The sequence below is a fragment of the Talpa occidentalis genome, unplaced genomic scaffold (assembly GCF_014898055.3).
Source record: "Talpa occidentalis isolate TD23 unplaced genomic scaffold, MPIMG_talOcc4v2.1 talOcc4.4, whole genome shotgun sequence".
In the NCBI taxonomy this organism is placed as follows: Eukaryota; Metazoa; Chordata; class Mammalia; order Eulipotyphla; family Talpidae; genus Talpa; species Talpa occidentalis.
The window spans coordinates 37050778-37194956 of NW_023604295.1; the positions used below are offsets into that span (position 1 = coordinate 37050778).

At 37.1% G+C, this 144179-nt stretch overlaps 1 protein-coding gene across 3 annotated transcripts; it reads left to right on the plus strand.

The window, feature by feature from the left end:
• Nucleotides 1-20004: 20004 nt before the first annotated feature.
• CCDC50 (coiled-coil domain containing 50) lies at nt 20005-79140 on the plus strand. 3 transcript variants are annotated; one of them, XM_037525286.2, is made up of 12 exons: nt 20037-20139; nt 45752-45814; nt 46802-46928; nt 51400-51490; nt 59240-59357; nt 64531-65058; nt 71040-71155; nt 71594-71638; nt 71748-71852; nt 72422-72501; nt 77124-77230; nt 78722-79140. In XM_037525286.2, exons 1-12 carry the CDS (start codon nt 20091-20093, stop codon nt 78739-78741), a joined length of 1449 nt encoding a protein of 482 aa, XP_037381183.1. In that variant the 5' UTR covers nt 20037-20090; the 3' UTR covers nt 78742-79140. The 3 variants fall into 3 exon arrangements, with proteins under 3 accessions (XP_037381181.1, XP_037381183.1, XP_037381182.1); XM_037525284.1 differs by lacking the exon at nt 64531-65058 and having other exon boundaries at nt 20005-20139; XM_037525285.2 differs by lacking the exons at nt 20037-20139; nt 64531-65058 and adding an exon at nt 20600-20707.
• The last annotated feature ends 65039 nt before the right edge of the window (nt 79141-144179 follow it).

Here is a 144179-nt window from a genome sequence, read left to right on the forward strand (position 1 = left end):
TTGGGCCTCCCCTGGTGGCACAGCGGTTGAGCGCTGGACTGCGAAGCTGCCTGTCAGCCTCTGCAGCGCCTGTTCAATCCCTGACTGCCGGCGAGGGTCCCACATGGCGTGCAGACCTCTCCTGCCGCACCTGCTGCATTTTGTCACTCTACCTGTTCTGTTCCCTGCTCTGGCTCTGGTGAATCCTCTCACCCTCCCGTGCTTCTGACTGTACCCAGTGCTTTATAAATAAATAAATAAATCTTTAAAAAAAATATTTGTGATGTAAAAAAAACCTACTTTATTTAAAAAAAATAAAAATAAAAATTTACATAAATTTTAGTTAAATCAGCAGGATAAATTGTCTCATTCTACCTGAAGATTTGAATGAAAATAAAGTAGTTCAAGCATCCTTGACTTTGTGAGATCCATTTTGCCCTGTCCTAGTTGAGTCACAATGCTAACTTCCCTTCCACAAATTTTCTTTCACTTCTCAGTACAATAGTTTCAACATTTCATTGTTATAAACCAGCTATGTTATCAGTTCATTAAATACTGGAAGTTAGCTATTGAACAATTCAGTTTCATTAATTAAAATCCTGGTGATATTAATACAGCTGTAGAACCTCAGTGCAAAAACCAATGCTTTAGGGAGAAGATATGATTATCATAATGAGTTTTCCTTCTCTGACAGAAACCATTAGGTGGAGTCAATATTTATGAAGCTTTTATCCTGACTTGTATAATTTGTAACTCCTGCTTGGCTATGCCTTTACAGCTTAGCTGTTCTTAAGTCCATTAACTACTGCAACAGAATCAACTCAGATTTATTACTACTATTGAGAGTTTTGCTAAGACATGTAGGTTGATAGGAAAAGAGTCCTTGGAAGGTGAAGGATGTAGATATAATTAATTCTGTTGGCGTCTGAAACTCAGCTCTCTAGATAGCATGCTGTAAGACATCTCCATCAGGCACCTTTTAAATCCCTTGAACAGATAATTCCCTTTGTGTTGAAAGAATTTCAGACAAGAATTTGGACAGTAGTATCTAGGAACACATTATCTTAAAAAAAAAAAAAGAAAGAAAGAAAGGCATAGTTAATTCACCAGTTTATTCCTGACCATGAGGCCATCACTGCGTTAAGGGATATAACTTGATTGATAATGTATTCTGTTGGCTTTCTTCCTATTTTCCCAGACTCTCTTCTCTTCCAGCAATGTCTTTGGATATTTCCTCTCAAATACTAAATACTTGTACTGAATTTGTAGTGAATCCTTGTTCTGAATCCTTGACTAAAGGTGTGCTTCTGCAGAATGTAAATTAAAACAACTCCAATACAATGAAAATATAATACATATATCGAAATTTTAACCTCAAAGCTCCATTGCACGAAACTCACCAAACACGACATATATTTATATTATTTATCTTTTCCCTCACACACTCTATAAGAAGCTGTGTTCCATAAAGGAAAGAACCCATCAAAGGGATTCAGGATGTCCTAAGTTTGGTCTGTGATGTATATCATGGCCTTTGGTGAGTCCTTTATTATTTATCTTCTTCCTCTTCCTACTGCGTTCTTACTATTTAGGCAGAAGGTACAATGAGCAGATGTCTACTGAGCACCATATACTTAATCTTACCCCACACCCACATCACTTGAGGTTATAGTTATCAAAGTGACCAGACATAGACTAAAGGGGAGCACACTTATTTAGGCCCAATTTGGTACTATATCCTTCACTGAGGAAGGATGTATTGCATAAAGACTTGACTGGTAGCTTAAAAAAGAAATCTGGCAGAGCTTTCTGTAACAGTTTTTATGGAATGACAGACTGGGAGTTGGAAAATAAAATATGCTCGCTTCTGTGACCTTGATTGGGATAACTCTGAAGCAGGTTTTTCTCTGTCCCTTTAGTTGCCTGGTGAATTATACTGCCATTGCCTATAGTAATAATTTGATTGATAACATACTCTATGGGCTCTAGGGCTTCTCTCTCCATCAATGTCTTCAGATATTTCCTCTCAAATAAACTACTTGTATTGAATCTTTGTCTGGGGTGTGCCTCTGCAGAATGTAAATTAAGTCACCTCTAATGCAATGGGTATATAATACACATATCACATTTTTAACAACAAAATTCCATTGTACAAAATTCACCAAACACAAGGTATGTTTATATTGTTTATCTTTTTGTCACATATTCTATAAGATTGGTTTAATACATAAAAAACACAAATTAACTTCAGAGATATATACATATTGCTCAGTGGTTTCACTTTACAATGTGCAAATAATTTATTTATCATAAGTTGTGTTGATTCATAACTATTCTTGTTTTACCCCCTGAAATTTTAAGTCAGAAATAAGCAATAGCTACCAGATTTCATGTTAGTTTCATAAATTGCCTAAAACACCATAGAGATATTAATGAACGTATGGAAGGTCTGCTTTTGGGTTCTTAAGCTACTTGAGCACTGAATAGTCTCTTTGGTAAGGAGGGGCAAATTTCATGCTTGAGGTTGCTGCAGATTTCTCATTAACTAATTCCCTAAAGAAGTCTAATTCACCTCTGGCAGACCTTTCCTCCCCAGCATATGAGAGATGGGGTACTGACAGGAACAAGAGTGCAACCCACATAATTAAATGAAAGAGAGATTCATAGGAATTACGTGAAGAGAAAGAATCAGCAAACTTTGCTCCCCAGTTTTAATTAGCTAATGAATGCCTCGACAGGCACTGACTCACTTTATTGATGTAGAGTGCTGTTCCTACCACTCTATGTGAATACAGAATCACACTGAGAGTTCTTTAAGTTCTCAATTTGACATTGAAGGTTCTCTGTGATCTAGCCTCAACCTACCTCTCAGTCTCCTTGCTGAATAGGTTTCCATAAGCTCTCCGTAGCCTAGTATACTGTGTTATAGCCTAGCATACTGTGTTTTAGCCTGAGTCCTTTAGAAAAGAAAACCTGAGGCAAAATCACCTATTAATATATATTTTGCAGAAAATGAACCTTAAAATATGCCACTTGTTAAATAACTCTTGTTTTTCTAATCACTGCTCTAACTAGTTAATTGCCCAAATATAAGTTTCTCTACCTAATCACATTTCCATAATTCATTACTCTTTGTCCCACTCCATATGTAAGAATCCAAATCTGACTGTTTATATCTTGATTTCCTTATGAGGGTACTCTGTCATGTAAAGCTTATAATAAATACATTTTTATGTCTTTATTAATCTGTCTGGAAATTTAATTCTCAGATACAACCCAAAATCCTAATGGTCTTTTAAAAATCACCCAGGACATTTTGTAAAATGTCTGCAAGTCCATATGGAGAAAGTGGGAGGAAATTTATTTTATACATATATTAAATATATATATATATATTATTATTTGCAGAGATCCAGACTCCTTTCAATCAATAGGTTCTAGCTCTGTGAATAGAATAGATTTAGATATGAAAATGGAAATTTGCCAATATGGTTTTAGATGTTCTCTTTCTCTTTCCCTCTGTCTCCAAAATTATATTTTTAACAACTTTCCATCATTGTTATGCCTAAGAAAACTGTGATTTCTTAGCCATCATCATAGTTTTCTGATGACCAAGCTCCCCTGATCGCCACTCGAGAATTTCTACACATCAATTTTGCAATTAATCTGTGACATTCCAGAATCTCATTTTCTTCATAACTGTGAGATAGACTGGTTTCAATGGGATCAGTGTCTCCCACTGATCAAGGCAGCTACCACTGAGCTCCTCAATGATGTAAATATCCTTCCTCATCTGTGCACTTAGATAGTATCCTTGGTGTAGGGTAAGTGAAAATTTTCAGAATATTCCATCTTCCCTCCATTAGCATTAATGATAGACCCCTACATGCTGTCCTACATGTGCACCTAATGGTAGACTCTTGGAGTAGGGTGGGGGCATGCATAGGTGGGCACACCTGGGCTGAGAGACTGGGTGTAGGGTAAGGTAAAATGTATCAGGCTTTTCTGCCCTCCCACCTTTAGGATAGATGACAGAACCCTGTGGTCCGGAATGCATGCCTGATGGCAGACACCTGGAATAGGGTGTGGGCATAGGTAGATGGGATTCACCTGGGCTAAGACTGGGTTTTTAAGGGCAGTGTCATGGGGACGCCAGCAAGGAGCAGAGAAGCCAAGAGAAGAGAAGCAGTAGAAGCTGAGAAGCAGAAAAGCAGAAAAGCAGAAGCAGAACCACAAGAAAGCAGAACAGCAGAGATCACCAGAAAGCCCAAAGTGAAGGCTTGCTGGGAGCTGGGAGGCCTGCCAGCCTCTCGGACCCCCAGCACCCCTGTCTGCAGTGTGCCTAGTGAACCCCAATAAAAGCCTGCAAAAGCCATGGAGGGTTCCAGGACTCCTCCTTTACCCGGTCTGCTGGATCAGAAAACTTGCACTGTGTCCTTCCTGCCCCTACACTGGGCTTATAAGGGCAGTGTCATGGGGACACCAGTAGCAGTAGAAGAAACAGCAACAGAACGAAAAGCAGCGGCAGCAGACTCGTGAGAGAACGTGAGAGAATGCTAGAGAGCCCAGAAAGAGTGAAGACTCGCCTGGGGTGCCCCCTAGCCCCTCTTCCCGCCGTGTACTTGGGTGTTGCACTACAAATGGTGTAAAAAGCTCAATAAAAGCCTGAAAATCCATCTAGGGCTCCAGGACTCTCCTTTATCTGTCTGCCAGGATCATTGAGATCCTGCACTGTGCCTTGCTGGCGCTACACTTGGGCTTTAAATAAGAATTTTTAAGTGTTGCATAATAGATCCATTCTAACATTTCCACTTCCCTGAGTCTTCTGACAAAGTCTTCAGTAACATAGCATGGATGTTATGGCATCTCCACTTCACTGACTGTAGAACATCACCATTGCCAGACTTCAGAAACCATACCAGCAAAGGCTTCAGCCTGTACTTCTCTGCACATCTGATCTTGGCATCAACCATGGAGGCAAGAAGGAATGGTAGCCTGACTTCTGAGGAAACCAAGGACATATTGCAAGTCATCTGCTCTGAGTGAGGTTATTACATGATCTTCAGATTAGGCTATTTCTGTCTAGCAAGTGGAAAGGACTTACTCTGCTGGCCAGAACTTCAGGGATACATTCCTTTTCTTTGTTTTGGGAGACTCATTAACTATGCAATTATCTTATTTTTTTCTTTTTTGCAGCTGTAGCAACTTTGTAATTATCAATGCTTCTACACTCTCAAGTGTAAGAGCCACTTGATCTCTTAATGCCCTTCCTCCCACCTACACTTCTTTCTACTTAATCAAAGGTGAAAGCTTTAATAAAAGATTCCATCACAGGCCAGGAATTTTGCCACTCCACTTTAATAGTAACTACGGAGTGAGTTTGCTTTGGCTTCAGAGCATGAATGCGCTAACCCCTAAATCTCATGCTAAGGAGTGTCTTTTGAGACCACTCTGTATCAATTATCTTTGCCTGGAGCATTGGAAAACAGAATTTGTGGCAAAACCTACTATAATGCTAACACTTCGTTGAGGTGTAAGGGCAGCAGGAGTTAATAGGAAAGGAAAATGAGGCAGATAGGAGAAAACAAAGACAAGATGCTGTTTCTCTGCAGGCTACATTTTTACAGGAAGCCAAGTGTCATAGGGTAACGATATCGGCAACATTCCTAATTGCCTCACAGCTTTCTAAAGATGATCGTGACCATTCACACTCACAGTTGTAATGTGTGGGTTCCTGTTTCTTTTTTGCTTGAAACTTTGACTATTCAGTCTCCATTTGGCATCTTTGTGGAAAATCAACTAATCTTTGTATTTAAGTTTCTTTCTGAATTCTCTATTCCACTGCATTATATCCTCTTGTCAATACTACAATACATTGTCTTAATTGCTATAGTTTTAAAGTAAGATTTAAAAACAGGTAATGTCAGTTCAACTACTTTGTTCTATTTCCAAATTGTTTTGACCTGATTCAAGTCATCTATATTTCTACACTACACATAGAATCAGTTTGTCAATTTCTACAAAAAAAAATTGTGGAAATTTTGGATGGAACTGAATTTAATCTGTAGATCTATTTTGAGAGAGCTGGACTCTCAAAAATATTATTTTTTCCAATCCATGAACTCAGAATAATTCTATATTTTAGATCATTTTCAATTTGTATGGACAATATTTTATAGAAGTTTTGCATATATTTATTAAACTTATACCAACAAATTTTATGTATTTTGATGCTATACTAAATGGAATTTTTATTTTTTTATTTTTATTTTTAAATGAAATTTTTAAATCTTTATTCTCTAATTCTTGCTGATATATAAAAATACAATTGATGTTTGGATATTGTAGGGTAAGGAAAAATGTCAGGCTTTTCTGCCCTCCTGCCATCAGGATAGATGATGGATCCTTGCGGTCCTGAATGCATGCCTGATGGCGGGCACCTGGAATAGGGTGTGGGCATAGGTAGATGGGATTCACCTGGGCTAAGACTGTACTTTTAAGGGCGGCGTCATTGGGACATCAGTAGAAGCCGAAAGAGAAGCCGAGAGAGAAGCAGAAGCAGAGATCACCGGAGAGCCCAGCTAGAGTGAGGATTTGCTGGGGACTGGGAGGGCTGCCAGCCTCCTGGCCCCCCAGCCCCTTGCCTGCTGTCTACTGGGTAAATCCCAATAAAAGATCTGCAAAAACCACTGAGGACTCTGACTCCTCCTCTACCCGGTCTGCTGGATCAGAAAACCTGCACCGTGTCCATTCCTGCCACTATAGATATTGACTGTGTATTATTTTCTTTGCTAAATATTTTATATCTTACATTTGTTTTTCAGATTTCCTAGGGTTTTCCATTTGGGCAATCATATACATAAATGAAGTTTCTTTTTCTGTCTTGAGTGCACTTTATTTTCCTTCCTTGTTATTGCATTGTGGAATGTTGCATAGTAAAATGTTGCATAAACATAGGGAGAATTCATAGCCTATCAGTGTTACCAATCTTGGGAGGAAACAGTACAATATTTCACCGAGCCGTTTTCCTAGATAATTTTTATGATATTGAAGATGCTTCCTTCTATTCTTAGTCTGCTGAAAATTGCCTTTATTAAAAAATTATAAGTGTGTTGCCCTTTGTCAAATTTGTTTTTATATTACTGTAAGGGCAGGAAAAGCACAGTGCAGGTTTTCTATAATCCAGCAGACTAGGTAAAGAAGGAGTCCTAGAGAGTCCTCAGTGGGTTTTGCAGGCTTTTTAGTGGGATTTACCAGGTACACAGCAGGCAGGGATGCTGGGGGGGCCAAGAGGCTGGCAGGCCTCCCAGCCCCCAGCAAGTCTTCACTCTATTTGGGCTCTCCGGCCTTCTCAGCTTCTCTCTTGGCTTCTGCTTTGCTTCTCTGTTTCTTTCTCAGCTTCTATTTCTGCCTTCTACTGGCGTCCCCGTGACACCGCCCTTAAAAAAAAAAAGCACAGTCTTAGCCCAGGTGAATCCCATCTACCTATGCCCACACCCTATTCCAGGTGCCCGCCATCAGACATGCATTCAGGACCGCAAGGATCCATCATCTATTCTGATGGCGGGAGGGCAGAAAAGCCTGACATTTTTCCTTACCCTACAATTACCTATTGAGATTATCAAAATGTTGAATTACAATGACTGATTCTTGAATGTTAAATCAATCTTGCATTTGTGAAAATAACTAATCTCAATTGGCATTCACAGGTTATTCCATTTGTATATTTCTTGATTTACTAATTTTTTTTTCTTTTTATTCATTTAAAGTTTTTTGATTCATGATTATATCTCTTTGGAAGTGATATTTTCTGTTTACCATTATAATATGTCTTCAGCACTATTTGGGGTGATTTTTGCCTAAGTAATATTTTTTTAATAATAGTAAAATTGTTGCAATAGTTTTCCTTTTCCTAATATTTTTCCTATATGTCTTTTTATCCCTTAATTTTCAACTCTTTTAAAACATTATTTACCTTAAAGTGAGTTTTTTATTCAACATTGTTTATTTAAGATGTTTGGAACACATTATACTTTATCAACCAAATAGAGAAAATGAAGTTTAATTTTCCAGTATTTTATTAAAAATTGATTATGTCACAAGATGTCTTTTTTTTGGTCCGTTAAAGAACCTTATTTTTTGACAATTCTTTTTTATATAAATAATACACATGTATACATTTTTAAGTAATATAAGTTTTAAATTAATTCAAAAATCTTCATATGTTCAAGTGTTAGTGTTCATGTACAAAATGCACATTGAGATTTTAAATTACTGTTTGAAACTGATTCTTTGAAGTTTCTGTGATATATATATATATATATATATATATATTATCATAAGCATTGATCTTCTTTTTCTTTCTTTTCTTTCACCCTCCAAGAAATCACCTGAGCCATTTGCCATTTACCAATATTGGGCTGAGGATTTTTGTGTTTATCTTCCTAGGGGACATTTGTCTATATTGTTGTTTTCATATAATATCTCTGCCACATTTTATACCTAGGGCTATGCTAGAACCATCCATTAATTGGGCCATGATTCCTGAATGGCCTAGGTGATTTTCCTTTGTAGTTCTCTTTCTTGGTTTCCGCAGCATCTTGGACCCATAGGTTGATGTTTTAAAATGAAATCTGAGGAGTTTCAGCCATCATTCTCACAAGTATTTTCTTCTGCTTCATTCTCTTTCCCCCTCTCTCTCCTCACCTGGGTCCTTATGTACATATATCTACTATGATATACTACAGATACAGTCTTTTTAAAGAAAAGTCTTTTAGATAAACACATGTAATTTGCAGCAACATGGATGGAGCTGGAAGGGATTGTGCTCAGTGAAAAAAGCCAGAAAGAAAAAGAAAAATACTGGATGGTCTCACTCATAACAGGAATCTAGAAAACCTAAATAAGGGACCAGGAAAAAGAATAAATATAAGAAAGAAAAAAATCAAAATCAACAAACAACTATGAACCAGAGACACACTTTGCGGGGCGGGGCGGGGCCCGGAAAGGAGGATTGAGTTCAAAATTAGGGGGTTGCAATTGTATGGGGAATATAAAAATAAAATTATAAATAAAACAAACCTAAAAAAAGTCTTTTATATTAATTTATAATTTATCTGTTCTCAAGTTCACTGAATCTTCATTTTACCATTTCCACTCTGTCAGTCTACCCAGTGACTTTTTTCACTTCAGATATTGTACTTTTTGTTTCTAGAATTTCATTTGTTTTAGCTTTTATTTGCTAAAATTATGTATCTGTTCTCTTATTTCATGTATAGTTTCCATTTCTCTACTGAGATTCTCCAGCTGTTCATGCCTTATATATTTTGCTTAAGTCCTTGAAAATATTTATGATAACTGATAGTAATAACCTCTGTAGATTTTTGTCTGATGATTTGAACAGCTGGGTAATTTCGGTGGCTATGAACACTAATTGCCTCTTGATTATTCATCACATCTTCCTATTCCTTTGTATGTCTAGTAATTTTCTGTGAACATATTTATTTCACACATTGTGAATGATAAATTTTGAGGAGTCTGGATTTGATTTAATTTTTTCTAGTGGTTGATGACTGCCTTGGAACACAATTTCTAGAAGTCATTTTCTAGAAGTTCTTCTTCTTTTATCATGACTTGGCTTTATGCTTTTTGAATAGCTATAATGTACCCTTGCAAGTTGGCTATCCAATACAATTTACAGTCCTTTCAGTATCCTATGTGATGCCAGATGTGTTAATGAGGTCTCTCCACTCTAAGTGATATTTATTTTTACATCATTTTTCATTTTTGTACAATGTATGCTTTCTCATCTTGGTTATAGTCCCCATGGTATGCCCACCATCAGTTCACCTGTGTATCATCACCGTAGTCCCTTGTGCTCTTCCCACCCCTGTTTTGATCATATTCCCTTCTCTCCCTCTGCAGAATGTCTCTGGTTTATAGTTGCCAGTTGATTTTGATTTTTATCCAGTGATTTTTTTCATCTAACATTCCCTAGCATTAAGTGACCTTTGAATCACTGTTCCTTTCGCTATTCTGGGGGTGCTGCTTTATGTAAAGCCTCATAGAGGCTTGCACATAAGGAGTATAAGGTTTGACTAATGATTTGGTAACTTCTGTGTGCAGCTCCCTCTTCTCCTGTTCCCTGCCCCACAAGTACCAATTATGCCAGTAGCCTTGGACTTTGTTCTGTGCTTCCCTAGAGAGACCCTTGTTGGACTCCACTCACCTTATGAAATTTGGGAAAGAGGCTGGGCTACAGAGTTGGTAAGAATATGGACAGGTCACTTCTTGTGCTTATCATCTCTTAGGGATTTTATTACCCATTGCCCTGTCTTAAAAATATTTGCCACATGTCTTTTCTCCAGATTTTAGTTGTTTATGGAGGCAAGACATAATTGGAACTGTTTATCTTAGCCAGAGATGCAAATTTAGATAAATTTTTGAATTATGAAATATCTAACATTTCCTATGTAAAGAAAAAAAATAGAAAATATAATAGTCACCAATGTACCACATCCAAAGTCAACATTTCCCTTTATTTGTCTCAAATATATGGCCTTTTCTCAAGGAATGGAAACTTTATAGATATAGTTGAAACATATTCTTTTGGTTATCTACACTCTACGGCTTATTAACTTCAAACAAAAAACATTCATTTATTTGTTAGTCTACAAATCGGGCAAGGTCAGTGTGAACAACTTATCTCCGCTGCACCTGGCTTCAGCTAGCATGATTCAACTGGGATTTAAAGATCCATTTTCAATGTGCTTGGCAATTGGCTTGGTGTGGCTGTCAGTTGGGAGCTCCATTGAAAATACTGGCTGGGAGGTCTTTGGTTTTTTCCACTTATACATGACTGGGTGAGCTTCTCACAGCATGGAGATGTTAGAAAATTCATTTGCTGCAGGTCAACAGAATTTATTTAGATCATGAAAATAGAAGTTGCCTATCTTTTTTTTTTAATAGTCTAATTTTTGTTTTTAAGATTTATTTATTTATTTATACAAGCACTGGGCACAGTCAGAAGCGCGGAAGGGCGAGAGAATTCACCAGAGCCAGAGCGGGGAGCAGAACAGGCAGAGTGACAAAGTACACTGCTGAGGGGAGCAGTGGGCAGCAGGAGAGGTCTGCGTGCCATGTGGGACCCTCACCCAGGGGCCGGGGACCGAACCGGCACTGCAGAGGCAGTGAGCAGCTTCGCAGCCCAGCTATCAACCCCTGCGCCACCAGGGGAGGCCCTGCCTATCTTTCTTAATTCTCGAGCTTGTAAGTCTTGAAACTTTACCTCTGCTGCATTTGATTGATCATTGCAGTTCCAGGTCCAGTTTGTATTTAATGGGGGACAAATTAGACTCCACATTTTGACAGAGGGCATGTTACAGGAAGGCCTGTGTGCTGGGAGCTAAGGTGGTCATTTTTGCAGATATCATCACAAAACTCACATTTTGCCACATCCCTTGATTCCTTCCCTACCTACTCAGAGGTAGGCTCTATAATTGATATGTAAACTCTTCATTCATATGGTTATACTTTTAGTACAGCTTTCCCTTACACTGAATATCTTTCATACTTCAATTATTTTCCACAGAGAACCAAGAAAAATATTTAGGAAATCTCACAAATTTGTTGTAGAACATGGTTCCCCTCGATGTATCTACCCAAAGTATCTGTGAAGGTGATCATTGCTGATTTCTTGAGCTGTACATATTCATTATCTCCATCTCCTAATTTCAATTTGTAGCTCTGTCCTTCTCATTATAGGTTGCACAAGGATAATAACATGGAGAAAGGACGTTCCTAAACTATGGCCTCCTGCGGAAGGGCTCTGTGGCTCATTCTCTAAGAATGGACTCCAATCTCTTCCAGGCTGAAGATCTCCTTTTAATTAAAACCTCCCTCCATGCATAATTGTTTTCATTTGTTTCATGGTAACCTTTGGTTAAAAAAAAAAATCACAAAAGTTACACTGATATTAGTAATGCTTGAAAATAAATTTGTATTATTAATTGTATTTGTGTTCATTTAAAAAGCAAAAATATGCTTTATGGGAGTTACCATTTTTGCAGCATGCAGATAATTCTTAATGTAATTTGAATTTGTGGGACATTTTTTAATAACTCTAGTATGTAAGATGCTTGTAGCTAAGAGATTCGGAGTCATTTACCATAACTTAGACACTGTTGAACCTTGCTCAAGCTCTGAGTTAGCTCAGGGGCATCCTTGCATTATGCTCCTGTACTCACCAGTACTAGATTCCCTTGCCCTCCTTCATACAGACTCACTTTCTTAATCATTGTCTCTTGCCTGCACTTGGGTTAAATCTCCCAAATGACAGTTGTGTCCACAGTCTATTTTTTTCTACTCCTTTTTTATACTAGAGATATATTTATGTATAATACACAAAGGGGCGCCTCCCTGGTGGTGCAGGGGTTAAAGTCTCAGCTGGATCAAGCTAGCCCCAGCCACTAAAGCATGAGTTTGATCCCCCACCAGGGAGGTGACCCACATGGCACAGCAGACCGCTCCTGCTCCTGCTCCAAGGGGACCGCTGCTCCCCTTGGCAGTGTATTTCAGTAGCTCTGCCTGATCTGCTCCCCATTCTGACTCTGGTGAATCCTCTCAAGCACCCCCACACCTCTGGCCTATACCCCAATTCTTATAAGCATGAGTAAATAAAATGAATCTTAAAATAACACACAAAGAGTTCTTAAAGAACTTAAATTTTCACTTAACAAACAAGATTCTTTTTTAGGCCCAATAGTTTGTCTAAATCTTTCTAATTGTATCTACTATTTATTAAGGTCTAGTTTCTTTATTTACAACTGTTTTCTGAAAAATATATTTTTCTTGAAAATTTACCTTGTAAACAATACTGTGGTATCAGTGTATTCATGCTTGCTTTAATAGTTGTTTGCAAATGCTTTACCCAAAAATTTATTCTATGAACTCAGGATATAGTAGCAATCCCCACAAAGTTCCGCTCCTCTTGGTTGATTGATAGGTATAAATAAATAAACTTTGAAACATTTTATAGATTCAGGGATCACAGACTTGGAGAGAAAAAGAGTAGACAGGATATGGAATGACAGATTATAATTCTATTTTAGATAGGGTCAGGGAAGCTCTCTGTCACAAAGTGGAAATTGATCATATATACAAATGGATTGGGAAGAATCTATCTTGCAGTTATTTGTCACAGGTAGAGCTGGTAATGAGGAAGCAGTAATCTAGGAAGCAGTCACAGCAAACTGAAAAGGCCTCGGGGCAAAAATATCCATGGTTTATTCTGGAACAGCAGACTTTAGTGTGAGAGAGGTCAGCAGTGAGTGAGGGACTGAGAGGAAAGACTGGATGTCAGAGTGGTGGGGGTGACTTTTGCAGATTATAGTAAACACTTTGGATTGTACTCTGAAGAAGAGATATCATGGAGATGTATGTACAAAGGATTGATGTGCTCTGGCATATTTTACAATAATTTACTCTGGTTGCTGTGTAGATAGTAAAATAGGTGTGGGGGGAAGGCAGAAACAAGAAACTTGGAAAGGAAACTATGAAAAAAATCAAGTGAGAGATAATGAGAGTTCAAAACAAGGAGGTAGCAGTCAGCTAATGAGATGTAGTAAAAATGTGCTTATATTTTGAGGTTTGATTTGACTGACTCTTCTAACGGACAAATGTGGGGGGTGAAAGGAGCTAATAGATCCTTCATATTTTAGATCAGACTGGAGAGACTCTGAGAGGTGTTGTTCTTTAAAGAGATGAGATACGTAGAGTAGGAGGCATTGAAGAAATGAAGAGATCAATTTTAGTCATTCATGCTTAATGGCTGATTAGTCTGCTTGGGCTGTTATAACAAATAACACGGATTGTGTGGCTTACCAACAGAGAGTGAATTTCACAGTCTGGAGATGGGAAAGTCCAAGATTAAGGTACCAGCAGATTAGTTTCCCTCATGGCTTCTATCCCTGTGTTCACGTTGGGGGGTATTGGGGGGGAGAGAGAGAGAGAGAGAGAGAGAGAGAGAAAGAGAGAGGGAGGTAGGGAGGGAGGGAGGAGGGAGGGAGCACTGGCATAAGCAAACTGAGAATCTGTTTGCACTTGGTAACATTGTTAATGTCAATGAAAATTGTTTCATTTTGTTTTTTTTTTTTTCCCTTGCGTGTGATAGAGCTAAAATGTATAATTTGAATGGGTTCAAGAAAGAATAGCATGGAGTTCATAGGAATAGAAACTTTCAAGGAGGCTTGCTATAATCAGGAACAGAAACATAATAAAAATGAAGGGGGGGGGGTTAGGCCAAAAGAAGTTTTGGTCATGGTGAAGAAATTATAGAATATCTGAATGTTGTAAGGTATTTAGCAGAGAGGGAAAAATTAACATACAATAGAGAAAAGATAATTTGAGGAGCAATAAAATTCTTGGAAAGTTAGAGGATAAAGTCTAAAGGGCAGATATTCAGCAGAGAGTCACACCAGCATCCACATGGTTGTTAAAATAATAATCCTTTCAGGCAGTTTATAAGTAATGTTGTCATCCTGAGTCCCCTCAGTGCCCCTACTTAAACCACACCTCCTTTTCCTTGGGGCCCTCTGGACCGCTACACCATCCAGAAATTAAAGGGTAACATCTGGAACAGGAGAAGCTCCACAACCTGCACTGATGCCATATTTGTGTCGTCACTCTGGTTATTAGATATTTTGAATGTCACCTGTGAATTTAGGGCACAAATGGAGGTATTGTCTAAGATTTGATAAATACACAAGTGGGTTTCAGATATTTGGAAAGGATGAGATGCAGAAGTCTTGTTTTCAATGCTTTTATGTTCTCAGTTATCTAGGAAACTAAAAGGACAAGGGATGCTTTTGTGGGTCTGAGAGAAGGTGTGTAGCTAGTATTTAATAGAATATCAAATAAATTGACTGGGGCAACAAGCAGAATTTACTGTAAATTAACCATGGTTGAGATAATGGCATGCCAGTGGGGAAAAAAAGGAATCTGTAGGTAAGGGAACTGGGGATTTCTAGTGGGGAATGATGATAAGAATGGGCCATGGACTAAACAAATTAAGAAAAAAGAGGAGGGCATTGGGCCAAATGAGAATCAGTGCCAAAGTGGTAGAGTAAGCAGCTTAAAGGTTTGGTGTGGTTGAAGAATTATTGGAGTTGGGGTATTAGCAAGAGCAAGTTGGAGTGATAGAAGTGGTAGGTGTTTGAGATTGATGAAGGATCCTAGTTTTTAGTTATGCCAATTCTGGTGAATGACCCTGGAGTGTTTGGATGGAGAAAAGCATAAAATCACTGGATGTAAGGAGTGAAGACCAGGTTATGAGACAATAAAATCACCAAGAGTTATGTGGCGATGGACAAGAAGAAAGGAACCATCATGTGGAAACTGCCCTAAGGAGAGGCAATGGGTGATAGTGTCAGAGCTTCAAAGAAGCTAAAAATAGTTAAGAATAGGGGAAAAATATGTTCTGACAGAAACAATAGGATAAAAATACAGCCCTCATGACATCTCCAGTTTCAGTGGGGTATAGGATGTGCAAGAAATAATCACTAATTTAGAGGGACACTGGATAAACAATGTCCTCAGATGGTAACAGGGCTTCTTTAGGGAGAAAGAAGGAGATGTTTACAGAAGAGATGTAGGGGGTTTTGTGGAAAACTGACTATGAATTTTATAGGGCAGAGTGAAAAGGTCTGGGTGATTGGGAAGGTCCAGAACTAGGTAAGATTAGGGAATTTACATATGGGATGAGCATCCAGATGGTAAAGCTTTGAGGTAAGGGGTAAACAGAGTAGAGTACTATAGAATTGTCATCACAATGGTTTCTGTTATGGGCTAAATTGTGGCCCTTCCAAATTCCCAGTACCTCAGAATGTGATTTACATTCTAAGGCTTTTAAGAGGAGATTGCTTTAAAATGAGCTTCTAGGGCCTCCCTGGTGGTGCCGGCAGTTGAGCACAGCGCTGTGAAGCTGTCCGCAGCCTTTGCAGTGACAGTTTGAGCCCTGCCGGCCTTGGAGCAACCTACATGGCGAGCAGACCTCTCCTGCTAGCCCGCCGCTCCCCTCAGCAGTATATTTCGTCAGTCTGCCTGTTCTGTTCCCCGCTCTGTCTCTGGTGAATCCTCTCACCCTTCCACGCATCTGGCCTGTACCCCGGTTCTTGTATAAATAAAATAAATCTTTAAAAAAATAAAATAAAATGAGCTTCTAGTATGGGTCCTAATCTAATATGACATGGCCTTACAGGAAGAGGAAATTTGGACACACAGAGAGATACATTGCATTTTACATAGGAAAGACCTGGTGAAGACATAGGGAGAGGGTTAACGCTGCAAACCAAAGAGAACAACCTGAGAAAATATCAAACCAACACCTCAATCTTGAACTTCTGATCTCCAGAAAAGTGAGGAAATGAATTTCTGTTGCTTAAGCCACTCAGTCTTTGGTATTTTCTTACGGCAGCCCTAACAGATTAATATTGTCTTCTTGGTAAAATTGGATAAACAGTTCTATTTGCAGACTCCGTTTTGGAACCATTTTCTTTCATAGATTGTGGTACTGAGATAAGAAACACCAAGTGTAAAGAAGAGTGTCTTTCCAGAGACATGTGTAAATCTGTGTTCCTTTTATTGCCGTATAAAGTTCTAATGTCATTTATTCATTTGTCTGTATCACTTTCTTTTAGTCTTCCTTATTTTTTATTCTTATTGATAATGCCATTGGATGACTATATTCATTATTTATTCATTTATTCAATAAATATTCATTGAATACTTATGTATCAAACACTAATTTAAGTAGTAGGTATTAGTACTAATAACACAGATTAAAAATTCTCTTCCCTCATGAAGCTTATCTTCTAGTAATACTTGTCACTGTTGAATTTTCATAGTTTTCTAGCTGGAGTTCTTATGACTAAACTCTCCCCATTTCATTGTCTTTTTTTAATTATTATTATTTTCTCAATCTAACCTTCTTAGAGAGAAAATATCATATAACTCTTTATCTAAAGATTCAATTATTGGTTCCATATTGTCTTATAAACAAGTCCTTGTTTTTCCCTATGACATTTAAGTTGTGATTTAGCTCTGACTTACTTAGGGGTTTGTATCCTCTCTGGGATATCATTCTTTCTCTCTTTTTTTTTTTTTTTACTGTAAACTTGTCATTTTAGGACACTGAAAGACAAACTAGTTCTAGGAATTCACCACACAATTATTTCCAGTTAAATAAATACTCAGATGTGATTTATGCATTGCTCATAGTGCTTTTAGCCCTCTCATTGAGGGTGTCTGATCCCAGGCATTAGCTGTAATTCTTAAGTTTGGGAGCAGATGCAGAGTAGGGGTGGAGATGAAGAAGGAAAGTCCAACTATTAGGGGAATTTCCAGATCATCTGCTTCAGTAATGGTTATTTACTTACTTTTTTTTTTTTTCTGTCTTTTTTTTTTTTTTTTTTTTTCCTGTTGAGGGCAGTAGATTCCCTAAACAATATGGATGGCTTTGTATATATTTTTCATTTTTTTCTAGGGGAGAAATGTGGATACTTTTTCTGGAAAACAAGCATATCTTACTATATCAATACGAATCCAGGCAGGAAACAAGAAGCCACTCTCAAAATGGTTTAGTTGAAAGGAATATAATGAAAGGATGGCTTACAGAGACATGGGTATGGGAACTAACAACAGAGAGAAGCCACTACCATCCTAAGCCTTAAGGGGCACTGCAAGGAGATGGTATTATTAGAGACCCATGAAAAGATGGTAAAGTGGTCTCAGGTAGGCACTGTAGTCACTGAGGGTCACAATATGGCAAGAATTTTGGCCGATTAAGGGGAGGAGACTGTAACACATATCCTGACATTTCTCTCCTTCCTTTTTTTTGCTTTTCTGACACAACTTCCAAGTGGTCACTCAGCCAGAAACACAAGACAAGGCAACCTTGTCCATGTGTTCAAAATGTCAGCATTCCAGGACCGAGCGTGACAGAGAAGTGGAGACAGTAGAGTTGTGAAGGGCAACAGGGGAAAAAAAAAAAAAAAAAACAAACACAAAAACACACACAAAAAAAACCTGCTATTATAAATAGTCTATATGACCACAGGAAGTTAAGAAAAAAGGAAAAAAAGGTCATTAGCAGGTAGGGGACTTGAAAATCCCCATAAAACCACCTCTTTCCTATTCACACATTGAATTTAACTGGGTGTTGTCACTACTTTTTTTTTTTTTTTAAGATTTATTTACTTATTTATATAACCACTGGGTACAGTCAGAAGCGCGGGAGAGTGAGAGAATTCACAAGAGTCAGAGCGGGGAACAGATCAGACAGACTGATGAAATACACTGCTGAGGGGAGCAGCGGGAGTGGCAAGGAGAGGTCTGTCGAGCCATGTGGGCCCCTAGCCGGCGGCCGGGGATCGAACTGGCGCTGCAGAGGCTGCGGGCAGCTTCGCAGCCCAGCGCTCAACCGCCGCACCACCAGGGGAGGCCCGGATGTCACTACTTTTTCTGACTAGGTTTCAATAGTAATTATTTTTGAAATTGAGACCTACGAAGCGAAATTGACATTATGTTCTATTTGCATCTAAGTATGTAACTAGTTAAAGGTAGTCATTTAAATACATTTAAGTCATTCAAATCCAGTGGGCAGGTTTCCCTTGTCAGCCATGCTTCGCCATGCTCGGGTTTACAATGTCTTCTCCTAAATGTTTGCTCTTCTGAAGACTGCCCTTGTCTTTTTTTTCAATGTGCAATTACAAATCAAGTCTCCAACCTGTGATCCTTTGAGGGGACAGAAAATTAACTTTTACTAGCTTCATATAATTTTCATTTCTCTTTCTTTGTACAATCTTTCATCTTTGTTCTGATGCAGTTTGGCTTCTTTATCTACCAGTGAAGGCAAATCTTCCCCACAGGAAACAGAATACTTCTCTGTCCCCCTTTTTTTTCTGTAATAATAGCAGGGAAGTACTCTGCTTGACCTGCCTCCTCACACACTCAACCTTAGGTGAACACGTGTGGGTGGTGGAGAGGTTCTATGATTGCACAAGCTTGGAGGAGGCGGGCTCCCCCAAAGGGAGGGAGGATTCTGTGGCTAGAGATGCAGTCAGGAGATGTCTAATTCGGAGACAGAAAATCATCACAATTATAGTCCAATGTGTAACATTCTGTGAGAGCGGCTCTGTCTGACACATTGTTTTCACCCTAGTACCTTACACCACCCTCAGGTGTTACTGATGAATGAATGACTCAGTTCCCCCAGCTGACTCTGCGAACATTCTCTAAATTGGCCCATTGTCAGCCGCTCTCGAGTTCTGCGCGTTGTACTAGCGGTTTATTCTAAAGCTCATATGTTATCTTGCCTGTAATCCTGCAGGCAAAGACTGCCGGAGTCCGCCCCAGGCTCACAATAAGCTTCATCCTGTGAAATCTCAGCCCCAGAAGCCGCCACAGAATGCTGGCTACACCGGTGACAGCAACGATTATATTCTGGGTGACCCTTATGGCCTTTTTGTTGAGGCCTTCCGGACACAAAGCCCGCTCAGAAAGACACGACCCTCGGCGGGGAGGGAGGCAGAGCCCGGGGGCGGGGGCGCTGCGGGGCCCCAGCTGGAGGCGCGTCCCCCGGCACAAAGGAGACAGCAGGGGGGCGGCAGCTGGAGCTGCTCTGCGCTCGCCAGCCACTGGCAACTGCGGTTACAGACCTGCAACTCCTCTCCCCCGCCCCCGCCCCCGCCCCGGGCCCGCCCGCCCGCCTCGCGCCCGCCGCCTTTCTGTCTCCTCTCTCCCTCCGTACTGGCCGGCCCGGGTCCATTTCCGGGCTCGGGATATTTGGGATCGACCCGGGCCGGGGCGCTGGAGCAGGTGGCTGCGGCGGGGCAGCGAGGCCGCCAGCCTGGTGCGCCGGGGCCTGTGTCTCGCCGCCTTTGTCGCCAGCCCTGACCCTGCGGCCCGCTCCTTGCTCCGGGGCCGCGCGCGCGCCGCCGCCGGCGGGACTTTGCGCCGCGTCGGGCGCTGCTGCTTCTTTTGCGCGCGGGGCGGCGCGCGGGGCCGCCGGCGGCCGGGAAGCGGGCGGCGAGGGACAGCCAGGACCCCGGCCCAACATGGCTGAAGTCGGCATCGACCAGTCCAAGCTGCCCGGCGTCAAGGAAGGTAGGCGCCGGGGCGTGAAGTGAGCGCGGGCCCTCTCCCCGCGCCCCGGCTGGGGTCTCCGTGCAGGGGCGTCGTCCTTTCGGCCCCCAGGGCCCTTGCACTGCGCCCTGCTGGTGCTGGCTGGGCGTGGGGGTGAGTTTAGGGGGTGGGTTTAGGCTGTACTGTGGGACCTTGGGCTAGTCACATTCCTAGCCTCGGTTTTTACCTGGGTACGGTGATGGGGTGGGGGAGAGCCTGGCATTACCCTCAGCAAGTGGTTGTGCAGATGTTGTAGTGAATAGCAAAGCCCTGCGTGAACTCGAACACCGGAGAGATGGGAAACCGGACTTATTTGTGTTCTTGAAAATCCAGGCCCAGTCTAGCTGCCTTGAAGGCTAGGGAGTGGGGAGGGGTTGATATTTAGTTCCGTGAGGAGCCTTTGTTTTGAAACTTGACTCTTTCCCTCCTCTGTTTTGCCCAGTACAGTGTTTTTCTGGCCGACTTTCCCACCTTCCTCAAGATTTAGAAGTTTAGTCCTGGCACTGCCCAGCGCGGACCAGAGGGACGGGAAGCTGCTATCAAAAAAGCAGTGAGCAAGGGGGAGCAGGAGATTGACTGATGACCTTGATTTTTAGTGTAGCTCTGTACTAATATCCAGCTAACAGCAGGAAGCCCTTGATTTCCTTCTCCGCTTTTCATACATTGTCCCAACACATTGCATTTTTTAAAAAATTAAGATCTTAGGTGCTGGATCACCATAACCTGTAGTGTATTTGCCTATTCTTTGGTTCTAGGAAACATTAGAAGTCCCTGAGTGCTGTCCAGTGCCTGTGAAGGCTCTCTTTGTTGTGGACGTCATTTGTTTCAAATGAGCATTGTGGTCTGAGGTGTCTTGGGAATGTGGAATTGAAAATATGAATCTTTGCTTTCTTAGAACTGTCTATTTCATTGTCACTTTGATTTGACTCAGATGGTTTTGTGGGGTGCTTCGGCCTCCTCCCAAATTTCAGAAAGTCTAAATGCTTTCTTTCCCAGAGTTCCAAACATTAGAAGACAGTCTCTGGTTTTAACTAGAATACTTATGGGGCAGGGCCTATCCTGTTGTTCCTCAAAGATTTTGGAGTGTAGGCCTGGAATTTTGCTAGTAGTAGTATTTTCAACCTTTCAATTCCCAGTCTGGTTTGGGTGAAGATTCTGGCATTCATGTGCAAATGTAGGTCTCACTTGTTCTGTCAAGACTTTGACACCTGAGTGATGGAAAGGCAAATCTACACTTGAAAGTCCTAGTCTTTGAGGTTGCCTGGTTTCCTTAGCCTTCTGAGTGTGAATTTGATTGTGTGTGTATTTGATTATCTCTAGAGAAGAAGTGACTGCTGTAATAGTGTGAAGTGCCTCCTTGGGGTGGGTGAAGAGTTGAATGAAATTGGAGTTCAGACTAAGCCTTAACATGTAAAGTGCTGATTGTATAGTGCTCTGATTTTACCCAATGCCCTATACATATCAGTCAATTGGAGTAAGCTTGAAAGACACTTTCTGCATGTTTATATTGCTCTTAGGTTTTCTGGTTTCTAGCAAGACACGTGAGTTGTTCTGCCATATTCTTTCTCAAGGCAGTCAACAAATACACTTTACATCTTAAAATGCAAGATTTTTCTATTCCTGAACTTTGGAGTTCAGTATCTTCAAATTGGCTTTCATTTTGCACAATATGGTGTTTGGCAATCCAATTTACCTATTATGGCAAGGTGGTAAGGAAATTTTGTGTGACTTTTTCACTAAAATAAAATATCATATTGATTATATTTGAAGGTGGGCAGATCTTATTGAGAAGATCTTTGAAATATATGACATTTCTGGATCCAAGATCATCAAAGGAAATGATGTATTATACTAGGGAGGTCTTAATGGTGGTGGTGTTTTTCATCTGGGCGGTATTCAAGTCTAATAAAAGTGTATCTTTCTCTAATTTAACCCTTAATTGTGGCCCACTTACTCCCTAACAATGTCTTTAGACCCTAATTAACGAGAATAAAGCTCATAAACATGCACATACAAAAATATTGGGTAAAACATACACAACAATAGAGACTCTTAATACTGAAACTGCAACTCAATTTGAAAAAGAAATGTAGCAGTAATTTGCTTAATACCCTTGCACAGATTTTTGAATCCCATTTTATAACATCTGTCTTCTCCAGTTCTGTTTTCAGTCTAAACCTTTGGTAGGTTTATGTACAATTTTAACTTGAAGTCATGGGGTAGATTCCAATAGACATTAAGAATAATAATGCAGTGAATGTCTGTCTGCCCCTACCCACTGCTTTTTCTTTAGGAGAGCCAAGGAGCCCTGTGACCTTTGTTGTGAATGTCTCAATAGAGGTCATGGGTATTAGGTAAAGGGAAAGGTCATGGGTAATAGGTATTAGGGAAAGGGAAATACTGGAAAAATTTCCAGGTTAAAATCCAGTGCTGCTTACTAAATTTTAGGGTAGTCAAAGATACTCATCATTTGGAAAGATGTTTTAAAAATTATGGCAATATTTTTACATTGGGAAATCTCTCTTAAAATAAGAAACAAAGGGAAACATTATATGTAGGTGAAAAGAATTAAGTCTAACTATCAACACCCATCATTATTTCTGCTTTAAGAGCACATTTGGAACACCTGCATACTTTTTTTGTACTGGGAATATCCTTCCAGTGTTCAGTAACAATGCTTTATTTCTTCTAAACCTTCTGGGGTTCTATACAGGATTTTTAAACAGGATTTGAGGTAATTCCTAGCTTTTTTTTTTTTTAATCAGTAGATGTGTAACACAGAGGTATCGGACAAATTGCGAATGTCAGACAAAGGAATAATCATTTTCCAACAATATTGTGGAAGTTTTTTTACATCAGGGCTGGGGCTATCTGTTAGTAGAAATGAGTCATTTTCTGCCTGAAGCATAGTCCAGACCCCACTTTCCTTTTTTTCCCCTCCAGACAGTTTCCCATATCACTACTTCATTTGTGTTGCTCATTTGTCACTATAATCTTACTCTTCTCTCCCTTGCAACGAAGATTCCACATGATCGTAATGTTTTGGTAAGAGAGCATTAACCTGTCCGTCAAAATCATTTCTAAACCCTTTTAAACTTTATCAACTCTTTTTCAATTTTTTACACATTAGTTTTCCCAGTTTTAGCCATTTACCACTTATATTTCCAACCTGCCTGCCCATCTTCTCTCATTGCCAACCTTTTTTCCTTTCTTTGCAGCTGTTATGTATTATGTATTCTTACTGTTCTGCACATGAAAAGTTCCACAATCTCCAAAGTTGGTTAACTGTACTTGTGAGTATGCACGTTTAACAGATGAAATCAGTGCACCTAGTGCTGACATTTCTTGAAGGTAGCTACCTGGCTATTCTGAAAATAAATCCCTTTTCTTCATTGTAAGATAAAACTTAGTATATTTTCAGAAATGTATCTAATTTAGAAAGCATTGCTTCATTTTAGGTTCAGGACCTCCCAGTGGCATAATGGGGTAAATTAAATTAGTGACATAAACCCAGAACTTTAAAGGGAAAGATATGAAGATAAGTCTGGTACAGCACAGCGATCTAAAGCCTGTCTTGTGCATATAGTCTGTTGGCAGTGACTGGTCAAACTTTTTCTTTTCACATTTCCCCAGCAGTTTTGTTGTTGTATGTTAATAAGACCATGACTCCTTGAGCTGGGAGAAGTGTGTCTTATTTACCTTTTTTTATCCTTATCTGGCTTTATATCTTTTACATAATCAGCAAATATTTGAATGTGTGTGAATGAACAAATAACTACATTATTACATGTTCCCGGTTGGTACAGGGATCCTGTAATTTCATATTCCTTCTCAGAGTATAAGCCTGTAAAGAGCAGATAAAATGCCCCATTGGTATCATATGTCATAATGCCAGTATTAAATTATTCAACATGGAGAAGTATAACATAGAAAGTAAAAATAAGTAAGTTCATGCTCTTTTTTTCTTTTGGAGATTATCATTAAGAATAAAATTTTAGTAAAAATATTCCTAAAACACTGCTTTGTGATTTTGATTTTTTTTATATGACTGATAGTTTTAATTATTTTCTTAGGTACAAAATAACACCACACTATTTGAAAGCCAGAAGCATTCTTAGATACATATTTTTAAAAAAATTTGCTGCATGCTACCTATTGCATGAGGAAAGTTCTACAATAACAAGTGCTCAGTGGTGCATGGACGTGGTTGTGGAGAGGTAGTTGTATAGAGTAAAGGAATTGTTGTAAAGTTCATACATGCCCCCAAATGCCTCTCACCTAAGAGGGAAAAAAATCTTGTAGTTTATTGCTTTATGCAGGTACAACATACTTTTTAAAATGAGTTTTTTAAAAATGGATGTAGCTGCTACTTGTGTAATAAGAATTATTAAGCATTTCTGAAATCATTAAACTTTAAAAAAAAAAAAAAACAGGTACTTAAAGGGTGAACTCTCCCATGTGGGAAACTGTAGAGTTAATTGATACTGTCTTTAAAATGGTCTCAGGGAAGAAAGCATTAAAAATCACTGATCTGGGCCAATGTCTTCATTTTCCAGATGAAAATCTGGGGGCGAGAGTGGGGAAGTGAATTATACCAAACCACTGAGGGCTAAGGAGCTAGTAATTGGCACACTGGGACCTAGAATTAGTTGAGTTTAAAACTAAATATTCACACTGTTCAGTCTTTCATCCTCTCTGCTTTTCCATCTTCTACCTCCCCTTTCTTCTTTCTTTTAAATGATATAGATACTTCACATTCATTCCTAATGTGTTTCATTGCTACAGTCTTGTTTAAAACAGAATAAAAATTATGAATGAGTCAAAACAATTTCAGACATTTTGTGGTTATTTTAAGGATCGTGTATGATATGGATGTTAATGGGTTAACATACTTTATTTAATTTAAAACATTTTTTAATATTTTTCATTCAGCAAGTGAGTCGTTGCCCCAGTGTTTTATTTTTCCTAAAAGATATATTTCTTCTCTGGTATACTTAACCTGAAAAGTTTAATATTTAAAGGCATGTACATATTAAGATTAAACCTTCAGAAAATAAACTCAGATAAAGCCCCAGGCCATGGTCTGGCCTCTGTTCTTGTCAGCGACATAGGAGTTTTTGAGATAAATGATTTTTGCACTACTGACAAAAACCAACGTGCTGTTCTATGCTCATGAAGAAAGCTTCAGCATTTCAGTAAACTCTGTTTGAAATCCCTGTTCTCTAAGTACAGGAGTATATTTTAACGTGAACTATTCTGATCCATAGCAGGACTAAAAAACCTTGGCACAGCAGTGCTTGCAATTTCAGAAGTAGCCACTGGAAGAGTCACTGGATTCATGTTTTTTACTGATGGCCCATTTAAAGATGTGCTGTGTTTCTGAACTGTAAAATTAGGATAACCTAGATCTTGGATAACACCTACCAAGGATAATTAGTTTTTATATCAGAAGTACCTTGGGGATTACTTAGATCCTTTATTTCCAGATGTTTGAATTTAGAAATCAGTGCCAAAAAGTTCCAAGGTAGTAATTCTTAAAAGGCTTGGCAAACAAACAAGTCCCAGAAACTATTTATTTTGCTTTCATTTCATTTAAAGAAAAATACAATCTATGTACTTATGCATATGGTAGATAGTTGGTAACCATACTCTGACATAAAAATGGTTAAAACTTTCTAATCAGAATAGTGTATATATCAGTGATTATTTTCTTGTTAGTCATATTAATTGAGTTAAAAGAGTAGAAATTCATCCTTTTTAATATACAGTTCTGAGTTTTGTCACTTATAGAGTCTTGTAACCACCTCAGCTATCAGGATATAGAACAATTGCATAATCTCCAAACTTCACCCTTTCCCTCCTTATCCCCACCAGCCATTGATTTTTCTATCCATACAGTTTTGCCTTTGCAAAAATGTCATGTAAAATGGGTTAATACAGTAAGTAGCATTTTGAATTTGCCTTTTTTTCACTTAGCATAAAATATATCGGATGTTATTGTGTCTATCAGTAATTACTCTTTTTTTACTGCTGCGTTCCAGTGTATGGCTCTCCCAAGTTTTCTTGTCCATTCACTGGTTGAAAAACATTTGAGTTGTTTTTTATTTTGGTATTTTTAAATAAAGTCCCTGTAAACATTTGCTCTCTCTCTCTCTCTCTCTCTCTCTCTCTGTGTGTGTGTGTGTGTGTGTGTGTGAGTGAAGTTTTCATTTCTCTTGGGTAAGCACCTAACGTGGGACTACTGGGTCATCTAGTGAAAGGTTAACTTTAAGAAACTGCCCAACTTGTTTTCAAAGTGGCTGTACTGTTTTACTTTCTCATCAGCAGTTACATGATTTCCAAATGTTTTGCACCGTTACCTCCCCTTTTTATTTTCAGGGTCCTTTTTTCCTTTCACTTTAGCTGTTTTAATAGTATGTAATGGTATCTCACGTGGCTTTAATTTGCATTTCTCTAATGACTAATGATTTTGATCCTCTTGTTTGCCATTCTTGTTTGTTGAAGTGTGTGTTCTAATCTTTTACCCTCTCCCTTTTTAGTCATACTGTTTTCTATTTGTTGAGTTTTGAGAACTCTTCATATATTGTGGGTTCAAGTCTGCACATGTCAATGGTTTTTAAACCTCTTGGCAACAATAGAATGATGTGGAGAGCTTGACCCCGCACTCCTAACACATTCCTTGTCCTACTTGATATTAGTTGAATCCTTTGGAGATGGTCCCAGGAACCTAGTTTTTAATACTCAGATTATACACTTGAATGTTTATAAGGGGCATTTCAAAAATACTGATGAGAATACTGTGCTCACCCTGATTTAGGAATCCTAGTCTGTCTAATTTTTTGGATTCAAATGAGCTGCCATTGCACATGGAAGTCCTGGATTGATTTCTTAAGTTTTTGCAGTGGCAAATTATTTCTCTATCAGTGTTCAAGAATTAGCATTTCTTTTTCCCTCCTGAAACTGCAATTTCTTCTAAAGAAGAATCTGCAAATTATAGCCCATGGGCTAATCAAGCCCAACCTCTGACTGTTTTTCTATGGTAGGTGAACTGAGAATAATTTTTACATTTTTTTAAATATGGAGGTGGGGGAGGAAGCAGAATTTTTTTTTTCAAGATAGAGCTCTTTATTCAGCAGAGGAAGGCACAGAAATGGGGGGGTGGGAAGCAGAATATTTTGTGACAAGTAAAAATTATGTAAAACTCAGATTTAAATGTCTATAAGTAAAGTTTTATTGGGACAAGTATGTTTATTTGTTTATGTGTTTGTCTACGGCTGCTTTCATGTAAGAAAGGCTAAGATGAATAGTTACATCAGAGATATGTGACCAGCAGAACTTAAAATTTTTACTATCTAATACTTTATAGTAAAAAAATGGTTTCTTTGGAAATTTTTGATTAAACTAAAAAAATTCCTTATTTTTAACTTTTTTTTCTATTTCAGTTATCACTAGGAAGATCTGTTATAATTTTATTATTATGATACCATTAGAGACTATTTTTCATCAAACCTTTATGATTGCATATTGTATATATATGATAGCATATGATAGCACTTAGCTGCTAAAAATATAGACTGATAACCCGTTTTCCTTGTTTTTTTAGAAGAAAAGATGTGTACATTATATAAATTGTTAGCAACTTCAAGATTTCAAAAGTGATAGTTAGAAATCTTAGGGAAAATAAGGTTATGTCATATGCCAGTTGTGACTTAGGGTTTGTGGAGCTTCCATGAGTTAAGTGCATGAGTTAACAGAGTCATAATTTTTAAAATTTTGCTTGTGATTTTTAACCTTTTTTTTTTTTTTAAAGATTTGTTTATTCATTTATGCAAGTACTGGGTACAGTCAGAAGCGCGGGAGAGTGAGAGAATTCACCAGAGACAGAGCAGGGAACAGAACAGGCAGACTGATGAAATACACTGCTGAGGGGAGCAGTGGGCCAGACAGGAGAGGGCTGTCGAGCCATGTGGGAACCTTGCTGGTGGCCGGGGATCGAACCGGCACTGCAGAGGCAGTGGGCAGCTTCCTAGCCCAGCGTTCAACCGCTGGACCACCAGGGGAGGCCCAATTTTTAACTTTTTACTAACTATTCAGAATGTGTCCTCACATTTGCTTGAGTGAAGTGTCATTGCATCTTCTTTGAAACTCTTATTAGAAATACCGAGGCTGATTTACCACTCAGCTTTGAAGACTTAGTGTATGATGAGCATTGCCAATACTATACAGCTCCTGGATGAACAAATATCTGGGGAGTCTCCACTGGACTTTTTTGTTTGTTTTTATTTTTCTAATGAGTCATAAAGGCTGAGTCACTTTCCATTAACTTTTCTCTATGACTTTTAACTACATAGTATGAAAGTGTGAATGACTTATGAAGATATTTTTTCCTTTTTACTGCCTCCCCTTCAACAACAAAATTTATTTTGTTTATTGACTATGTAGAGGAGTCATGGTTTTTGTTATTACTTCCACTTATTTTTGAGTAGCACATTCCCACCAAATACTTTAAAAACATTGAATCTTTTTCTTTCACATTAGGATGCATTGTAAGATACAGAATGTTAGCAATACTGTCAAAAGATCCTTACTCTCTAGATGGAAAACCTGAAAAAGATACAGGGACTCCAGATCCTCATCCTCCCATCTGCACTTTTGGAGTTTGGCCTAACATCTGGCAAAAAGTGATGTCAGAAAGAACTGTTCACTTTCAATGTCTGTACTTACAAAGCACTTTCTGGTTTTGTCTACAAATGGTTCCTTATTCTGTCATTGATTGTTGGATTCTAACTTGACTTGTCTACTTTTATTAGTCAAACCTCATTATTTCGAATTGGACTTTACGTTACCCACAATGCATTTTTTCTTTTCTTTTTATAGTTACCCTATTTAAGTTCTACAGGGCTGATTCTTTTAAAGATCATTTTAGCTTTGTGTGTGTGTGTGTGTATGTTGGAGGGGACACACTAGAAGTTTAGAAAATGGTGAGGGAGTAAGGGAGCTCTTGATAAACTGTCCAGTTTACTTTGCTTGAGCATCCCTGAATTCCATTCCAACTTTGTTTCAGTGGCACTCAGGCTCCCCAGACTAGGATAACTACTGAGGCTTAAAGTCAGACTTCCCAAATAATTTATAGAACAAACCTGGACATTTTGTGAGTAAAAAGGGTGATTCTAGTAGCACCATTTTATACACACACACACACACACACACACACAATCTCTCTCTCTCTCTCTCACACACACACACACACACACACACACACACACACACACACACAAGAAAGGGACATTGTTAAACTACCACAGGTAGTCTGACAGAATAACTAAGTAACTAAGTGAGGGCCTCCCCTGGTGGCGCAGGCGGCTGAGCGCCGCACTGTGAAGCTGTCCGCAGCCTCTGCAGCGCCGGTTCGATCCCTGGCCGCCGTGCGAGGGTCCCACATAGCAAGGCAGACCTTTCCTGTCGCGCCCACTGCTCCCCTCAGCAGTGTATTTCGTCAGTCTGCCTGTTCTGTTCCTCGCTCTGTCTCTGGTGAATCCTCTCACCCTCCTACGCATCGGCCTGTACCCCAGTTCTTGTATAAATAAATAAATAAATCTTAAAAAAAAGAATAAGTGAGGTCCTTGTTATAAAAGGGCAGCTGTAAACCTGAAGGGCAGCTGTCTCCCATAGACTGTCTTGAGTTTCTAATTTGTTTTGTATTTCATAGTTGATTACTTATGGGACATGAAGTGTGCTTTATAAGATGTGGTACTAGGGTTTCATTGGCTTTTCATATTTGAATATCAATTTTTTATTTTTATTTAGTTTTTTTTTCTGTTCCCTATTTTGGGTTCTCCCCCTGTATTCCCTCCAGATGTGAGGAACACATGTTGAAAAAATTCCTGCAATTGAAGGGAGGTAAGGAGTGCACACACTTCTGATTCCTACTTACTTGTTAGTATATAATATAACTATGTATTTCATTTTCACTTTAAACAGAATATGAAGCTATATTTTTACTCTTACATTTCTGACATGCTTCTTTTTAATGAGTTCCTCCAAGAATTCTTTTGCCGTAATTTCTTCAATTTACTGATACATTAAATATTTCATTCAAATTGAAATCAGACTTGTATAAAATTGAATTATATCAGATCGGACTTTGTAACAGGAAGTATGTTGAACCTAGAGTGGTAAGACCTAGTTTTCACAGCCTCTTACCACTTAATCCATGTAAGGACTCAGAGAAAACCCCCCTATCTTTAAGCTTCAGTCTTTTAATCCATGTAAGGACTTATCTTTAAGCTTCAGTTTTGTTTGTTTGTTGGAGATAATACTATACCTACACCAGGGCCTTACCATGAGAGTTAATAGAAGAAATCGATATAAAACATTTTGTTTTCACTGTGGTACTTTTGCTCTGTTGATGATACTGCTATTAAAGTTGCTTTTTCCACACATTGTTGCTGTGATCCCTACCTCTCTGCCTGAAATTTCATTCTACATTCCAAATATAACTTTCTACCCCCCCCCATGCTTAATGCTGATTTCCTGTTAAGTTTACTTCTTTCCTGTGTGTCTCCTTAGCCCACTTTGAAATGCTTCCTTAAGCAACCTGTCTCATTGTGTTGGTCTAATAATTCTCTCTCAGGGGGCGATTGGTAGCTGACTGATCTCAGTATTTCTTGAGTGTCTTTACACATAAGAGATACCCTAGAAAACTTGTCAGACTCTGACAATTTGTGCTAGGTGGATAGACTGACCTGAGCTAACTGAATTTGTTAATGTGTGTGCGTTTTCCAGGAATGTGATGTGGTATCATTTTATCTTGCTTACTAGGGGATCAAGTTAGTTTCTTGGGCTTCCATTCAGTATTTTTATGATTTATTTTTAGATAAGGGAGGCAAGGTTCCTTTAAAGTTTTAACTAAACGGGGACCTCTCTGGTGGCAAAAGGGGTTAAGTCTCAGCACTATCAAGCTATAGGCAACCACTGGAGCATGAGTTGGATCTCTGGCAGGGAGCTGACCCACATGATACAGTAGACCTCTCCTGTCTCGCCTGCTGTTCCCCTCAGCAGTGTATTTCAGTAGATCCTCCTCTTCTGCTCCCCACTCTGTCTCTGGTAAATCCCCTCACCCTTTGCACCTCTGGCCTATACCCCAATTCTTGTATGCATAAATAAATAAAAATAAACCTTGAAAGAAAATAAAGTTTTACATAAATAGGCTAAACATAATGTATTATTTTAGAAGTTCAGTTTTTTTTTGTTTTTACACTTTAAGAGGACAGATTTATTAGGAGAAGGAGAAGGTATTAGGTACCTGCATAGTCACAGGTGGGCAGGAGAGCTACTTAAAATTCTTGTTTGTAATTGTGAAAAATCTGAAAATTTTAGCTTGGAAACTGAAAAGGTGAATGGGCAGGTGCAAAATTAAAAGTATTTGTGATGGGAAGAGGATGAGGAAACTTGAGCAAAAATGTCAACCTCAGTATTTTTGCTGTAAGGATAGATATTTTTAATTCAAAGTTACATACAATGGTTTTCTAAATTTCTTTATGCTTGATATGATATATTGGAAGTTAACACTGCTTTGAAAACATTTAGCGTAACAAAAAACAAATTTACACTTCTGGGTAAATATTATATAATTTAAAAAAAATCACTTAAATAATTTTGACCCCTTACAAAATAAGTGAAGCAAGTAAATCCTCTGGAGCAGAAAGGTATTTGGAAAGCTTCTCTTCCTGTTCACAGATGCAGGCTGCCCCTGATTTTCTTTCACTTCCTCTATAGGGGAATTACATGATTATCAAGTTTACTGTCGGATGAATTGAAGCTAGTTTCAGTACCAACATAGAGAGAAAGCCAAGGCATTTAGAACACATTCTAGTTTAATTTAAAAAAAAAAAAAAAAAAGATGGTCTTCAGGAAACCTTTTGAGTAATGGACGGTGTTCGTGTTCCCAGATTGTACTCGGGTCGGTCATCTGGCCCCAGGTAAATCTTTTAGTAAATGGCACAGTCCACATTTGTATTCATTAGGCAGTAGGTGACTGTTAGTATGGTATCGTTTTACTTTGATACCTAAGACACTGTGAGAACTGCTAATTGAAACAGGAAACATACACCTTTTCATAAGGAAACAGATTGAATGAAAGGTTACTTAAGATTTATGGGTGGTTAAAGCCAATAAATACAGATAAATAAAAGCAGATGTTTGCCATTTTGTGTGGTGGAAATGGTAAAGGCAGTAGGAATAATGAAGAAAGAAGTATTTGGTACCGGCAAAAATTGACACAATGCTCAGTCTATATGGATAGTCTTTCATATAGGCTGTGATTATCTCATTTAGCCAATATGCTTGTATTCAAGAGACAGATGTTTATCACTTGTGCTGAATCAACTAATTTTCATACAACCCTATATCTAAGTTGGATGACTACTTAAAGGATAAATTAAGCTGTTTCCTTACATGTTGAATTTCTGATATAAAGTGACTTATTGAAGATAAGTTGGTGAGCTATTGATAGAGACAGAACTAAAATGCTGACAGTATCTGGAATTAAGAGCAGCGTTCATTGTATTTCAATTTGTTCCTTATATGCTATAATATTGCCATTACTTCTATAAATTGAGTAAGAAATACCCACTTTTTTTTACAGTTAAGATATCAAAATCATTTGGACTGGGCGGAAAGCTTTTCCTAGAGCAACTCAAACAGCAGAAATTAGGAAAGTTCATCTAGTTTTAGGCATGCATTTTTAAAATCTACTTGTTAATACATTGGTTAGATGTTGACTGACTACTCCTGAACACCTTACCTGCCTATCTTTCTTGATGATGTTACTTTGATGATTCTTGTGTTTTCATCAACTATAATTACATAACTTTCACATAGAACTTTACTTTGCATTCAAATTCTAGGCATTCACTGGAAAAAGTTTGGAGTAATGGATTTTATTAAACATTCTAGGCATACTGATAATCCTTTATCTCAGTCCCACAATATGTTCTAACTTAATTGGACATAGGCAGTTAGAAGGAGCTATAGAAATATATAAACTGTTGATTTTGTTAGATTTCCTGGCCAGGGAACATTGCCACACATTCAGAAGTAGTAGTCACTGCCTATTCCATTATAGATTCTGTACTAGAAAAGTAGTTAGATCTTGTCAGTGACTTGGTAGGACCCTACTGGGAGAAATGCTTAATAGAAACTAGCTAATTGTAAGATTCACTAACTCTTGTGATGCTAATAATAATAATGTTTCATTTATTGAGCTTCTTCCTGTTTACTGAGCTTCCTCTTATTGACAGGTGCTTTATTTGGCTCTTCTCTTATCTAATTTAGTCCTTACAACATTTTCCCTCATTTTACAGATGATGAACCTGAGACCCAGAGATTAAATAACTTGCCCCCAACAGTCTTCTATCCTTTAACTAAAGAATATTTGAATCCAATCTGTATAGCTTCAAAATGTCTTTTTCTTCTCTAGATTACTTTTTAAACACTACATGAAAACCAAAACAGAATCATGTTGCCACTTGATATACCCTATTTACTTTTGTATTACTGAAGAAATCTTAGTTTCTTCCTTGTGTAAAACTAAGCTTCGGTTTTTATTTCTCTTTTCCCATAGCACTGTCTGAGTTTTCAGCTTTTTTTGGGAATACTGAACAAAAGTTCACATATAACTTAAGTACCTCTAAAGTGAATACAAATTTATTTCTCAAAAAGAAAATAAAATGAAACAAAATTCCATGCTGATATACTACATACATAAGACCAAAGTGGTTGACAGAATCACTTTTTAAGTTAATGTGTGCACACCTCAGTACTATCATTTTATTGAAATTCAAGTGAATTTACTTATCCTAATAGGAAAGAACGTGCTAACTAAAGTATCATTTGCAAAAGAGAAGTTGAAAATGGAAATATTTGACTCAAGGATAAATAAAACTTGCATTAGCTAATACTTAGGGAAACTCTGTTGTTACATGAAGCCAATAAACCAATATGGTTTTTCTTCCCTTGGTGTAAACTTGTATTTAAGTTAGGTTGGATGTGATCTTTGGGTTTTAATGGGCATGACTGCATTTATCCTGAAGAGGTTTAAGGGCTTTTCTTTCTAGGCTAAGGCAAATAGAGAAACCAAACCATTTGAGAGCTGCCAAACCATTTGAGGCCTTGTTTAAATGCCAGGAAAAGTGCCATTCAAGTAGTAGAACCTCAGAAGGTTGGAGTTTCTTTAGGGATACATGGAATCAAAATAGAAGAAATAAATTCTTACTATCGATATTCTTAGTGGAAAATGGCTTTGAAAAAATTCTGTCTGCTCCTCCTTACTAATGGTGTTTACCTTTTTGAAGCTCCCTGGGGATTATCAATGGGTCTATTCTTTTCTACGTATAAAAGGTCTGCGATGTGACAACCTCCATTAGAATAATTTGTGTGTATCTTATACACACACAGACATACACACACACATTTCCTGCATTGCTCAAGTACTAAAATGGTTATATACTCTTACTACAGGTAAGCAAATGTAAGTGACACTAGTTGGTTCAAGATTTTTCAGCTAGTAAGTATCAGAGCCAGGATTGGAATCAAAGTAGTTATACTCTTGGTTGCACTATGTTGTATCCTTGTGCAATAAGTATTCACAGAGTAGTAGCTCACATGTCTCCATGCACTACTACAGAGCACACTACACTAAGATTTCCACTGTTTTAGATTTAATTATGAAATTTTACAAATCTATTTTATTTTTTAAAAGATTTATTTATTTATTTATGCATACAAGAGCTGGGTTACAGGCCAGAGGTGCAGGGAGGTAGGGAGTGAGAGGATTCACCAGAGACAAAGTGGGGAATAGAACAGGTAGATTGACTGAAATACACTGCTGAGGGGAGCAGCTGGTGAGACAGGAGAGGTCTGCTGTGCCACATGGATTAGCTCTTTGGCCTGCTGGCAATTGAACTCCTGTTGTGCTGCAGTGACTGAGGATAGCTTCATAGTGCTGAGACTTAACCCCTTGTGCCACCAGGGAGGCCTTACAAATCCATTTTTAAAATAAACTGAATAACTTTTTAGAGTACTTCTATTTTTTATCATTTTGATCACATCAAGAGTTATTAGTTATTTAGCCACTGTACAAATTCATATATTACTGCTTTGTTTGTGACCAGTTTACTTTTCAAGGTCAATTGAAAATTCATGAATGTACACATTTGCTAATGAGAATCCTTAGTCCTTCAATCAGTGATTGATAGTACAGTATTCGAGATCAGTTGGGTTTACTCAGTAACTGTTGTGTTTCCCAGAATTGAGTTATTTTATGTTAAATACTTTCCAAGTGAAGATTTAGTCACTTTGTTTCTGCAACTATTATCTGCACATTGGTTGCTTGATAAATGTAAAACAACTCTTGATCTTTTCTCCCTGCTGCAGTTAGCTAAACTACCATCACTTCTAAGGCTGAGGGGAAAGAAGCATAGGAAAAATAATATATAAACATTTTGAAGATAAATCAGTGCCTAACACAAATCCAATAGTATATTCAAGACTCGGCAAAATGACAAAATGAGTTATATCTGTTGATTAAAACATAGCATTCTCTCTCTCTCTTTTTGTCATTGTCTCTCACAAAACATACACAGAGAAATGTTCACAATGGTTTTAAAATCTATTTAGTGGTCCAGTTGTCTAAATTAGCACTATCCTTTCCATCACACCGTGATTATTGTTTAGAGAGAGCAGTGCGGTCCAATAGAACATCTATGATGGTGGGAAAGTTCTGTAGTCCTCACTGTCCACAGTGGTAGTCCCATACGGCTATTTTGCCCTGGAAATATGGGAAATGAGACTGAGGAATGGAATTAAAAATTTAGTTTATTTAAGGATTTAGCTACATGTCAGTAGTAGCTACCTTATGCAGTATGAAAAAAATATTTATGACACTAGTAGATAAAATAACGATGGATTGTTAGAAGGTACAGATTTGCTCCAGTTTAAAGAAAAATCTTTTCTAATGTCAGTAACATCTAATATTGAGTGAACTGGGTGTACATCTAGTGGGATTTTAAAGAGAACCGAACTTCGTGACTGCTTCATGGGAATGCAAAGATCATTTCTAAGCATCAATTTGACAGTGACTCAGACTAAATGACCTCCAGCTTCCTTTTAACTTTAAATGACCTCCCTCTCATTTTGAGACTATGATAGATTTCTTGAGAAGAAACTTCATTTGAGTGACATATTTTAATATATTCATTTTCTGAGAATAGAGAAGATCTGAATTACAACTTTTCTTGGCTACCTTCCTGTTTTGTTACAACCAAGACAAAAAGGTTCTAATTTTGGATTATAATCCATAAAACTGATGCCTGCAAACAGGAAGCTTGTGAGGTTGTTTGCGTTTATGGGTAATTTCATACTATGATATTTGGGAACCAGGTATTTTCTTATGGAAAGAACTTATCTCTGTCTAACTGTTCTACCAAGATGAGTATGATTTGCCTTTTCCACTGTGCTACCTTCCCTTCTTCCCCTTTTTCACTGTTCTTTCACCCCTCAATCATTTACCCTGTCCAATGTAAATTTCTGAGTCAGCCATTTTCACTTTTCCTATAAGCTACCCAGTTACTCTGTGGTTTCTGATAATGATGTAGATGGTCTGTGATATTAAAGTAGTACCTCTGACTTTAGGACTTATATTATCTCAGCATTTTCAGAACCCACTTGCCTGCAATCTAGTGTGACTGTGGTTAGCTATATTTACTTGCCAAACAAGTGGTTTGGGTTACTGGGGTTTTCATTTAACTTTGAATTTGGAAGATTAGGAAAAAAAAAAAAAAAACTCAGGAACCTATCTTGATAAATTGCATCAGTGAAATGTTAGTATAAATCAGTTTTTTAAAATGTTTTTAACTGTGCTCCATCTTGTGCTTTTATTGAAGGTGTGTGTGCGTGCATGGTTGTGTATGGGGTATATTTATAGCTTATATTTAAACTACTGATGATGTCTTTTGTATAATTTCATGCATCCTATTTAAGTTACAACCTAATAACTGAATTCATTTTCATGTTGGAAAGAAATGTTTTTTCTCTCCATTGAAGAACTGGTATTTCCCATTATCATAATGACAACTGAGCAATATTTCATATTTCCCTGCTCCCTTTGGTTGTCTGGGAGATCAGATGCAAATTTGAGACCTTTTGGAGACTTTTTTCTTGTTACCATACTTTTTTTTCCTCAAAAAAGAAAACAAATTTTCATTCTGTAACCTTAAGGAAATAGTACATTTAAATTGAATCAATAGAATGTAACTATTGCAACTCATTTTTCCCTCTAGTAAATATTTATTTCACTGTTTAGATACTTAGGTTAAAAACTTATCTTTTTTTATTTTAAAATATGAAAAGTATTACAAATAATATTCTCCTTCATGGCATAGATAGAAATACAGAAATATTTAGAATGGAAAATAAGCGACATTGTAATCATATAGTACACACTCAATGCTAGCATCTTGATGTTTATCCTTTCTAGTATTTTCTAAATAAAATCTAAGTTGAAAAGTCAGATATTTCATCTGTAGTCAGTGTACTCTATAGGAAAGTTCATACGCTCAGCCCTGGATGTAGGACATTACCTGTGCATAGTTCATGTGACTTGCCCCATGGATAGTTATCTATAGAGTGTAAAAAACACAGACTAGTATGTCAGTGTTTATGTTAGACACCCACACACTGTTTAGGGAATATGAGTGTTCCAAGATTGAAAGTAAGACCAATGGATCACCTGTGTAGATTGGCTAGTTTTGTCCTTCTAAAGACCATTTTACTATAGTTGCTGAGAGGGGCCTGTGTTAAAAGGAAGTGAGCTTTCTGTGGTTGAAATATTTAAGTAGAGTCCAAACGATTAGACAGGAACTCGACAACTACAAAAACCTTTTCTGTTCATTGGTTTCTGTACTTTTAAGAAAGTGATTAATCATTTAGCACCTTTTTATGAATAGGGACTGAAATTTAGAAGTGTTTGGGAACCCAGCCTTATCTTCCAGGGCCTTTATATGATGTTTGGAGAGTATTTCCTTGAGCTTAATGATTCTTGATACTCTTAACAGCATGGTGCTCTAATCAAGACAGCAACTTGAGCAGATGAGGTGTAGAACTTAGCAGAAGATCCTGAAGATCCTTATGGAGCTTTTTCGAAAAGGATAGCTTTATTTCCTTCTCTTTGTGGCAGGATAGTTAATGAAAATGAAAAACATTTTCATTAACGAGTGATTCAGGAGACTAGAAACAGATTCTGAAAATTTCTGCCAGCACCTCAGCACACATTGGATTCCCTGCTTCAAAATGCCATGCACATCCTGTGCACCCTGGCAGGCTGTTTAGTGTAATGAAATGTCCTCATGTATGCACACATTTCTCATAGTCCTGAGCTCAAATCTTGGCAATGCCATGCACTGAACTATAATATGTGATGCTTGGCGTGTTACTTATATCCGACCCTTAGAACTTTCATTTTTTCACAAACTGAGTCATGTGTTAAATTGTGGTTTAGAGGAATCATTTAACAGCCTGCCTAACAGTACCACTTTTTTAAGTATTCTGGGATTCCAACAGAAATTAACCTCTTTCCATTGTAATACAGCTGAAACTAGGGATGATGAAAGCAAAAAAGCTTCACTGTCATTTAAGGCAGTGTTTTAGGTCTGCATCTTCTTAGCCTTGTATTAGGTGAACCAGAGGATGTGGCTAGATCACATTTGTAGGAAATACAATATTGTACATCATTTATACTTAACATACTTTTTCTTAGTAGCATTCTTTCCCACAAGCATTTATTTGAAAATTACTGTCTCAGGCACTGAGATAAATGTTAAAGAAAAAATGACCCATAAGATTTTTCCTGCTTTTCAGTATCTTGAATGTATGCTGAGGTAACAGATGAATAAAAGTTATTGTAATGTGTTTAGTGCCACAGTACTGTATTACATGCTCTGAGATTCACTGGAAAAAAAAAAAAAAGGTAAATCCACTGGATGTATGTGAGAGTCAGTTAGGATTACTTTGGTTGTAGGTCCCATGGGATTGATAGGTAGGTGGTATTTGTGAAAGGACTTTGAAGTTTGATTATGTACATTTTAGAAAACACAGGGGTTTATCTCAGGCAGATAGAAAAGCAGTCTGTATAATAGTGACTAATCTTTCAGACTTGCAAATCTCTCCCATTCTCTCCCACACCCACACTAACCAACTGCCTAAAATCAAACCAAAACCAATAACCATAATAATCCTGAAACAATTGAAACAATCTGGTTAATGGTACTTTTGATGCCTCAATCATTTGTACAAAATGTCAAATGAAAGTCTTTGCCTTTCATAAAGGAATTGTGGACATCTGTGTACTTTTTGGGTAGTTTAGTGAGGGGTCTGATTTAATTTTATTATGAATTTCTACTCAGAAACATCTTACATCTCTCAGGCAAATGTGTTAACAACCCATGGCAAGGGAGGGATTTGGAGACTTGATCAGAAAAGTAGCTCTTCCTTGGGTTGCTTTGACTAGAAACAAAGTAATGAGGATAAAACACATGTGTTGTTTACACTCTTTAGAATTGGCCAAAATTACATGTTCTCCCTCTGTCACACTGTACTTGGATTTTGTTAATTTCAACAAGATAGAAATTTTAGGGTGCTAAAAATTAGAGAAAGATCAAAGGTTTCACTTATTCTTTGGTTTCTAGTAAATTAATTTCTCTAATATTACTTAGATATTATTCTCATTGTTTTCATTCTTCCCTCTGAAAGTGGGAAATTTCAATTGTCAGAATAACTAGAGACTCAAAGTTAGGTTTGCTCTTTTGGGGCATATGGTTGGGAGGGTGTCCACAGTCCATAGCTGAGCATCCCTAAGAAACGACCTGGCTACTGCTCTCACCATTACTAGTTGTGGTGATGAGTGTGGGGGTTGGTTTAGGTGTTGGTATTAGTGGTGGTGATATTTAGTCACCTTAGTTCCTATGTAGATTTTAGTTCAACTTACGATTTTTCAACTTTATGATGGTGCAGAAGTTACATTTATTAAGTAGAAACCATTGTATAGAACCTTCTTAGGATGCTGAGCAGTAGTGAGCTATAGTTCCCAGTTAGCTAAATGTTGTGATCATCAGGGTGAATAACATACTCTGCTATATAATTGGTGACCCTCTTGCTCTAGTATCCCTACCATCCAGCAGTTAGTTTTAGTTCAGTGCTTTGACCCTTCTTCAGATCCAGTGTGTTTTCAGCTGTGTCTGTTAATGGTGAGAATTCATATCCATTCTGTTTTTCACTTTGACAGAATGGGAATGACTCCTGACTCCTACTTTGTATAGAATTAATCCCCCTGCCTAGAATGCCTACTACTATAGCCATACGACTTTAACCTTCTTTTAAGATTTGTTTTGTATGGAAGCTACTTTAAGATTTACTCGTGCTCTGTCCATCACCTCTGTTCCTTAACATTTACCGCTCAACTCGTAGCAAGTTTAACTCCTCTATTATTTGTGCCTTCAGGACTTTTCTGGACTTCTTTATAACATTTATGAAATCATAGCATGATTATTTAATTTTCTGTGAGTTCCTCTTCCCTGATGGCTTCTAAAGAACTTACCCTAAAATAGAACTCTGGAATGAGTTCATTCCAGAGTTGAATGAACATTCAAATGTTCATTGAATAAATGTGTTTACTAGGTACAAATATATCATTTGCTTATTTGGGGGAATTTACCAATGAGTAAAAATCTTTTTCTTTGATGGAAATGGATGGAGGTAGATCTTTGCACCTGTTATGATATTAAATGTGTCTTCATGTCTATGGCTTTTAGCTAAATATGCTATTGATGGAATAAAAGACATTGATTTAAATATATTATGGTATTTAAGATGCAATATATAAATATATAGCATTGTAGAAAACACTGTAAGTAGAGAAACCCAATAATCACCCAAATTAAATAGATGTTAATATTTTGCCTTACTTGCTTCAGTCTTCTCCCTTTTGTTGTAAAGCAGTAGGACAGCATACAGAAGTAAGGACTCCTTCCCCTTTGCTTCTCTCTCTCCTGAGGTGACCATTACTCTGAATTCAGTTTGTATTAGTGCCACATGTTAAAAATACATGGTTTTACTACAGGTTTATATGAACCTAAACATGATTTTGATGTTGCACTGACTAAAACTTTAAACAGTGAAATTATTGCAGTTTTTATATGGTTTTCACATGTATAACTGCAATAATTTTGTTTTTCTTTTATTGAGAACATTAAACATGTATAGAATAAGTAGTTTTGGCATGACTTTCTGCCTTAATATCCTCAATTGTAGTACCTGTAGTATTTTACATTGCTATCTAACAAGTATCATATACTCACATGTGTGTGTAACTGGAAAGTTCTCCAAATTAGTTTTTCTGTACTATGTGTGATGTTATATTTTCTAGCTTATTTATTTTTAAATGCTTGTTCCATGCTTAATAAATTGATTTTTTTGGCCTAATACTAGGTTGCCATTCATGATTTGAAAAGCATTAATCTAAAAAATTAAAATTAATACTGATTTTAGTATATAAACATAAACATTGTAATAGATAGTAAAAGTTCTACAGTATATTGAATTGCAATATAATGGCACTATATTAAAATAGTATTCTTTTGTATGAGATTTGATTTTGTTCATTTTTACCAGTTAATTCATTCTGAACATTTGCCTTCTTATTTATATATATATATTTTTTAAAAGATTTATTTTGTTTTATTCATTTATACAAGCACAAGGCACAGTCAGAAGCGCGGGAGGGTGAGAGAATTCACCAGAGCCAGAGCGGGGAGCAGAGCAGGCAGAAGGACCGAAGCACACTGCTGAGGGGAGCAGCGGGCGGCAGGAGAGATATGCACACCATGTGGGACCCTCCTCCGGTGGTTGGGGAGCAGCCGGGGATCAAACCGACTCTGCTGCGGCTGCGGGCAGCTTCACAACCCAGCGCTCAACCACTGCGCCACCGGGGAGGCCCATCTTCTTATATATTTTAACCAATTAATTCGTTAATCTCACATAGCTAGCATTTTGGAGAGTGTGTATTAGTCACTATAGTATAATTCCTTTCAGTCTATTCCCACCATGGTTTACCTGGTGTCCAGAAGGGCTGTCATGGTGTCAGGAAAGAAAGGAGCTCTTGCTGGCTCAGAACACGAGCTGCCACCAAGCAGGCAGGTGTATTTGTTGGCCCTCCATCTCCTTCTGGGAAGTTCTCTTGAAATCAAAAAGAATCCGATAATTCCTGTCATTTTTTTTTTTTTTTTAGACACTCATATCAGACTGGCAACTATTTTGTAGCAAGAGCCATAGGCAGCCGTAGCATTCAGGCAGCTTTTTATTTTTTAGTTATTTCTAGACTTTTTAAATATGATTCAAATAAGAATGGCACCCAACAAATATGATAGTGCTTTTGGTCACAAATTTAAAATAAAAGTGTTGATTAGATAAATTCAAGTGATTTTTATGTAATGAGAAGCAAATAGCATCTTTCTTGTCTTGCTTACACTAGTATTTTCTGTGAGCCTGACTCTAGTTGGTACTGTGTGCCATGTACCATGGGTGTTGGCTATCCATGAGTATTTAAAGATGAAGAAGAAAAGTTTAGTTTGTGTAACTCTTAATTGGAACTATTCTGTCTCTGTGTGTATTTTAAACCAACTGTATGGCCCTGAGCTAATAGAGATCAAAATTTTAGCAGTTTTATCTACAAGGAGAGATATAGTTTGTTTGCCATATTTCTATCTAAAACATTCTTTTAGTAATCTGAACATAAATGTGGTAAACATCAGCAGTGTTAGAATAAAATAAAGGGTTGAAATAACAACAGCAACAAAAAGAAATTGAATCCCAGGTTTGTCAACCACTAACTATATATATATAGCCTTAATAAATTCTTTCTTGACCTTCCAGTCCTTATTTTTCTCTATTAAACAAGCAGGTCACCTAGCTCATCTAGAAAGTACTTTAATTCTGTGAAATATAGGGTAACTAGGACCTGAGGCTCAAGCTGTATAATTTATTGAGACTATATCTGATGTTAAAAAAATAGGACTATCTATTGGAATCACTGGTTTTGCAGCTGCATTTGAGCAAGAGGTAAGCAGGTCATATTCAGTTTAATATGGTTCTTGGGAAGAAATGATCCCTTCTTCATTGTAAGACTCTATCAGAGTGATCTTGATTTCTCCAAGATCTGCCTACTTATTTGTGTGATTATTCAGTGAGAGGCAGGACTGTGTAAATTACGTCTTACATGTGAACACACATACGTGTTAAGAATGGCAAAGGATAATGGGTGCTTTAATAGTAGATGAGAAGTGATAACATACATCTGAAAAGGTGTGAACCTATACCTCTAAATCACATACAGTATTTTAAACTAATAAAGAATGCAATTAAACCCTAGATAATCAAATAAATTTTTAAATTAATACTAAAAAAAAATGGGGAAAAAGAGAATGGCAAGGGAGTATTTATTTCTTCATTTCATTTTCGTGAAATGTCCTCACAGGCAAATCCAGTGCTAGAGAAAGAAATCTATGATTTCTGGTAGGACCTGGGGGGCAGTTTCATGATTCCTACACATTGTAGTCTGAGGCTTTGGGGAGTTTTCTTTTTCAGTGGGAGTTAAATGTTTGAAATAGAGTAAGAAAGTATGAACTAAACTACAGTTCCTTAAAGTAAACACAAAACAACACTGATGAGTCTTTCATGTATTGTTATGTGTATATGTTTGTTTTAAGAAGCAGTTTATTTTATATTTATATATATATATATTTTATATAGGGCAGAATTGTTTAATTGTGTAATTTATAACAGCATGGCAGTTAATGATGCATAGCTTTGTACAGATGGTATCTCTCTTGCTAAACAAGAGAGATTATGAAGCATTTTAAAGAGTAGTAAGTCCCAGGATATCCTGCCTTACATTACTAATATTTTCTGAAAATGACTAATGGGTCTTGCCAGATTCCCAGCAGTTTGGTGCTATTGAAAAAATTGTTGATGGTTCATTTTGATAGTGTACTGTCCTCTTACATATTTTCTCTTTTACATTTATGAAGCAGAACATTTTCATTTTTGTTTTTACTCATAGTCTATCTCAATTACTTTGTCTTTTTCTGTCTTAAAGGATAAAAATATAAGAAGGCTAAATGAGTCTTTCCTTATAGATGGTGGGGAGACTTTTTTCTGTTTCAATTTTTGTTTTCAGTTGGGGATTAAAAATATATTTAATTCATACGTAACTTTTTAAACATTACTTTCATAAAAAACAGATTTATTGAGCTATAAGTTTCAAACCATAATATTCATCCCTTTAAAATTTACAATTCAGTGTTTCTTAGTATATTCACAGCATTGTTCAGTCATCAATAGTAATATTTAAGTTTAAAACATTTTCATCACCCCTAAAAGAAACCCCATACTCATTAGCAGTCACTCTCCCATTTCCTTCTTCTAGCCCCTAAGAGTGATTATAGTAGAAGCAGGAGTTTAAATTGCACTTTGGGTTAGAATGGGTCTTGGGGACTATCATTTCCCATTTGCTTCTTAAGAAAATAAATCTGCGAATGCTCCTGCCTGGATCTCCAGATGGAGGCAGAATTAGAGGCTGATTTCTGGTATCCTCTAAGCTTGCTGTTATCTTTTGGTTTTCAGATTCTTTTTAGGCAATTCTACATTTAGAAAGACTTAGAGACCCAGTTCTAACATGTCTGAAGGTGTGGATCTTTTCTTAAATGTGATTTTCCTTTAAGTGGAGAGCTGCTCCTGGGCATATTGAAGGGACTAATGAAGGTATGTCTTACAGCCTTAAAGACACCAGGATCTCTGAGCAGCACTAGTTTGATCCCAGGCCAAGGAGCTAACCCATATTGACACAGCAGACCTCTCCTGTGTTGCCCTCTGCTTCCCTCAGCAGTGTATATCAGTCTGCCTGTCTGCTCTTGACTCTGTCTCTGGTGAATCCTCTCACCCATCACACATCTGACCTATGCTTCAGCTCTTGTATGCATAAAAAAAATAAGATAAAGCTAAAAAAATAAATAAATAAATAAGACACCAGGATCTGTGGAAGAGGAGTCTCTAAATTCCGGATGACTAAGGCATGGGCTCGATTTTTTTTCTTAGCTCCTCTGACTATGGAGAATTCAGCTTTCTCTCACTGTAATACATAAAATAGTCTTGTCTCTTTTATTATTTCAGCATTATTACTTGCCTTTTCTTCTTTGAAATGAGTTGGAATTCCCAGACCTCTGGCTTCTGTTTCTGTAGTTTATATCCTTAGGTCAGAAACCAGGCCTAACCATATTGAGTGACATCTTGTACTAGGTACTGGGCAGGTACAGTGTGATTTTTTTTTTTTAATGAATTAACACTTTCTACTAACTAGTCACTATTTTCTACTTGCAGATTATAAAGTTGATCATCCTAAAATAATAGAATTGACCTTTGAAGTTAACAGAATTCTCTTTGTGTTAAAATACTGGTAATGAGCCTTCCTGTTTGTTTTCCTCTACAGTGTGCCGAGATTTTGCTGTCCTGGAGGACCACACCCTGGCCCACAGCCTGCAGGAACAGGAGAGTGAGTAATGCTTCTTCAGTTTTATTCCTTTAGAGGTAGCTTGAGGCAAGTTTTTCAGGGTGAGGCTGGGAGAAAACATAATTACCAGTCTGAAACCATCTATCCATCCTGAGAGATTTGTCTAGGCAACTCACACCTGAGTGAAGAATGAAGATCTTGTTACTTTTTTTTTAAGATTTATTTATTTATTTATGCATACAAGAACTGGGGTACAGGCCAGAGGTGTGGGGGGAGAGAGGATTCACCAGAGACAGAGTGCGAAACGGCACGAGTTTGATCCCCCAGCCAACCAGGGAGCTACCCACATGGTGTGGCAGACCTTTCCTGACTCGCCCACTGCTTCCCTCAGCAGTGTGTTAAGATCTTAATATTTTGAAATAAGACAGCTACCAGGGATTAGAGAACTGGTGGATATATGGGGGAATGAGGAATTTGAACCTTTTCCTGTGGCTTAGTGTCATAGGAGGGAGACAGTGGATATATGTCTATGGAAGGCTGCTGGTATAGGGAGCTCTTCTGTCCTGAATATATTTTTAAAGGCTATTGCAGGATCCAATTGCAGATTCTAAGTTATATATGTTACACAAAATTATGCATTTGTGGACATGTAATTTGGGAATCATTAATTCATGTGTTAATATAAAAATTAAGTATTGAAAAATGTAGTTTATAAATAGAGCGACCAACGTGGAAAGAAGAAAAAGCATTGGTCCTAATTTTAGAATATCTATGTAGAACTCTTGGCATTGCCACTGTTTTTGCATCTGACCAAAGGCTAGTTACTTAACATTTCTGATCCCCTTTTTACTTAACAGGAAGATGGGAATAATTGTTGTGCTGCCTTACTATACAGCATTATTGAAAGCATAAAATGAAATAATGAATGTGGACCTCTTTTTAATGGAAACATTCTTTTTAAGTTTATTCTGATGTTTATTTTTAACAAACCATTGAACTATACTTCCTCTTCTCAATCTTTTTGTCCAGTTGAGCATCATTTGGCATCAAATATTCAGCGGAGTCGTTTGGTCCAGCATGACCTTCAGGTGGCTAAGCAGCTCCAAGAGGAAGATCTGAGAGCTCAGGCTCAGCGCCAGAAGCGCTACAAAGACCTGTAAGGAATTGGGGAGTGGGAGATAAATCAGTCAGGAATTGATTTTTCTGTGGAGTCAGCAGCCAGGTCCAAGAAGGAGACTCTCCTTCTATCCTCTGATTCCTTTCACTAGTAGATTATAAACCCTGTAGTGACTAATAGTTTCTTTCATTTGAAAATTTTTCTTTGTTATTTGAATATGATATTAAGTTTTGGGACATGTAGATTCTGTTGTGAACTTTTAACACTTTTAACTGTATGACTTTGAACCATTTTGTTCTCCTCTCTGAGTCTATTTTCCTTACTGGTAACATGGGGAAAATAACCTCTGTCTCATAAAAATACTGGTTGTCCCAGAAATTTTTGAGTTATATTATGTTTGTTTTTTTTTTATTTTTTTTTATTACTTCCTACCTGTATTTGCTGCCACCCTCCCCCCTTTTAACTCCTTGCTTTTTTAGGTAGAGGCAGAATTTTCTGGAAAATTCTGAATTGTACACTCAGTTCTTTTTATAACTTCAGGGTCTGACAGAATGTCCTCTAAGTTTTTTCTTTTAATAGTTACTTACATGGAAAGATCATCTCTAAGGACTCTTCATCACAATGACTTTTTACCTTTATTCACTGCTTTAAAGCTCACAAACTACATTTCTTCATTGGCGGTATCTCTTATACTTAAATCTCTAATAATGGTAGATTTAACCATTAGATACTAGATTTAACCGGACTAGATTAGCTAAAGGGAGAAGTAAGGGACCACTTACTTTATCTTAATTATTATGTTTAAATAAAGTGGGGAAGACTAATTTTTGCTGCCTTTGAGAAAGTGTTTATTTTTATTTTTATTTCTTTTTAAATAAATTTTATTTTTATATTCCCCATACAATTGCAATCCCCTTATTTTGACCCCAATCCCTCCCCTCCCCGGCACCCACCCTCCCATAGAGAGTCTGGGGTTCATAGTTTTTTGTTGATTTTGATTTTCACTTTCTTATATTTGTTCATTTTCCTGGCCCCTTATTTAAGTTTTCTAGATTCCTGCTATGAGTGAGACCATCCGGTATTTTTCTTTTTCTTTCTGGCTTATTTCGCTGAGCATGATCCCTTCCAGCTCTATCCATGTTGCTGCAAATTGCATGTGTTTATCTTTTTTGAATGTTGAGTAATATTCCATGGTGTATATGTACCACATCTTCTTGATCCAGTCATCTATTTTTGGGCATTTGGGTTGTTTCCAAAGCTTAGCTATTGTAAATAGTGCTGCTATAAACATAGGGGTGCAGGTGCTCTTTGGAATTGATGTTCTGTGTCCTTTGGGTAAATACCTAGGAGTGGAATTGCTGGATCATATGGAAGCTCTATGTTTAGTAGGACCAGAAATCTCCACACAGCTCTTCATAGTGGTTGGACCAGTTTGCACTCCCACCAACAGTGCAGGAGAGTTCCTTTTTCTCCACACCCTCGCCAACATTTGTTGTTGCTAGTTTTTTTAATATGTGCCATTCTCACTGGTGTAAGATGGTATCTCATGGTAGTTTTGATTTGCATTTCCCTGATGACAAGTGATGTTGAACATTTTTTCATATGCCTGTTTGTCATTTGCATTTCCTCTTCAGAAAAAGTTTTTTTTTTAGCTCTTCTGCCCATTTTTTGACTGGATTATTTTCTTTGTTGTTGCTGAGTCTCATCAGCTCTTTGCAGATTTTTGTTATCAGTCCTTTATCATTAGTGTTGTGTGCAAAAATGTTCTCCCAGTCAGTGGGGTTTCTCTTTGTTTTTGTTATTGTCTCTTTTGCTGTGCAGAAGCTCTTTAATTTGATGTAGTCCCAGCTGTTTATCTTTGCCTTCACTATCACTGCTTTGGGTGATGTGTCTGTAAAGATGTCTTTGATGTGCATATCACGTAGTGTTTCACCTATATTTCCTTCTATGTATTTTATGGTTTCAGGTCTTATGTCTAGTTCTTTAATCCATTTTGAGCTGATTTTTGTGTATGGTGTGAGGTAGTGGTCAAGCTTCATTCTTTTGCATGTAGCAACCCAGTTTTCCCAGCACCATTTATTGAACAAACTGAGAAAGTGTTTATTTTAGAGAATATTCATAATTTTGTTTAGCTTCCTTGTTTTGTAGATAAACACTATTGACTCTCGCTACACCTGACTTTATGAAAGACTTTGGAACTCACTTACATGAATAACAGTCAGTGCCAGTAAGGCATAGTCATTGCCTTTAAAGGCTCCAGGAAAAAACCGTGAGACTTACATGTTGCAAGATACATGCACAGGCACAAAGAATTGAACAGTAAAATTCATGCCTGTGAAAAAGGAAAAGACTGGGAAAATCATCCCAGCACAAGTGGTGTATTTAATCTAAACCTTGCCAGTTAATCAGAGTTTATAGATAATTGGGGAAAACCATTCTTGTGAGAGGTGAAAGCATCTGGATTGAATCCCATGGTAACTTCAAGATGCTCAGTATTGCTGGAGCAGAGAGTGGGATTAGGTAGGGGGATTGGTAAGAGAGGTAAGAGAGGAAAAAAGTCAAAAAGTAGTCTAAAATTAGACTAAAAAGTCACATATGTTAAGAAATTTAGGTTTTATAGATTTTATAAGCAACAGAGAACCATTGAAGGGTTTTAGATTTTCATTTTTGGACTTATTCTGGGGCTGGGTAGGTTATAGGATTGAAGGGGATAAGATTGAGCAGTGGTCAAATAAAGAGATGATGATGATGAAGTTGAGGACAATGGGTCATAAAAATTTAGTGATGAGGGAGATGATAAAACCTGGATTGAGGGTGACGTTAATGGAATTAGAGAAAAAGTAGATAGAGACAGATTTGAGATGTATGGCAGTTTGGTTTTGCAAATAGTTAACTTGGGACCAGAGCTAAAAGAATCTGGAATTTTAAATGATTGCCTTTGGCATCATTCATGTCTGATAGACTCTGTTATGAAATCCAGTTCTGAGACCTGGTACAGAAGTTTAGCATCCTAAGTTAAGGTAATGATAGCATCATAAGGTAAATTATTAAGACAAAGAAATTATTAAGACAAAGCACTTCAAAATATAAATCAGGATTTGGAAAGTAATGGGCTCTAGGCCCTAAATGAAATAACCAGATATTCTATTTCTGTCTAGGTCTTCATTGTGTTGGAGGTTTTCCTGAATGAAATAAGTACATTAGAAAGTTTCTCAGTGTTCACACCCTGGCAATCTTAACAGCTGAACATCCAGGGAAGGATGAAATGCTGTAGATTTTAATGAAGTGGAACCTTTTACTCAGTCTGGATCCTAGGGCCCTTGTCCAAAATCAGGCTTACTGATTTTTGTCGCCTCCTGTTCACATTTGATTTTGCTTTCTCAGGATTAAATAGAATTAACTAAGTGAACTTGAAGTGTTCTTTATTGGAAATATGGTGAAAATGGTGAAACTCAGCTTAAATTTCACTTCACTTTATATACTAGGAAATATATCCTCTATGTCACTTTGTGTAAAAGTTGGTTTCTCAGAGCTATGACATCCTAGAGTTTTAAAATGCCCATTGACTTTTCTTGAAACCTGAAATCAGAAGACTTATATACCTCGGGGCACACTCAGTAACCGTCTCTGTGTGATCCAACTGCTATATTCTATTGGTATAACTGTTCTAAAGGTGCTGCTTTAAAGAATATTTCTTTATCACAGTGATTTGTTTCTCCCACTAAAATATATTGTGAACTGCTGAGAGCAGGATTAAAAATTTATTCATTCTTGTATCCTCAGTGTTGAGCATAGTGCCTTGATCATAGCAGGTGTTTTTCAAATCTTTGTTGAATGCACAAATGCCAAAACAAAACTAGAGTAGAAGCAGAATCACAGCGTGTTTGTTTAGTGACCAGAGTATTTAGGAAGTTTAGATATGCTAGAAAGGTTGCTACTGGAAACTGAAGATGAGGAATATACACTGCCCTACCATTGTTGAAGCCAGAAAAAAATACATCTGATTAAAATATTTATTTTTATAAAAAGCATTTTTAAAGTCATACCACCACCTCTAGGGGACCATAGTATTATTGAGATTTCAGTGCACTTCTAATTTTTTTCTTTGTGCTTTTCCTATATTTGGTTATTTTTGGACATTAATCTCATAGTCTGCATATCCTTTGCAGAAGCTTCAGAAAACATCCCTGTCTCTGTAGAATTCCCCAGTAGGGTGAGGTATAAGGCTGTATAGAAAAAACAGGGAGCTTTTGTTCTGTTGTGATATCTGGGAATCAGATTCTGGGTCTTTGGTTAGTTTTCCTGAAATCTTAGGAAGTTATTTCATTACTTCGGTCCTCAGTAGTTTGGTACCTGTGAGATATAACAGTATCAACCTCAGTATCATTCTTGTGAGGAATGAGTAAAAAATGTGCACTGACTTAATATTTATAGTGAGTATTGAGTAAATTGTGTTACTTTAAAGAAAAATCATTCCTTATTTATGTTGTTTTCACCTTTTGTCTTTTAGTGAGCAACAGGACTGTGAAATTGCTCAGGAAATCCAGGAGAAGCTGACAATCGAGGCAGAGAGACGACGTATTCAGGAGAAGAAGGATGAGGTACGACTTTCAGAATTTCCCTCCACCCTGTAGAGGAAGGGCTCTCACCTCCAGAGTGATTTCTTACTGTATTCGTGGACTCAGTGTAGGATTGAGGATCAGAAGGACTCTTTTCTTTTGAGATAGATAGTCCAAGTATTACCCTCCTTGAGGGACCATGTTCATTGCCCTTCAATCAGTTATATAAATGTTGAAATCTTAAAAGATGTGGGGATGGGAATTGTGTGGGGAATATAACCAAAATGAAAATGCATACATTGTGCAAAAATGAAAAATGATATAAGAATTATATAAAATAAAATATATATTTTTTAAACATTTATTTTTATTTATTTATAGAAGCACTGGGTACAGTCAGAAGTGCGGGAGGGTGAGAGAACTCACCAGAGCCAGAGCGGGCTGCAGAGCAGGCAGAAGGACCTAAGTACACTGCTGAGGGGAGCAGCGGGTGGCAGGAGAGGTCTGCGCACCATGTGGGACCCTCCTCCGTGGCCAGGGAACAGCCAGGGATGGAACCGGCGCTGCAGAGGCTGCGGGCAGCCTCGCAACCCAGCGCTCAACCGCTGCACCACCGGGGAGGCCCTAAAATAAAATAATTTTTTTTAAAGCATTCCCTTTTTTTTTTAAAGATTTATTTATTTATTTGTTTGTTTGTTTGTTTGTTTATTTATGCAAGCACTGGGTACAGTCAGAAGCGCGGGAGGGTGAGAGAATTCCTCAGAGCCAAAGCAGGGAGCAGAACAGGCAGAAGGACCAAAGTACACTGCTGAGGGGAGCAGCGGGTGGCAGAATAGGTCTGTGCGCCATGTGGGACCCTCACCCGGTGGCCGGCGATCGAACTGGCACTGCAGAGGCTGCGGGCAGCTTCGCAACCCAGCGCTCAACCACTGTGCCACCGGGGAGGCCCTAAAATAAAATAATTTTTTTAAAAAAGATGATAATTGGTAACTTTATGTAAGGTGTGAATTAGGTGCTTTAATAAATTACCACAAACTTGGCAGCTTAAAATAGCAGAAATTTTTTCTCCCATGTTATCAAGCTAGAAATTAAAAATGAAGCTGTTGGCAGGGACATGCTACCAACTGGGTAAAATCTTTGTCTCTTCCATCTTTTTGTGGCTCCTGAAAGTCTTTTTGACATTCCTTGGCTGGTGAGTGCATCATTCCGGTCTCTGCCTCCATTGTCTCATAGCTCTGTCCGTTATGTCTTTGTCTCCTCTGGTTATCTTATGGGATACCAGTTATTGAATTGAGAACACACCCAATACAGGATGTCTGTCTGCTAGTACTCTCACTTAATCATCTTTGTTAGATTTGTAGGACTCCTGTCCATTGCCAGATGAATGTGTGACATTGGTATGTGTGTATTTAGTTGTTTAAGAAACAAATGATGATTATGTGATATTTAGAACTGCAAATAAGGATGAAGCTTATTTTGATCCTTCCTGTTATCAACACAGGGGCTTTTTCTTTGCCTTTTTATAGTTGAGACTTTGCTTTGGGGAAGAAACTGGTAACTGAAAGAAGTGATTATATTTTGTAGACAGGAAAGCTTCTATTTAAAACACAGCAGTAATGAAGTTGGCTTCTTATAAATGCTACCGGTGTCCTGTGATTTTTTTCCCCCCCTCCATTCAGAGAAGAAGGATACAAAGAGAAACCAAAACACTTTATTTTAGGCATGTAGAATCTTAATAGCAATCACAAATAATCTGAGGGTTGAAGTATATAAAATAAGCAGTGTAGTGATGAAATCCACTTCAGATGAAGACATTTAAGTCTTGAAGAAATAAATGACTAGTCTCAAGCTATAATAAGGTGTCAGAAAATGTCTTACAGTTTAGGTCTCCTGACTGACTGCTTCACACTTAAATATACTTTGACACAATATAAAACACACAAACTGTGGAGTTAGATAGACATGGGTTTGAATCTTAGCTCTTTCATTTTTAGCTGTGACTTTCAGCATCTCACTCAACCCTGGAGAAGCTCAATTTCCATTTTGGAGAAGTCATGATAATATCCTTACTAAAAGGCTGGTATAAGGTTTAAATGATATCATATATATACACACACATAAAACTGTGTGTACATGCTAAGTTAATGATTGCTGTTTTCACTTTCGCTTTCTTGCTAGGCGCTTTCCCCACCATTCTGGCCTTTGTAACAGTTCTGATTTCTCTATAGAGCGATATTGAGAGGGAGAAAATATAAGTCTAAGTATATTCCAATACGGTATAATTTGAGGAATCATCAAGGGCTTACTTGCCTGTACAGACCTCTTACTCATTTATTCCCCACTACTATTTGACCTGCAGTATTTATTCTTCCCCAGTTTTACTCTTCCCCAGTGTAGTGGAAGACAGTAAATGAGAGATCTAATTGTGGAGATTTAGTGAGATTATCCTTTAAAAACTGGGTTCAGTCTTTCTGACATTTCAGTGGATACCTTAGGTTAGACCATGACTGTTGTCCAAAGGTGTTCTTTTACTGTAGAAAAATGTGACTCTCAGCTGAGGATTATGTGGTTAATGTTAAACAAAATTTACGTTAGTAGTTTATTATTGAAAGGTGTGTATTTTTTATTTTTTTAAGATTTATTTTATTTTATTTATGCATACAAGAGCTGGGGTATAGGACAGTGGTCCAGGGGCACGAGTGTGAGAGGATTCACAGATAGAGTGGGGAGCAGAACAGGCAGATTGACTGAAGTACAATGTTGACGGATGGAGTGAGTGAAACAGGAAAGGTCTGCTGCTCCATGTGGAGTAACTCCCTGGCTGAGAATGGAACTTTTGCTGCCCATAGCTTCCTAGGGCTGAGTCTTAACCCCTTGCACCACCAGGGAGGCCCTTGAAGGATGCATGTTAATACTTATTATTTTTTTTTTAATTTTAATTCAGGGTGCCTCATAAAGGAGAGGCTGAGACTGAGACAATAGTGCTAGTTTTTCTGGCCAACTCTTGAAATAACATTGCCTGTTGCCCATGAATTATCTTATTTTTTGTCTCCCCCCCCCTTTTTCCCCTATGCTCTTCTACTTCCCTGTGGTGTCTTCTTAGTTAGTTACTATTCAACAACAGTGAAAATTTTCCTCACTGGATTTTCACCCAAATCTGTTTTAGAGATTTTTGGTGTCAATTCTTTTTGGTAGTTTGTAATCCCCAATACAACCAAATATAGAACCCCAGGACTCCAAAGCCCCTTTCTTCTTGGAAAGAGATTTTTTTTCCTGAACATCATTATACATGAGAAGTAGAGTTACACAACTTTGTATGGATGAATTAGCATTTCCAGCTTTGTTTTGCTGTAATTTTATGTGTCTTATAACAGATCACAGATGTTAGGAAGGCGCATTTCCAGGCTGGGAGACAGATGTTGAAAAGTTTAAAAAAGAAAAAAAAAAATCTTTTGTATTTTTACAGCCATTGTGGACTACCTCCCCGTACTGTCTCAGATCCTATTTTTCCTTTGTCCCTCCTACTTCCCTTTCTTTCCTACCTCCCTTTTTTTTTTTTTTTCCATACTTTTACACCATTTCTTGACTATAGGAGTTGTATTACTCTCTAGGTGCCCTGTTGAAGGGGCTTGTAGCCTTTGGAATACCCAACTGTGTAAGTTAGTGATTAAGAAAAGTGGATTAATTCCATTGGAATCTCTTTGATCATAGTATAAGCATTTGTTGCTTAATGATACCAAGGATTGTGTTTGAATGTGTGTACGTATACTTTTAGATATACACATATGTGTCTTTGAACCTATGTTCAAATAAATGTGAATATGCAACTATTTTAGGGATTTTTTTTTTCCCCTTTTACTTAAGTAAACTGTAACATGGCCAACCATGTTATGAAAAGTCTGGGGCACTAGTCCAACAACTTGAAGCCATTTATAGTATGAACTGTTCAGGGATAAACTTAGTAACCAATTTAAGTTAAAAATTAATCTAGTGTGAACTATGGCACCTTTTTGTGGCATTCTTAATGTGATTGAAGTTTCATATTCTAAGTGAGTATTTATATAAATTGGTAATATTTAGAGAATAGCTCAAATATTAGGACATTTTTGTTACTAATTTCCCCCCCTTTGTTTTGCACTTTGAAAATAAATTTGTGCATTTATGAATAGAAAGGAAGGGTGAGAGAGAGGCTTCTGGTTGGGGAAATTCTTTTCTTAGTTATATTGAAGTTTTAAAATTCACAGTATTGGTATTATATTGCTGATCTTACAGAGTAATTCTTTTAGGGGATTATATCTGCCTTGAGAATTCCCTGCTGAATTAGCTTTTAATATATTACTTGCCACTTAGTGGAATGGCTTTCCTTTTATTTTTTCCTTCTGACAATTATTTGACATTCACATTTTTAGACTTGCTTTTTATATTTTATTTTTTTATATATAGTGTATTCATAATTTCTTTTTGTATTAATGAGGTGACTTGGTTTACACTATACGATTGAGAGGTACATGTTCACACCACTTAAGATATGTTACCACACCACACCCACCACCAAAGCAAAACCATTGGACCCCTTCTTTCTCTCCCCTTCCCCTGTTTCTATCCCTCTAGTAGCCTAGTTCTGCAGTCATATTTTTAGTTTGTTTTGTCTGTTCCTTTGCTTTGTTTCTCTGTATTCCACACTTGCATGAAATCATTTGTCTTTTTTCTTGATTTATTATTTTATTTATTTATTTTTGGTGGGACCCTCGCCGGCGGCTGGGTAACGAACCGGTGCTGTAGAGGCTGCGGGCAGCCTCGCAGCCCAGTGCTCAACCACTGTGCCACCAGGGGAGGCCCTTTCTTGATTTATTTTGACAATTTCCTCTAGTTCATGTTTTCACAAATGACAAGATTCCATTTTTTTTTTAATAGCTGTGTATACTCCACTGGGTATACCACATCTTCCTAACCCCTCTTCTGTCCTTCCTTGGGCATTTAAGTTGTTCCCATAACTTGGCTATTGGAAATAGTGCTGTAGTGAACATAGGAATATGCTTACATCTCTTTAATTTAGTGTTTTTGTGTTATTTGGGTGAATATTTATAGGACTGCTGTATCATATGGTAAGCTTATTTTTAATATTTTGAGAAACCGCTATACTATTTTCCGTAACGACAGGACCCGACAGCCTGTATAAAGGTTCCTTTTTCTCTACATCCTTGCCAACACTTGTGATCTTTTTGATATGGGCCATTCTTACAGGTGTAGTATCTATCTCCTTGTGGTTTTGACTTGCATTTACTTGATAAGTGATGAAGAGCATTTTTTCATTGCTTATTGACCATTTATAAGTCTTCTTTGGATAAGTGGCTATTTAGCCCTTCTGCCCTTATTTTTAATTGGGTTCTTTGTATTTTTGACAAATTGTAGGAATTCTTTGTAGATCTGGATGTCAGCCCCTTGTCAGATATATGATGTGCACTTATTTTCTCCCAGTTGATTGTCTTCTCATTTTAATGGTAATTCCTTTTGCTGCATGTTATTTTGACATAGTTACATTTGTTCATTTTTGCTTTTTTTTCCTTTGCTATTGGAGTCAAGTCCCCAAAGACGTCACTGAAGCCAATGTTGTAAGCATTTTACCAATTTTTTCTTCTGTGTATTTTATTATTACATCCAAGTCTTCAATACATTTTGAATTAATTTTTGTATAAGGTGTGAGATGTTGATCTAGTTTCATTCTTTTGTCTATGGCTGTCCAATTTTCCTACCACCATTTCACCATTTATTGAAGAGTCTTTTCCTTTTTCCATTGTTTACTCTTGGCTCTTTTTGTAAATTTACTGTCCATATAAGTGTGGGTTTATTTCTGGACACTCAGCTTTCTTCCATTGGTTTGTGTATACATTTTTATTTCGCTATCATACTGTATTGATTACTGCAGCTTTGCAGTACAGTTTAAAGTCTGGTAGTGTGATACCTTTGTTCTTTTGTGAGAATTGACTACTAGTCTTTTGTGGTTTCATTTAAATTTCAATAATGCTTTTTCTCATTCTTTGAAGAATACCATTGAAACTTTGATAGGGGTTGACGTGAATCTGTAAATTGCATGAGAAAAATGGCCATTTTAACAATATTAATTCATCTGGTCCATTTACAGGAAATATCTTTGCTTTTTTTTTTTTTTTTTTTTTTTGTCTTCTGTTTCTTCTAGCAGTGTCTTACAGGTTTTGTTTTATAGTTCTTTGAACTCAGTTGGTAAGCTTACTCCTGGGTATTTCATTCTTTTTGATGTAATGCAAAGAGATTTTGTTCTTGATTTCTTTCTCATCTAAGTTATTAGAAATAGGAATGTAACAGAATTTTGCAAATTGATTTAGTAACCTGCCACTTTATTGTACTGATTTATTGTTTCTAATAGTTTTTTTAGTGGAGTTTTGTGGTTTTCTATGTACATTATCATGTCATCTGCAAGTAGGGATAGTTTTCCTCCCTTTTTCAATGTGTATTCCTTTTTTATCTTTCTCTTGTCTAGTTGCTCTAACTAGGACTTCCAATACTATGTTGAATCGTAGTGGTGAAAATGAACATCCTTATCTTGCCCCTGTCTTGTACCTTTAAAGGAAAGGCTTTCAATTATTCACCTTTGAGTGTAGTATTGGCTATGGGTTTGTCATATATGCCCGTATTAGGTTGATACCTGTTGCTTCTACCATAACTTGATATAATTTCAATCTTCATGAAATTCATTGACACTTGTTATGTGACATGACTGAACTCATTGCACAGTAATATCAGAAAGCAGAAAAAACTGTACTAAACCACATTTGTAATATAACAACAGTTTGCCATTGAATTCTTTATTCTTTCCCCTCTCAAGCCTAGCTGACCTTTCTCCTTACCCAGTTGAATCTTACTCAAAATAGAGCTGAGAGCTTAGAGGAGCAAAGTACTTGGGTGCTGGGGTACCCCATACATTATGACTATAATTTTTCTACTTGATTAAACATATTCTTCCCTTGAATAACAAATGTCTTGAGAACATGGGGTGTCATACACATTTCTGTCAAGGTTCTTTATACTGAGAGTAACTTATTACTGTGTACTCATTAGATCTAAATTCAGTAGTAGGACAGCAATTATAAGATCCCTGAGAGGTATAGCACTTGGACCTGGTAATGTTTTTAAATTTAGTTCTAGTTATTTGTAGACATCTTTGTTTTCATAGGGGGATGGTATTCTTTGGGGGGACAGGGTCAAGTTGTTACTTATCATTTAGTTATTGCTAAAATCTTGCCTGGAAGTGAAGCAATAGGGGAAGAGGAGGAAGACTGTTTTCTCTTTTTCTGTGAGTTGGTGGTGCTCTAATGTAAAGCTGAATTAGCCGAAGAAGTCCTGTGAAAGAGTCAAAATTATCTTACAAATAGAATTCATAAAATTTTATAGATTACTGCATTCTTCTCCAGCCAGACTTATTGAATCATTGTTTTGGAAAAAGAGTCCACATGTATTTTTAAAATTCTGTTGAATAACAGCTTTAGGAAATACTAGGTTTAATGTCTTCAGATTGTGTTAGATTTCAATTTTAAAAATAGAATAAAGTTTTTTTTCCTCACCTGGATCTTGTGACGTTCTGAGTGATCATCGGTGGCATTTATATGACATGTGATTAATACCAGAAAGTCTAGAGAGCCATAGACAGTTAATGAAATCTTGGTAACAGGATGTTAAGCAGTTGACCAGTAAAGTCACTGTATGGAGGTTGTTAAATCTATAGTATTATTTATTGCCATTTGTTTTGTATTGCAGGACATAGCTCGCTTTTTGCAAGAGAAGGAGTTACAGGAAGAGAAAAAAAGAAAGAAGCACTTTCCAGAGTCCTCTGGCACCAACGCTTATGGAGATAGTTACTATTATGAAGATGGAGGTAACAATGTCTACATCATGATTTACCCCGTCCCTACATTCAGCCTTAACGGCAGGCCTTTAAACTTGTCCATAAATTGACCTTAGGGTCCACTTAGATTTGTGGCATATTTCTATCTGAATTTAATCTGTATTTAGTTGACATATCAGACCCATTTTTATGACTGTTAAAACTTGAATATAGTTTTATAAGACTGACCCGCATTATTTTGTGCTGTGGCCATTTGGAATAGTTATATTATATTCTAAGCACTTAGACCGGTGTATGGAAAAATGGCAGGTAAGTTTCTGGATTTGATCTTTCTCATGGAAGTTTGGGCAGTACTGCTTGAAGCAGCAGAGTAAAATTAATAATAAAAAAATACTAGATAGCAAATTTTTTTTTTCCCTGTTTTTTTATCTTAACCCTATGACAATGATTTATTTTGCTGGTATCAAATTAAATTTTAATATTCTCTTCATTTTTTGCTCTTGACGCTTTCTTTGCTATTTGATTACCATATGGAAAAATTTCTAAAGGAGAGAAATTCTCTTCAAAATTACTCTTCTGCAGTGCCTGCTTTGTAGTGTGGTGGTGATGGTGGTGTGATGGTGATGACAATTGTGGTGGTGGTTATTCTTTTATCTTACAAAGTGTGTTGGGAAATGAATATTTGCAAGTACTGTTCTGTCCTTATTAAAGATCTGTTAGGAAAGACATTTCTTGCAGCTTTTAGTATCAGTATTTTTTGAAGTTCATCTTTGAGACCACATTTAGGTTAACAAGTAAATAAAACTTAAAGGTGGCATTTAAGGAGTAAATTTTAAGGTCAGTGATCCCAAAGGCCCTTGCATACTAAATATCAGTTGCATCTCTGTAATTTCATGATAAAAGTTAAATAGGTATTTGTCCATGATGAGTAGAATGAAAGGAATGTGTATGTAGATGACAGGCATATTTGAGTACAATCTTGCCCACATTGTTGGTGTAAATTTGTTATAATTAGTAGAACGCAGCTCTATGAAATAATCAGTAATCAATTTGACTGTTTATTATTGATGTTTGTTCTTTGATATTTAAGATACTCAGCCCTTTTCTGATAACAGTTTTCCTTAAGCTTGTTTTTCTAATTCAATCATGTCTTACATGATTTAAAAGGAACTTACTGGCATATTTGCTATACTAGAGAACAGATGGTAAGGAGTTGCTCTTTAGCTTTAATTAATCTTAGAAATGTAGTCTGGTGTTTTTCATTTGTTCTTATTTTTAATTCTGCTCTGGAGACATGCTTATTGTAAATAAAAGTAACTATTTAAAATCTTTAAGTTTTTGAAAGTATTACAATGACAAATAATTAAGTACATAAGGTATTGATGTTAACCTTCCTCTAAGAAAACTTTATACTTGGTTGACTTTGGACTCAAGCCTGGTGCTTTAACTAGGGTATTGTCATTCCTGATTCCAATGTTTAGGAAAGGGGACTATTTCTAAGAATTCAGTGGTGTTTCAGGGGCACCTGTATTTTTAAAAAATTATTCAGTATTTCTTTTAACTGCAGTTACAACGTGTAGAAAGTGGCATACGTGTTTGTTTTTTGAGATTGCGGGGTGGTGGGTGATAAGGAATAGGAAGTACTGATCTCCTGAGTATTGCATTTATTTGAATTTCTCTTGCTTTGATAGTGGTGGTGTTGGGAGATCATATATTGCTGAACATATGATCTTCATTTATATGCTTTTGACTTAGAACAAATTGAGTTCCAAAGAAACCACATTACAGTTCAGCTCCTATTCACAAAGCAGTTCTTGTGTTCTTTGCAGAGGTCCTTTCCCAACACATGAGGGATTTTCTTTGTTATTCTCTGCCTTTATGTAACATGATTTTTGCATTACTTTCAAAATAATCAGTGTATCGTTACAGAAATGGTCTTTTCAGCCATTATTTTACTTAAATTTTAATCAGTTTCCTCTTTTAAAAAATAATCATTTATAGATTTCTGTAAATTTAAAGTTTTCCAAAACTACTCTCAGATTTGTATCAACTAAAATTGTGTAACCGATTCATTAATGAGCCCATGTTTTTCTTTCAAAAACCACTTACCTGGGGGCCTTCTCGGTGGAGCAGCAGTTTGAGCACAGCACTATGAATGAAGCTGTCTGCAGTGCCAGTTCGATTCCCAGTCAGCCAGGGAGATACCCACATGGCGCAGCAGACCTCTCCTGTTGCACCCGCTGTTACCCTGCGGTGTACTTTGGTCCATCTGCCAGTTCTGCTCCCCACTCTGTCTCTGGTGAATCCTCTTACCCTCCTGCACCTCTAGCCTATACCCCAGTTCTTGTATAAAAATAAATAAATCTTTAAAAAAAAAAAACCACTTATCTGTATTGCAGGCATATTAGTGATTTTTATTTTTTTATTTATTTTTTTTTAAAGCTCACTCCAGGCTGTGGAGTTTTCTTTTTTCTTTTTTTTAATGATTTTTATGTATTTATACGAGCACTGGGTACAGTTAGAAGCGCGGGAGGGTGAGAGAATTCACCAGAGCCAGAGCAAGGAGTAGAACAGGCGGACTGATGAAGTACACTGCTGAGGGGAGCAGCGGGCGGCAGGAGAGGTCTGCACGCCATGTGGGACCCTCGCTCGTGGCCGGGGATTGAACCGGCGCTGCAGAGGCTGCAGGCAGCCAGCGGGCAGCTTCTCAGCCTAGCGCTTAACTGCTGCGCCACTGGGGAGGCTCCCATATTAGTGATTTTTAAAATCATAGTTTCTGGAGCCTTACAGCCTTGATTGCAGTTCCATTCCTCCCTAGAACAATTATAATTTTAAGGAAGTTATCTGCTGTAATCACTATAAACCTGATTATTATCCTTAAAGTGGAGATTTCTGAAAATACATCCATCACTTGGATATGGAGAAGAGCAAAGGGCATCTACAAACTCTGAAATACTATCGTTTATACATATATCATTGTTATGTGTGTATAACAGTATTTTTATATAACTAAATAAAGTCATCCTATTTTGCAAGATAAACATGGATACACTCAGATAAAATGTATATGGGTATGTCAATACATATATATGTAAATATGTGTATACATATATATATAGTGACTACGAAGAAATTAATTCTATTTGCCAAATAACTAACTTAATCCCAAGAAGTGTATAATTCTGATTCATTAACTGGACAAGATTTTAAAGGATTCAGAGTCCCCTACTCCAGTCTTTTTAATTTTTTTCTTTGCTGGGCTTAAGGATATCAAAGGTAAACTAGACAATGAATGTTTTTTCCAATTAATTGAAAATACAGTAACTTCTGTTCTGCTTCTTATATCACAGTTCCCTAAAGTAAAACTAGTATCAGTTAACTTTTTAGTTAATAGCTGTAGCTTTACAAAATCCATGTCAAACACAAAACGCTTCTTGTTTGTTTTGGACTAAAAGGCAGACTTGACTCATATAGCTCTCTCTGAATGTTGGTGATGGCACTGTAAAAGACTGTTGCCTGTACATGGTCATCCATGGCTGCTCAATATCAATTCACAAACAGTGGTCAGTTGATCCTTTGTCAGTTGTTGGGATACACTTAAAATAATAGTTTCACTAAAAGAGTAAGTAACATCACAGAGAGTAATTTTCTGTTTCACTTTTGCTTTTATGCAAAAAAAAAAAAATACACTTAACCACAAATAGTGAAGGTAAATATATTTACAGACATCTTAAAAGACAGGTTTTAATTTAGATGTCATCTTTGAAGCAAATTTCCTTTTTTCCTGGAAAACTCAAAGAAACAATTTGAGGTTTTTTAGTCAAAGCTCGTGGTGTCATTGATGCTTTTATCTCACCCTTCCTCTAGTCATTTATTACATCAACAACAACAAATTAAAAGAAAAAAATCAAAACCTAAGACAAATGGAAAGTATCTTAGCTATCTTAGCAATTTTCCATGAAATGAAGTTTTTTTTTTCATCATTTCAAAATAATAAAAATCTTAGAAAATGTTAAAATTAAGTATGCTGTTGCAAAGGGCATATTTATTTGCTTCCTTTATTTTACTGTGTGCTTGTGAACCTAAATGAGATCTGATGGAAGCACCCATCTTTGTGTTGTTACTAAAGCGTGTGTTAAGGGCCTCCCTGGTGACGCAAGGGGTTAAGCACAGTACCGTGAAGCTATCCACAGCCTCTGCAGCATGAGTTCAGTCCCTAGCTGGCCAGGGAGCTGGCACAGCAGAACTTTCTGTCTCACCCACTGCTCCCCTCAGCAGTGTATTTCAGTCAGTCTGCCTGTTCTGTTCCCCACTCTGTCTGTAGTGAATCCTCTCACCCCCCACAGCTCTGGCCTGTACCCCATTTCTTATATGAATGAATAAATAAATCTTTAAAAAAATAAATTTAGGGACTTGTATATTTAACACATACTGTAATTTTACACCAAAAAACACAACGATATAAGGTTATGAAATGTGTTTAGGAATTCATTGTGACATCCCTTTTTAAAACTTTCCTCTACTGAATTTTGAGTATGATTGGGAGCATAGTAATCAGAAGAAAGCAGCAGGGTCATTTACTAATTTAAAATTCTCCTCTAATTCATCCTCTAGGTCCTCACTGAATTATAATATGGTTGAGGATTTTTGCTTTGACCATCTAAGGGGACATGATCAAGGAATATTAAGTCAGTAGATCATATCTCTGAACTAAGTAGAAACTCACAACAATCTGGTATAGATTTATTGTCATTTCCAGTAAAAAAAAAAAAAATTGAAAATCTCTGACTGAATCACAAACCTTAGTTTTTTTCTGTTTTGTAAGATTCCCTCAAAATCCATTTTTCTCCCTATCTACTACTTCCACACTAGTTTTATAAATAGAATTTAATATTTAATGGCTGTAATTTTTATATTGGCAAATATCAAATCACTGTGCTTACACTAATCATGATCAAGCGCTTTCAGATTTAAGTTATTTCACTTTATTTTATTTTAGTTGTTTATGAGAATCCTTCATGTCTACATGGATATTCCACTAAATGCTCACCCCTTATTTTAAATTTGTTAAGTTGAAAATATAACCTTCTCCATTTTAAAAAATGTTAAATTTGGGCCCTTCTGATCCTCTGTGTAGTGAGTTCATACTCTTATTAAAGTTAACTTGCATTTTTATGTTTCACATCCTTCTACCTACACTCAGACCAGCCATGGTCAAGGAGGGCAAGGGATTTGGGTTCTGGATTCTCAAGGTCTCCTAGACCCCAAGGTGATAAAAAGACTGTGAAGCAGAGGAAGGAGAAACCAAAATATCCGCTGGAAAACATGGAAGAACTCGAAGAGCATCATTCATCAGAAAGAACTCTGTCATCCTCCAGTTGGGGAAAAATGAGGGATGATCCTCAAATTAACTCTGAGCAGCATGATAGGAACCGACCTATTTGTGAGAGACCCCGAAAACCTCCACTTCCCAAGATCAGTGGTGAAGTATTTCTGAGTACTGAATTTGATGACCAGGAAGCTGATAGTAGCCATCGAACTCATAATTGGGAAAAAGAGGCCAGACACCAAGATCAACTTTCTCTCAAGTCTTCACAGAAAATAGGGCTTCACTGCCAGGAAGCTATATATGGGAGGAATCACAGGCAAGGTGAGCACAAAGAAAGGACACGCAGACCCAGGACTCCTCCCTTCTCAGAGAGTGAGAAACGGCTCCAACTTAACAACACAGGTAATAAAGGAGAGTCTCATCGGAAGTCTTGCTCTCATATATACATACAAACAAATGTATACTAAACACTTTAAGCAATCTGTTCTTTCTCTCAAGTTTGTCTTCAGGACTTTGAAATAAATCCTGGAACCACGTATTGCAAAATGTATTTACTTAATCTCAAGTCTGTAGGAAGAAGGAAACTATTTGTACTTTCCCCCTGTTGCCTTCTGAGAGAATACACATATTTCTTTGAAGGTTCTTCTAACACCAGATTGCAGTGGGCATGCCCATCCAGATATAATTCTTCATGCCAAATGATAGGAAATCAAAGCTCCTGAATTTCTGGTTTGAATTCAGTGAATACAGATTGGTATGTTGGGATGTTCCTTTCATATCACTTTCCTAACTAGAAGGCCAACAGAACTGGAAGTTCTAGATGTTCTTGACCTCAACTTTTCCATCTGTAAAGTGAGGTATTGGATAGGCAGTCTCTTAAGACAGAGTTTTTCAAAGTAGGCCCCAGTCCATTTTTTGTCAGAATCAGCTGGGCTGTCTTTTGAAACTACAGATTTCTGGGTCATATGTATTATCATCTCTGGATTGCAGCCTGGAGTTTGGGCTTGTTGTAGACCTGGTGTTGATTCTTTTTTTTTTTTTTTTTTTTTTTTTAAAGATTTTATTTTTATTTATTTATACAAGCACTGGGTACAGTCAGAAGCACGGGAGGGTGAGAGAATTCACCAGAGCCAGAGCGGGGAGCAGAGCAGGCAGAAGGACCGAAGTACACTGCTGAGGGGAGCAGCGGGCGGCAGGAGAGGTCTGCGCGCCATGTGGGACCCTCCTCCCGTGGCCGGGGAGCAGCCGGGGATCGAACCGGCGCTGCAGAGGCTGCGGGCAGCTTCGCAACCCAGCGCTCAACCGCTGCGCCACCGGGGAGGCCCGGTGTTGATTCTTAAGTATACTTAGAGTTTGAAAACCATTGCCTTAAATTACTTTCTGTGTTGTAAACTTCTTTAATCCCTCTACTTGGTGTTCTGAAGTCCCAATGTCAGGTAAGTATCTTGGCACTTACATAGCAATGAGATAAACATTAAACTTAGCCTCAAATTTTTGGCAACCATGAGGCTTAATTCAAGTACATCATTGACACTAATGGTTTCCTCTGTTCTTATCTGGAACTATTGTGAATTAGGCTTTCCCTTTGTTTATACCAGATGTTGTACCACTGCTCTGTCTAGTTCTTTTATTATACTGTATTCATCTTCCTCATTCTACTTCACTCTTACTGAGGTTTACAGACATGCAAGGATTTTCGGGAAAGGACCAGGGAGCATCTAATCTTACATCTTTTCTTCCAATTTAGCCAACCTCCATTTCTGGTTTTGAAACTGGTTTGTAGGTTACAGATCTCGGTTGATTCAGTTGACTTCTTTGTGTCATGTTTTCTCCTACTTAAGGACTTGTCCTAAAGTAAAGGAAAATTCAGTTCAGCCAGCTGTACTAAGTATCTTCTGCCAGTATTCTTGCCTCAGATTTTGTGTTTTGGAATTTATGTTTTGATCTGAGTCTAAGTGGGTTAATAAACCAAAAAGGTGGATATGTAAACAAACAATTGCAAATTAAATATCCTTAGAACAAAGAACTATGGAGGAGTAGAGTAGGAGGAGATAAAACCTATCTGGAATAGGCTTCGAGAATAAATTATACTCTATCCAGGTTTATAAAGATATGTTGGAGTTCTAAAGATGTAGGGAGAGGAACGATGATTATACCAACATCTCCATTTCTGCTCTACAAATCTGACCTTATAAGGGTGCCCTAAGGACTGGTTATCCTTTATAACTTTTAGTTACACATGATAAAGTTATCAGGCTTAGGAAGGGTAAAACTAATATGAGTCTAGATACTGATTCACAGACCCTGCTACAGGTGTGTGAACAGATGTTTTGTCTTTTTTTTTTTTCTTGCCAGCACAAACTAAAAAACAGTGTTGCTAGGCATGTATTAAAATGGTCACAACATAGCTGCTACATGTATAGTCAACTCACTTTACAAATTTTACCTCCCCGGCTTTCTCTACCCTTTGGAATAAGTCAGAGGATCACATTAAAATATAATTACTAGGTACTGGTAGCTATTCTTATAGTTGTAAAAACAGTTCTTAAAAGTTCTTGGCCTAACCCAATGTTTTACTTAACTTAATGGTGAAGAAACAACATATAGGGCCTCCCCTGGTGGTGCAGCGGTTGAGCGCTGGGCTGCAAAGCTGCCTGCAGCCTCTGCAGTGCCGGTTTGATCCCTGGCCGCCGGCGAGGGTCCCACAAGGCACGCCGACCTCTCCTGCCATGCCCGCTGCTCCCCTCAGCAGCGTATTTCGTTGGTCTGCCTGTTCTGTTCCCTGCTCTGGCTCTGGTGAATTCTCTCACCCTCCCGCGCTTCTGACTGTACCCAGTGCTTATATAAATAAATAAATAAATCTTTAAAAAAGAAAAAAAGAAGCAACATATAGCAGAACAATAAAGATCTGGGTTTAAAAACATTTTCAGGGGCCTCCCTCGTGGTGCAAGGGTTAAGACTCAACCTATGAAGCAATCCACAGCCACTGCAGCATGAGTGTGATTCCCGACCAGCCAGGGAGAAACCCACATGGCGCAGCAGACCTCTCCTGACTTGCCTGCTGCTCCCCTCAGCAGTGTACTTTGGTCAGTCTGCCTGTTCTTTTCACCACTCTGTCTCTGGTGAATCCTCTCACCCCTCACACCTCTGGCCGGTACCCCAACTCTTGTATACATAAATAAATAAATCTTTAAAAAAAAACCAAAACATTTTCAGGACAGGCTTTTATAGAGTCATTTGAAAAAAATGCAAAATAAAATTGCAAAATACTAGATTTGGTTGACTTAATAAAAGGCAGTAAAACTATATCATCTGTTGAGCTGTTAAATTGTACTAGCTTATTAATTTTCTGCAGATTAACTTCCAGCCTCTCAGGGCCATAAAACATCTGCAACTTAGTACTATGACATTTCCTATTTGTCAGGCTGGCTTTTTATAAAATACACATAATATCAAAGAATCTAGTATTATTTTACCTTATTCCAAGCTTTGAATAAGTTTATCTTAACTATCAGGCCTTTTAACAACTTAATAGAATGTATTTGAAGATATAGCTTTGTGTATATTGAGAGAATTTCTTGTGTCCTCGGACTGGAGGATGATGACCAGAGAAAGGTAAGCAAGAATTAGATTAAATAAATGTGGAACTGTTGAAATACATGAAGCTCACCTAATCTTTTGAAAGCTAGCTTCTTTATCATGTTTAGGATACCAGGATGAAGGCAGCCATTCCATTTATTTCCTTCAGCTAACTTCATTTTTAAAAGTTTAAAGTATGTCTGTTTTCTGTAATGACAGGCTTACAGTGTGCTGTCTGAACTTCCTTCTTACATTCTTATGAAAGCTCTTCACTTCTTGTACAGGGAAAACTACAGTGAGTGGGCAATACTGTTGGTTCAAAAATCTTGTATTCCAGCCTATGGAGATGTTTTTGCTCATGAGACTTCTGCAAATTCCAATGATATATTGAGTTCAGATAAACTCTTTTTCCTGTATTTGGGAATTAGGTATTACCTCAAATTCTGACCTGTTAATGAAGTCATCACTATCTTTTAACTGCCAGGAGGTCACAATCTTGTCACCCTGTGCAGCCAATTAAGACTGTTCATATGCCTACTCATTTGAATGACTTCCAAGTGTCTGATAGAATTTACAGCAAAATATTTTCTCAGTTCTGGTGTGTAGAATAGAAGACATGCTCTTGCAGAAAGTTTAGTGTCTTGAAATTCTGAACACATCCTACTCTGCCATTCTTTCATTGGATGGCCGAATTGAAGGATCGAGGCATAAGTGTGATCTCTCCTGTCCTCCGCCACTAGACTTTGGGCTGCTCATTGAAGTGTCACTTTTCTATAGACAGGGATATGGTACAGCAGCCTGCTTTTCCCTCAGGTGTTGTCCAATACCACCTTCCTGAAATCTTTCTGGTTATGACCAAAGTATTCGAAGTCAAACTTAAGGATTTTATATTTCACTTAAATATGGCTCATTCTTGGGGCCTCTATGGTGGTGCAAAGGGTTAAGATGCAGTGCTATGAAGCAGTCCACAGCCACTGTAGCACGAGTTCGATCCCTGGCCAGGGAGCTGACCCACATTGTACAGCAGACCTCTCATGTCTTATCTGCTGCTCCCCTCAGCAGTGTATTTCAGTAGATCTGCCAGTTCTGCTCCCGATTCTGTCTCTGGTGAATCCTCTCATACCCCGCATCTCTGGCCTGTATCCCAGCTCTTGTATGCATAAATAAATAAATCTTTAAAAAATAAATATGGTTCATTCTTGAGAATATGCCACTTTTTTCTTGCTGTCCCAAACTACTCAGAATCTGAGTAAGATTCAATAACTCTACAGATGATGTGAAGTTGAAGTGAATTCTGTGTTTTGGGTAGTCAGGTAATAACACTGAAGCTAAGAAAGCCAAGAAAGACAGGTTTTCTAATTTATTACTTGTGAGAAAGACAGATGAGTATGTTGCTTTGGGTTTTACCCTGAAGTTTGGTTTAAAGATCTGCAAAGAAAGGCTTCATAAGGTAAATTCTCTTTGCCCAGGATATAATTGTATATTCTTGTTCTTTTCCTTTTTTGTTTAAAGCAAGTGAATCAAGTTTAATGAAGCTTTCTCATAAAAATTGTTTCAATGTATGGTTATTTTGATGAGCGTAATATACTAAATTAGTAGTTCCAATTTCCAATTCTAATTGCAAATCAGAATCAACTGTTCAGACTTTAAAAACTTAAAAAAAATGAGAATCTCTTGGGTTTCGGTGATATATATCACCAGTGAGATATATATGTGATATATCATATATATCATATATATATCATATATCATATATATCACATATATGATGTATATATCATATATATCATATAGCTCATATGTATATCACCGGTGAGAGAGATATATATCATATATACATATATGATACACCATAGTTAGGTACCACTGATAGAAGGAAATAAGTAGTTAGGAGTACAATTTTTTTCTCCCTTCAGTAATCCATTTAATGAAAGTCACTATTCCAGATGGCCTATCTTGTTCACTGCATTAAAAATTTTATTTCTGAAAATGATATATTAACATTGTTGAATAATTCTAATTTGTAAAGGGCACAAAGAGGTACCTACTCACAATTTTCAAATGACTGTTAGCATTTACCACTTCATTAAAAGTTAGAAAAGGAATATATTCTGTTTATAAAGTTTCAAAGTAAGAAGACAAAATTCTCTACCAAGCCTACATGTAACTTTCTCCATAGAGGAATAGAATTCTAAGGTCTTTGTGCTTTCTGATTTCTTTTATGTTATATCTTCCCTAAAATTTAGCAACTATTCAACTGATCAAAGTTAATGGGAAAAATGTAAAGCAAGTGTGTTTATTGACCATCAGACAGAAGCTCTGGCGGGATTGCCAAATGACTAACAGATCCTCTCTCGTAACTCCCAGCTGTCTCTCTTCCCTCTGAAGTCAGGTATGCAAGACTGACACAAATAGAAGGAAGCCTCTGTTCTCCTCCAGTCTTTGACAACATCCTCTTTAAAACTCCAACTCTATGACTTTCTTTAACTAAATTAGTTTTATTCTAGTGACTTGGTTTATTTTTTTTACTTATTTTGCAAAAGCCTAACAGTTCCTTGCATAATTTTCTGCTGTTGAAGAACTTACGTGAGCAGAGAATTTTTAACAGGCAGGTTTGGATGCTTAACTGTGTTTAAATGTGTGGATTATCTACAACAGCATTTCTATGGAAGAAACTATTTCAGTTGTATTGAAATTTGGAATGAAGACGGTATGGTCAATTTTAGATACCAAAGACAAACTTCTGTTATTTTGCAACTATCAGAAAACAAACATGGTCGCCTTATACATTGACTTTTTTCTAGGAATGAAATCAAGAACGATGAAAGAAGTTGTCTCTACTCCATCACGAGTGACCCACAGGGATCAGGAATGGTATGATGCTGAAATTGCCAGAAAACTGCAAGAAGAAGAAATTTTGGTGAGCAAATGTTATTGTAAAAGTTCAGATGAATTAGTAGGTTTTTGTGAATTGAATCATACAAATTATATAATAGGCAGCATAGTGTTCTGTGAATTGAGAAACCGGTACCTCTTTTTATTGATGGAAAAATTAGGACAATAGAAGTAGACTGTCTATTTTTACTTACTGAGTAAGAAACTGCAGCAGACTCCATCTCTCTTGTCTCTACATTATTGATTTTAGATGATTTTCTAAATATCACCTAGAATATGATAAAAAAAAAAAAAAGACCCTCCTGTGATTGGTGAAAGTATACCAACTGATTATTAACTTTAGGAAGGTCATCACAACTAGTTTCAGATGCCAGTTTTTTTTTGTGTGAGGTTTTTGTTTTTTTTTTTAATCAACTACATGGATCCAATTAAAGTGTTCTTTTTTGTATTTTCTATACCATAGGCTACCCAAGTGGACATGAGAGCAGCTCAAGTTGCCCAGGATGAAGTGAGTTCTTGCTAGTTAATGAGTTCACTTAGCCAAATTCTTTGGGAATATGCCAATAATTTTCAGCCTACAACTCTGCATTTAACAATGTTGACTGGATTTTGTTTAGGAAATCGCTAGACTTCTAATGGCTGAAGAAAAAAAAGCTTATAAGAAAGCCAAGGAGCGGGAGAAATCATCTCTGGACAAAAGAAAGCACGACCCTGATTGGAAGGTAGGGGATATCCCCTCAGGTTCTTTTTTATTAACCTATGAAGGAGTACATATTACTAAGGATTAACAATCAGGAAAGTGAAAGGGGGAAGGCCACATTTCTAGCACGTTTCAGGACTTTCATAATTTCTAGGTTCTCTAACTAGTACTGGTATGTTCTCTTGGAAAAGTTCACTTAGTTTCCTGGCTCGAAAATCAGCCTCCCTAAGTCAGATATTTAGAAATAGGTTTGAGGAACATAAACCTAGATTCCATAGCCTCTGGGAATTCACCCGTTCTTCTCAGCTGCTATGTAGCAATTACTTTAACAGCTGGTGACCACCTCCACAGAGGAGTATATTCCTGTTTATTTTGCCCACTCATCTGGCTGCACTGACAGCTTCCAGCATACCTTTGTGAGCATATTATTGTAAATCTCTGAATGGCCAGATTTAAAAATACTTTCTCAGTTGAATGTAAGAAATGTGAAATTAAAAGAGTTTGGCCTGATTTAGATATTTTCTAAACCTAATCTTTCTCTGTCTGCTGTTTTCTGTGTATGTGTGTTTTATTTGTGTTTGCTATCCATAGCCAAAAACAGCTAAGTCAACACACTCAAAATCAAAAGAGAGTGATGAACCACACCGTTCTAAGAATGAGAGGCCAGCACGGTAAGATGATACCTGAAAAGGAAGTGAGGTACTGTCCTCGGGGTAAGGAGATGTTGGGTTGCCTGAGAAGAGTGTTCTTTGGAAGTCTGACATTGTAAGGTAGACCAATTCTTGCAGGGTTCTCCTCAGACTTTGTTTCCACTCTTAAATTGGGTTGTACAAGTCAAATCAGGAAGGCAGGAAATTTTACAGAAGCTGGGACATAAAAGGAAGGATGTACTTCTGTTAGGACCATTTCTTATCTCTGGTTTCACTGAATTGATGCCCTCAGGTGAAGGGATGAAATTAACCATTTTACTAAGAAAAATCTCAAGTTGAAATTTTCATTGGTATGTACATGATATTTACACATGATTAAATTAATTTCTGTGTGAGACTTAAATAGGCAAATACTTATTTGAGTCATTGCAGACTATTCTAAATCCTACTAGATCAGATAGCCATGGGACTATGGTATATGTACTTGCTGAATTCTTTCAAACAGTCTTGGGTCATAGTCATGGAGTAACTGCTGTCTTTCTACCCCAAGTTGTCAACAGTTACATCCAGGGAAGCAAACTTGTTTTTTTCTATTGCTTTCTCATGCTTTTCATTCAGAATAGGTGGTATGAGAACATTAAATTGAAAAAGACAAATGTAGCACTAAATCTAACATTTTAAATAGTCAAAATTATTAGAAACTTAAATTTTTGTTCTGATTACTAATATATTTATTCTTTAAATGTCAATTTTAATCACACAGAAAATTATACACTGTTGGCATTCATCTCCCATGCTTAAGCTGCTAGACTTGTTACCGTAAAATGAACATATTTAGTGTTCTTAAAAAGCCTATTTTTAAACTCATGGGTTTTAGAAGATAGAAACCCTTCAAAATTATATCACATTTATAAAGCTTTTAGGATAGCAGTAGTAGTACAGTCTGTCTAATTCTATTAAATTGGTTCTTAGAGCTTTTGGTTAAACACATGCCAGACATCTTTTAAAGCAGATTTTAGAATCTCATAGTTCAGTTTTATTTATATCCCTTGCAGTGTCCAAGCAAAATAAAAAGTGACTAATACATTCCCACTGTGTAAATAGGTGGAGTTTATTATGCTTTTTCCAGTCAAATGAATTAAAATCATCTTTAAGGTTATTTTGCAATCTTCTAAGCCCTTGGACTCTGTAGAACACAAATAACTTTGACGGCATATATGAAATAATAGTCTAGAGTGGCCACTTTAAAAGATTAAAGTTGAAAACAAGCTTCTGAAATGTAAAGATACTTTTATGTATAGAAAGAATGAATCATTGAATGATCCTGTGTTAAATATGGCTGTTATAAAAATTAATGAAAACTTACCTATGACTGGTAGAAATGTGAAGTCTTTTTTTTTTTCCACTTGAGAGGAATGTCTTTAAATGTGATTTTTAGTGTGCTTCCCTGGTGGTGCAGGCATTATAGTCTCAGCGCTATCAAACTATCACCATCCACTGTGTCATGAATTCAATCCCTGGCCGGGGAGCTAACCCACATGGCACAGCAGACCTCTTATGTCTCTCCAGCTGCTTCCCTCAACAGTGTATTTCCATAGATCTGCCTGTTCTACTCCCCACTCTGTCTCTGGCCTGCACCCCAGTTCTTATATGCATAAATAAATAAAAATAATCTTAAATAAATATGATTTTTAGAAAAATTACATATGCCAAAACAAAAATTAGTAAGAATTTTATGAAATCTGTGTTTCATGCTTAAAAAGTAAACCCTCTTCTTATAAATGTCTTTTGCAACTAGGAGCAGAATGTAAGCTTTCTGGTTAGAGTATATGATTTTCTTTTTCACATTTAACCTGGGGAAAATATGGCTTCAACAGTTGGAAAATGTGGAGCCTCCTAGGTTAAGATGTTTATTTACTTCAGTATAGTAGCACTAGTAATAGAAGGGAAACAAATTTTCATGTAGAGTTATAATATTCATGGTGAAAAATAAATTTCTTTGCTATGACAAGACTTTCTGCTCTCTAGGGAAATAAGAGAACCAGTAGTCAACCTGAAGTAATTCCAACTCTGTAGTTTGGAAAATGTTTTCACCCAAGTTCCCAATTCTTTTAAGTATGGGATTGGAATTTTATTTGCATTTTTCCCTTAGAAAAAGTTAAGGATTCAAAAACAGTTTCTTTTAGTTCCTGTAGCATTCTCATGAATGTGAAATACACTAAACTCTATTAATTCTTCAGATATTTATTCAGCATCTGAATGATTGCCACCAGCTTAAGGTGGCAGTAAGCAGCATTGAACAAGAGGAAACTATTTCCTGCTCTCATGAAATTTGCAATCATTACACATATGATTATGATTGCTATGTATAACAAGTCCAGGGTCTTATAAGAACATAGGGAGACACTTAACCTAGTCTTGGGTGTCTGAGGAGACTTCTTAATGAAAGTTTGAGAAAATTCTAAAATGCATTTGTGTCGCTAATAAGAATAGGAAACAGGTAATGAATCAAATACATCAAATACTATGAAACATTATTGTTAGCAGTATTTTTCCAACTTTGGATATGATTATCCTTAACTTCAAAACAATGGTCTCCAATGCAACAGAGTAATTTGATAGCAATCCCAGAAGCAATAGACTGGATTTTTCCTCTGTTAACGAAAATTGAACAAAACAGTACACCAAGAGAATTGAGGACATTGTAGATTGATCAGGTTATCCTTCTGTGGAGGTCCTGGGAGATCCTTGTTGGCTGCCCTGTGCTTTGTTTTACGCCTTAACATCCTTTTTCATATTGATGATTTGAAGGTGAAACAGTGATCATGTAGTTTTTTGAAGTATCACTTGACTTTTGCTTTTCTGATTTTTGATTGCCTAATGAAATTTACAAGAGAGTAAAGAATAGATTCTGCCATCCTGATTACCAGTCCTGTTTTTTTTTTTTAAACCTAAGTTTTTTGTTTTTTTTTTTTCTACCAGACCCAGTGCATCTTTCTTTTTTTTTTAATTGAACTTAAAATATTTTATTTTATTTTTTTAAATAAATTTTATTTTTATATTCCCCATATAATTGCAACCCCCTTATTTAAACCCCAATCCCTCCCTTCCCTGACCCCACCCCCCTAGACCTAAGTTGTTAATTTAGCAGCCACTTGCTGCTTTTTATTTGAAGTTAGATTTCTTAATTTAGGAGTCAGATTGTTTTATCTCAACTTTTTACCAAGTACTACCCTACTTTTTAAAAAGTAACAATGTTATAAATATCATTGGTAATTGAAAGTAAAACATGAGATTTACTGCAAACATTTATAAACAGTAGTTTAAAGAGAAAAACAAGATATAGGCCACATTATTATGCATTAATTATCTGTGTATGAACAGTGCATGAAAATGTAAAAAATGTATGCCAAATGTACTTTTGAATGCTGATGCTGTATGATAAGAATACACATCTGTGTAGCTGTGCATAGTATAATAGTTAAGAGCACTGTTTTTTGAAATACAGTAGAGTTTGTTGAGCCCTGACTCTGTCAGTTAACAGCTACTGTATGAACTTAGACAGATTGCTCACCTCATGTAACCTGATCTATCTCTAAAATATCAATATGTGTATGATAGCTACCGAGCAGACTTACTCTGAAAGTTAATATGTATATGGTAGCTACTGAGCAGACTTGTTCTGAAAGTTAATATCTCAAAATCATCTATGTAAAAACTATAGCATAGTCCTAAGGAGAGGACTAGGACGAGGGAGAGCCCTACTGTGTAGGGACAGGGTGAGAACATTTGAAAACATGTGCTTTATCATTACATGACAGAGCCCATTGTACCAATCTAGTCATAATTTTATAGAATTCAGAATAGTTATGCCTTCCAGATTATATAGGTAAAATACAAAACAGCCTACAAGTGATTACATATTTAATGGATCTTAACCACATTTGGTTGCCTTCAGAATTTGAGCATACCTTTGAGAAATAACCAAAAAAGGAGATTTTGTTCTTGCTCTTTATTGATGTCATATGTCTGCAAAAATCTGTGTTTCGTACTTTAATAAAGTTTGGAATAGTAAACAATTCCCAGTGTTTTTACATTTGTCTTCTTTTGACATGGATTGTTCCACATAGTGTGACAAACCTTCCCTTCTCTAAGCTCTGCTTCGCCACCTAGTGGAGTAAGGAGCTTTGTTCTACCACTGTCCCTTCTACTCTCTTCCTCCTAAAAGTTCCTCCCATTCAGCTAATTTTCCCCCTTCCTTCCTTAACTATCCTTGTTTCTTTTTTCCCCTTTTATCTTTTTCTCCTCTCCTTTTTTTAAAAAACAAACAAAACGGTGAAATTCTCTTTAATGGCAGCCATCATATCTCATTAGTTTTTGTTTCTCTGTCCCTCAGCACAGTGTCTTACACTTACTGGCTATTCTGAAAATACTTGGTTTAATTGAATTATATACATAAAAAGAACACTAAGATAAAGTAATTTACCCAAGGTCACATACTTGGCCAGGAACTAAAATGAGAATTCTGAAACATTCTGGCTGTGCATTTCTGCTAGAAATGTTTTCACCTTGTGATCCAATGAGATATGGAATTGTAGTCACCACTACTTTAGTCTCTCTTAACTTTCTGATTTCCACTTCAGACCACCACCACCTACCATGAAAGAAGCTGAGGATTTGGATTTCACTCATGCAACAAACCAGCATAGTTCTACACGTCATTTCTCAAAATCAGAATCCTCACATAAAGGTAAGAAAAATATATTCAGTCAAGTTTAGGATTTTTTTTTACTAATCTTCAAACTATGGTGGGAAAATCAAATCCTATTCTGTAGATCACTGGAATGGAAAAATAAGTTACTTTCCTCTCAGTGAATCAGTACAGTAGTCTTCATTTATTAAAAAAAACTGGTGGCCTATCAGTTACCCTCAAAGGGTAACTGTATCCCTGTTTTTTATCTACTGGGCTTTTCCTGTAGTGGCTCTTGTTTTACAGCCATGTGTCCATGACTGTTAATTAGACTTATACACATATACACACCACACAAAATTTTTGTACAGAAGAAAAATAGCAGGGCCTCCCTGGTGACGCAAGGGGTTGAGCACTGCACACTATGAAGCTGTCCACAGTCTCTGCTGCAGGAGTTCAATCCCCCGCTGGCCAGGGAGCTACCGACATGGCATAGCAGACCTCTTCTGCCTCACCCGCTGCTCCCCTCAACAGTGTGTTTCGGTTGGTCTGCCTGTTCTGTTCCCCACTCTGTCTCTGGTGACTCCTCTCACCCCCAATCCCCCATCCCTCTGGCCTGTACCCCGGTTCTTGTATGCATAAATAAATAAATTTTAAAAAAAGAAGAAAAACGGGGCAAAAAAATGAGAAATAAGTTGGATCAGACCTTTAAAATAAAAATTTGATTACAGTTGCTCTTCTAAGCTAATGCATTCACATATGTGTATTTTATGACAGTGATAAAATGAGAAAATAAAAAAGGTATAGTTTCTTTTATTAGTTTCTTGATCTAAAAATGGAGGTGTTTTTAATAGCTATCAGGATTATATAAGTAAAATACATGAAAGCAGATTGCAGTAGACTTTGTAAATATTAGGTCTTCTTGATGTTTATTTTTTGTTATGGTTTTTAAAGATTTCTTTGGTGATGGTTTTTATTACTCTTTTCCAAAGGCTGATAGCTTTTCCAAATTTCTTTAAATTTCCTTTTCTTTATAACATACCAATGCACAGGTGCCACTCTAAACCAAATAAATCAGAATTTCTGGGAGAAGAAGGATCCCAGACATTTGTAATTTTTCAATAACTTCCCTTGCCCTATTTTCTTCCATTCTGACATTCATTGAGGATTGAGAGTAAGACAAAAGACATTATTTAAAAAGCAAGATTAAGTCTACATTACCAGAATAGCTATAATTTATATCAGTTGGTGACCTTTTTAGATTCCATTGTTTAACTGGAAGTAGCTCATGACTTATTTCCCTCAAATTACATACACACATTACTTAATAAAGTAATGTGTTTTTACATTTGTCATACATTGATGTATAATACTGAAATAACACATTGTTTCCATGTATAAATATTTTACAATCAAGAACAAAGAAAGCATGAACTATTTGAAATGCATAGAAATAAAGATAAATTATTTTGCTTGAGCAGGAAGCAAAATTGAGAAAGTTTTAAAGATTTTCCTTAATGGTGTTTCTTCTTTTTCTCCTCCTGTCTCCAGGTTTCCATTATAAGCAGTAAAAACCTAGGAATCTGCCTTGAAAATGGACTCACTATAGGAGATACTGCTAGATGATGATACAGAATACATTCCATGCTTATTTTTTTTTTTCTTCCTGTGTTTGTATTCCTGGGATTTAGCCTCATATGTTTTATTGGCCATAAAAAGTCTTAATTTATTTAAAATGTTTTGGTTATTCCTGATCACTTGGGCAGTCAAGAAAATCTAGCTTCCGAAGATTGGCCACCTCTACATGGCATATGCTTCCTGTGATGTAGTACCTAAGAGCTCTGCAAAATGCCATTTTTTTCCCTTAGGTATGGAATATTGGTATCTAGGGGCTAGATTTTAATTAGCAGTTAGAATTTTTTAGAAATCATCATTAAAGTAAAACATATTTGGATACAATGCAGAATAAATTTTTGTTGTGCATTAGAAGAAATATTGAAAGATAGAGCCTTTGCTTGTTTGTACTTTTCAGGAAAAGAGAAAAAAATCGCATCCGTAAAGTATCCCAAAAAAACCAAAAAAACACACCACACTTGGAACAGTTGAAATATGTTTCTGACTACATGAATTACAGAGGTTTTGCGTACCCTTTTATGCCCTCTTGGGAGAATTGGCCCAGATGTCATTCTCTAATACATTCTCTCTTACTGCTCCCCTCAACAGCAGGCTTTCTGAAGCCTTTGGGCAGGAGGCCATACATTGGTATTTACTGGCAGAAACTTAATTCTGTGAAAAATTTTAATTCGGGTCTCCACAAAGACAACTAAAATTTTAAAATTTTGTGTCCCTTCTGTTGTTTACATGCACTTAAAGAATATAGGAAAATGGAATTGGGAGAGGTTTCTATGAGTGGTGATGCCATCATTCTCTCTACCCATAGATTAAAATTTCTTTTTTTCTTATAAAACATGGCAGTATTTGTTGATAAGCTCTCAAAAATAACTTGTGTATCTGACAATGATAATAATTCTACATGAAGTTGATTTATATTTGTTTCTCTGCAGTTGTTAATGATAGCCACTGAATTCCTTTGCCTAAGACCTTTAAAGCTCTCTTCAAGAACTCTTAAGTCTCTGTTTAGCTTCTAACCCAATGGAAATGCTTATTTCCCCATACTAATCAGTTCACATAAATGGCAATCAAGATATGTATAAATACACACAACACATATATATCTACATACATACATGTATATACCTTAAACTTGACTTGCTGTTATTTTTCATGGTAGGAATCTGATGTTTTTGGCATTTTAGTATGGGTTGTTTAGGGAAAAATAAATAGGTGACTAGAGAAAAAGTTGTTAATCCATTCTTCTCTCACAGGGAACTGCATTCTGTTTGCCTTATATCTAGCTAGTCTTTAAGGTCAGACAGTATTCAGGAAACTATTGAGAATACTATCTTAGAGAGGTTTGGGGTCTTTCATTTTGAGAAAGATCTTCAGTTGCATAAATTTTTTGGATTTCGGGAACTTAGGTAAAAGGTATTAAAGAGTTAAGTTTAGGAAAACAGTAATCTAGAAAAAAACAAAACCCTAAGGGGGTATCTAGTCATTTCAGAGAAATATAAGAAACTTAAAATGACAGAACTTTGAATGACTGTGATAAAAGAATTGAAGAAAATTCTTTGTTCTAAACATGGACAGACAAAATAGAGGTCCTGGCCTTAAATCAAATTCCAGAGAGTGGTTTCAATACCCAAAACTTAGGCCTTGCTGACTGATACAATGCTATATTTCCTTTGTCTGCCCTGTGATTTTGTCTCATGTTTTAAAAAGTTTTTTTATGGTAGCTTTAAAAAAAGTTTATTTTTATTTGATAATTCGGCAAATGGGTAACTTAATTTGCCATATTTTTATTTTATAAATCTTTATTTTTCTATCTTATACAATGGTTGGTTTTACTTTGAAAATTCATTTCCCTGCTTCTCATGTACCTCATCCAATCATATTTATTACTGTAAAATGTTTATTGAGGTATTTCATTCACGGAATTACAGGCTACTTAATATATAGTCAGATGGTAAGTTTCACCTGTCTTAGTGAGTGACCAAAGGTGATATTTCTCTTGTGACACCCCATTCAGCATCTGTATTGAAAAGGTGTTCCCTTTTTTTTCAGGTTTTTAAAAGATTAGTATTTTAAAATTTTTTTATTTTATTTTTTGTAAAGCGAACATTTTTAAAAGAGTATCAGAATAATGCTTTTCCCTATGAATAAGGAGACAGAATTCAAACTCAGCCAGTTAAATCTTCTTAATGTTATTCAAATAATGTAATAATTATCTTTGAAAATATAGAAGCAACTAACAATTGTATATTAAGGAAATGCCAAACGCTCTTCACTGTGTTCTCTACTTTGAACTTTTTCATTTTTATATAACTGTGGAAGCAATTATTTTTTTCCTCTCCCAACTTATGGACCACATGCAATTTAATGTTATCATGAAAACTAACATATCTGGCCTTGGAAAAATCTTCCTGTTTTTACCTCTGCTCCTGTAGGCCAGAGAATACCAGTTCTCCCATTCACCCCAGTGTTGCTGAATGAGCACAGTGTTATGGATCCTTAGATCATAATGTTTCTGGACAAGTACACCCCCTCCTCCCAACTAACTGTGAGCTGTTGCATAGAAGCAAGGTTAGATAAGGGTCAGATTAAATGTTCTCAATCGAAAAAAATTTGACTTTTTGGGGTAACTGGAGAGTTACTATATGTAATTTAAAAGAACATTGAAATTTTTAGAAATTGAATTTGTATACCATTGAATTACTGTTTCTTAAGTGACTTTACAATAACCAGCAATAGACTAATGAATTACAAAAAGACTGGTGTTTAATCATAAATACATGTAAATCAGAAAAGAAAGAAATGGATAGATGCTCCAGGATGAATGCTTTTTTCAGAATAGCAGTGGCCACTTGGATCTAAATCAGTGTATTCCAGAATGTGTGACCTTGGGTCACTGAACTCACTCCAGAAAATTATGAACTGGACCCAATTTCCCTTTACTTCTCTACTGTGCAGCCTAACTGGGTGATGAATAAATTCATTACTGATATTGCCTATGCCTTTTCCTCAGTGTCAGAACTTTTCAGTTTAAAAAATTAACTTTGATAATTATTTTCTTTAATACTGTCCAAAATCCTTAAGTTTTGTCTTGTGCCAAATTGTTCTTTGAAACCACCTACTCTAATAATGGTGCATTCGGTTTACCACATAAGTGGCTAGGCCTTGATTTTTAAAGAGTTATATCATCATATCAAAATCAGTTTGAAGAATACCAATCTTACTCATTTGCTCAGTGATGATTTTCTTGAAAGATAACTGGTGATTTGGTCTAATAAAGGAGCAAGACAGCTGTATATTTGGCTTTTTTTAAGTCTTCGAATTCAAAGACTTAAAAACCCTTTGGGAAAAGTAGTATTTAGGTGGGGAATGTTGATTTTAAAGAGAACACTGTTCAGCTGGATTTCAGTGTATATACTGTGCCATACTGTGACAACACTGACTTTTAGAAACATAAAACAGATTTCTAATGTAGTTTGTCCATTACTGCTCACAATCAGAGAAGTGATTATAGAAAACAGTATCATTTTCTCCTCATAATTGGTGGTAGCTCTAAGTTTTAAAGCCATAAATGCTTATTTACTGTTGATAGTATTTTTTCCTCCATAGCCCATGATAGGTCATGTGGGCAGGAGATACAAATTGGAGACTGTCCTGATAATGTTGCATGGGACACAGTGTCATCCAAATTCCTGGTGGAAGAGCCTCTTTATCCATAATAACATACAAGATAATTAAAAGGAAGAGTCCAGGCTGTTTTGCTCCTACTATTTAACTTGTTAGAAATGCTGAAATTTAACTCTAGAGAAGGTGAGGAGATAAAAATAGAGAAATTCTCACTTTAACAGAATCACTTTTCTGATGAGACCTGCTCTTCATGTCAGCAATGTCTATAAAGAGCAGAATTGCCTTAAATTAGCTTGGTTCCCACAAAGTCAGTGTCCTGTATATCCTGTATGTGAACAACTGTCAACTCTCCCTTAGAGATAAAAATTCGCAAGTGATCCCCAGACTTCTTTGCCATCAGGAGCTTTGGGCCTCTTCCCACTCAGTTGTGGGTGACCAATACGTGCAAAGATACTTCATTTCAAGTCGCTTCTCAATCTGTGAATGTCAGTGGCAAACTGACATTTGAATGTCAGGCCAAAAAAGACTGGTAGGAAGAGTGAGAATTTCCTGGCCAGGTTTTTCAGGTGATCACTTCCTGAATAATTAAGTTGACTGCCCTCCTTTTCTATGATTACATAAAAGATTTTTTCAAAGGTTCTATTGTGTGCAGTAAAGCCAATCATTGTTTTTTAAGTGTTTTACCAAGACTCATTAACAAAAAAGGGGAAGACCAACCAAAACAGAAACATTTGCTTAAAATGGAAGATATGTTGATGAACAAGTATTTCTATAGTATTGCTTTTAAAAGAAACAGGAAAACTTTTCTGTGATAGAGCCATGTTTAAGTTTTTATTGGATGCCACAGACTTTTAGAGTCATTGAAGATATCATGTTGATTTGTGGAACCATCTGGTTCTTAAAAGCCATTCTCTTTTCCTTATGTATTTGTGAGCATTGTCTAGAAACATGTCCCTAGTAGATTTGAAAAACTTTTATGTATCCTTAGCAAACTAGAAAAAAATTTTTTGGAGTAACTCTTCAAGCATAGGAAGCCAGTACTGTGCTGATTTCAGCATTGCAGGTGAGAACAGAATTAATGTTTGCAACTTAGTGTCCCATTATTCATTGCTGAGGTTCATATGTTAAGAATAGAAGTATGGAATGACAGGGTTTGAGTGACATTTCCTTCACAAAAGAGCACGGATTCAAAACTGTACACAGTTGAGAAAATAAATGATTACACATCATATACTTAGAACACATTTTTGTTCCATTGAATTTCAGGCCATAATTACTAAGGTAGTTTTTAGCTATTAAATTTGGGAGAGCATTTTTTGCTGTCAAATTTTTTGATTGCATTAATCTCTCAAATCCCCTTAGGCTGTAACTTCAGCTCTTGCTATAAACTGAAAGCCAAATGCCCTTTCTCAGAAATAACTATATTTTTCACCTGCCTTTTAAGGCAATTCAGTATTTATTTGATGAAGTATTGTAAATAACAAGGCGGTATTGTGGGAAGATAGCATATAAAAATAATTTTCCAAAATGAGAATTCTTTGTAATGGGGTCTTCCTGAAGAGGAATCCATTCCAGCAAAATACAATATTTTGAAAAGGTGCTGAATTACAAAGTACAAGAGTTTGCTCATATAAATCAAGTTGCTCAGGAAATTCGAGGCGGTGCTGTCACTTGTCTTACAATTTGGAAAAGTGCTCTCTTGAGAGAGATGCTACACAGTGTCCTGGCAGTTTCTGATTCTTTAGTAAGAACCTTGTGACATTTGGAATGTGGATATGTTTTGAAAACAAGTGAGATGTTATCTCAAGTTCTCATCAATTTGTGGACAAGCCCCAAAGGGAAAGGCAGCTTTGAAATAGAACTGAACAGAACCTTAATGCAATACAGTTGCCTGCTGTGGACAGAAAACAGAGAGGCCACCTCAAACCACATGCCTATCTAGAGATTAAGTAAAACTGTGAGGGACACTTTGTGGGTGCCTTAAAGATGACTGGTGTGGGATACTGATGGGTATGTATGCACCTGTCTGGACTAGGATGGTGGGAACAGTCTATTTCAATTCGCCCTCATAGAGCACAAGTTGTTCCTTCTCATGACCCCGTTGAGGAAAATGAGAAACGGTCCCAGTGACTTTCGTGTATCTTGGGGAGTCGAGGTGGTATGTCACTTGACACTTCAGTGCTCAGCCACCCTTAAATGCCAATTTTACATCTACATTAGTTCATCTATGCAAGCTTGTGTTTTTATAGTTTTTTACACCTTATATCCCATTTCATTCTTTAAACATCTGATTTGGCATTGATATTATGGATAATTTTTAAACCAAAGTATTGTTTAAGTCTGTGTGCTTGTTTTCCTGGATGGTTTGAGGCAAACACCAATCTTGTCTTTCTCTCAATAAAGTCATTCATTTGTTAAGTCAATGGTCTCTGTCTCATGTTTACTGCACTGAAGCACTTAAAAGTTATAGGAGTATTTTTTTTCCTTAATAAAGTAATAAATCTTTGTTTCATACTAGTAAAATTTTCTCTTATTCTGGTTCCTTCAACTTTCTGTTGTATAACAAGATATTAATGTCTAGGGCATTAAAATTCTCAACAAATAGTCTCAAGTCTAAAACTAAAGAAGTAAATAAAAATATATAAATAAAATTAGAGACGTGAGTTTGTTTTGTATATGGTGGTTGGTAACTTGGTTGATATATTTGGGAGAAAAACAGGTTAAGTGGATGTTGACACAATCTGAATGATTAAAGAAGCCATGAGAGCAACAGCCTGGTCTGTGCCATACCTTGACAGTTCATGCTTTTTGAAAATAGATAATAATTACAGTTTATTCACTATTTCATCTTTAGAAGATGTATTTTTTAATCATATTTCTTTGCTAGCATAGTCATGTTGTAGAAAGTGATTCTGTAGAAATTTAGCAGATATTTTCCAATAAGATAGTGGCTACTGAACCAATTTTTGAAGAGGTCACTAATTTCCCTAGGCTGCAGTTTCTTCTCTGGCAAGTATTATAGAGAACTCAAGCTATCTCTTATTTATATATATACTAAATGCCACTACCAGATGCCTATCCAATGATGTGCAAATGTTGTTAGTATAGTTGAAGAAAGTATGTTTTTTTATTTTAGATTTTAGAATTAAAAGAATGAAAGTGACACTTCTAAAAGCGAATTAAAAGTTAAATATGTAATAAAGGTAGTTGATTTTAATCTGCTGGAGGAAGTGCTCAATATGGGTGAATCTTGTGGCATAAGGTTGAGTCTGAGTGTAGGGCTATAGCCATGTAATGTGGTGAGGTAACTCACAAGAAAGCCCCTCCTTAAAAGCAGCCAAGACAGGACTTTGGATTACTATAAATCACAGGGGGTTGAAAAAAATTCACACTTAAAACTGCACAAAGTCTCCTTGTTTCTTCCTGCCCATTTTAACTGGGTTACATGCTTAAACACGAACTAAAAACTGCAACATGTACTAAAGCAGCCTACAGGAATGAGTAGTCCTCGATACGAGTCCTGGCTTTGCTGTGTACTTGCTTTAAGACTGCATGCAACACCACTATCTTCGGCAGTGAGAATCTATAGACTCCTTGAGGTCTAAAGTTCTAGGATTCCTGCTGTCAAAGACTGCTGGGTTCCTTTAAAATGCCTCAGAAAGAGCCATCTTAGGCACTACTAGGGGCCTCCGAAGTTGAGACTTGATAGGCATTCTGAAAAACCTCAATCGTGATCTTGTGTTACTCTATTTTTAAGTTTATTTTTGACAAAGATTGTAACTAAGGTCTACAACATGATGTTTTGGTTTGTGTGCCCAGATGGTGCCCAACTTGTGATTTTTAAACTTTATGATAGTTTGAAAACAACAGGCATTTCACAGGATGCAGTAGGATCCTTGATGCTGGACTACAGCAGCAAAGCCTCAGCACCCAGGCAGCCAGGTGATCATGAGGTCATGCTATTCTACGTATGCAAGCATTTTTTGAATATTATGTTTTGTATCTGCACACCCTCCTATCTGCAAAATGCCTCTCTTAGATTCTCAACACTATTAGAAAAATGAAAACTTTGTAATAGTTGCTTTTATACAATTGCAGGCTAATGTAAGTGGTTTGAGCACATTTAAGATAGGCTAGTCAATTGTGTGTGAATGGTTTCAACTTTATTTTTATCATATGATGGTTTATTGGGAGGTGACCCCTGTTAAGATCTGTACATTGTAAAATTACCACAGCCAGACTAATTAACATATCACCTCTTGTAATTACCTTTTTGTGTGTGGTGAGAACAGATCTACTTGGCAAATTTCAAGTATATATCAATAATACATTAACTGTTAATCACCATATATTAAGTATCCAGAATTCATCTTGTAACTAAAGTTTAGCTTATCTTAAACTCTTGACTACACTAATCTGATCCACACCTAGCAGATTGCCTTTATATTTGTTCTAGGCAAAATCTTTTTCTTTATCCTGAAGCTTCAAATGCACACTCTGAAAGGGATTTCACCATCAGCACACACAAAAGCAAGGAAGTAAATGCTTAGTGTGAAAGTTCTTCAATAGAGTTATTGTGCGTAGAGAAAAGACAAATGGATGTTAATAAAACATTGAAAATTACCCATCTCAAAATGTCCAGCCAAACAGGGGTCACCGAGACTTGAAAGCCTGCCACAAGTCTAAGGTACCTTCTGGCAGAGAACCACAAGAAAGGAATTAGGCAAGTCTTAGAGAGCTAGGACAAAAGAGGTACCATATGAAGATAACTGCTGCCATTGTCAGCCTTCCATGGGTCTCACTCACCTGTCTCCCCCAAGTCCTTAGGTATGTCTCCCATGTGTCTCCAAGTCTCCTTCCAACAGTACCAGGATGTAAGTCAAAGCCAGAGAAGCAAGTGCGCAAGAGCCCCCCATGTGTTGGTCATATACCATGTGTGACTGCTTAACTCTACCCCTAGTGCCTTGATCAGGAATTCTAGTTCAGAGGATACTAGGACTTATAATCGAAGGTGGCTACATATAAGTGGGGGTAGAGGAAATGGCACCACTTTACTACACTACGATATACCTCCCCTTTTATGTAAATGTATAGATCACCAGGACCAGCCCAGGAGGTTGGCTCAGGTGGAGGTATAATATTTTTGGGTCTGCTTCTGGGACCCATCCTGGGACTGGGGGTTTGCTGTGAGGTCTGCTGAGGGTTACCAAGTAAGAACCTTGTCAGTCCACTCTGCTGCTTGCAGGGGCTGCTGGTACTCATCTGGTCTGCCCAGGAGGGGTATCTTCTTCTGTGTTCCACTGCTCACCGGGGTCCTCTTCTCTAGACATTACTCCTAGAGTGGGCTGGAATGGACTGTTTCCTGCAGGAGTATGTGGAGGAGGTAAACCCAACATCTTCACTCAGCTGCCATCTTTCCCCACCCTCTGATTAGAATTCTTAACTCTTAGAATCCTTAATTCTTAGTGAAAACTAACAAACGATTCTGGAGGGCCTCCCTGGTGGTGCGGGGGTTAAGATGCAACCTATGAAGCTATTGGCAGCTACTGCAGCATGAGTTCAATCCCAGGGCTAGGAAGCTACCCAAATGGTGCGGCAGACCTCTCCTGTCTCACCTGCTGCTCCCTCAGCAGTGTATTTCAGTCAATCCGCCTGTTCTGCTCCCCACTCTGTCTCTAGTGAATGCTTGCACCACTGCCCTGTACCCCAGTTCTTGTATGCATAAATAAATAAATCTTTAAAAAAAATGATTGTGAAAAACAAACAAACAAAAAAAAATGATTGTGGACTGTGTTATACTCACATTCTGTGAATTGGCAAACTTATAAATACATTTCCTAATGTCTAGAAGTATATTCTTCCTCAGTAAATTTTTCACTGTGGCACCAAACATGTTTACTAATAGATCCAAAATCTATTTCCTCTAGAAAAGGGAGCCAAAGGTGGATAAACTTACAAATTTGGTAATTAGTGTTTCATGATTTATGTTATTTGGATATTGAATGAATATCTACCATTGGACGTACCCTATTTAAGGTTTCAAGTTACCAAAAAGATTTTAGAAGCTCTGTACAATGGGCATGTGCCATAAAGCACAATTATTAAAAAAATTCATTTATAAACTTTTACATATATTGGATTTAGTTGTTCTTAACAGGAAATTAATAGCTAGCCAGCATCCTAAATTATTTTTTCTTGCTGAAAAATTGTGTAGCAGAGGTAATACAAGCTTGTTTGAGTTTCAGTGAACCTAGATGGAATAAAAGATATGTTCGCTTTATATTAATATATAGTGTTAACAACTCTACACACATGCCTGTTGTTCGGGACAGTCCCTTGTTCCCTGTCCCATTTCCCCAACACCTGCTTTCAGGAAGCTGCTGTGGACTAGCTCCTGGGAACTATGGGCAAAGCCCAGTGGCCAGGTGAAGTTATGACAAGGTGGGCTAAAAAAAAGAGGCCTCTTTTCCCAACTTGCACCTGGTATTGCTGGGAAGAAGTGGGGGAGAAACATATGGAGACATTTGAGAGGGCATTTGCCCATGAGGGGTTAAGTAATTTGGGCTGTTTCATTGGGAGTTTTTATTAGATATTTCTCTCTCCTTCTCCCTCTTTATGCACAATAACTCTTATTAATGATCTATCACACTAAGAGTCTCCTTTGTCTTTATGCAATGCATGACAGGAACCCATTTTAGGGGGTCTCTGGACACCCTTCGGCCACACATTAACCCTATTATTTACCAAAGATTATCCTAGAACACACAAACTTGAAAGATGTTTCTGAGAGAATACTTAATTTATATAAATATTTGTCCTTAAACTAAAGTTCTTTACAAATTCATTGTGACAATACTATTATTAACTGAAAAATAAGTTCCTTAGAATAAAGAGTTTATTAGCTATACAAAGTGGGAATTGGAACCCAGAAGCAGCCCAAACAGATGTTACAGTGAGATCTGTTCCAAATAAACACAAATTTGAGCTTAAGTTTATATGGTGAGTCATTGACATTAAGAAAATAGAATTATTCTTGACAGGAGGGGCTTCTGACTCTCAATTGTCCTGATCTAAAGATATGCTGATGCTAAAGGGCCAATGAAGAACCCAATCTCCTCCCCTCTCCAAAGAATACCCAGGGGAGAGCAAAGGCTGGCCTATTGTTAAATCTTTTTTATTCTATAAGACTGACCTATACCTTTAGGTAGTAGATTTCTGCTTAAAGCTGGAGCCTGTGAAGATGACTGCTTTGCCCCCTAGGGGCAGTTTCCCCAGAAATTTTACATTATGTGGCCACCATCCAGAGGCAGGAAAATGTAACGCATCTATAAACTACATAAACATGCAAACAGATATAAACAACTTAGTTTTCATTTTAAATTTTTAGCCATGAGACAGATAGAGATAATTCAAACCTCATTAGTTTATAAAGAAAAGTTGGGTGTAAATTGTGTTTCCAGCAGATGTTGTAAGTTAAGGTGATAGCTCAGAGGCTTTAAAGTTTTCACTAATAGATGCGGTGAAGTTTTAAAGATTTTTCATTCCCCCAGTTTCCAAAGAGCCTTTTTCTTGTTTCCACTTTGGTAAGAATGACAACCCTAACAGTTTGTATTTCAAAGAGATTGTATCAGTGTAATCTCCCTAGAAAGGGGAGACTCCAGGTTCCCTGCCCCACCTGAGGAAGGGTGGGGCTGAGCAGCTAGCAGAAGCTAAAATGTATTTGGGAGGGAGAAGGCTGGTGAGAAAGGCTCGAAGGAGCCTCTCGGAGCACAGGGATATCTGAAGAAGAAGCTGCACTTACTTCTCAGCCTTGGACTTGTACCAGGACTTGGGGAACCTGGAAGGAGACACTTGAAAGAGACAAAGATGTGGGTAAGAGTCCAGTTGGGGAGGCTGACAATGGCAGCCTTTATCTTGACTTGAATTTTGATTTTGCTTTTTTCCTTCTAGACTTGCCTGGCCCCCTTCCGCTCCTTTCCTTTTGATGTCGGTTTGTAGAGGTGTTGGGTTCAGAGAGCTGGGTCCTTCCTTGAGTTAGCTCTGAGAAAAGTTTCATCAGAGCTCTCCTTTCAGCAGCACACAGTGACCGCCGCAAGGCAGAGACATTTAGCTATATTCAAAAGGACAGGTTTACCATAAAAGGGAAGGGAAGCAGAGGATGCTTGCCCAGACACAAGCAGGCAGAAAGAGCTGCCCCTGAAAGGGACAGGTTTAATAAAAGAGGTCTTCATAGTATAGTCCTAGGTGGGCACTCTTGGGAGGTGAGCAGTCTCTGCTGCTTTGCAAAGAGGGAAGTTTGGTGAAAAAGAAAAACATGCATTAGCACAGGTAGGCAGAACAGCTGCTTCCCAGAAGACTGATGCGGTTTTCTCTTTGGGAAGAGTTCATTCTTTTGTGGAATTGTTAACATTTGTTAAATTAATTATCTCTTGGGTTGGTGCCTAAGGATTATTTCTATATTTGGTTTGACTAGGTAGATTTGAAAGGACCAGTGATTTTTTTTTTTTTTTTACAATGGCCCCCAGTCTCCATATCCCCACCTCAGGTCAGCTCCTCAGCATAATTCACTTTTCTATAGCTTGTTTAATGACTGTTAATCACGTCTAACCCATCTTCAGTTTCTGGTCTTGTGATGCTTCCTTCACAAATGTAGTGTCCATCACTACGGTTCCCCACGAGAAGGTACTTTAAACTTGAGACAAGCTTCAGGTCTCTGTTGGCCCTGCTTTGAGCCAACCGTGTTTGGCTGGGCATTTACCCACCAGGATATGGGTAACTGTGGGTGCTTCATTTGGAAACTATTCTTTTTCTTCTTTCTATTGCATACTAATTCTATTAAAGCTCTTTTCTATTGAAAGTTTTACACATTGAAAATATGTTTTGTTTGTCTTTATGCAGTGGGTGGCAGAACTTTTTAGAGTGTGCAAGGTTTAGTGGTCTCAGTGCAACTCAGTCTGCTTGCTAACAAGATGGCCTCAATTCCTAGAGAAAAAGGGGTGGAACATTTACCTCTCAAAAGCACAGGAAAAGAATGAGAAGTCCTCCAAGAAAGACTTGTTCCTAGTTCAGATCCTTTTCTATTAACGCCAAGCTTTTTTAGATGACTAGGGGAGGTTTGAGGATGGATGAAAAGAATAATTGAACCTTTCTGTTTTGTAAACATGCAGTTTGTAAAACAAGTATTTAATTCCTCATAGAATTGAGTTGCAACCCTAATGATATCAAGACACTGATTTGCCCATTCAACTACTTCATCCTCAGCTTGCTTCTTAAGGAAAAGATCTTCAACTAAGATAGAAAAGCAAAGGTTGTTATGCTCTAGACTTAGAGCCGTTTGTGTTTTTGCCCCCTCTGGGTGCATAGCTTCATTTAGTGTGGGGGAGAAGACTATGACAATTCCTATCAAACTCTGAGTACAAGTTTCCAATTATGCTAATTTCTGACAGTAGAGCTACTTAAAAAATTCCTTGTAAGTATCTTGACAGATTTCAGCCAAGACAAACAGTAAATATCCCTAGAAGTATTGAATGGCCCTTTGCTTACAAGAGGCATCCCAAAAGAGGATGCAAAGGAAACTGCTCTCAATCTCAACCACTTTGCAGGAAAAAACAAAAAAAGGAAAAGAAAGACAATTTCCCTAGAGCCAGAAATGAGGTGAATGTAGATAGGACACTAGCTCCAAATGGGGTACACCCACTTTTCTGTCTGGGCATATTTTTGGTGCCCCCAACCTGATGGTTGAACTACTGGATACAGAACAACCTGGGTAGCACAGGAAGGCAGAAAGTCAAGGTTCTCAGATCACATAATGAGATAAATAAAAAGGAAATTGTTGTCCCTGGAGAGAAAGAATTGACAACAAATGGGTTCCCCAAAACCAAATTCATATGTATTTGAAAAGGAAATTTTATCTTCTATTCTTAATGAAGCACTGTAGTGATTTGGAGAAGATGACTCTGAAAAGAATTGTTATTCTGCCTACATCTGCCAGTTTTTGTAGGATTCTGTCAGTAGACTCTGAAGTCAATCAATTTAAAGTAAAGAGTATAACCTTGGTATATATCAGAATTTTGTGATATTTTCCATTAATTTTAATTTTAGTTTTTCCAAAGCTGTTTAATGGTACCAGTTTCCCAGAGAATCCCCTGGAGATCTGTCTTGGGAGGATTTTATATGAGAGCCCCCTCCCATATGGGTGCCCTCCTTTTAGGGTAGTTATGGGGGTGTTCAAGATGCTGAGGGAGGATTTGACAAATGTTCAAGGACCTTATTTTCTCCATTGTGGTTAGGGGAGGTCATCAAAAAGATGTGACTCCTGGTTCACCCATAGGTTGCACATAGACAACTGGGGGCTCCTGTCTACTCTCTGTTTCTGGTACATCTTCTGTGCTTGCCATCCTGCTGCCAGAAGAAACAGCCTCGAGATAGTCATGTGCGTTGAGAATATCAGGATGGTATATAAGTCGAAACCCTGTTAAGGTTTCTATATACATTTTCAGGATTTGGCAGACAGATATGGAAAACCACTCATCTTGGTGCAACCCAAACCTTGTAAATAAGTTCCTTGCTCATTCAAACTCCACCCAATTTGCAGTGAACTGCATCTTTCTTAGGTCAGTCTCTGCCCCAATGTCTATACCCAGAAACTCCTGAGGTTGTAATTCAACATAATGTCCAGGTTGATTGCAAATAAGTCTCTGATTTCTGGATCTGTGTTATGATGATGGACCCCTAAAAGCATGCAATGAGGGAGGCCTAAGTGATTTAAATTTCTGAAATGTTGTTCGGGCTGTTGCAAGTGTTAATACTATTTTGGTGGACTTTTGCTTATAGTTTTGAAGTCCCTTCAGGGTACAAAAGCAATTCAGATAGAGCTTTATACACTGAGTATTCAGGTAAAGAGAGACAGTCAGCATATAGTAGCAGTCAGTCTTTTGCTTTAGCTTACTCTTATATCTTTAATTTTTTTTCTTTTTAAATATTTATTTATTTATACAAGAACTGGAGTAGAGTCCACATGTGCAGGAAGGTGAGAGGACTCACCAGAGACAGAGTGGGAAACAGAACAGGCAGAGTGATGAAATACACTGCTAAGGGGAGCAGCGGGTGAGACAGGAGAGGTCTGCTCGCCATGTGGGTTGCTCAGAGGCAGTGAGGATCGAACTGGAACTGCAGAGGCTGCAGACAGCTTCACAGCCCTGTGCTCAACCGCCTGCGCCACCAGGGAGGCCCCTATTTTTAATTTTTTTAATTAACATTTTTTAATGAGTCAGTAAAGCTACATCAGACTCTTGAAGATTTTTGGAGGCTTTTACTTTCTGATTAAAGAGGTCCTCCATTCCATTTGTTTGATTTGGGTAATCGCTTTCAAGAGCATTCATTAAATGAACAATCTTGTCTAATTAGCATGTCCCCCATAATGGCCATACTAATTCTAGGTTATCTTAGTAAAATTTTGCTAGGTTGCAGGTTTATCAGAAGATGGCACATTCAGTGTTTTGAAACTTAGCTTAGGTCTTTCAGAGCCAATTAATATCTAAAAGTGATCTGCCCTCAGTTTGGGGATTTTGTGCTGCTCTGTAGTGCAATTCATTGCACAGAAATTATTTTGAGATCAACAGGCCACCTCATGTCTAACCCCCAGTGCCATCTATTCCTGGCAAAGGAGTGTCAGAGCTAGTTGCCAAGCACTCCAATCACATATAAAGCTCAACCCATGCCTACAATTCCGTAGTCTCAGTTTCTGAACTTCACATTAGCAATACATCTATTACTCTTTTATCTAGGTGATTTATTTATAGTAGAAGATACCGGAATATCTTTTTTTTTCCTAAAGATTTATTCATTCATGCATACAAGAGCTGGGGCACAGGCCAGAGATGCAGGGGGTGAGAGGATCCACTAGAGACAGAGTGGGGAGCAGAACAGACAGACCAATCGAAATACACTGCTGAGGGTGGCAGTGGGTGAGTCAGGAGAGGTCTGCCTCACCATGTGGATTTCTCCCTGTCCAGCGGGGGATCAAACTCTCGCTGCAGAAGCTGCAGATTGCTTCACAGTGCAGTGCTTAACCCCTAGTGCTAGCAGGGAGGCCCTGAATATCTTTTAATAGAAGTTCTTATCACAAGAAAAAAATATATTAACTATGTATGTGGATGGCTATTATCTAGACTTATTGCAGTGATCATTTCATAATGTATAAAAATATTGAAATAGTATGTTGTATGCCTGGGACTAATATAAGTTTCTATGTTAATTGTAACTCAATAAAATTTTTTAATTAAAAATAACAAGTAGAGGGCCTCCGGTGGCACAGGCGGTTGAGCACCGCACAGTGAAGCTGTCCTCAGCCTCTGCAGCGCTGGTTCGATCCCAGCTGGCCAGGGAGAAACCCACATGGCATGGCAGACCTCTCCTGTCTCGCCCGCTGCTCCCCTCAGCAGTGTATTTCTTCAGTCTGCCTGTTCTGTTCCCTGTTCTGTCTCTGGTGAGTCCTCTCACCCTCCTGCGCATCAGGACTGTACCCCAGTTTTTGTATAAATAAATCTTTAAAAAAAAACAAGTATATTGTCTCTTTTGCTGTGCAAAAGCTCTTTAATTTGATGTAGTCCCAGCTGTTTATCTTTGCCTTCACTATCACTGCTTTGGGTGATGTGTCTGTAAAGATGTCTTTGATTTGCAAATCACGTAGTGTTTCGCCTATATTTCCTTCTATATATTTTATGGTTTCAGGTCTTATGTCTAGTTCTTTAATCCATTTTGAGTTGATTTTTGTGTATGGTGTGAGGTGGTGGTCAAGCTTCATTCTTTTGCATGTAGCGACCCAGTTTTCCCAGCACCATTTATTGAACAAACTTTCTTTGCTCCAATGCATATTCTTTGCTCCTTTGTCAAAGATTAGTTGACCATAAATCTGTGGGTTTATTTCTGGATTTTCTATTCGATTCCATTGGTCTGTATGTCTGTTCTTGTTCCAATACCATGCAGTTTTGATGATTATGGCTTTGTAGTATAGTTTGAAGTCTGGGAGTCTGATGCCTCCATTCCCTTCTTTTTTTTTCAGGAGAGCTTTGGCTATTCGGGGTTTTTGGTGATTCCATATGAATTTCATCAATAATTGTTCTATTTCTTTGAAGAATGACATTGAAATTTTGATTGGAATAGCATTGAATCTGTATATTGCTTTTGGTAGGATGGCCATTTTAATAATGTTTATTCTTCCAATCCATGAGCAGGGGATGTCTCTCCATTTCTTTGTGTCTTCTTCTATTTCTTTTAACAGTGTTTTATAGTTTTCTTTGTATAGGTCCTTTACCTCTTTTGTTAGATTTATTCCCAAATATTTGATTTTTTTTGTTTCAATAACAAAAGGGATGGTCTTTTTGATTTCTTCTTCTTCAGATTTATTGTTTGTGTATAGGAAGGCTACTGACTTTTGCGTGTTGATTTTGTATCCTGCCACTTTACTGAACTGATTGATGAGTTGAATTAGCTTTTCTGTGGAGTTTTTGGGGTTCTCTATGTATAATATCATATCGTCTGCAAATAGTGATAGTTTGACTTCTTCTTTTCCTATTTGGATTCCTTGGATGTCTTTCTCTTGTCTTATTGCCCTGGCTAGGACTTCCAGTATTATATTGAAAAGCAATGGTGAGAGTGGACATCCTTGTCTTGTTCCAGATCTTAATGGAATTGCTTTCAGCTTTTCACCATTGAGAATGATACTGGCTGTTGGCTTGTCATAGATGGCCTTTATGATGTTGAGGTATGTTCCTTGTATCCCCAGAATTTCAAGGGCTTTTATCATGAATGGGTGTTGCACTTTGTCGAAAGCTTTCTCAGCATCTATTGATATTATCATATGGTTTTTATATTTCTTTTTGTTGATGTGTTGGATAACGTTGATTGATTTTCGGATGTTAAACCATCCTTGTGCCCCTGGAATGAATCCAACTTGGTCGTGGTGAATTATCTTATGGATACATTGTTGGATTCTGATAGCTAAAATTTTATTGAGGATTTTTGCATCAGTGTTCATTAGGGAGATTGGCCTGTAGTTTTCCTTTTTTGTGTTGTCCTTGTTCGGTTTTGGTATTAGTGTAATGTTGGCTTCATAAAACGTGTTTGGTATTGTCCCTTCCTTCTCAATTTTTTGGAAGAGTTTGTGAAGGATAGGCACTAATTCGTCTCTGAATGTTTGGTAGAATTCATTTGTAAATCCATCAGGTCCTGGGCTTTTGTTTTTGGGGAGGTTTTTGATTACCATTTCAATTTCGCTAATTGTAATTGGTCTGTTTAGGTGTTCTATTTCTTCTTTATCTAGCTTTGGGTGATTGTAGAGTTGTAGGAATTTGTCCATCTCCTCTAGATTGTTAAACTTGTTTCCATATAACTGTTCATAGTAGTTACTGATTATTCTTTTGATTTCTGCTGTGTCCGTTGTGATTTCTCCTCTTTCATTGATGATCCTATTTATTTGTGCTTTCTCCCTTTTTTCCTTTGTGAGCCTGGCTAGGGGTTTGTCTATTTTATTGATTTTTTCAAAAAACCAGCTCTTGGTTTCATTGATCTTTTGGATTGTTTTTTTAGTTTCAATTTCATTTATTTCTGCTTTGGTTTTTATTATTTCTTTTCTTCTACTGGTTTTGGGGTTTTTTTGTTGTTCTTTTTCTAGATCTTTGAGCTTCGAGATGAGGTTGTTTCTTTGCGTTCTTTCTTGTTTCTTGATGTGAGCTTCTATTGCTATATATTTTCCTCTTATTACTGCTTTTGCTGCATCCCATACATTTAGGATATTAGTGTCAAAAGAGACAATAACAAAAACAAAGAGAAACCCCACCAACTGGGAGAACATTTTTGCACCCAACACTAATGATAAAGGACTGATCACAAAAATCTGCAAAGAGCTGATGAGACTCAACAACAACAAAGAAAATAATCCAGTCAAAAAATGGGCAGAAGAGCTTAAAAGAAACTTCTCTGAAGAGGAAATGCAAATGGCCAACAGGCATATGAAAAAATGTTCAACATCACTTGTCATCAGGGAAATGCAAATCAAAACTACCATGAGATACCATCTTACACCAGTGAGAATGGCACATATTAAAAAAACTAGCAACAACAAATGTTGGCGAGGGTGTGGAGAAAAAGGAACTCTTCTGCACTGTTGGTGGGAGTGCAAACTGGTCCAACCACTGTGGAAAGCTGTATGGAGATTTCTGGACCTACTAAACATAGAGCTTCCATATGATCCAGCAATTCCACTCCTAGGTATTTACCCAAAGGACACAGAAACATCAATTCCAAAGAACACCTGCACCCCTATGTTTATAGCAGCACTATTTACAATAGCTAAGCTTTGGAAACAAACCAAATGCCCAAAAATAGATGACTGGATCAAGAAGATGTGGTACATATATACCATGGAATATTACTCAGCATTCAAAAAAGATAAACACATGCAATTTGCAGCAACATGGATGGCGCTGGAAGGGATCATGCTCAGCGAAATAAGCCAAAAAGAAAAAGAAAAATACCGGATGGTCTCACTCATAGCAGGAATCTAGAAAACTTAAATAAGGGACCAGGAAAATGAATAACTACAAGAAAGTGAAAATCAAAATCAACAAAAAACTATGAACCAGAGACACTTTTAGGGGGGGGGCGGGGGTGGGAGGGGAGGGATTGGGGTCAGAATGGGGGGGCTGCAATTGTATGGGGAATATAACAATAAAATTTATTAAAAAAAAAAAAAAAAAAAGTATAAATAAAATATATGACAAGAATAGCGCAAAAGCCAAAAGATGGGTAATATTATACTATTATAAGAGTCTTATATTATTCAATATAACACAGTGTTAGAATATTACTTGGAGGTAGATTGTGATAAATTGAAGAGGTAAGCTATTGCTAAAAATACGTGCAACTAAAAAAGATACAGATAATAAACAAGTGATTAAATAAAATCATAATATCTGATCCAATAGGAATGTATAAGAGTGAAAACAGGGAAAGACAAATATAAAGCAAATAGTAATGTGGTTAATAGAACACAAACATACATATCTATTTATATTACAGTTAAATGTTTTAAATCCTTTTTGTTTTTTTGTGGGACCCTTGCCGGTGGCTGGGGATGGATCTGGCGCTGCAGAGGCTGCGGGCAGCCTCGCAGCCCAGCAGCCCAGCGCTCAACCGCTGCACCACCAGGGGAGGCCCACAGTTAAATGTTTTAAACTCAACTGTTTAAAGGGAGACATTTTCAGTTTCAGTAAAAAAGGAAGACATGATGACATGTTGTATTAAAGGAACACATGGCAAATTTATATAAAGAAAATTATTATACAATATGACATGTTAACAATAATCAAAAGACAACTGAAATAGATATAGTAATATTAAAAAGGTAATGATATACTAATAGTAAGAAAATGAATTTTTTACCCCTGAAATCAGGAACCAGACAAGGATATCTTCTTCTAACTTTCAATTACCATTTGCTCTGAACTGAATCTTCATGTTCCCTAAATACATATGTCAAAACCTAATCCCCTATGTGATGGCATTTGGAAGTGGGGCTTTGGGAGATAAATGGAATTATTGCCCTAATAAAATTGAGCTGAGAGCTCCCACACCTCTCCTGTTATATGAGGACCCAATGCCTTGATCCTGAACTTCTCCGCTTCCACGGCTGTGATAAACACACATCTGTTGTGTATTAGCCGCTAAGTCTATGGCATTCTGGTACAGCAGCTTGAACAGAATAACGCTATTATCATAATGAAGAATCTAGTTAAGTCAATAAAGCAAGGAAATGAAATCAAAGGCCAAATTAAAGTTTGGAAATGGAATATTCTGAGACAATAATTCAATAATTACAATAATTTCAATAATTATTTTACAGTAACTAAAACAATGCTATATTGGCATAGAGATAGAATGTAGTGCCCAGAAACAGATCTACAGATATAGTCAAATGGATTAAGGTAGACATGTCAAGGAAATTAATGCTGAGAAGATAATACTTAGAACAAATAGTTCTGGGAGGTAGGGTCACTGTTATGCAAGAACTGCACTTTGACACTGATCTTACAATATACACAAAAAATTAACTCATAATGGATCACAAATCACAACTCCTGAACTAAACTGTCCAGAAAATATGGGAGAAAATATTGAACCTGATTTTGGCAAAGGTTTTCATAAGCATTACACAAATGTGAAAAGTATACAAGAAAAAAAAATTGACAAATTGCACTTAAAGTTAAAACCTTTTGATCTTCAAACATCAGTGCTATGAAAATTTAAAAGTAAGCTAGGGTCTGGAAATAACACGAGATTGTCTATCATGGAAATTAAACCTAGAATAAATAAAATTATAATTCAATAATTCAATTGGAAGTTAAGCTAAATATGTTTGGGCAAGATATTTCCATTTTTCACCAAAACAGAAAAAGAGCAAATATGCACATGAAAATGCTCACCATCTGGTGCAAGAGGTTAGGCACTGATCTTTGAAGATGTCCGCAGCCTCTGCAGCATGAGTTCTATCCCCAGCTGGCCAGGGTGATACCCACATGGTACAGATGACCTCTCCTGTCTTGCCCACTTCTTTCCTCAGCCATGTAGTTCAGTCAGTCTGCCTGTTCTGTTTCCCACTCTGTCTCTGGTGAATCCTCTCACCCCACATACCTCTGGCCTGTACCCCAGCTCTTGTATGCATAAATAAATAAATCTTTAAAAAAAGAAGAAGATTAAGGAAAAAAGAAAATGCTCACTATCATCAGGCACTAGGGGAAAATTAGTCCTACTCATCCTTACTTAAGTTTTGTTTTTATTTGTCAAAATACTTTGAATTTGTCTTCAGTTTATTTTCCCCAGTATCCCAGCATTTTATGCTATGGACATAAAGCTCTAAGTCCCCTAATGCCTGACATTCCTTGCAGATTCCCAGAACCAGGATCCTGAACCCAGGAGCTCAAATACTAGAGTGATGTACCCATTGCTCAGGGAGAGGAACCGGCCAGTCTGCTCAAGGGTTTGGCAGCCCCTGGCTTTGACCTCCCTTTGTCTTACTGTAAGTGATACCAGGCCAACTTTGGATCTCATCCTCATAGCTAAAAAAAGTCAGAAAATATTTTTACAAGACAATTTAGGTGATGCAGGTAAACTTAACACTTCATGTAGTTGACAGCCTCCTTCTGGAGAACTGCAAAAAGAGGTAGAAGGCAGAAAGCTGTTAGAGGATAAAGAATAAAGAAGAGAAAAATAGAAAACATCTGATTGGCTGGTATAGTCAACCTTGTCTGGGGAAATACAGAGAACAGGGTTGGCTGGTGTTTGGGGAATTTTATTAACTCATAATGGATCACGAATCACAACTCCTGAACTAAAGTGTCCAGAAAATATGGGAGAAAGTATTGAACTTGATTCTGGCAAAGGTTTTCATAAGCATTACACAAATGTGAAAAGGAACAGGAAAGTTGATCTAAAATTCTGTTTGCAGATATGACATTCCAGGCAGGAGAGACCTTATCTTATGTCTCGAAATTTATTTCACTACTCAAGATCTGATGACTGAATAAATATTAGTTACCTATCAGTTAGTTACTTACCAGTTGTTTGTAGATTATGTTTGTACAAATGAACATTTCAAATGAGTGCTTCACTGTTCAGATTCAGAGATTTGTGAAAGGGGGCTTTATATTTCTTTGCAACTTTTGCTAGGGTGGTGGGGTGGTGAGAACTGGTAGACTCACAAGACAGTGAGTGTGATCTCCCATGTCTGCTTCCAGCTTCCTTAACCCATTTACTGTGGAACACTCACAGTGAACTCCCAGTGTTTTTTGCACTTCCCGAATTTCAGCAGCCCATATCCACTTTGCTCTCAAACTACTTTGCTCTCACTCAGTCACCCCACTAGGTGGCGCTGTTAGAGAAGCTCTTAAACCACTCTGCTATGACACGTATGGTTTAGAGCATTAAGAGGAATGTAAGAATATAAAAATAAAATTTAAATTAAAAGAAAAAGAGGCATTCTGACAGTCCCGGTTCATAGTTATTACCCTCAGCACAGTCCTCCTATTGGGCGCCCACAGTTCTGGTGGCTTTCAGAACCCTTTCCTATTTGAGTGAAGGGAGGTGGAAGTTTTTGGTACTTAGTACATCAATGACCCTCTCCAAAACTGCCAAAAAAAAAAAAAAATCAGTAAGTCCTCCCATATTTAATTCCCCAGTGTATGTAAGGATCAGGAGTCATTCAATTATCTTTTAACCACCTACTGTGACATTTATGCAAGGTACTATAACTTTAGAATGCAGCATCTATGATATGCTTAAAATACTAATACAATGCAAGACAGATAATATAAAATTTTCTAGTAACCTTGTCTAAAAAGGTGAAAATTGAAGAGGTGAGAATAATTTCCATAAGACATCTTATTTAAGCTATTACATATAGAATATTATCATTTCAAAATGTAATCAATGCAATAATTTTTAATTAGATATTTTAAATCCCCCCCCATAATAGCTCTTGCAATGTGGTTTATATATTGCACTGACAAGATCTTCATCTCAAATTAGTGTTATTTCAGGTGCTCAGCAGTCATGCGGGCCTGGGGCCTGCTGCATTTGAGAATATAGTTATACTATATACATCAGCTCAAGTGAAGACAATTTTTTTTTAAGATTTATTTATTTATGCATACAAAAACTGGAGTGTAGGCCAGAGGTTTTAGGGGCTAAGAGGACTCACCAGAGATAGAGTAGGGAGCAGAACAGGTTAATCTAATGAAATACACTGCTGAGGGGAGCAGCACCATAGACAGGAGAGGTCTGCTGGGCCATGTGGGTTAGCTACCTGGCTGGGGATTGAACTCTTGCCACAGTGGCTGCTGATAGCTTGATAGTGCTGAGTCTTTAACCCCTGTGCTGCCAGGGAGGTCCTCAACTAGAGATATTTAAATATGTTAACTATTTCTTACGCAATAATGGAAGTTAAACATTTTATAAACTGCAAGGTGATAAATAGAAGTGATGTTTTTTAACCTCCAAATTGTCAACTATGTTTCTGTTGTGCCTGGATTTGGCCAGCAGAGGGCGCACAGAGCAGGCAAGACAGCATAAATCTTGCTGTACTCAGTCTAGACACTTCGATTTCAACTAGTGATTGGATGTAAAAGCCACACACAGATTTTGTTAAGAAAAATTATGCTTTTACAGAGGACCTCCCTGGTGGCGCAAGGGGTTAAGACACAACCTATGAAGTTGTCTGCAGGCTCTGCAGCACGAGTTCGATCCCCAGCCTGCCAGGGAGCAATGGCCCGCTGCTCCCCTCAGCAGTGTATTTCCTCAGTCTGCCTGTTCTGTTCCCCGCTCTGTCTCTGGTGAATCCTCTCAGCCCCCTCTACACCTCGGGCCTGTACCCCAGCTCTTGTATGCATAAATAGTTTTTTTTTTTAGAAAAATCATACTTTTACAAAAACATCACTTTATGAAAGTATTAGATGCTAATGGCATAAAATTTTATAACATCAGTAGTACATTTTAAATCAGAGAACTCCTCACCACAGTCCACTGAAACAAAGTAACAGATATTTATTACTACAATCTATTCCAGACTCTTTCCTGTACACAGCAGTTAATTCTATGTAACTGTAGTCATATAGGGAGAATTGGAGACTCAGGAAGATTTGAACATATTTGCAAGCTTGTAGGAATGAGAAAAGAATTTAAAGAACATGGAGAGATATTGCACTACTCATAGAAGAAAATTCCTGATAAAGATTTGAGCCAGAGACAGCCACATTGTATGTGGATGACATATAGATGATGGCCCTACAATCTCACTTAGGGTAGAGCACACATAATATGACTCACAGTTTGCGTGGGAGGATGTGAATGGAATTTCTATGTTTGATTTCATTCCTTTATTCTTTTTTTTCCTTCTATGAATAAGGGACCTTCCTGTTCTGAGAATGAGTAGGTAAGGTTGAAAGTTGGAGGGGTGTGAAATAAGTACCAAGTTCTAATCGAGGGCAGCAGAAGAGTAGAATTTAGAAGCTGTGGACAATAGTGGCAGCTTGGGAACTGGTTGTGGGAAGGGTAGAGGAGACTGACAGAATCACTGAGTGCTGCAGAGGGGAGAGCAGTGGGATTGGATGCTCTTCATTGCTGGTGGCCTCGCTTTTCATGGTTGGTTGGTTTTCAGCAAATGTATCTGGAACCCATGTAAAGCAGAGGATTTGAGTGGTTGGCAGTGATCTATTGAGGTTTAGCTGAGTATGGATAGCAGGGAGTCAAAGGGAAAGAAAATGGGGTTCAAGGTGAACCTGAGATCTTAGGGTGTGGTAGAGGAGCAAGGAGGTCACATTCTTGGAGTAGAGGAAGCAGTTTTCTAAGAGGTTATAGCAATCAGAGTGTAAGGGTCAGAAAATGAAAGACTGAGTATAAGAGAACAAAATGTTTTGGTCAGAAGGAAGATATTTTACAGATGGACTAGGACATAAGCCCCAGGAATAAGTGATTGAAGTAAAATGAAAAAAAAAAAAAAAGAAGAAGAAGAAAAAGAAAAAAGATCTAGTTTGGGGTGAAGAACATGGAACCCTAGTTGTCTAAAGTATCTTTTTACATATGCGTCCCAGGGCTTGAAAGAAAGCTTTGCCAGGAAGGCTTGTATTAGTATCAAAGACAACACCTCTGGCAGGGCAACAATTTTATGCTGTTGATCTCCAAGGTAACCCTTGAAGTTGTGTCAATTTCTAGGCACAGGCTGTGGCCATGAAACAAGACTGTTATGGCACAATATGAATACTTTCAAAATAATTAATTTCAACACTCTTCAGGCCATGCAACATGGGGCTTAAGATTATAAGACCAATTTGGGTTAGAAATATGATTTTGACTCTCTTACCAGATGTGTGATATGAACAAATTACATAGAAATTCTGAAATTTAGTTTAGCTATCTATAAAATGAGTATAATAATATAATCTACTTCAAAGTTTTACAGTACCTTTTCATAGAAATGTTCAATAAATGCCAGTTGCCATAATCAATGCTAAGAAATATCTAAATAAGTTTGTTGATAGATGCCACACATTAAAACTGGAAGGATGTTCTGACTTCAGCAATTATAGTGGCTTCAATTGTGGATAAAACAAAACAGAAAGAAGACAGCAGATGTTTGAGATCATAGAGAGCAGGACTATCAGCTCCTTGCACTCCGAGATGGAACTTGGGGCATCATCTTCCTTTTGTTAGACTACTTAGCCCAACTCCTTTTTACTGTGGGCACCACTGACTCATGAGTCTTTGCCTGTTTTTTCTGAATATTTCACCACGGCTTATGAAAATGGTGTTACTCTTTTTCTGTTTATTCTTTTTGGTAGCTATAAGAGTTAAGTATTTTTTCCTTCTGCAGCGTGAGTCTGTTTGTCTATTTCCGATCAGTTGACCTTCTGATGGCCAGTGGCGGTTTTATTTTCTCTTCTTTGTGACAACCCTGCAGACACTTGAAGACAGTGACTGTCTCCCCCCACCCCCCCATGTCCCACTTTTCTAACACAGACATCCTGGGTTGTCAGCAGCCTTCTCTGACACAGCCCAGGTCTTTGCTTCCTTGCCTGTTTCAGTCAGTCTCTGTCTGTTGGCACCTTACCTCTAGGCATGGTCTGAATTCCAAAACAGCGTTGGGGACAGTCCTTGCTGTTAAAACCCACTTGACATTTTATTAAGCTTTCTATCTCTTTTCTCACCATAGTTGTGGAGGTCCCCAGAAGTGCAAATTAATTTTGCAACCAAAAGCAGAGCTTGCTTTTATTCCAGGCAATGTTTCATTTTGTAGATTTGCCTATTGTCTACCTTTGATGATTTTGGGGATCCTAATTCTGGCAAATTGAATATAGGTGCAGATTTAAAGAACACTGACAAGGGCTCCAGTGATTTGCAGCTGCGTCATCGAGAATGTTGAAATGCCTTCACATTCAAAGCCCCCGAGCCTTGTGCTTCCCTGGCCCTGATGGGTTCTGGCAAGATGATTCTTCTTTAAAAAGATGAGTTATAAGAGTTCCCAGACTGCATGTCTGTACTGACACTGGTCCAAGACAACATTTTTCTCATCAGGAGTATTGTTCTTTTTGGAGAAAGCTTATGTTTACTTTCAAATTATACCCTTTCTGCTACTTTGAATTAAAGTGTTCTTTGTAAGATAGATGTTTTAGTGAGTGGATTTTACTTGGAAAAATTAAATTTTGCAATGTGCTAGTCTACCAAATTGAAGACCATTACTTTGTGACTTACTTAGACACATACAATAAGTGTTGCAGTTAGTAGGGAAGGAAAAAGTTTTCCTGATCCTCCTGGCTAGATCTGGAAAATTAACCAACAGAGACCAATTTAATAGGAAAAAAGCACATACATTTTATTGAATTTTTATATGTCTATGGGAGCCTTCATCAAAGAATGAAGGCCTGAAGAAACGAGCACCATAGGCAGTTTTTTTTTTTTTAATTCCCTTTAAACAAAGAAATAAAAAAATTTGTAAAGAGATGGCAAGACAGAGATGTTTTTGCTGGGGTGAGATCAGGCATGTAAGGGTGATTTTAATAAAGTTTGTACAGATTTTCCTCAGCCCAAACTCCCTGTGTCTGGCATGAAGAATGTCTTTTCTCATAATACAGGAAGGGAACCTTTCATATGAAGATTTAATTTTTTTTAAAGATTTATTTATTTATGCATACAAGGGTGGGGGTACAGGTCAGAGATGAGGGAGAGGATTCACCAGAGACAGAGTGGGGAATAGAACAGGCAGATGGACTGAAGTACACTGCAGAGGGGAGCAATGGGTGAGACAGGAGAGGTCTGCTGCACCATGTGGATTGCTCCCTTGCTGGCCAGGGATTGAACTCATGCTGCAGAGGCTGTGGATTGCTTCATAGAGTGGTGTTTTAACCACTTGTGCCACCAGGGAGGCCCACATGAAGATTTTATGTCTCTTCTTTTTTAAAAAAAGGACAAAGTGGGGAAGTCAGTGTGACATTCCTACTTCTAACATTTTCTCAAACTCCTTCAACGTGGCATATTCAGTATGCCAAGCTGGCATGATTGGGGCAGTGTGTCTGGAATGTATGTCGGGGTACTTACATACTCCTGTGAAGACAGATTTCCATATAAGAAATAGTCCATGAATGAGGACTTGCTTTTAGAACTGGAAAGTATCACCAACGCTGTCTTTTTTTTTTTAATTTTTAATTTTATGTATTTTTTGCATAATTTTTCATTTTTGTACAATGTATGCATTTTCATCTTGGTTATAGTCCCTGTAAAATTTCCGCAATCTTGTTTTGATCCCACTCCCTTCACCCCCAACACTAACAGTCTTGATGGCACCGCAGCTCCACAAGGCAGGCATGGTTTTGAATCCCCAGTGACTGAGGAGGGAGCCAGTAAGTGGCAGGGCCCAGTAGACTTAGCTTTGAACCCCTACCTGTGACCATGATCATCTCTCTGGGTCTTTGATCAGGTTTTTGAAATAGGGCCGGCCCAGGAATGTCTTTGTGAAGAGGAAGTGTATCACACAGGAGTGAGGTGATGGGTGGAGCTTCTGCATGGCCCTGTACAGTCGCATCAGCTTTGGGCCTCCGTCCACTCATCTATCAGTCTTTATGTAGTGAAGACCCCCTTTTGGTTCTAAAAATTAAGTGTTTAGAAATGTTGATGGAATGTAGTAAGAAAAAGTCAAGGACAAATAGGTGAATGAAAAAAAATGGGCTGTTTTTTTTTCATGCATGTGTGTTTGTGTTTGTGTGTGTGAGTTGGAGGGTTGTGATGGTCTCCTCTAACGAAAGCTGAGATGACTCTAGGGACATCCCAAATTCGCAATAAGAGACATTGTACAAAATTCTATTTTTTTAATCATTTGTAAGTAGTCAAGTAGGAGGGATGGATTTTTTTAAATATCAAGGGAGTGAGAGAGAGCATTTAACTGGCTGAACATTATACTAAAGAAGAAAATGAACTACTAACAAAAAGAAAGTCAGTGAGAGCAGGTAAAGGAGGCTTTGTGTCAGCACAGCAGGGTGTGGTGAGAAAACCTTTGATGAGGGGGGTTTCTGAGATGCAGAGAAAGCCATCAGCCCTGTAGCAAATGCGTTTCCTTGGTGAATATTAGATGCTTACTATCTTGCTCTGCCCTCCTCCACTCCACTGTACTGGACATAGTTAGCACTTCCTGAAGGAGGGGCTTCAGCTGATGGAAGCTGGTCAGGTAGCTGAGTCTGACACCAGGACCAGACTGAGAGCTGCATCTTTTGAGGGAGCCCAGGCTGCTGGGAAATGACAGGGGCCTGCCCTTCCTAGGAGAGATTTGCCTTTGGCAGGAGGAAGTGTTTTTACCCAGCGCCAGCCTTGCCAGTGAGATGAGAGCAATGAACAGAGTTAGCAGACTTGGAGGAGAGAGCTGGCAAAAAGAATCACATCACATCTGCCAGAGACAGAGATCAAAAGCAGTAGGGCTCAGGCAGCTGGCAAAAGGTGACCCCTGGATACTCAACTGCTTCAAACACAGCTGATCGCCAAGCTTATGAGAAAGTGAATGAATGTGCTTATATAATGCTTGGTCAAGTTAAATGTGGATTCTCTCTCCTATTTAAAAAAAAATATTTCTAGTTTACCACTTGCAGTTTACAAAGAAACGGTGTTTTGTACGATGTTTATCATTTTGGATTTGGGGTGTTCCAATTGGATTTGCTTTCTTTCTTGGGGATCTCTGCCACTACTAAACTGAATGCTTTTTCAAACAAGAGACAATGCTAGAGTTTTCTTCCCATCTCATCAGTTCAGAGCCAGATGTTGAAATGAAATGAAAAACTGCTTCATCCCAAATTCAAAAAGAGCATATTTTGCCAAAAGCCATGCCTGAGGCAGAAGAGTAGTGTATTCATTTCTATATGAGAAGGGATGTTTTCATCTCCTGAATCAGTTCATCAATTCTTTGGCCACTTTGTTTACTGTTTTTTCAGCCTCTGACTTCATAAAGAGAAAGGGTCACTTCCTCGCAGAGGTAATTTAGCTTTTCATTTTCTTTATAATCACATGGCAATTATTTGGATTGCACTCTCAGCAGGAAAACATTGAACATTTTTAAATAAATATATTCACTGCAATTAAACCAACTAGAACTCATTCGTTCTGAAGATTTGGATGTTGTTAAATTTTTTATAATAAAACATACCTGTGCCCTAGAAAAGCAAGTCACTCTTCTATTGCAAATGCTCATATTGTGGAAACTGAGGCCCCAAAAGATCACAGGATTTGTCCCAGGAACCCAGTGGTATGATGGCAGACAGGCCTGGATTCCTTATCCAGATCCCACCCTAGTTCTCTTTCTCCCTGCTGTTCCATCTCTGATTTCAAGTAAAAAGTGTATTATACAACAATCAACAATCACTTTGTCCACTTTCAACTTACTCAAAACGTGGTCCGTGAAGTCATGGTGTGTGTGCTGTCTGGCACAATGTTAAATTACAAATCTTTTTTTTTTTTTTTAATAGAGGCATTATTTATTTATTTGTTTGTTTGTTTGTTTATACATGCACTGGGTACAGTCAGAAGCGCGGGAGGGTGAGAGATTTCACCAGAGCCAGAGTGGGAAGCAGAGCAGGCAGAAGGACCGAAGCACACTGCTGAGGGGAGCAGCGGGCGGCAGGAGAGGTCTGTGCGCCATGTGGGACCCTCCTCCAGTGGTCGGGGAGCAGCCGGGGATCGAACCGGAGCCGCAGAGGCCACGGGCAGAGACCGCGGGCAGCTTCGCAACCCAGCGCTCAACCGCTGCGCCACCGGGGAGGCCCTAAATTACAAATCTTAAGCCCTGTTCCCAGCCCATGGAAACCGAACCTGCGTTTTTACTTGGTTCTTAGAAAATCCATGTGCAAATTGAAATGTGTGAACCATTAAGTTCTCAGGTGAGATTTCTTTAAAGAAATATATTTATTTTTGTACATCATTGTTCATTTTTGTATAATGTTTGATTTCTCCCCTCAGGTGTAGTTTCCATAAAATTCCCACCACCAATCACCCGTGAATCATCACCACCATCTTTTGTGCTCTTTCTTCCCGTTTTTGCCCCTTCCCTACTTTTCCCCTACAGGCAAAGCTAATTGCCCTGCTAGTTTTGTATTTTTTTTCCCTGACCCCTTGTTTGGTTTCCCTATATTCCTCCTATAAGTGAAACCATCCTATATTTTTCTTTCTTCTAACTTACTTCACCTAGCATAATCACTTCCAGCTCCATCCATGTTGCTGCGAATGGCATGAGTTTATCTTTTTTGATCACTGAGTAATATTCCATAGTGTATATACACTACATCTTCTTGATCCAGGCTTGTTTTTTGGGCATTTGGGTTGTTTCCATATCCTACCTACTGTAAATAGTGTTGCAGTGAACATAGAGTGCAGGTTTCCTTTTAAATTAATGTTTTTGTGTCCTTTTTACCTCTGGGTAGATTTCTAGGAGTGGAATTGCTGAGTCATATGGTAGAGTCATTCCTAATAATTTGAGGGTCCTCCACACAGCTTTCCAGAGTGATTGGACCAGTTTGCATTTCCACCAGCAGTGTAAGAGGGTTCCATTTTGTCCTCATCCTCATCAGGTGAGCTTTTTAAACTTAATTGATGAGTTCACTTTATTAGAGCAGGCTCTTAAGGATTTCTTTGCTCTTAGTATAGTTATTTTGTGAGTCGAAAATTTCAGCATAAAGAAACTGAAAAGAAAATAGTATGGACAGTTTATCATGTAGGTATTTCTGCTGCACATTACATTTATGTTATTAAATAATAACGCATGAAGTACCTTCATGACTTATTCTTGAATGAAATGAAGGGTTATAAAACAATATACATAATATAGCTATGCATACATGCATAATTTAGAAAACAAAATAGACAGGAACAATCTGATTATAAATGTTAAGGTAGTGATTCCCAAGCAGTGGGATTATAAATAATTTCAAAAATACTTTAACTTTCACTGGTCTATTTTTTCTTAATTTTGCCAAATGACCATCTAACTTGTTAAAATGAGAAAATTCTTTCAACTTCTTTGTTATGTTTTAGTTCACTTTGCTTTGGAAATTAAAATTATAAGATTTAGTTTGCATCTTAATTTGCAAAAAGTTAATGCCTATTTTAACGTTGCTGAAATCAGCAATTCTGTGGATTTTCATGTAGAGTAGTTGATCTTCCCTAGTTTTTAACATAAAAACATTAAAATACCTTATTCTTTCTTAAGGTTTACTAAATAGACTTCAACTACTTTAACACTTGATTTTTAACTCCACTTTGCTCATTGTCATCTACTGCAGTGCTATCCATAAGTATAGATACAGTTGCTTTGAACCCACTGGCAAAGATGATAAAATGTGGCAAAAAGAAAAAAATATTAGACACAGAGAAATGGTAAAGAAATTTCTATGTACTGTCTTCTCATAAGGGAGAAGAGTAGTTACACATTTGTTTAATGTATAATCAGTCTTCAAATAACTGAGTGTGACCACAGCAGGGAGGTCACCTTGGGTGAAAGGTGATATGCTAATTCAGTGTTTTCATCTAAAAGCAATGGAAATTAGAGAACTGAAAAAAGCAAGGTGAGTTTTTTTCCTTAAGTTTTACTTACTCCTCTCCTACCAGCCTTGGGAGGAAAGACTCTCTACTTTTGAAAATTAGCAGGGTTTGTTCCTCTTAATTTTTTTTCCAGTTAAGAAGCCACAGATATTTAAGATGAGTTAGAACACAGATAGTAAAGATGAGTTAGAAAAGAGAAGAAAGGAAATACCTTGTCATTTTAGAACAAATGATGACTGCTCATTTATTTTCTCTTTGGGCCAAACATACCCATGCACATATATATCTTTATTTTACTAAAATGTCATCATATTATTTCATAACACATTAATTAGCATACTGCAAATTTATTAATATTAATGTATGTTGAATATCTTTCCATGTACATTTTCTGCTGTATGATTTTGCTGTAAGCAATTGAACCTAGTTCACATTTATTTGATATTTATGTCACTTGAAGTTTTTCTACTCTCTTAATATAGACAGAATTTTGATGACTCTCTTTGTAGTTAAATCTCTGTGTATGTTTAGTTCCTTAAGACAAATACCTGAAAATATGATTAAAAATTGTGATCAGTATTTTTTCCTTCAGAATGGGGACAATGTTGTATACTTGCACCTTGAGAGATAACATTATCTTGCATAAACATTATTTTTCCAATCCTTGCTGACTTGATAGTTGGAAATATGTTATTTGTTCTAAGTCACTTTTCCTTGATTACTAGAGAGAGTTATCTTTTTCCTATGCTTATTGCCTATTTTTATTCCTTCTTATGTAAATTATCTTCCATTTTCTAACTAATACCTAAAATGTGGGAATGCCAGGGATGAATATGCTCTCATTTTTTAATTTTTTTTAAACCAGGGAACCCATTTTTAAATAAAATCTTAAAAGGAAACTCTCTGTACAATAAAGTCTAGTTGTAAGGTTTGAAGCAAGGATGTCAGAATAGAGCAAGTGTCAACTAAAGATTTATGAGCAGAAGAGTAAAAACTTGCACAAAGAATTAAAGAGAAAAGGGACTGGGGGCAAGAAGATCAGATAGAAGACAGATAAAATTATACCAGTGAACAGAGAGGAAGACAGAGAGGAAGACTGTATTTGTCATAGACTAGGAAAGCAATCAGAAAACCTGATGACTGCTCTTCTCCTTCCCTCTCAGTAATTCTTTACTGACATCTGCAACCTTAGAAAATGTTCACAGATTTAATTCAGTTTGGCATATAGGAAAAATCAAGCAGACCTGGGGTAGTTGATTTCTACGATGCAAGAGTTGCAGCCATGTGAGAACACTTTGATGCAGATGAATCGCCTGGGTCTGGTTAACACTGCAGATACTGGGTGAGGGCCCAGGTTCTGTGTTCCTAATAATCTCCCAAGAGATGTCTGTGCTGCTGCTTTTGGGGATAGCTGAAAAGCAAAGTCTGGCTCAACTACCTTATTTTAAAAACAAATTATGTGAGACTTAGAGATATTAGAAATTCTATTATATGTACCTACATGGCAAACTCTATGACCAGAATCTTCCCTCATAATACACACACACACACACACACACACACACAAAATCCCCTCATACAGCTACCATCTGAGATACTGTGTAAAGAGTTATTAAAAGCATAAGTGAGCTTGGGAATACTGACGAGTATTAAAGAAAGAATTGAAAACTATAGACTGTAAATACATGAACTGCCCTGGAACACATTTGAACTCCAAAAAAGGGAAGTGACTTTCAAAAAAATGCATTTTGTAGATCCAGTGTAAACACTTGGCACCACTCTCCAATAGAACCTGAGGACGATCTGACAAATAATGATGGAAGGAGGCCTGCATATGAGATAGTAAAGATTTCTATAACATTACCATGAATAAAAAATAAAAACCTAGAATAGACAAATAGATCAGTAAATCAAAGAGTAGAAACAAAATTAAATATAAATGTAAATGTAAGTTTTCTTAGTATCTGAATAGGCTGCATTTCAATTCAGTGGGGAAGGGAAAGGAAGGATCATTTAATAAATAGTAATGGGCCAACTGAATTTTCTTTGGAATGAATCGAGATAGGTAGACAATATGTAATAGTACACTGTAGTCTAAATGAAAATAATTCAAACAAACTCAAGCAATAAATGTAAAACATGAGGGAAAAATAAAGGAAACTATAAATCTCAGGAACTAAGAACACTCAAATAACAATAGGACAGATTTAACCATAGAGAAATGAAAACTTCTGCCCAGCCAAAAGTACACAAAACATTCACAAAATAAACAATCTAGGAGAAACAGTGTAACACATAGATAAAGGCTTAATCTACTTTATCTGAAATCCTCTCAATAAATTAATGAGAAAAACTCAAATAGCCTCTAGAAAAGAGTTTAAAAATGTAAAAAAAAAAAAATGGCTTAGAGAAAAGAAATGCACATGAGAACCTAATAGTATTGAGGGAAGTACAAATTCAGACCACAGTGCCCACTCTGCGTGGCCAGTGGTATAGATTTTAGGTTTCGATTAATCAACTCTTGAAAGAAAGAGCAGACTTTTCTAAGTATCACGTTTATTTCACGTTATGACACAGTAATGAAAGACAACAAGGCACACATGACATGAGTAAAGGGTTGTCTGGACTTCCAGGCACAACTTGCAATGTCCCCAAATCACTACACACCCAGGGGATAAGTGTAGTCACAAGAGACAGAACTGAGCTCTTGGAAGCCAACAGCCCTGAATGCTTCACAGTTTTTAATACTGTGCCAATTTGTCCACTCTCTGCTACTACAGAAGCTCATCAATATCCTTTACTTATTCCTTGAAAAATCATCATGATGATAATGTGTGATTGCTGGCCTGGGATATAGTGCTCAGGCAGGTTATCATTTGTTTTGGATCTGCTATGCCATCATTCTAGTTGGTTTCATAAGATGGATTTAACCAACAGTTAAATACATCTATTTAAGTGTATTATGTGTATACAGGTATTCCATGATTTCTGAAAGTATGCATTATGCCACTTTGTTTTTTGAAAGGCACATTGTTAGTACCTGCTTATGCTAACTAACTGAAAAAATTTAAAGAGGACTTTCACTTTTATAACAAAAGGCAAAAACAGTGTTTATTTAGCATTTGCTTTGTAGTAGCTGTTCTTAGCATGGCTTACACCTGAATGAGGGAGAGACATCACCCAGCGCCTTCCCCAGAACCCACTTTCTACAGGCTCTGCGTATGATTTGTATGATTTGGTAGTTGTATTTTGGGTCTGCGAGTTCTGGGAGCGCTCAAAAATGTTTCCATAGAAATTAATAGTAATTGCTTCTTTTTTTTTAAACTGAACTTTTTATTTTTTAAAGATTTATTTATTTATACAAGCACTGGGGTACAGACCAGAGGCGTGGGAGGATAACAGAATCCATCAGAGACAGAGCAGGGAGCAGAACAGGCAGAAGGACCAAAATACACTGCTGAGCGGAGCAGTCGGTGAGACAGGAGAGGGCTGTCACGCTATATGGGAATCTCCCTGGACCGGGTGGGAATCGAACCAACACCACAGAGGCTACAGACAGCTTCACAGCACTGTGCTCAACCCGCTGTGCCGCTGGGGAGGCCCTAGTAATTGCTTCTTGATTTAAGCCATTTTGATTTATGAAAGATTTCACACAACACTACTTTTGGATAGCAAGGGAAATCTCTCTGGTCATATATGTATGTAAATATGTATATGCATACACATAAGTACACTATGAATAATACATTAATATATACCATATTGCTCGAAAGAAGAAACTTAATTTTGCTTTATAAGTTACTGTATTTTATTTTCAATTGTTATAGTGATCATGTATTATTTTTGAATTTTATAAAAAAGTATAATAGGTTTCAGGGACCTTTGTTAAGGAAATAACAGTATCAACTAATGTTAACTCTGGTCTAGAGGCAACAACCTCTAGAAGCCTTAGGGTATCAATCAGGGCTTCAAATGAAAGGAGTATGTTTAAAATTGAGAAACTCATTAGAGCTTCTTAGAAAAGGAAGAGGTTGCTTCTCTCAGTTGTGCAACTTCTGGGAATTTTCAAACCAGAAGGTCTACAGTTCAAAAAGAGTGTGATCTCCCTCCACTGGATAAGAAGAACCAGTTATATACTCTGGGTTCAGAAAATCAAATAGGAATTGTGTATGTGAGGTTCTGGACAGAGTGCTAAAGCTGAAACCTAGTTGGATTAGGTCTGTTCTGGGAGCAACTGGGATAACCAAGGATGAGCTGGACTCAATGGGAAGAGAAGAAAGAAACTCCCAGTTTCCAGAGATGAGATTAGTCCTGGAATGTCTATTGTTCTAGTACTGGCCCTGCTCTCATTAGAGAATAGCTTTCGCTGATGGGCATGGCTATGTTTCTTTGGTAAATTTTTGTAGATTTTGGCCTATTTAACGGGACAGCCCTAAAGCTCAGAAGATCTGTGGGTATTTAGGTAAATTATTTATGGCCTGAAAACTTTCACATTCTCTCTTCAAAGGAGAAATGCAATATGGATGAGGACTAAGTTCTGCCTCAATGCATAAGCCATGTTCAGCATTCTTCCAAGATGGTCTTCCCCATGTGGAGCCTGTTGGCAACCCCTGCAATTTTTAAATTTTTATGGCCCTAGTGTTGCTCAAGGTGAAGGTGTCTATGCAATTTTATTTTAGTAGTAACTTCCTTGTAGAATGCTTGTTTGATTCTCATTAGGGTATATATGGAATGGGTTTTCAGCATGGCAGCCCTGAGTATTATGATGCATTTAAATTCTAAAGTAATGTGCTAAGGAGTTGTTATTTTCAGTTTGTTAGAGAAGAAATTTAGGCTATGAAAAATTAAATCCTTTACCCTAGATTGCATAATTGACAGTTGAATTTGTTTACAGAACTAAATTTGATCTTAAATTAAAATTTTCCATTAGTCCAGGTTATGAAATTTTAGCATGCCTCAGAGTTACCTGAAGGCATTTGTAATAGGCAGCTTTCTGGATCTCACTCCCAGAGTTTATAATAATTCAGTGGAGCTCAATAATTGTTTTTCTAGCAAGTTCCCAAGGAATGTTGATGCTGCAGGTCCAGGAGCCATATTTTGAGAACCCCTGCTCTAGGCTATGCTGATGTCCACTCTTATTATGCTCTCAAGATTTATATTACTTTTAGCTTGTACAGTGACATCATGTATTTTGTTATACCTATGTGAATGATCCAAGGAGAGTTCTAGGTCATGTTAGAACAGAACTTTCTTTTGAAAAAGAGATTTTAAATCCAAAGGAATGTTTGAAACCCAATAATTTGGTTTTATTTCCCTGTGATAACAAGACAAAATCTGGCTGACATAATTTATCCTCTGACATTTCTGGAGTAGGTCTGCAATGGAATAACTATTTTTTTTTCCTTTGAAAAACTGGAAATTAAGCCCTGAGTTACCCTCTCTCTGGGGAAATAGCAAATACCAATGATATTTCACAGCTTTCTGATAAAATTCACTGCTTAGTCCTGGCTTCCTACTCAGTGTCTAATCAGGTTCAAGGCCACACACCAGCATTCATGTTTTTTATTTGACTTGTCAAAGTGATGCTTCTGTGTGGATTTAGATAAGAGATATGAAAAGGATTTATATAGTTTTCTAAAAACATGAAAATGACTTTGTATTTTTAAAAGATTAAAATGAATAGGGGCAGAGCTGTTTTGCTAGGATAGTCTGCTCTAGAAATACTGATAGAATGAACTAAGTTTCTGCTGTAATATTCACTTTGAGTTTGAAATCTCAGCTGTGCTTAACACCTCTGGGCTATACATGTTTCCTTGTTTCAGAGGTCTTGAAGGTCCTTGCTTACTTTAATAGGTTATATGCCACTTCTTTTGCAACTCAGTGGGGTTCTAATATAACTGTGCTTATTGGAATCCCTAGAACAATTCTCATTCATATATCAAAGATTTTAGTTGGATTTGGCTATAAAATGATGTTTCTGGTATAACTTAAGGGGTAGCCCTATAGTTCTATTTCATTTATTTCATTCTTAGAAAAAATAGACATTTAGATAGCTTGTTGTTTTCTTTTTTTTTAAAGATTTATTCATTTATTTATATAAGCACTGGGTACAGTAAGAAGTGCAGAAGGGTGAGAGAATTCACCAGAGACAGAGCGGGGAGCAGACTGATGAAGTACACTGCTGAGGGGAGCAGCAGGTGGCAGGAGAGGTCTGCGTGCCATGAGACCCTCACCTGGGAGCCAGGGATCGAACCAGAGCTGCTGAGGCTGCGGGCAGCTTCGCAACCCAGTGCTCAGCCGCTGTGCCACTGGGGAGGCCCAGCTTGTTGTTTTCTACAGCTGAAATATTTAACATTTAAAATAGCATTGCCTTTCTACCTAAGGACACATTAGAATGATGGTATTCAGTTTTCATTTAATTTTTCACTTAATGAGAATGTGAGTCACTGAAAGAGACCAAAAGTTCTGGGGTGCCATTTTGACAGAAATCGGAAATTGGTTGTTAATGGAGAAAACACTGAACTCAGAAAGTCTTTGGATAGTCTGTATTTTTTGTTTGCAAAAAATATCTAAATTATTCATAAAATTTTATGAATAAAGTAGTTTTTAAAAGCTGAAAGCATAAAATGACATTAAAGCTCCAAATTAATAAAACTTGAATTAAAAATAATAAAGCAACATTTACTGGAAAAAAAAAACACTAATTTTAGCTCTCTATGTTTTTCATTCTGTAATTCCTTAACTTCTTTCTGTCTCTCTATCTTTGGCAAGCACTATTTTAAACTACCATAGTATATTTTATATATGAATATTTATACATGCATATAGATACACATATTTGGAAAAGAGAATTTTAATCTGTGCTGATTTAGAATTTAATTTCTATGTAAGATGCCATGCCACAGTACCTAATAATCTAAGATATAATTTCAAGCATATTAAAGCATTTTAAAAAGAACCAAAATATATAAAATTTATTTTCCTCTAGAGAAATATGATTTGAGAACATAAAATAAGATTTTTGGAGGACTTTACAGCTCATCTAATCAATGAAGCTTATGTTTCTAAAATTTTTCCACATTATAAATTTTTTCCTTAAAGATTGTAGCGGTGGACAGAGACAGTAATGAAAAGTATAAAATAAATTTACTCTTGACATATGTGACTTCATCAACTCGGTTTTGTTGTATTGGTTAGAAATACTTCAAGTGGATAAAAGAATAAAAGACATTCAGAAAGCAATGAGACTGGATTGGGATGTTCACTCAGAATGCTCAAATGACTTATTAATTAGAATTGACACTAAACAATAGGCAAGTCTGCTTTGAGATAAGCTCTCACTATATATTTGAGGGGATGTATTTGATTTTGCAGTGTCAGAAATTACCAAATTGTGACAGTGAGGGCAGGAAATATAGATGTTATTTTAAAACAGTAATTGAGGCTTTTTAGAAAGGAATGTAACTGTGACCTATTCTTGATTTATAAGAACTACGAGAAAACACAGAACTGCAAAGGCTGGGCTCATGTTTCTGCTCTGTAAAATAAAGAAGGGAAAACGAGCTTTTGTAGCTCAGAGATTCTGTTGTTATTCTTGCTAAAACTAATGAAAACTGTTTTCTAAACAAGAAAATATGTTTGCTCTCTGATCAGTGCCTCTTCATTTAGAACTCCAATCCACCCGAACTCTTCAGCACAATCAAAGTTCTAGTTAAGTTGCAACATCTGCATTTAAACATATATTTTCCTTCTGTGTCTTTGCAGATTTCACTTAGCCTGAAATGCCCTTGTCTCTTTTTCCTTCCTGCTGAAGTTCAAGCTATGTTTCCTGACCCAGTTCAAATCCTATGAGTTTCATGACCCCCTCCAAGATTCTCTTTGTTTTATGCAAATGCTTCTTTTTTACTCCTAGAATGTTTTTCTCTATTTTCTGCATGTCCTGCACAAAGTGTTCCTGATTGTAGCCGATATGCTCATTTGATGATGCAACAATAGACTGCTATGGATGAAAGCCTTACACTCTTTTCCCTAGAAAAAACATACATATTTACATACAAAGAATTTATGTAGAGTTTGCCAAGAAGAGTAAGTTTTTTTTTTTTTAAAGATAGGTCTTAGATAGTCAGTGTATCATTAAAAAAAAAGAGAAATACCTGATATTTCCTCCTTATATTTTCCACCCTCCCTCTCTTACCCTTTCTTTCCTTCCTTTTTCCCTTCCTTTGTCTTTCAGCTTATTTATCTTTCAATAGTGATTTTTACTTTTCATTTAACATTTACAAGTTTGGCTACTCTCTTTTTAGAATGGAAGCATTGCTCACACAGCTTTTGGAACCTTCAGTTGTTTACTTATTCCGAAAAACTTTGTTGAAAAAAAGCTATTTTACTCTCTAATGTTATATCTTCAACAACTTTGCAGAATTAAGGAGTGAAAAGAACATTGGGCTTGGTCACCAGTGATATAGGGTCAATTTTAGCTAGTATGTATATAGGAACTTCCAAATTAACATACTATCTCTTCCACTACTACAACTATAAAATAAAAATACTTACATAACTGTGGGGATCAAATAAAATGTATATAAGAGCATTTTGCAAAGTGTGTATTATGTTAAGATATTTTTATCATAAATTTATAAGAATTCTTACACCATAAAGTCCTATTTAAACATGAAATCAAATTTTTCATAGACTACAAAGCATTTCAAAACAATAAAAAATGCTTAGTGAACTCAATTATGGAATTTTAACATACCTCAAATATTGCTGACATACTATCTCTTTGAAAATATCAAAAGTGAAATCTAAATTTAATCTGCATCACAAACTGAATTGAAATGAGAGGGACTAGAACATAGTAGGAGTTGCATTTGTCTTACTACAGACAAATTAGTGTTTTCCTCTTACCATCTCTTGGCGTAGCTTCTCTGGGTCAGATTTGGAATCACCAGGTTCCTGGGGTGAAGAGCACAATAGTGGTAGGGTTGGACAGGCAGGGAAGCCTTTGTTTTTCTGGGTACTTTTTCCTGTGGTCTGGTGGTTTAGTTATCCTAGAAACGATTAAACTTGGCAGTCATTATCTAACTTTAGATTTCTACTTTATTGAGGGACCCTGAAGGTATAATAGTCCATATGTTGTATTTCTTTGGATTCTAGTTGGCAGGAGTTTAATTTTGGAATGAGATGATGTGATAACCACCCCGGTGGTACCCAATATACTCACATAAAAGCGGATCATTGTCAGTGGGTAGTCAATATTCACCATTCACTATTCATTTTTGTCTAAAAAATATAAATGAGACTTCAAAATTATAGAAAAGACCCTATAAGTGACAATATTCCAAATTAAACCTATAAATCCAATAAAGGAGTGAGATACAGTTAATTTTTAAAATCCTAACATCTTGTGACTTTTCCATTTACAAGCTATATGATTTTATGCAAGCTATTTTTTCCCCCGAGTCTCAGGGTTATTTTTAATATTCCTTGAAACTTCAAAGATGCATTGGGTTTTTTTTTTTAAATTAATGTTTAAAGAGGCCCATATGTAATGTTTCTCTTCAAAAGACTATTGTTTAAAATAGAATTATAACCTCACAGTAGTTTTCACTTTTTCATCTTCATGCTCCAGTTGTATGTATCTAGTTACAAGTCTTTACAATACTTTACAATACTTTCAGGAGTGTTTTTTTTTTTTTTTTAATTTGCTTGCCAAGGATCCCAAAAATATTATTTTCCGAAAAAGAAGCTTTTGTGTATAAATGTGTTCGGGCACACATTTAAAATTATGTACAAAGATATTAATATCTGTTGCAGTGATTTACAAATTCCTGATTTATTTTTGGTATTATCTATCTATCTATCTACCTATCTACCTACCTATCTACCTATCTATCAAGTAAAACACTTGTACATTTAAATTAGGCCACATCATATGATTAACCACAAAAGAATATGAATAAGTAGTGCTTGATTTCTTTCATTTACCATTCATGGAATATTTGCCATGTGATAATCATTGAGAAAGATAATGGTGATATGAGAAAAGCAGATAGGATCCATGCCCTCAAGGAACACTGAACCTACCTGCCTAGAAAATACACATAAAATAGTAAGACAGTTTTATAGCTTAGTCCAGTAAGCTATGAGAATACATAGAGATTTTCTCCTGTCCCTTAGAGGGAGCATGCAAATCTCCCTCTGTGATGCTCAAGCTGAGTCAAGAGAGGAAGATATACAGATGTTAAAATGTTTGAAAGAGCATCTAGAGTTTTCATTTCAATATAATTGAAATGCCAGTATTTGGTATATGCATTTCAGTATTACTAAAATGTAGGCTGGAAGGCATATGTAGTAAGAGATGAGACTGCAGAAATTGGCAGAGCCTAATTGTGGAGGGCCGTGCTCACTAGTTGTTATTTTTATTTTGAAGGCTCTAGACTCCAATGAACTGTTTTAAGCAGTGGAGGAAATGAGAAATAGCTTGATCGGCTCTGCATTTTAGAAAGAACATCCTGGTAATATTGTGGTGGAAATACAGAGGGTGAATAAACTAAGGACAGAGAGAAGAGCTATGGTAGTCATATAAACAGCAAGGTTTGGAAGCACCAAGAACTGTGCAGGGGAATGGCATTTGACAGAATGGAGACTCATTTTGTGGATAGCTCTAATAGGAATTGGTGGCCAGTTACATGTGCATGGTAGGGGAGAGGGAAGAATCAATCATTCCAGTGTTCTGGATTAGGCAAGGTGGTGATTTCACTGGTTTAGAAGGGAGGGAGTTTGGAGAATTGATGAAAAATATTGAATGACCTGTGAGGCTTAAGGGGTACCTTACAAAGTAGATAGAGAAGTGCAAAAGTCTTTTATTGGAATCAAGTACACTAGGAAGTCATCGAGATTGAGAGAATAGATTTGTGTATTGTCAGTTGTATTAACTGAAATCAAAGGAATTGATGTGTCCACCCTGAGAGTTCAAATACAATGAGAGGAAAAGAAGAACAAAGATGAAACTCTGAGAAACACTATCCTTTAATGATTTGCTGAAAGAAATTTAATTCCAAAGGAGTTGAGAAATGGCCACAGACATGGTGGAAAAATAGGCAAGAAGTAGATCATAGACATCTTCCAGGACATGATTTCAGGAAAAATTTGGTAAAGACATCTACATATTTCAGAGGAATAAAGTAAAATCAAGACAAAGTATACTCATTTTATTAGGAATATTTAGGCAACTGATCACCACTGTGAGAAACATTTACCAGGGGCGATCGGAATATAAATCATATATCAGTGAAGTGAGTGAAGAATGGGAAGGAGAAAGAAATAGCCTACTTATAAAGTTGATTAGAGGAAATTAGGGAGATTGGAGGAAAACTAGAAAACTCTGAAAATCAGACAGGACATTTATATTTTAATAATGTGAGAGATTAATATTTATTAATATATGAAGAGAAAGGAAGCAGGAGAGATTTGTTGAGGATATAGGGAAGAAAGCTGTTATGAGATTTCTAAGGAAGAGTAAAATTTAGGGCACAGCTTGAAGGATTATGTTTAAACTTGATATAAGATAAACTTTCTTGTGAGACTGGAGAGAGGTGATAAGAGCAAGTGAGGATACAGCTGTTTATAGATTGAAAAAGATGGTGTAAAGGCAGGAAATTGAATGATGACCTATAGCTTGTGAAGAGAAATCTCTGTAAATTAAAAAAAAATGAAATGCCGATATTTCTGTACATTTTCAAAATGTAAGGCTTTTCTCTTTTTGCATGAATTCTGGTGGTTTCCATGAAATGGAAATGGTATACTTAAAATATGAAATGATTTAGTTTATCAAAAGTAGAAAAGATGATTCTGACACAGTTTTTCTATCATTTTCATTGCTATGGATGTCAGTGTTTGGTACTTTATCATGATACATGTTCACATGCAAATATAATAAAAGGGCTACAATACATAGTTCAAAATAGTTTATAGGAGCTGACAATAAAAGGGAAATCAAAAGCCAATGCATTTAATAAAAGGGATGTTCAATAAGCAGGATTTATGAGAGATTGGAAGTTGAAGGATCCTGGAAAGTCAAAGTTTCTCATCATGTTGGGTCTCAAAACATATTGATGCCCTCTTCTGCTAAATTATAAATATTACTAAGTGTAAATATTTGATACACATAGGTGGTAAGCTTCTTGACATTGGTCTTGGCAGTGATATTTTAAATCTGACAACAAAGCAAAGAAAACAAAAGCAAAAACAAACAAGTGGGACTAGATTAAATTTAAAGGCTTCTGGCCAGCAGCGGAAACCATCAGCAAAATGAAAAGACTGACAGAAAATATTTGCAAATCGTGTATGTGATAAGGGGTTAATATCCAAAATATATAAACACCTCATAAGTCAGCAACAATAATCTGATTTAAAAAATGAGCATTGTTCCCCAGAAGACATGGAGATGGCCAACAGATATGTGGAAAGAGTGTCTACTGGTTATCAGGGAATTGCACATTAAAACCATCATGAAATATCACCTCACTTAGTAGAATGACCGTTATCTAAAAGACAGCAAATAGCAATTGTTGGTAAGGATGTGGATAAAAGGGGAAAAAACCCAAACCCATAAAAGAAACAAGCTCATAGGTACTGAACATATTGGTGGTGCCAGAAACAGAAGAAGCAGAGGGTAGGGAATGCGAAAAAAGGAGTGAAGGGGCTCAAAAGTTATAAACTTCCACTTATAAAAATAAATAAATTATGAGAATGTGATGCACAGCATGGTGACTGTAGATATGAATACTATATTATATATGTGAAAGTTATAGCAAATCTTAATAATAAAAGTAACAATGTATGATAAGCAATATTAAATTGTTGCAGAATCATTTTGCAATGTGAAAAAAATTACTAAGTAAATATACTGTATACCTGAAACTAACATGTTATATACTTATTAAAAAAAACTAATTCAATTTAAAACTAGTTAACATAGTAAATCTATATAATAATTTAAAAGCAGTATTATGCTACCCAGTGATTAGATATCGCAGTATGTAGTACATGTCTGGGTTAGCTTGCTGCTTACTAACAGCTGAATAAATACTACTTTTTATATGCAAAAATCTCTATTCATATAGAATTCTACTCTTTGGATATCTTACTTATGAAAACCCCACCTTACTATGAAAACCCTAGAAGCAGACAAAATTTTTCATTCTTTTTTTTTTTTTTTAGATTATTTATTTATACAAGCACTGGGTACAGTTAGAAGCGTGAGAGGGTGAGAGAATTCACCAGAATCAGAGAGGAGAGCAGAGCAGGCAGACTGACGTAATACACTGCTGAGGGGAGCAGCAGGCGTGGCAGGAGAGGTCTGTTGTGCCATATGGGCCCTCGCCCAGCGGCCAGGGATTGAACCAGTGCTGCAGAGGCTGCGGGCAGCTTCACATCCCAGCGCTCAACCTCTGTGCCACCGGGGAGACCCCCAAATTTTTCATTATATTGGGTATTGTGACTTTCAGTGTCCATTTTTTCTCCCAAATCTCATATTTTTCCTTCAACATAAATGAAAAGAATAATAAGAAATATGCAGTGTTTTGTTCCTACTATTTGGAACATTCAACTTGTTTTCTTCTTTAGTCCTTACACTTCCCTCAAGTGTATAACTTTTTTTCCACATCAACACTAAATCATGTATGCAATAATGGAAGAGCAAGTTCTTTTTTGTAAGGGACCATTTTCATTCATCAAGAGATACTATTCTTTCCTTGCTGTGAACATAGTGTTCAAAGCCTCAGTTCCTATCTAAAGAAAATTTGAAGGAAGCTTTGTCTAATCTGGCAGCAGGAAGATTAATATTTCATCAGAATAAGGGTGTCACTCACAATGAACTAAACCCCAAACATTCAGGGACCATTAAAATGAACATCAAAAAGCAGTATTTCTCCAGATATCCAGGATTTCCAATGTGCAAATGTGTTGTTCCAGAGAGCAATTTACTCAGTTTACTAATAACAACCTAGTCCAGCTGCAATTCAAAAATTAATTTAGAAATGGCATTTTATTTTTTCTTAGCTCTGGGAGATTTAGTGCTCAGCAAAAGAAAATAATACAGACCAAGCTGACAATAGAGGAGGTTTCTTACTTCACTCACAAGAGGAACAAAGAACCAGAGAGACACTATACCTACACTGCAGCTCAGAGTGAGATTTGAGTAGAAACAATGTGGAGCTGTGCTCCCTAGATGAGATGAAACCCATAGCAGAGTTGCTGGGATGCTCCACACAGGCAGAACTCAAGTTAGGACAATGGAGAAGTCACTGTACGCACCTCCTCCACTCCCTGGACTCTGGACCTTGTGAAGTGACTGACAGTGAACAGATCTGGGGCCCCAGAGGTGAGCAATATCAATGGTGTCACAAATACAAACCAGGTCCCCCCACCCAGCGCTCTCCAAACACTTCCTGAATCCCTGGATGTCCCTGGGTGTCTAGGTCCCTTCAAGCCTTTCCCGACCCTGCTGACACCACAGCTGCAATTGCTGGTCACCTGGCTGCATCAATTACAAGACGCTATCAGTTTAAGACACAACCCAATTTTAGAAATGTGGAAAAAATATGTCTGAAAATTTATTATATTTCATATGTTTATATGGTTTTTAAAGTAATACCTTGGTAGAAGCAACAATATTAGAATTGAAAATAATGTAATCATTGCATAATGCTTTATAATTTGCAAATTGTTTTCACATATCACAACTAATTTAATTGTCCAACAAATTAAATGACTTTTGGGTGCTGTTAGGTACTACTGGATTCTATTAGGTTTGTTGGGTACTTATCTGCATCTCTGCTATACAGATGAGGAAACTGAGATTCTGAATCTTTAAATGGGTAGATCAAAACACTAGTAAATACATGAGTCTGAATCAAGTGATGTAAAATTTATCCTCTTTCCATTTACTCTTCTGCTAATGAAGACAGAAGACAAGCAAAAGAGAGCAATGCTGAATGAGGGAGCAATGACAACAGACATAAAGCCTCAGAAACACAGAGCAACAAACACTTTGTAAATAAAAGAACTCAGAAATAGTCTAAAGATGTTAAGTGTTGAAGTCAACGATGTTAGGTCCCCATGATGTTGATTTGAGTCCTTGAGAAAAATTTAACTAGCCCTTACTTATTATACTCTGTTTCTTTTTCAATGAGGATGTAATCCAGTCTAGATGTTCAACTTCTTAAATGGTTAGTTTTAAAAAATGTATTGTTTGGAAAAAATTTTATGGGCAGGACCTCCCTGGTGGTGCAAGGGGTTAAGAAGCAACCTATGAAGCTGTCCACAGCTTCTGCAGCCTGAGTTCAAACCCTGGCCAGAGAGCTACCCGCATGGTGCAGCAGACCTCTCCTGACTCACCTGCTGCTCCCCTCAGCAGTGTGTTTCAGTCGATCTGCCTGTTCTGTTCCCCACTCTGTCTCTGATGAATCCTCTCACCCCCCCACATCTCTGGCCTGTACCCCAGCTCTTGTATGCATAAATAAGTAAATCTTTTTAAAAAAAGTTTATGGGCATTACATATCATCAAACTGTTTAAAAAGTATGCATTTTACTTTTCACTCAAGTAATTGTGACTTTGACACACTAATATCAGTCTTCTTTATTATTTTTCTTATTAGAAGTGCAATATATGTCTTTTACAGATTATTTGGAGCACCTAGAAAGAAGTAAAGAAACAATAAAATTGGAATAAATAAAACTCCAAACCCCTAAACACAGTCATTTTTAAAAATTGGCAGATCCTTCCAACTTATTTCTGAGCATTCAGAAATATAACTGACAGCATAGTAAAGATATTTAATGTCTTGCATTTCTCCACAGACATAATTGTAGTCATTACATAGTAAATGAGGTATTTTTGACATCCTGAAAGTAGGAAATGAACTTTTTTCCTGTCCTGCCTTTAAACCCAATTGTAGGGCCTCACCAGCAGTGCAGCGCTGTGAAACTGTCTGCAGCCTCTGCAGCACAGGTTCGATTCCCGGCTGGCCAGCGAGATTTCCACATGGCATGGCAGGCCTCTCCTGCTGCACCCGCTGCTCCTCTCAGCAGTGCTTTTGGTCTGTCTGCCAGTTCTGCTCCCCACTCTGTCTCTGGTGAATCCTCTCACCCTCCCACGCCTCTGTCCTGTACCCCAGCTATTGTATTGTATACATAAAAAACAAATCTTTTTAAAAAAATAAACCCAATTGTAGAAGTTTTAATATGTACTGGGAGCCAGCTGGGTGAACAGTCCACCTGAAAGTAATTTCTTTGGAGAAGCACCCACTGGAACATTCTGTGTGCTGCTGTGGGATTGGTAGTGTGGTAAATATGCTTTCCCAGAGAACACTGTAGGCATTTAGCCTAACTCTACATCTGCAGAAGCTGACCCATTTCTTTAATAATGTGCTTGTCATACATTTAAAGCAAGGATGAAAGATTTCTTTAGAGTCAGCTTTATGCCAGCTCAGGGCTATAATAATTCAGTTCTTTGGGGATTCCTTCAAAAAGCTGAATGTGAACTGGCTTTCTTTGCCTCATCATTAGATCTTTAGGTGCTAATCTTATATTTTAGCGTTCTTGTTTTATACATTTGCCAAATATTTCAGTATACTTGGATTCAGTTTAGAGTTTGACATCGATGACTTTGACATTTGAGACCATTTGTGGAGCAATTTACATTCTGGAATTACTGTCTCTATAAAACTATCTTGAAAGCTTCTAATAGCTTTAGTGCACGATGAGTTTATCAGAGCTACCCAAGAAGTAGAGAGCTAAGGGATGTGTAAGCTTTTGTAAAAGGATTAGAACAATAAGGGAGTTGGGAGTACACTTGCTGCCTAATATTGGCTTCAAGTACAATCTTAAAGTCATTACCTCCAAGTCTCATTGTCACTTCTTCTATCAGAAGGATCTTAAATATCCAAAAATTCCTGCTAAAAACTGCTTTTGTATTTCTTCTACTCTATTTTATAAGACATGGGTATCCTTATAAAATGCCAGGAGACTTTAACTATCCTTCCTATGTTTGAGGAATTTCCTTCATTTAGTTATGAGTCCTCCCAACTAGAAACACCATCACCAAAGAGCGACATGAGGGAGCAGTCACCCTATGGGAGCCACTTTCAGGCAAGTATCTGGTCTTTGGGGACAGCAGTGTTAGAATTCCTGACATGTGGTGTCCAGGGCAGGTGAGAGCTCATCCTTGCTGACAGTGATCAGTCGCTGGGCTTTGTTCTTGGTTACACACCTTCACTTCTGACTTCTCTGCTTCGTATATTTTGAAACACCTTATATACAAAGAAGAGTCTTTTCCCACTCTAGGTGGAATAAGTTTTGTGGTTTGTAATTCTAAGTCCTGATAAATTTGTCCTATCCCATTCCCCACTAGGCTGCATGTCTGTCTGCCCATATTGAAGTGGTGTTCTATTTCTCACAATCATTTTCCTTTATCATTATCCACCATAACAACTAACACCATTTTCTAGGGTTTACTAGTGCATCAACTCTGTAAGTGGTTTTTGAGTCAAATTAAATGATCTTAACACAGCCTCAAGCAGCTCTGTAAGAATTGTTTACTTTCCCCTTATAAACAAAAGAGGTTTTCCTTTGCAGTCTCCATAAATAATACTTGAAAAAAATATTTCTTTTATATTGGTAAGCAAAATCAATATCTCTGTATAATGTGAATACAGATTTTCTTAACAGGGCTGATAGAAGAAAAATAGAATAGAAAGATTTACTGGTTTGCAAACGTAAACAAAGGAAGTCCATATGGTTTTCAGAACCCAAGAGAAAATGAAAAGTCGCAGCTTAGATTAAATCCTTCAGTAGAACACTCAGATTTTGTTTGTCCTTGGTGTAATGGACATACAAATAATAAATTGGGATGTTTGTGTTTAATTCCTGCTTCTTGTCTTTGCTCTGTGAGTTTGGGTAAGTTATAGCTTCTGAAATTTTGCTTTGTTCATTTTCAAAATGAGTTTATGACATATTATCCACCTTAAAAGCTTATTATGGGGTTAGAAGGATGAAGTACTTAGCATTATGACAGTGCTTTATAACTTGTAAGAAGGATTATAAGAATTGCTATTCCTTGTGTTTATGTTTTCTCCATCTAGAATATGACTTTTCTATCAAAAAACAAAAAACTTTAGGTGCTCCAGAGTTTGGGATTAAAGTGGGGAGCAGAAGGTCTGCTTCCTTTAGTATAATCTTTTCATTTCATAGAGATTATTTTGGAAAGAAGAAATAATATACCCTACACTTTGGAGAGTGTTAGAACTAAGAATATATAACTGTCTCTCACAATCAAATAACAAATCTTGTTTGTCAGGATTTTTGAGCTGCAAGAGATATACTCAAATCTAACCTAAGTAAGCATCAAAATGGTATTTTATTTTTCAGAAAATTGGCAAGTACAAAGGATGAATTTTCAGGAGTAGCTGGATGTAGGTACTTAAACATTATCATCAGGAGTCTTTCAGATTCTGGTTTATTCATGTTGGTTTGCATTTCAGTTTAGTAATCCCAAGTGAAAGGTGAGGATTTTTTTTTTTTTTTTTGACTGTGTCAGTAAAGTTCTCTTGGTCCAGACCTGAGTTATGTAACTGTCCTTGATTCAATCACTGTGTTTGGGGATTGAGTGGGGTATTCTCTTTGGCCAAATCTAGATCACATGCCCCAACTATAGCTGGTGCTATCATCTATCTTTGAACCTCAGGGACTGAGAATGGGTGGGAGAAAAGGACATAAGGGAGAAAAGGATTCACAAGGAGATACTATACTGAGAAAATTACACCTACTTCATACATTTCTAGAAGGAGTGAGGGCCAGCATATAAATTAATCACTGTAGTAAGTGAAGTCTTCTTTCCTGTAACTCTTAACATTAAAAGCAGATCTGCAGAAGTGGGCAGAGGTCTTACTGAGAATTGAACATTTTAAATCCCGATGCAAATTCTTCTAAGAATTCTTCTAAGGCTATTGTCCTATCTTGAACTTCACTTACTCATCTCTGTTCACTAACTTTATCTGACTAGAAATTCTGTATTTTGATTTTTTTAAGTTAACCCTCTTGAATATAGGTGCCACATTTGCATAGATCAAAATATAATTTCAAATGAACACTTAGAAATTATATTTGAAAATTTCATTCCCACAATTCCTCACATCTTCCATGTTTTGTACTGATCTCCATGTTCTGTTCTGATTTCTTTCCAGAGTTTCTGTATGAAAATTAAAGAAAATACATATATCCATCATCCTCCCCATTTTTCACACAGAAGTTATCATATGCCTCCTCCCTCCACGTAACTTATCATGGGGCTCTTTTCATATTACTATATAAATCACTTCTTCATTCTTTATTGAGCTTCTTATATTCTGTCTAAAATTTGCTCTTAGAAATAATTCTATGCTACAGATATAAGACATATCAGAAGTGCAGCTGTAAGGACAAAGGGCAAATGCTTGTAATATATATGTTTCAGGACTGCTTTCTCATATAAATTTACACTCAACCTGATCATACAATTTAAACTCAGCCTGAATCATATTGGAAGGCCTGTTTCTTCATAGTTATAACACCAGAGTATGTTGACGCATGTTTGGATTTTGCTAATATGATAGATTAAATGTCATATGTTGACAGTTTTCCATTTTAATTTTCTTACAAAGAATGAATGTTTAGTATATTGACTTCTGGGATGTCAATGTTAGGAGCTCTCTTGACCTGCTTCCTAGTGAAGGTTTGGAAATTATAAAAAGCAATCATTTAAAGGTTCTCGAAATGATCCTAGGACAAGTAGAAAATGTAAAGAAAATCTACAAAAAATCAGATTCAATAAGAAAGACCAACATCCATGGTATTTGAACTTTCTCACCAAACCCCCCCAGTACAGTGAGATGGAGAATCTATTTCAGACTGTGACGCTTAAGAATACAATGCTCCCTCTCCCCACCTCCTGATAAGATTGCTTTCTTTCTAGAAGAAGCAGCACTTAGCAGTTTTTATGTTGCTTCTATATGTGAAGAAATGAAAGAAAATGCTAGAAGATTTAAAATATCCCATGAATGGTAGTAAATAATCACACATTATATAACTGATAAAGGGTTAATATTCAAGATATATTGAAAACTCACACAATTTTTTTAATTTTGCTTTTAAAACTTTATGTAGAACTTTCCCTAACAAAAGGTATGAAGCATTCCTTTTTTTTTTTTTTTAAGATTTATTTATTTATGCATACAAGATCTGGGGTACAGGCCAGAGGTGTGAGGGGTGAGAGGATTCACCAGAGACAGAGTGGGGAGCAGAACAGGCAGATTGACTGAAATATACTGCTGAGGGGAGCAGCGGGCGAGTCAGGAGAGGTCTGCTGCACCATGTTGGTAGCTCCCTGGCTGGGGATCAAACTCATGCTGCAGTGACTGCAGATAGCTTCATAGTTTGTGTCTTAACCTTTGTGCCACCAGGGAGGCCCAGCATTCCTTCTTTTTTAAGCAGCCAGTGTTACCAGAATTATTACAAAGCACTTTTCTATTTTCTCCACAGATTTGAGTTGCTGTTTGCATTAAACAGTAAACTTCTTAGCATATTTGGTTTTATTTTGAGTTTCTGTCCTTTAGCATTGTTCTATTGCTTTATGTCCATTATTATTACCATTTTAAATATAAAGTATTAAACATTTTTATTACCTTTTAAGAGCATTCTTGCTGTTCTTATTTGTGAATCTTAATATTAACTTTACAGTTTCACTAGGCAAGCAAAGGCACACAAACAACAGTAAGATACTGTCATCCTAAAAAATTCAAACAAGAACTTGTCAGTATTTACTAAAATCTCATATTGTGTTGCAAAGAAACTTAGAACTGACACAGCTTTTTGTTGCGGGCTCCTTTCATCACAGAAAAAGGGTGTGTTGTTTTTTTTGTTGTTGTTTTTGTGGTTTTTTTTTTTTTTTTTTTTTTTTTTGCATTCAACTAGTGCTCTAAGCTTTTCCTTGGATAAGATACTTCTAGAGGCACAATATGTCCTGAAAGAACTTCACCCACTGGTGTTTTATGGACTCCATTCCCACCTCCATGCCAAAGAAAGCTCAGTTGCCGACTACTACAACTCCCATCATGCCTCTTGGCTATGGCTCTTGACTTTATGAAGGGGGCACGGGTTTGCTGGGAACTAAAGGTGGAGTAAACAGCCACGTTTGATATAAAACTGAACACCTGTGGTTCTGGAGGGGAACTTGGTTTTGCCTGCCTTCCGCGTGCACCTGCATCCCGGCTCAGTGCTACAGGTAGGACGCATTGACCAATTATTCTACCTCTTCCTCACTTCACGCTCCCTCTTTTCATTCCCCTTGTAAATAAACCTTTTGTTAAACTTTCTAAGTCTGCCTGCCCTTAGGTCTTGTTTTGAGTCGCCCCCCTCTGCCACCACCATAGAACCCATGAACCATCACCATATTCTCCTTTTGCTTTTCCCTCCCTTCGCCCTACCCCTCCTTTGCTGATAGCTTGTTCTGAGTTTTGTTAAACTTGGGGGTGAGGACTCACACCCAGGTCATTCCATTTTCCTTTGGGGCTTCCCTGGGACAATGTGAAGAGTTCTTAGAATTTTCCCAAAAACTTTACCTCCAGCTGTATGAGGTTTTCAATAATTTGGGTCAAGGAGTGTATTATTTGCAAGTAACATATGTATCCTCATTTCCAATTTTTATACTTATAATTTCCTTCTTTGTGCTGGTTAGTATAATGTTAAGTAAAATTGCTCTACAGGGAATGTTTGTTTTGCCCTGATTTTAATGCAAATTCCTTTCCTGTGTCACACTAAAACAGATTGCTGCCTTTGTTGCTGAAATAGATATTCCTCATAATTATAATTATACTTTATTCTATTACAGTATTTTATTACCCATCAGTTGAGCTTTATTTAGTGCTTTTAATAAATTTGTTCAAATGTTTAACTGGGTATTATCAAAGATAATTTGCCTTAGATCTACTTACATGATATGATAATTCTTCATAGTTAAGCATCTTTATATTTTTGGAATAAACCCTATTTGATAACAATGTTTTATATTATTAATATATAGGTGTTTAAGACATATTTTATATCTTATTTGCTGTTATTTTCTAGAATTATTGTATTGAAATTAGAAAATGTGTTTTTTCTACTTAGGGAATTACTGAGATTTTAGATGTCTCAGTAATTTCCTTGAATAGAACCTATGCAATTGAGGATAAAGTTTATTTTTATTTTATAGGCACAGGATTTAAGAGATATCAATCAGCTACCTTTTTGATCATGGGTTTACATTTTCAATATTGATTCTGATTTTTCTTAAATTGAAAAACGTAAATTAAAGTCTCCTATTTTTAGTGTGTTTTGATCAAATTCTTCTTTATCATCTGCAATTGCCATTCTGTGAAAGCTATTGTAATATTATTTTTTGTCCTATGGATATTCATAGCTGTATTCATAATTATATTCTTTAGTCTTACAAACTATCCGTTTTTGACTATCTGCCTTCTCTTTTTGAGCTAGAGTCATTTTTTGGGATAGATTGTGAGTCATGATTTTTTGCTCCTTATTTGCTTTGACCATCCTTTTTTTAAACTTTTCTGGATCATTTTCTTTGGGTATGACTTTGTATGGTATGTCCTCACATACAACTTTGTGCTTCATTGTGATACCTTTTCTTTGAAATAGGTGAACAGGCTTTTTTTGTTTGTTTGTTTTTAGCATTTATTGTTGTTGAAGATAAATTTGGTTTTAGTTATGTAAAAAATTTGTTATGCTTTCTGTTTTTATATATTTTTAATACTTTTAAATTCTTTTCTATTTCTTTTAATTCTGATATTTAAAATGGTTGCTATTTTTCTTAAATCAATATGTAACCGTGCCATTATTTAATATTCCTAGTTTTCTACGCCTCTGCAAAGTATCCATTATTGTTTGTATCCTGTTTCTATCCTCATACAATTTTAGACAATACTGTTAACTTTCTTAATATTTACCTTTGCATTGTAAACTATGTATATTCTTCTAGTGCTTTTCTAGTCACTTTAGATGATAACCTTTGGGTCTTAGTTACTGCTGAAGAGGCAGCGTCCATGCTTTGTTTTAATTCCATCTTCCTTCCCACCTTCCTCCTCTGAATGTCTAATGGTTATATTTTTCTGCATCATTATCTCTTAGAATTATATCCATCCTATTGTACTATCTATTTGTAGCATTTCTAAAAGTCATTGTTTTGAGATCAAATATCTTCCATTTTCATTGCTACTCATTTTACATTTCTTTAGTCATCTCTTGGTTGGCTGAAGCTTCTCATCCAGTTGAAATTTAGAGTTATTTTTCCTCTTTTCTTTTTCTCCAGAAAGACTCCTGGGTTCATTTGTTCACCTGTTCCCTTTGCACTTGAAACTGTTTGGTTTAATGGAAACTACTGGGATCAAATTTTATTTCCTTATGTAAGAGGTGTTTCTTCAGTGTCTTCTGCCATTGAATGTTGCTGGGAATAATCGTAGACCAACATACCTTTTGACTCTTATAGTAATTTCAGCTTTTTGCCTGACTGCCCAAATGATTCTTTGTTTAAAGTCAAATAATTTTACAGGAAATAGCTCAGTGTTGACTGGTCTGAGTCACTTCTCCCTGGTACATTGATTGACTCTTTCAATATGTAAATTAAGCCTTTTTTATGCCAGAAAATTTTCCTTTAGTTATATTTTTAAATCTTTGTTCTTTTTGTTTTCATTTTTTTTCTTCAGTGGCTGCATATTGTGTATTTTTATCTGCTTTGCCAGTCTTCTGTATCTGTTGTTTTTACTCTGTTACATCTTTGTCTTTATTCCCTTTTTATTGCATTTCATATCTATCCTTTCACTAATTATTTTAATTCCATTTTTTATTTGAGTTGTTTTTCTCCACTCTCAGCTTTTCATTCTGTAATTTCCACGATGGTCATTCTTCCTTGAGAGAGCTTCCTTCTTTTACCTGGTCTCTTTCTTGAATCCCTCTATTTCTATTTTGTGACCTTCCTTTGTAGCTATGAGTAATTTATTAAACTTTTAAATTGAATGATAGATTTCTGGCTATAACTTTCATATGTTACATGACAGTATACTTTCCTGTGTGTCTTCTTTTTTTCTGACAGTAAGTTTTGTTTCTCTCTTCCATCTTTCTTTCTGATAGTGTTATAGGGCAGCCCTGATATTGAACGGGTTGCCTGGCTGTGGGTCCTCACCCGCGTGCTTAAAAGGGACTTATTAATACTCCACTACAGGCACACACAAAAGGTTAATAAAAGGTTTATTTACAAGGGAAAAGGAAATAAGGAAAATGTACAACTCAGGGAGAAAATAGGGAAATAAAGTCTTTAATGCGTCCTACCCGATCTGCCGACCTGGAAACCCAAAGGCACTCTCTGAGCTGGCTGGACGCTGCGAGCTGGCGGAGAGCCAAAATGGGGGACCCTACAAAGCCCACGTGTCTGGCCTTATACCAACCTGGCTGCTTAATCCCACCCTCAGGTCCCAGCCACCTTCCCTTTGGTGGTGATAGGATTTGGAGTTCCCAGTGTCTTTGGCTTTGGCCTGGGGTGGTGGTGGAGTTCACAAAGCCTGTATGGAATTAGCTTTAGGACATCCTTTTCCCCCTAACAATTGTATCGTTTATCAAGGCTATATCCGATCCTCTTCTTATGATATATGGTTGAGTGAGTTGAATTTTGCTGGCATAGCTCTTTGCAAAGATTGGGGAAGGAGAAAGAGAACAAGGAATAGTACAGTTTTCTAGTATAGTTTTGTCTCTCAAAACCTGTTTTCTGCTAAATGATGCCAATTCTTTTCGTCACTTTGAAAATGTACCTCTACTTTTTCTCAAACAGACTAGGTCTAGGAGATATTCATGGACTAGGTTCTCTAGCAACTTAGTTGGTTAATGCAACCAAGGGACAGGCTGACTCATTGTCAGAAGCTGTGCTGTTGTGGATCTTTCTGAATTTTTAAAAGCTGCATTCCTCACCCTTTGACATTACCACCCTCACCAACTTTGTCACTCCATTTTCCCCCATTTGTAGGTTCATTTTGAACTTAATTATTTCATCTTAGTCCTGTTTGAAATACTTCGCTCTCCAAATTTTTTCCCATGAGCTTCTGACCTTCAGGAAATGCATTTTCCTGGATTTTTTTCTCTACCTTTCAACCTTCTTGTTAACTGCTTCTTTTTTCTACCTTTCAACCTTCTTGTTAACTGTACATCATGTTTTGGGGAGGTAAGATAAGTTTCATCTGCTTTAGACTATTTTACTTATGGATTTTTTCTTTGTTCTAGTAAAGCTGAAATGGAATTTACAATTTACTTGTATTCTTTCTTTCTCCCCTGCCCCATCTTCCTTTTCTTTCTCTCTTTTTTTCTCATTTTGTTGACAGGGATTTAGGAAAAACAGGAAAAAATACTGGGATTAAAGCTACTTCTAGATTCATAGCTTGAAGTCCAATGATTTATTACAAACAGCTAATTAAGTATTGAGGTTTTAAATGTCCTTTCATTATTCACTGCATGCAAATGTAGTCATTACATCAACTCTAGAGGTTTATCACCATTTTCAGTGTGATTTTAAGGCCAGCAACTGGTGCCACTGTGTACATAGAACACCCTATATTTAATGTTTGGATTTCTGTGTCTGGTCCCCACGTGGAAATTCTTAATAAGTTGATATTTGAATTTTTGTTTTGTAAGTGAAATCTTTTTCTTTCTTTCTTTCTTTTTAAAGATTTATTTATTTATTTATATAAGCACTGGATACAGTCAGAAGCATGGGAGGGTGAGAGAATTCACCAGAGCCAGAGCAGGGAACAAAACAGGCAGACTGACGAAGTACACTGCTGAGGGGAGCAGCGGGTGCTGCAGGAGAGATCTGCTTGCCATATGGGACCCTCGCTGGCGGCTGGGGATTGAACTGGTGCTGCAGAGACTGGGGGCAGCTTCACAGCCCAGCGTTCAACCCCTGCGCCACCAGGAGAGGCCCTATAAGTGAAATCTGAGGGGACAATAGAACATATGCATTGGGATTAGACCCTGGTTATGTCCTGCCACCCACCACATCCCTATCTCCCAGAAATAGATTTGTGGCTTCTTCCCTCTGCCCTGTGACAAACTGCCACTGCCACTCCTTGCCCAGGGAGGTGACTAGGTTGCTTGGGGGATTACATTTTACGATTACTCTCCTACCATAGAACATTAAGTAGGCAATATGGTGGGGACCTCTAATCTACCTCCAATCCAGATATTAAATCATTCCAGTGCAAAAGTTTCCATGTCTTTGGGGATTACCCATCACTGTGGGTGGGTGGCAAGCCCATAGAAAGAGGAGACTGACCAGTACCTCCATAATTTCTGGGGGCCCTGCATTTGCATTTTTCCTATAATGCTCTGGGTTATGTAGCTTATCCTGACTATTATTTATATTTTGCAACTTAGAAAATTGAGACTTAGATATAGCCACACATGTTGATAGGCCTAGTTCAGGTTTCTGTAGCTTTTAGTGCCTATACCCTATTTCTTCCTAATACCACCACACTCCAAACACTGCCCAATCATTGTGAAGTAATTAAAAGACAAATGTTTACAATCCATTGAATTTGTTCTGCAATCAACGTGCTTTAGATTTTTCAAATGTTTAATAATCTACACCAATGTACTTGATAATATATCTGGTAATGTGAGAACAAATGAAACAAACTCAGGTTCTTGCCCTCAAGAACACTAGATATTTTATGTATGGAGGGTTGAAGGAGATGGAAAGTATGACAGGAGCTTAGGAAAGAACAGCTGGTGGTGGTAGTGGAGATGAGGTTAACCCTATTATGGGGGCAAGTTTGTAATGTTAATCAAAGTTCAAAGAATGGTAGACTCAAATCTCACTAAGATTAAGGCTGGCATCCTTAGAGTAGTTGATATAACTGTACGTAAGTCTGGCTAAGATTTTGACATGGAGAGAAGAATAGCATGGGAACAGTAGAACACATGTGTGTATAAAGACATAGGAATAAAACCATGGAAGTGTTAGTTCCAATGGCATTCTTTCTGTAAGCTACCAGGGAGTGAGTAGAGAAGGTAATTTTATCTGGGACAATTATATTTTCATTGATGACATTGTAAGGCATTATCAACAGAATAAGAGTTAGAGCACATTAAAAACAACTCTAAGTAAAACATGGCAGGCTTCCTGAGTGATTCTCTGGAATATTGAGGTGAAAATGACCCTCTCTATGGGGAGATATTGAATTTTCTGTCAATATTGGAGACTTAAACCTAGCAAGATTCATTTATTAATGTAATGGGACCTTGGCTTTACTAGCATCTTGGTGAAAACAGAGACAACAGAAAGCACTTAAATTGAATAACTATACCCATTCACATAATACAGATGAATTATTATGTACTAGATCCATTGGAAAATTCTGGAATGATCACATCTTGTCCACAAGACACTTAGATGTAGCAAGATAGACAAGAGTGGCAGATAAACAAGAGCAGAAGAGACAAGTGGCTTGATAGATGTGAATAAAAGATTATAGAATTTCAGAAGATATAAAAACTTAAGCCTTCAAGAACACCATAGAAATTATCATCCAGTAGTTTGTGCTACAAATGGACTCGGGAGTTTGGAAAAGAGTTCATCACGCAACCATTGTGGAGAAGGGGATCCAAGCCAAGAAACAGACTGAGCTGAAGCAGGAAAGTAAGGGGGACTGCAGTGAACAGTGAGAAATTAAGTTTGATTAGGGTAGCAGTAGAGAATATAGGGAAGGATTTTGTATGGAGGAAGAAATGTCAGGGGAGATGTTTTTACAGAGAACATTCATTTTAGAAATTCTTTCATGTGATGCCAAATTCATAACCATAAGAACGGCAGAAGGGAGGAGCAGTGAAGAGCTCCACATAAGAAATTGTGAGGCTGCTTCAGAATGGCAATGAGCTTTCTGTCCTCTGGAGAGGAAATAGAACTGTATTTCTCCAATGACAGTAGGTGGGATGCTGCTCTACAGAAAAAAGAAAAGCACCAGTTCTGATGACAATTGCATTTTTCCACTTCTCCTTTATGTCAGTGGCCATACTTAAGATTTTTGATAGATCTAGATCAGGAATGGTCCAAACGCTCAACTATTCATCTTCTTTTCTAGAAGAGAATTCTGAATCTGTTCCTGAGAGCTAACATGTCTAAATGAGCAAAGAAATAAATAATAACCTATCAATCCAAAAAAATTAGGGCATAGCCACCACTCCTAAATTTAATACCTGATTAAGATTTACAAAACTGTCTCAGGGAATAGAGACAATAGTTTTTAATAGGTTCTCATTTTGCAACTATTTGAATTCATAAAACAAATATATTTTGGTAGCCTTTTATGGTTTTCAAAATATGTTCACATCCTTGTTCGCAGCTGTATTATCATAGAGTTGGAAATTATAACACCTGGTTAGCCTGCCTTTTCAAATGTGGAAACTGAAAATGATATTTTAAATGACTTTGAGCAATGAAAGACTTTTAAAGAGACCCCATTGCTTGTCCTAACTTTTCTGTTACAGATGAGAAAAAGAGACTATGGGGAGGTAGTTAACTCACACAGACTTGGAGCTAGTAATTGATGAAGCTGGGACTCAAATTCTACATTCTGACTTTTAAACCAGGAAATTTTCCTCCATACCCTACTGCTTCTGAAGATTAAGTAATAGCTTTCTTTTTGATGATTGCTTCCATATGATTCAGCAAATACTCAAATTCATTTTCACAAGAAAGTAGTCAATTCTATTAAACTTTCTGTAGCACATCAGCACACTTTGTTCCATATTGCACTCTCCTAAATGAATAAATTCTTCACCTGCAGGGGAGTGACATTTAAAATAAAGCCAAATATTTTTCTGTTTCTGAAAATATCAAAAATGATCAGAAAGCAGTCTCAGGCCTGGAGTTATGGTAGCAATTCTTTCTTGAATGGCTCTGTGGTTGAAACGCATATGAGTTGATATAATCTCTTGGCCTCTTCTGGGGAGTTGCTATTTTGAAGCTCACTTAATCCCTCACTATCTTAGAATGAGTATCATGCACTAGATGGACCATCCAAAGTTTAGAGTTTATAGTTATAAAATCATTACGGGCTACAAATCAGCAGTGCACCCAAATCCTTTCTAACTGCTGGAAGAATTATATCACAGGATGAAAGAGAAAAAGGGGAAAAGAACAGTTTATTGCTTTGTTAGCTTTAGATGGTCCAGATAATTTTGAAATTTCTTCCAAAAGTGAAAAATGACATTCAGTTACATACCTTAAGATTTATGACTAATTATTTGAATTACAAAATGTTCTTACTCCTAATAGGTTTCTGAAGTGGGTTACAAGTTGTAATATTAAAAAAAAAGATATTTTCTGTATACCTGCCTTCCAAAGAATGTGATGAACAATTAGATCCCATAGCTTCCTTCATTATGTGTAATTTTAGGGAAAAGAAATCGCCATCTCTATGATGATTCATTTTATAATTTTATGGTATACTTAGGATTTCTGACTGTTTTAATTGTGTATGTGTGTATATGTATATGTATATGTGTGTGTATACACACACACACACACACATATTACTCAGGTAGCCTTGGTTTACAATACTGCATGTGATTTAGGGGTATAGGTTCACAACTCTTCCAATATATGTTACCAGACCACGTTCACCACCATAATTGTCCACCATAGTCCATTATGCCCCCTCTCTCTCCCCTTTGTTCTTCACCCCTCACCCTCATCCCTGGTAGCCTCCATTCTGAGCTCTGATTTAAAGGATATGTTTTAGTTTGATTTTATCTATTCCTATGTTTTGTTTATTTATAGTCTATAGATGGCATGAAATCATCTGTATCTTTCTTCTCTTATATTGCTTAGTGTGACCTCCTCCGGGTCCGTTCATGTTGTTGTAAATGGCAGGATTTCAATTTACCTTTAGTAGTTGAGTAGTCTTCTGCCCATTTTTAAAAATTGGATTATTTGTTTTCTTTTTTCTGAGTTGTTATTAGTTTTTTGTAGATCTTGGATGTTAGCCCCTTGTCAGATTATGATGTACAAAAATTATCTCCTTCATTGGCCTATTTACTTTTGGTTGAAATTATGATTTTGTTGTTGTATAGAAGTCTTTTAGTTTGCTGTAGACCCATTTGTTTATTTTTGCTTTTGTTTCACTTGCTGTTGTGGTTGAGTCTCCAAAGATATTATAATTTCTGTTTTCAACAAATGATTTTTCAGGGCCTCCTATATTATATAATGTGAAAACATTGTAGCTGATCTGTGGTCAACAAACATTTGTCTTATGATTCGGAAGAGATCATTTTTTTTTAATTCTTTTTATTAACATATGTGAAACTACTCCAAAAGGCTGCTCAATTGCACATCATTATTCTAAATGACAGGGTAATTCATAAACAGGTATTAGGCTGTGTAGGACTGAAAGCCAGACACCAGGAAATGACTTAAGGCAGCATCCTTTCTTCAAATGTAACATTTCTGTGTTTTGTCATCATGTTTATCTGAACTGCAAAATTTTCCTTTTTAGAAAAATGGAATTTGGCCTTGTATTTTAAGAAAGCATATTTAGGGCCTCCGTGGTGACGCAGGTGGTTGAGTGCAGCGTTGTGAAGCTGTCCACAGCCTCTGCAGTGCAGGTTTGATCCCAGCCAGCCGGTGAGATGCCCACATGGCGCAACAGACCTCTCCCGACCTCTCCTGTCTCTCCCACTGTTCCCCTCAGCAGTGCATTTCAATCAGTCTGCCTGTTCTGTTCCCAGTTCAGTCTCTGGTGAATCCTCTCACCCTCCTGCACATCTGGCTTGTATCCAAGTTCTTGTATACATGAATAAATCTTAAAAAAAAATAGAAAGCATATTTACAATTAATTGAGGAACTTTAGTGCCTTAGAAATTACAGCAGGCCTTCATTGGCCTGATTTTGGTCTGTGGCCTACAGCATACTTAAGGAAATAGAAGAATGCAGTGGCAGAAAAGTCAGGGTCTTTGATCTTTAGGACTCCTCTTAATGTCAAGTGACTGTTCTAGCTTGCCTGTAAGGAGCTGTAGTGAGAACATTTCTGGGATTCCCTACTCTGTCTTAGAACAGATTTCTGTTTGTCAAACAGTGATTCCTGGTATTACCTAGAAAAGGTGAATTCCCTGTGAACATTAAAAAAGGAATTGTACAAGTAAACACAAAGGTATGATAGCCAAAATATTCTTGCACTATGATAGAGCATAAAATAAAAAGGGAAAGACTCCCATTCTGCCACTTCATTGCTTGGCCACTTTTACCTTTTCTTGATTTATATTTTTCTGGCAGATTACAGGTACACCCCACTTCACAAGTTCATGAAATAAGCATAATAACTCCATTTGTGATTCATCGACTTTAAGCAGATTTCAAAAACTATAGGTGCAGTTTGCATATGTATAAACTACTCCCATGGCTCTAGTCTTCACTCCTTCTGTCTTCCAGTTTCTAAGAGTTTTATGATAATTTTAATATCTTAATGGGTTATTGACCTGAGAACTCTGTTTTGTTTATGAAATTGTGAAAAATAAAACCCAACAGTGTTTACATTGTTAGGATTATGTAAATATTATTTACTATAGAACCAGTTTGCAGAATTTGATCCATAGAAAAAAGAAAATGCAATCCCAAATCATTAAATATGAGTTATTTTAAGAATTGTCTGCAAGTAAAGGCCAAGTAAATTCACTTTTCTTATAGTCCATTAACTGTTCAAAGACACGCCATATTTTAGATCAGTTCATGTCTGGAAAGTAAGGAAACAAGTCTCTCAGAAATCTCCCTGGGACTGAGCAACCTTTTGAAGAGAATGTCTGTGAGAAGGGAGAATAGGTCAGGACTATTTGAAAACAAGTTTTAATTGTCAGGCAAAGAATTCTTCGCCTACAGGCTTGCATCTGGACCCTACAGAGGGTATGAATAAGTAAAATCTAAGATGATTATATCTCTTAAAACTTCTCTATGGCAGTTAGGTACAGGGAATAATTGCTTTGATAGTTTAGCATGCTTATAACTGAATAAAACACAAAAGATCTAAAAATATTTATAGAACTGGGCTCCAAAGTGAAATCTCCAAGCCCTTCATGACAGTATTTTATGATGGTAGCAATAGGGCCTAATGGAGATCATGGGCTTTGATAGACATAACAATATATGTGGGTAACTGGAAAATGACAGACTCTAGTAGAAAACACTCTCTATATATGGTGGTTATGGAGATATTAAGAAGCAGCATTATGCGAAGCCAGAAAAGGTGGTTGAAGCCAGAAAGAACTGTAGCATCTACTAAAAGCAATTCATGCCTGGGGGAGGTAACAGCTCTCTCTAGAAGTAGTTGTGCCAAACAGATATAACAATTCCCAGAAAGGAAAACTAGTTTGTAAACTAGAAATGGTGGATTTTATATGGAAGATAACAGTTTGTTCATGAGATCTTTCTGAGAACATAATTAGGTATGGGCTATTGGGAAAAGCTATTAAAATCAGTTATACTTTGTTGTCTTTTTCGCTTGAAAATGTAAACTTTTCCACTTGTAATCATGTGAAGATGTTTTTCTATAGCAATATAACATGGAAAAAATTTGGTCAAAAGTACCATGTGTGAGACGATCTTGCACAAGTCTCTAAAAAAAAATGAGAACCTCAGTTTTTCAATTTCTACATTGGGGATAAGAAAAATTCTTTTCTTGCAAGATGTTGTAAGTGTTACCTATATATTTTGTATCTGCTCCAGGGTTTATAGGTTCAAACCTCTGTAAATATGCACGTTCAGCTTGCCCACCACCAGTGCCCCAACAGTCCTCCTGTACGAGGGTCAGCTGTAATTAAGTGGAAATTGAATTCTAGACTTTTCTTTTATTATATTTGGGGTTTGAGATGAGACTTTTGTTATTTATTTATTTATTTATCTATTTATTTATTTATTTGTTTATTTATACAAGCACTGGGTAAAGTCAGAAGTGTGGGAGGGTGAGAGGATTCACCAGAGCCAGAACGGGGAACAGAACAGGCA

Excerpts from the sequence above, each read along its gene's own strand:
- CCDC50 (XM_037525286.2), top strand. The coding sequence starts at position 20,091 with ATGGCTGAAGTCGGCATCGACCAGTCCAAGCTGCCCGGCGTCAAGGAA. Across the intron at positions 65,059-71,039 it reads GCTCCAACTTAACAACACAG|GAATGAAATCAAGAACGATG; the intron begins GTAATAAAGGAG and ends ACTTTTTTCTAG. Across the intron at positions 71,639-71,747 it reads CTCAAGTTGCCCAGGATGAA|GAAATCGCTAGACTTCTAAT; the intron begins GTGAGTTCTTGC and ends GATTTTGTTTAG.